This window comes from Apodemus sylvaticus, chromosome X, assembly GCF_947179515.1.
Source record: "Apodemus sylvaticus chromosome X, mApoSyl1.1, whole genome shotgun sequence".
In the NCBI taxonomy this organism is placed as follows: Eukaryota; Metazoa; Chordata; class Mammalia; order Rodentia; family Muridae; genus Apodemus; species Apodemus sylvaticus.
This window is the reverse complement of record NC_067495.1, coordinates 20,553,854-20,698,032: the sequence shown is the minus strand read 5'-3', so window position 1 is coordinate 20,698,032 and position 144,179 is coordinate 20,553,854. Positions and strand designations below refer to the sequence as shown.

At 38.8% G+C, this 144,179-nt stretch overlaps 4 protein-coding genes and 1 pseudogene across 4 annotated transcripts; 3 read left to right on the top strand and 2 right to left on the bottom strand.

Annotated features, from left to right (window-relative positions):
- Nucleotides 1–24,964: 24,964 nt before the first annotated feature.
- On the bottom strand, nt 24,965–54,244 carry LOC127675590 (abl interactor 2-like; annotated as a pseudogene).
- A 53-nt stretch (nt 54,245–54,297) lies between these two features.
- On the top strand, nt 54,298–55,897 carry LOC127675589 (uncharacterized). Its single transcript, XM_052171651.1, has 2 exons — nt 54,298–54,326; nt 55,189–55,897. Exons 1-2 carry the CDS (start codon nt 54,298–54,300, stop codon nt 55,895–55,897), a joined length of 738 nt encoding a protein of 245 aa, XP_052027611.1.
- A 24,815-nt stretch (nt 55,898–80,712) lies between these two features.
- LOC127675588 (abl interactor 2-like) lies at nt 80,713–139,334 on the bottom strand. Its single transcript, XM_052171650.1, has 3 exons — nt 139,290–139,334; nt 115,862–116,513; nt 80,713–81,128 (listed from the first exon to the last, which is right to left on the bottom strand). Exons 1-3 carry the CDS (start codon nt 139,332–139,334, stop codon nt 80,713–80,715), a joined length of 1,113 nt encoding a protein of 370 aa, XP_052027610.1.
- On the top strand, nt 102,129–103,739 carry LOC127675425 (uncharacterized). Its single transcript, XM_052171560.1, has 2 exons — nt 102,129–102,157; nt 103,031–103,739. The coding sequence occupies exons 1-2, from the start codon at nt 102,129–102,131 to the stop codon at nt 103,737–103,739; spliced, it is 738 nt and encodes a 245-aa protein (XP_052027520.1).
- A 53-nt stretch (nt 139,335–139,387) lies between the features above and the next one.
- Nucleotides 139,388–141,001, top strand: LOC127675587 (uncharacterized). The gene is made up of 2 exons (XM_052171649.1): nt 139,388–139,416; nt 140,293–141,001. The coding sequence occupies exons 1-2, from the start codon at nt 139,388–139,390 to the stop codon at nt 140,999–141,001; spliced, it is 738 nt and encodes a 245-aa protein (XP_052027609.1).
- The last annotated feature ends 3,178 nt before the right edge of the window (nt 141,002–144,179 follow it).

Genomic DNA, 144,179 nt, shown 5'->3' with positions numbered 1-144,179 from the left:
ATATGTGTGTGTGTGTGTGTATATATATATATATATATATATATATATATATATTCCAAAGTGTTTATAAAGCACTCAATTGCCTATTGATATCACTTCCTAAATGGTGATAGCTAAGGGCTTGTAATTATTTTCTTAAGCACAAATAACACATTTTATACCTCTCTGAAGTTATTTAAACTATGGCTTTTAAGTGAAAAGGAAGTTAAGTTAGAAAAAAATATCATAGTCTGAGAGCATCAAAGGAAACTTCTTCAAAGCATACTCTGGCTAGCTAGGAATAACAATGCATTATTGGAAGTAAACTACAACTCATAATCCATGTTACTTCATAAAATCAGGAGTTAAATACTTTTTTTGTAAAGTGGATGCCCCTCCAGACCTGTTTGTGGTAGCATTCAGCGAAGAGGCATCCATGGCAGTTCTTGTTCAGTTCCTCCAAGTCCTCAATCCAGAGTGTATAGTGCCTTCGGCAATAAGCTGGGAAGTGCCCACATGGGTACCAACCTACTGAGACACTTCAAGTCAGAGCAGGACTAGGTACATCATGTAGCACTGAGGACAGAGAAGGCAGTCCAACTAGAGGAAAGGATCCAAAGGGAGGCAATAGAGTCAGTCACCCCCTCTCTTCATTTCTCAGGAGACCCACACGGGGATTATGCTGCACATTTCCTACAAATGTATAGTGGATCTAGATGCAGTCCATTCAAGCTCTTTGGCTGGTGGTTCAGTCTCTGTTAGCCACCATATGCCCAGATTAATTTACTCTATAGGTCTTCTTGTTGTGTCCTTGACCCTTTTGTCTCCCTCCATCCTTCTCTTTACTCTTCCACAAGATACCAAGAGCTCTGACAGATGTTTGGGTGCACAAGCCCAATTTTTTTAACTGGAATATTTATTTTCTTTATTTTCAGTTTCTTTATATTTGTTTGTTTCTTTATTGATACAGGGTCATACTATGTAGACTTAACTAGCCTGGATCTTCATATGTAGGTCAGGTTGAAATCAGTTTCATAGAGATCTACATGCTTTTGAGTTTCAGATTAAAGGTACACTCCACTGTTCCCTGCAAACTTCACTTGCTTTTTGTTTGTTTGTTTGTTTGTCTTGAGTTCTGTGTATATTCTGGATGTAAGCTACATAAGATATACTATTGCCAAAGAATCTCTCACATTCTATGAGCTGCTCTTAACTTACTTGAATGTTTCCTCTGTTGTACAGGAGACATAGACTTTATGAGTTCCCATTTGCCAATTCTTCCCCTTAATTCTCGAGGGAAAGGAGTCATATTCTTTTTTTTTTTTCATTAGATATTTGATTTATTTACATTTCAAATGATATACACTTTCCACGTTACCCCTCTGAATATTCCTTATCACATCCCCCTTCCTCCTGCTCATCCCCCCCCCTGCCAATTTTCTGACTTGCATTCCCCTATTCTGGGGAATCAAGCCATCAACAGCACCAATGGTCTCTCCTTCATTGATTTCTGGAATGGTCATCTTCTGCTACATACATAGCTGGATCCATGGGTCTCTCCATGTGTACTCTTTGGTTGGTGGTTTACTCCCTGGGAACTCTGGGGGTATTGGTTAGTATATATTAATATTTCTCCTGCAGGGATGAAAACCTCTTCAGCTCCTTGGTTCCTTTCTCTAGCTGCTTCATTGGGGACCCTACGTTCATTATATTGGTTTTCTGTGAGCCATTGGTATTTTGATACACTGTTCAATAAGGATCAAAGTATCCACATTTTGGCCTTCCTTCTTGAAGTTTATGTGGTCTGTGAGTTGTATCTAGGGTATTCTGAGCTTTGGAGCTATAATATCCACTTATCAGTTAATGCATACCATTTGTGTTCTTTTGTGATTGGGCCTCACTAAGGATGATATTTTCTAGTTCCATCCATTTCCCTAAGAATTTCATGAATTCATCATTTTTAATAGCTGAATAGTACTCCATTGTATAAATATAACGTATTATCTGTATCCTTTTCTTCTGTTTAAGGGCATCTGGGTTCTTTCCAGGTTATACCTATTATAAATAAGGGTTCTAGGAATATAGTGGAGACTGTTTCCTTATTACATGTTGGAGCATCTTCTGGGTATATGCCCAGGAGTGGTATAGCTGGGTTTTCAGGTGTTGCTATGTCCCATTTTCTGAGGAACCAGCCAAACTGATTTCCAGAGTGATATTACCAGTTTGCAATCCCACCAGTAATGGAGGAGTGTTCCTCTTTGTCTACATTCCATCTAGCATTTTCTGTCCCCTGTGTTTTTTTATCTTAGCCATTCTGACTAATGTGACGTGGAATCTCAGGGTTGTTTTCATTTGCATTTCCCTGATAATTAAGGATGTTGCACATTTATTCAGGTGTTTCTCAGCCATCCAGCATTCCTCAGTTGAGAATTCGTGGTTTAGCTCTGTACCCCATTTTTAATAGGGTTATTTGTTTCCCTTGAGTATAACTTCTTGAGTTTTTTTGCATATATTGGATATTTGTCCTCAATTGGCTGTAGTATTGGTAAAGATCTTACCCAATCTGTTGGTTGCCATTTTGTCCTATTGATAGTATCCTTTGCTTTACAGAATCTTTCAATTTTATGAGGTCCTATTCGTCAATACTTGATATTATAGTATCAAGCATAAGCTCTTGGTGTTCTATTCAGGAAAAATTTCCCTGTGTCCATGTGCTCCAGATTCTTCCCCACTTTTTCATCTATTAGTATCAGTGTATCTGGTTTTATGTGCAGGTCCTTGATCCACTTTTGTTGAGTATAAGCTTTTGAACTAGGATCTAATGATTTTTTTTTATTTCCTCAGTTTTTGTTCTTTTGTCTTCCTTTTCATTTCTGATTTTGTTGATTTTGATATAGTCTCTGTGTCCTCTGGTTAGTCTTGCTAATGGTTTATCCATATTGTTGACTTTCTCAAAGAATCAGCTCTTGGTTTGGTTGATTCTTTGTACAGATCTTTTTGCTTCTACTTGGTTGATTTCAGTCCTGAGTTTGACTATATCCTGTCATCTACTTCTCTTTGGTATGTTTGCTTCTTTTTGTTCTATAGCTTTTAGATGTGCTTTCAAGCAGCTAGTGTATGCTTCCTCAAGGTTATTTTTGGAGGCACTCAGAGCCATGAGTTTTCCTCGTAGCACTGCTTTCATCGTGTCCCTAAGTTTGGGTATTTTCTGGCTTCATTTTCATTAAATTCTAAAAAGTCTTCAATTTCTCTCTTCATTTCTTCCTTTACTGAATTATTATTGAGTAGAATGTTGTTCATATTCCATGTGTATGTGGGATTTTTATTGGTTTTGTTGTTATTGAAGACCAGCCTACATCCATGGTGATCTGGTAAGTTATATCTATTGGGGATTATTTTGTTACCAATTATATGGCCACTTTTGGAGAATGTACCATGAGGTTATGAGAAGGTATATTCTTTTGTTTTAGGATAAAATGTTCTATAGATATCTGTTGAATCCATTTGTTCCATAACTTCTGTTAGTTTCAATGTATCTTCATTTAGTTTCCTTTTCCATGATATGTCCATTAATGAGAATGGGGTGTTGAAGTCTCCCACTATTATTGTCTGAGATTAAATGTGTGATTTGAGCTTTAGTAAAGTTTCTTTTATGAATGTGGGTGCCCTTGTATTTGGAGCATAGATGTTCAATATTGAGAGTTCTTCTTAGTAGATTTTTCCTTTCATGTGTATGAAATGCCCTTCCTTATCTTTTTGATAACTTTTGGTTGAACATTAATTTCATTCTATATTAGAATGACTAATCCATATTGTTTCTTGGGACCATTTGCTTGGAAAATTGTTTTCCAGCCTTTTACTCTGAGGTTGTGTCTTTGTCACTGACGTGGATTTCCTGTATGCACAACAATGTTGGGTCCTGTTTGTGTAGCCAGTCTTTCCATCTTTGTCTTTTTTTGGAGGGGGTGGGACTTGAGTCCATTGGTATTAAGAGATCTTAAGGAAAATTGATAGCTGCTTCCTTTTATTTTATATTTTATTTTCATGTTTGTGTTAGTATCTTCTCTTTTGTTTGTTAAAAGGTTACTTTCTTCTTTTTCTAGGGTGTAGTTTCCCTCCTTGTGTTGGCATTTTCCATTTATTATCCTTTGAAGGGCTGGATTTTTGGAAAGATATTGTGTAAATTTGTTTTTGTCATGAAATATCTTGGTTTCTTCATCTATGGTAATTTGGATATTTGTTGGGTATAATAGCCTAGGTTGACATTTGTGTTCTCTTAAGGTCTGTTTGACATCTTCTCATGGTCTTCTGGCTTTTATAATCTCTTGCAAGTAATCTGTTGTAATTGTGATAGGTCTGCCTTTATATGTTCTTGATATTTCCCCTTATTATTTTAATATTGTTTCTTTGTTTTGTGTATTTGGTATTTTGATTATTATGTGATGGGAAGAATTTGTTTTCTGGTCTAATCTATTTGGGGTCCTGTAGACTTCTTGTATGTTCATGGGAAACTCTTCAGGTTTGGAAAGTTTTCTTCTATAATTTTGATGATGATATTTACCAGCTCTTTAAGTTGGGAATCTTTGCACTCTTCTATACCTATAATCCTTAGGTTTAGTCTTCTTATTGTGTCCTAGATTTCCTAGATGTTTTGGCTTGGAAGCTTTTTGCATTTTGCAATTTCTTTGACTGTTGTGTTAATGTTTTCTATGGTATCTTCTGCACTTGAGATTCTCTCTTCTATCTCTTGTATTCTATTGTTGATGCTTATGTCTATGCCTCCTGATCTCTTTCCTAGGTTTTCTGTCTCTAGGTTTGTCTCCCTTTGTGATTTCTTTATTGTTTCTACTTCTATTGTTTGATCATGGATGGTTTTGTTCAATTCCTTCACCTCTTTGCTTATGTTTTTCTGTAATTATTTAAGGGAATTTTGTGTTTCCTTTTTAAGGTCTCCTACCTGTTTACCTCTCTTCTCCTGTATTCCTTTAAGGAATTTATTTATGCTATTCTTAAAGTCCTCTATTAGCATCATGAGTTGTGATTTTGTCTTTTCTTTTCTTTTCTTTTCTGTTCTTTTGTTTTCTTTTCTTTTCTTTTCTTTTTATTTTCTATATTCTTAGTTTACATTCCAAATGCTTTCCCCTTTCCTGGTTCCCCCCACCCCATCGATCTCAGAAGCCCTCTTCCCTCCACCCATTTTCCAATCACCCCCTCCCATTTCTCTGTCCTGGTACTCCCCTATAATGCTGGATCAAGTCTTTTCAGAACCAGGGCCCTCTCCTTCCTTCTTCTTGTGAATCATTTGATATGCTAATTGTCTTGAGAATTCAGAGCTTCTGGGCTAATTAATATCCACTTATCAGTGATTGCATTCCATGTGTATTCTTTTGTGATTGGGTTACCTCACTTAGAATGATATTTTCCAGATCAAACCATTTGCCTAAAAATTTTGTGAATTAATTTTTTCTAATTGCTGAGTAGTATTCCATTGTGTAAATATACCACATTTTCTGAATCCATTCCTCCATTGAGGGACATCTGGGTTCTTTCCAGCTTCTGGCTATTATAAATAAGGCTTCTATGAACATAGTGGAACATGTGTCTTTATTGCATGCCAGGGAATCCTCTAGGTATATGCCCAGGAGAGGTATATCAGGGTCCTCCGGAAGTGACATGCCCAGTTTTCTGAGGAACTGCCAGACTGATTTCCATTGTGGTTGTACCATCTTGCAATACCACCAGCAGTGGAGGAATGTTCCTATTTCTCCACATCCTCACCAATACCTGTTGTCTCCTGAGTTTTTAAACTTAGCCATTCTGACTGGTGTGAGGTGAAATCTCAGGGTTGTTTTGATTTTCATTTCCCTAATTATTAATGATATTAAACATTTCTTAAGGTGCTTCTCAGTCATCCAAATTTTTTCAGGTGAAAATTCTTTGCTTAGCTCTGCACCCCCCTTTTTCATAGGGTTATTTGTTTCTCTGGGTCTAACTTCTTGAGTTCTTTGTATATATTGGATATTAGTCCTCTGTCGGATTTAGGGTTGGTGAAGATCCTTTCCCAATTTGTTGGTTGCCATTTTGTCCTATGAGATATGATTTTAAATTAGAGTCCTGCTTTTTTTCCAGGACTTGCTGTGGTGGGAGAACTGGCTTCTGCTGATGTCACATAGCCTTGTTTCCATTGGTAAGTTTCTTGCCCTTGCCTTTTCCCATCTGGTTATCACTGGTGTTAGCTTATCTTCCTGTCTTTGGCTGTAGCTTTTCCCTCTGTGGGCCTGTAAGCCTGTGTCAGCACTCCTGGGTTTCCTGTTCTTTCCTGGCAGGACCTGTTTATAGAAGGTTGTGGGACAGCCTTAACTCCTGAGTGCCAAAATCCGTTTTTCTCTTGTCTATATAACATTCATCATGCTGGCTAATATAGATAATACCATAAATAAAACTATGGAAAATGCATTTCAACTAAACTGGACCTATAAACTAGTAGGTCTCAATCTTTTAATACTAATAATAGTAATGGGAAAGAGAAATTTCCATATGAAATTGAGATGTATCTTTTCAAGGTCTATAAAGAATTGTGTTGGCAGTTTTGATGGCCATTATTTTTAATCTGAAGAATACTTTTGGTATGATACCTTATTTACCATGTTAAATATACCAATTCACAATTGTTGGATATGTTATAACTAACATTTGATAACTTCCTTAATTTACTTCTTCAATGACCTGAAGATATTTTCTTATCAAACTTCCACTTAATTTCTCAGAGTTATAACAAGATATTTTGTATTATTTATGGGTATTTAGAAGGGCGTTGTTTCCCTAATTTCTTCTCAGCCCATTTGTGCTTTGTATAAACTATAGCTAGTAATTTTTTAAGTTAATTTTTTAGTCATCCGCTGTGCTAAAAGTTGTTATCCACTGTATGTGTTCTGTGGTAGAGTTTTGGTGGTCATTTGTGTATAATATTATATTATCTGCAAGTATCAACACTATGACAATACTCAACTTCATATGGAAATAAAAGATCTAAAGCAATGCTTTACAGTAGAAGAACTTCTGGAGGTATCAATATATCAGATCACAAACTCAACTATGGAGCAATAGTAAAATAAACCTCAGAGTATTAGAATACAAGCAGACAGGTTAATCATTTGATTAAATCAAAGACTCAGAAATAAACCCATACCTCTAGTGACTTTTGAAATTTGACAAGGAAGCCAAAACCATCCAACTGTAAAAACGAAGCCTCATCAATAAATAGAGGTGGTGTGATTGAATATCTGAATATAGAAGAGGACACATAGATTCATTTTTATCCCTCTGACCAAATTCAAGTCCAAGTAGTTCAAGACCTCATTATAAAAGTGGCAAAAATAAATTTGACTGAAGAAGATGTAAAGAATACCCTTGAACATATTGGAACAGAAGACAACTTATTTAACATAACACTAACACCTCAGGAACTAAGATTAACAACTAATAAATGGGACCTTCTGAAACTGAAAAAATTTGTAAGTCAAGGGCACTTTTAATAAAAAAATAATAGCCTACAGGATGGGAAAAGATCTTCAACAACCTTAAATCTGACATAAGGCTTATATCCAAAATATATAAAGTACTGAAGAAATTAGACACAAACAAACAAAATAAGCCAATAAAAACTGTCATATAGAGTTAAAGAAAATTCTCAACAGAGGAATCTCAAATGCCCAAGAAGAACTTAAGGACATATTCAACTTTCTTAGTCATCGGGGACATGCAAGTCAAACTGATACTGGCATTCCATTTTACACTCACCAGAATGGCTAAGATTAAAATCTCAAGCAATACTTCATGCTGCAAAGGATTTGGAACTACCCTAATCCTGAAGGAAGTGCAATCATTTATAACTAGGATGGTTCAGAAACAAATTCGATGGTTTCTCAGTGATTTGGGAAGAGTTCAATCTCAATACACAGCTATACCACTCCTGGGCATATACCAAAATAATGCTCTACCGTACCACAAGGACACATGCTCCAATTACATTCATAGTCACTTTTTTAAATAATCCCTCAAAACTGGATATAGCCTAGACACCCTTCAACTGAAAAATTAATATAGAAAATTCAGTGTATTTACACAATGTAACAACCCAGATATCCCTCAACAGAGGAATGGATACAGAAAATGTGGTATATTTACACAATGGTAGTGCTACTCAGCTATTAAAAACAATGACTTCATGAAATTCATAGGCCAATGGATATAACTAGAAAATATCATCCTGAGTGAGGTAACCCAATCACAAAATAACACACATGACATGTACTCCCAGATAAGTGGATTTTGGCCCAAAAGCCTGGAATACCAAAGATACAATTCAAAGACCATATAAATCTCAAGAAGAAGAAATAGCAAAGTATGGATGCTCCAATCCTATTTAGAATGAGGAACAAAATTATCACAGGGTGTAGAGTGTGGGAGGGACTTTGGAGGAAAGAAGGAGGGAGAGGGTGAAAAAAAGGTGGGCAGGATCAGGAATGGGAGGAGATGGGGAAGATATACATAGGGTCAAGAAATTGAATAGAAGTATGTAGTAATGGTGGATGGGGAACGGGGTTAGCCACCAGAAAATCCCAGATATCAGGAAAGCAAGAGGCTCCTGGGACCCGACAGGGATGATATTAGCTGAATTACTCAATAAAGGGGAGAGAGAACCTGTTGAGACCATATCCAGAGGTTAAGCATTGCCCAAGTTTGAGGGATGGGGGTACCCACCCATCTCAAAAATATTAACAAAGGATTGTTCCTGTTGAAAGGAAATATAGGGACAAAGAGTGAAGCAGAGCCTGAAGGAAAGGCCACATAGAGACTGCCTCACATGGGGATCCATCTCACAAGCAGACACCAAACCTCAACACTATTGTTGTTGCCCAGAAGTGCTTGTGGATGGGAGCCTGATATAGCTGTCTCCTGAGAGGTTCTGCCAGAGCAGGAACAATACAGATGTGGATGATCACAGCCAACCATTGGATTAAGCATGGGGACCTCAATGGAGAAGTTAGGGAAAGACTGAAGGAAGTGGAGGGGCATGCCACCCTGTAGGCAAAACAACAATATCAACCAACCAGACCACCCCATTACTCCCAGGGACTAAACCAACATCCCAAGAGTGCACATGGAAGAACCCATGCTTCCAGTTGCTTATGTAGCAGAGGATAGCCTTTTCTGGCATCAGTGGGAGAGGAGGCCTTGGTTTTGTGAAGACTCAATGCCTCAGTTTAGGTGATACTAGGGTGATGAGGTGGGAGTGTGTAGGTGGCGGAGCACCCTCATAGAAACAGGGTGAGGGGAAATATGGGATAGATTGTTTCTGGAGGGGAAACCAGGAAAGGAGATGAAATTGGTAGGCAAGTGAATGGAACTAGAAAATTTCATCCTGTGTGAGATAAATCAGACCCAGAAAGACACATGTGGTATGTACACACTTAAAATTTGATATTATCCAGAAAGTACAGGGTCACCATGCTAAAATCCATAGACCCAAATAAGCTAATTAAGTGTAATTAAGGGAGGATGCTTGAATCTAACTAAGAAGGGGAAATACAATAAATAATTATGGGAGATTTGAGGGATGTAATTGGGAGGAAGAGGGAGTGGGAAGGGAAATAGGATGGATCAAGGGTGCAGATGACCAAGTGAGAGAGAACTGGGAGACCAAACTGGGATTGGTTGGTGGGGACATCTCTAGGATAAACTAGAATTCCAGAACAAGGGAATCTTCCAGGAACCTATGTACATGACCCTATCTAAGACTCATAGCAATAAGAGATTGGAACCTGAAATAGCCACCTTGTTTAACCAGGCAAGATTTCTAATGGAGAAATAGGGATACCAATCCACCCACAAAACCTTTGACCCATAATTTGTTTCACCTACAAGATGTGCATGTATCAAGATGGAGCAAAATTGAGGGAAGGGCCAAACAATGACTGGCACAACTTGCAACCCATGCCATGTGAGAGAGCACACCACTGACACTATTAATGGTCTTTTCCTATCCTTAAAGATAGGAAACTAGCATAACTGTCATCTGAAAGGCTTCACCAAGTAGTTGATGAAAACTGATGTAGAGACCCACAGCCAAATATTAGGTGGACCTCTGAGAATAATGTGGAAGACGGAGGAATTGAAATAGCCCAAGGGTCAAGGACACCACAGGATAACTTATAAACTCAGCTAACTTGGACTCATAGTGGCTGAGAGAAACTGATACACTAACCAAAGAGCATTCATGGGATGGTTCTAAGCTCCCTACTCATATATAGATGATGTGCTGCATGGTATTCACGTGGAATGTGTAGCTACTGGATTAGTGGTTATTTCTGATTCTTTTGCCTGCCTTTAGACCACTTTCCTCTAATTTAGCTGCCTTCTCTAAGCTCAAAACAAGAAGATACCCCTAGTCCTACTCCACTATGATTTTCCATGGGGGTTGGTATGCATGAGAGGCTTCTTCTTCTCTGAACAGAAAGGTAAGGGGATAGAGAAAGGGCAGGTGAATGGGAAGGACTGATAGCCCAGGAGGGAGGGAATGTTGTAAGAGGGGAGAGAGGGTATAAGGGAGAAAGAGAAGGTATGAGGGGAAGACAGGAGGGAAGCCCAGAGGGCCAGGAATGGAGATAATGCAGCTTCAGGGAGTAATGTGGGGAGAACCTCTAGAAGGTCCCAGAGACCTGGGATATGAGAAGCTCCCAGGACTCAATGGGGATGGTATTAGCTGAAATGCTCACCAGTGGGGGAGATAAAACCTGTAGATACCACTTCCAGTAGACAGACAGGCCCCCAGTGGGGGGATGAGACCACCCACCAATCTTCAAAATTTTGACCCAGAATTGTTTCTGTCTAAAGGAAATAAAGGGACAACATGGAAGAGAGACTGAAGGAAGGCAAATCCAGTGAGTGGCCCAAATTGGGATCTATCCCATGTGCAGGCAACAAACCCTGACACTATTACTGATACCATATGCTTGCAGACAGGAGCTTAATGTGGCTGTTCTCTGAGACTCTACCAAAACCTGTCTGAGACAGATGGACATACTTAGAGCCAACCATTGGACTGAGGTCTGGGACTCCTACGGAAGAGTTAGGGGAAGGATTGAAGGAGCTGAAGGGGATGGCAACTCCATAGAAATATCAAAAGTATTAATTAATCCAGATCCCTGGAAGCTCTCAGAGATCAAGAGTACCAACCAAGGAGCATAAATAGGCTTGTCCATGGCCCCCAAGCATATATGCAGCAGGGTAATGCTTTGTTTGGCCTCAGTGGTAGAAGGTGTGCTTTCCTGTAGAGACTTGAAGCCCCAGGATAGTGGAATGCTGGGAGATGAAGTGGGGAGTGGATGGGTGCAAGAGAGGGGGATGATGGGTTGGGGGAGCACCCTCTCTGTGGGTGAGGGGGATGGGGATGGGGTGAAGATCTCTGGAAGGGGGTGCTGGGAAGGAGGGCAACATTTGGAATGTAAATAAATAAAATAACTTAATATAAAAAGGAAAGCAGATGTAAATTATATAAATTAATTAAAAATACATTTCAAGCACGTTAATGACAAGAGGTAAAGAGGGAAAGTTCATTTTAATGAGGATGATAGCAAAATACATTACAATTTTAAACATGAGTGCAGGAAACTTAGTAACATTTAAGTACATATGAATATGCCACAGGACTCAAAGACATAGATGACTTCACACTCTGTGACTGTATATAATTTCAATAAGCATCTTCCACCAATAGATAGGTATCAGGGTACAAAGCAAACAGACATGTAGAATGAATGACATCATATATCCAAAATCCTAGCAAATATTCCAACCACAAGATAAAGAATTCTATTTACCTGGGCATTGAAACTTTCCTAAAATGGCACAGTATGGGACAAAAAACACATATTAAAAAGTTCAGAAAATTTGAAATAATTTCAATTATCCTACCTGGCCATGAAATAAGCAGAAAAGGAATAATCAGCATTCATTCAAAATTGCAGAGATTAACCATTCAATTTTAATTTTTTAAAAAAATTTAAAAATGATGGTTCTTAATTGATTTAGCCTCCCTTTTAGCCCACCACCAAACAGAGGTAGTGGGGAAGAAAGCAAATGTTGGTAGTGGACACGATTAGAAAATTTCTTTGGATCAACTCCCATCTGTGTTGTCTGGAAATCTGCAGGTCAGTTCACAGGTTATCAGAGGAAGCTCAATCCACTTGCAAACAGTTCGCAGATACAACAGCAGTCTAGAGTTTACACACAGTAGAGTTGAGTTAGCAACAGCGATGACAAGACTTAGAAGAGTCAGCCAGGCCTCAGACTTACCTTGGGGAAGCAGAAGGGACCAGCCAGGAGGAATGCCAGGAGATATTCTTGGCTGTGCCTCTTTTCAGTGAAGCAAAGATCAGTCAAGACTAGAGATTCACAAGTATTGCACTGTTAACTCTAAAAGCAAGCCTACCTCAGCCTCCATCATTGTTGATTAAGTTTTATTTATATGCTCCAAACCACACTTGTACTCCATGGGTCTGGCCTCAGCACATGTATGTCTGGCCTCAGCACAAGCACCTTATTCAGCTGACATCACTTTGCCATAAGCCAGTGTCCACAGAATAGGCAAGAAACTACAGCACACTGCCATTATTTGATGTATTTTTCTCTATGGAGTCCTGGCAAATGCAGCTCAACTAAGCAATGTAAGGCAGACCAATACATGTATGTTTTTGTCATCTTATGTTCTTTTTTTTATTTGATATATTTTTTATTTACATTTTGAATGATTTCCCCTTTTCTAGCCCCCAACTCCCTGAAAGTCCCATAAGCCCCCTTCCTCCCCCCCTGTTCTCCCACACACCCCTTCCCACTTCCCTGTTCTGGTTTTGCCCTATACTGCTTCATTGAGTCTTTCCAGAACAAGGGGCCACTCTTCCATTCTTCTTGTACCTCATTTGATGTATGGATTATGTTTTGGGTATTCCAGTTTTCTAGGTTAATATCCACTTATTAGTGAGTGCATACCATGATTGATCTTTTGAGACTGGGTTACCTCACTTAGTATTATGTTCTCCAGCTCCACAAATTTGCCTAAGAATTTCATGAATTCATTGTTTCTAATGGCTGAATAGTACTCCATTGAGTATATATACCACATTTTTGCATCCATTCTTCTGTTGAGGGATACCTGGGTTCTTTCCAGCTTCTGGCTATTAGAAATAGGGCTGTTATGAACATAGTGGAGCATGTATCCTTATTACATGCTGGGGAATCCTCTGGGTATATGCCCAGGAGTGGTATAGCAGGATCTTCCAGAAGTGACATGCCCAGTTTTCTGAGGAACCCGCCAGAATGATTTCCAGAGTGTACCAATTTGCAACCCCACCAGCAGTGGAAGAGTGTTCCTCTTTCTCCACATCCTCACCAACACCTGCTGTCTCTTGAGTTTTTAATCTTAGCCATTCTGACTGGTATAAGGTGAAATCTCAGGGTTGTTTTGATTTGCATTTCCCTAATGACTAATGAAGTTGAGCATTTTTTTAAGTGCTTCTCAGCCATCTGAAGTTCTTCAGGTGAAAATTCTTTGTTTAACTCTGTACTCCATTTTTAAATAGGGTTATTTGGTTTTCTGGAGTCTAACTTCTTGAGTTCTTTATATATATATTGGATATTAACCCTCTTTCTGATGTAGGGTTGGTGAAGATCTTTTCCCAATTTGTTGGTTGCCGATTTGTCCTTTTGATGGTGTACTTTGCCTTACAGAAACTTTGTAATTTTATGAGGTCCCATTTTTCAATTCTTGATCTTAGAGCATACGCTATTGGTGACCTGTTCAGAAACTTTCCCCTTATACCAATGTCCTCAAGGGTCTGCCCCAGTTTCTTTTCTATTAGCCTCAGAGTGTCTGGCTTCATGTGGCGTTCCTTGATCCATTTGGAGTTGAGCTTAGTACAAGGAGACACGGATGGATCAATTCCCATTCTTCTGCATGCTGACCTACAGTTGAACCAGCACCAATTGTTGAAAAGGCTATCTTTTTTCCATTGGATGTATTCCACCCCTTTGTCAAGGATCAAGTGGCCATAGGTGTGTGGGTTCATTTCTGGATCTTCAATCCTGTTCCATTGATCCTCCTGCCTGTCACTGTATCAATGCCATGCAAGTTTTAACACTATTGCTCTGTAGTATTGTTTGAGGTCAGGGATACTCATTCCCCCAGAATTTCTTTTGTTGTTGAGAATAGTTTTAGCTATCCTGGGTTTTTTGTTGTTCCAGATGAATTTGAGAATTGCTCTTTCTAACTCTGTGAAGAATTGAATTGGGATTTTGATGGGTATTACATTGAATCTGTATATTGCTTTTGGAAAAATGGCCATTTTTACTATAATAATCCTGCTGATACATGAGCATGGGAAGTTTTTTCATTTTTTGAGGTCTTCCATTTTCTTCTTCAGAGTCTTGAAGTTCTTGTCATACAAATCTTTCACATGTTTGGTAAGATTCAACCCAAGGTGTTTTATACTGTTTGTGGCTATTGTGAAGGGTGTCATTTCCCTAATTTCTTTCTCAGCCTGCTTATCCTTTGAGTATAGGAAGGCTCCTGATTTGCTTGAGTTGATTTTATAACCTGCCACTTTGCTGAAGTTGTTTATCAGCCGTAGGAGTTCTCTAGTGGAGTTTTTTGGGTCACTTAGGTAGACTAACATATCATCTGCAAATAATGATAGTTTGACTTCTTCCTTTCCAATTTGTATCCTTTTGAACTCCTTATGTTGTCTAATTGCCCAAGCTAGTACCTCAAGTACAATACTGAAAAGATAAGGAGAAAGGGGGCAGCCTTGTCTGGTCCCTGATTTCAGTGGGTTTGCTTCAAGTTTCTCTCCATTTAGTTTGATGCTGGCTACCGGTTTGCTGTATATTGCTTTTTACTTTGTTTAGGTATGGGCCTTAAATTCCTGTTCTTTCCAAGGCTTTTAGCATGAAAGAATGCTTAATTTTGTCAAATGCTTTTTGAGCATCCAATGAAATGACCATGTGTTTTTTTTTTCTTTGAGTTTGTTTATGTAGTGGATGGCATTGATGGATTTCCATATATTGATCCAACCCTGCCTCCCTGGGATAAAGCCTACTTGATCATGGTGGATGATCATTTTGATGTGTTTTTTAATTTGGTTGGCAAGAATTTTATTGAGTATTTTTGCATCGATGCTCATAATGGAAATTGGTGTGAAGTTCTCTTTCTTTTTTGGATCTTTGTGTGGTTTTGGTATCAGCGTAATTGTGGCTTTGTAGAAGGAATTGGGTAGTGTTCCTACTGTTTCTATTTTGTGGAATAGTTTGAAGAGTATTGGTATAAGGTCTTCTTTGAAGTTTTGATAGAATTCTGCACTGAAACCATCTGGTCCTGTGCTTTTTTTGGTTGGAAGACGTTTTATGACACCTTCTATTTCTTTAGGGTTTATGGTACTGTATAAATGATCTATTTGGTTTTGATTTAATTTTGCTGTTTGGTATCTGTCTAGGAAATTCTCCATTTCCTCCAGATTCTCCAGTTGTGTTGAGTATAGGCTTTTGTAGTAGGATCTGATGATTTTTTGGATTTCCTCAGTTTCTGTTGTTATAGCCCCCTTTTCATTTCTAATTTTCTTAATTTGGATACTTTCTCTGTGCCTTTTGGTCAGTCTGACTAAGGGTTTATCTATCTTGTTGATTTTCTCAAAGAACCAGCTCCTGGATTCGTTGTTTCTTTGTATGGTTCTCTTTGTTTCCACTTGATTGATTTCAGCCCTGAGTTTGATGATTTCCTGTCTTCTAGTCCTCCTATGTGAATTGGCTTCTTTTTTCCAGGGCATTCAGGTGTGTCGTTAAGCTACTCGTGTATGCTCTCTCCATTTTCTTTTTGGAGGCACTCAGGGCTATGTTTTTTCCTCTTAGCAGTGCTTTAATTGTGTCCCAAAGATTTGGGTATGTTGTGCCTTCATTTTCATTAAATTCTAAAAAGTCTCTGATTTCTTTCTTTATTTCTTCTTTGGTCAAGGTGCCATTTGTAAAGTATTGTTCAGCCTCCATGTGTATGTGGGCTTTCTATTGTTATTGTTGCTATTGAAAACCACTCTTACTCCATAGGAATCTGATAGCAGGCATAGGATTAGTTCAATCTTCTTATATTTGTTGAGGTCTCTCTTGGGTCCAATTATATGGTCGATTTTGGAGAAGGTACCATGAGGTGCTGAGAAAAAGGTATATTCTTTTGCTTTAGGTTGAAATGTTCTATCAAATCCAATTGGTCCAAATTTTCAATTAGTTTTACTGTGTCCCTGTTTAGTTTCTGTTTTCCTCATCGGTCCATTGAAGAGAGTGGATTATTGAAGTCCCCCACAATTTTTGTATTAGGTACAATGTGTGCTTTGAGCTTTAGTAAAGTTTCTCTTACGAATGAGGGTGCCCTTGCATTTGGTGCATACATGTTCAGAATTGAAAGTTCTTGGTGGATTTTTTCTTTGACCAGCAAGAAGTGTCCTTCTGTGTCTCTTTTGATGACTTTAGGTTGAAAGTCAATTTTATCTGATATTAGAATTCCTACTTTGGCTAATTTCCCGAAAACATTCCCTTGTAAAATTGTCTTGCAGCCTTTTACTCTAGCTTAGTTTTTGTCTTTGACACTGAGGTGTGTCTCCTGTATGCAACAAAATGTAGGGTCATGTTTCCTTACCCAAGTAACATATAAAGGAAGACCTATCAGAATCACACCAGAATTCTCACCAGAGACCATGAAAGCTAGAAGATCCTGGGCAGATCTCATGCAGACTCTAAGAGAACACAAATGTCAGCCAAGACTACTATACCCAGCAAAACTCTCATTCACCATAGATGGAGAAACCAAGATATTCCATGATAAACCAAATTTATACAATATCTTTCCACAAACCCAGCTCTGCAAAGAATAATACGAATACGTATTATTCTGTTATTACGTATCAGTCTTTTAGTCTATATCTTTATATTGGGGTTGAGTATATTGATATTAAGAGATATTAAGGAATAGTGATTATTACTTCTGTCATTTTTGATGTTATTTTTATATTTGAGTGGTTATCTTCTTTTGGGTTTGATGAAGGAAGGTAACTATCTTGCTTTTTCCAGGGTGTAGTTTCCCTCCTTGTATTGGAGTTTTCCTCCTATTATTCTTTGTCAGGGTCAAAGATATGCAGGCTAGGAGAGGGATTGTAGTTGAGGAATGTGCAGGCATTAAGGGGCATTAGATGGCAACTGGTCATTTCTTACCTGGGGTTCCTAGTAATACATTGCCCTCCTGTATAGTGGAATTCCTTTGTAGGGACTATAGGCTGTGACATGGAGCCAGGGAGAAGCCATGCAGTTGGGACTGGAGTTTCTACTACCTGTGTGGCTTCTCATACAGCTGGAGCAGCATAGTATGAGTGTTTCTAATATCTTCAGGCAACAAAACCAAGTATCCATTATGTCTGTGTATGCTTAAATCTGTGGCATATTCACCACGTGTGACCTGAGAAGTTTATATTTTCATTGACAGAGCCCAAGATTTAGCCAATCTGATCTCATTGATTTTATGTTTTGAATTATTTTGAGGCAGCTTATCACTGTGGTAGTCAAGGCTGGATTTTCATTACTATGATGGACCAGATTAGCCAGTGTTCTGAGTATTAGTGTCATGACATGTTACCTCTTCCTCTGGCATTTACATTATTTTGACATATTTTTCTAGTATATTCTCTGACTCTCTGAAGGATGAATATTGTGGTAAGTTCTTCCAACTGCAACCATAGCAGTAGGATACTATTACATAGCAGCAAATGGCCCCCTGTATATGTATAAAGCAAAGGATTTCCCAGTGTAGAGACCACAAGAAAAGAGAGAGGAGGAATACAAGCCATGGAATAGGACATGAACATAAGAACAGGAGAAGTAGAGCCACCAAGGGCTAGGTGAGCCATAAAAATGTGGCTATGTAGGTTGGACAACTGGTGCTAAGAGCAGCCTAGATGAAACATAGTAATAACTTGGGTTATTGATTGGAAGGTTGACTCTAAACGCATGAAGAGTAGGCAGCTACCCAGCTGTTGTGCTGCATAAGGGAAATTATAATGCAAAGGCTGTGTGTGTCTCATCTGGGAACATAAATGCTGTAAGGTGGGGAAGTGACCCTTGCTGGGATTTTAAATATTAACTACTACACACATGATCTCAATAACCAGGTAAGAAGCACAGGCAATGTGCGAATGTGTCATTAGAGTGTAGATGATCTACAACATGAATGTCTTCCTCTTTTGTCAGGAACCATCACAGGACAAGGTAATAACTAGCAGGTGACCTTCCTGAGATTACCACCTTAGATTAACCTCTATGATAAATGTCTGATAGACAAGGCCAAGGAGAAAATCATGTAGTAAAGATTCCTGCTATTAATATGCATTTCCTATTACTATTATCATTATTAATTTTTATTATTTTTTGGGTTGCCTATTTACTGAGGCATGTAGGTATTTTTATCTCTTAGACATTTCCTATAGAACTTACCTTACCCTTCACTTAAGCCTCAAGGTACTAAGATAACAATAATTAAGGCACCTTACACTCACCATTTTACATTGTCACCCTCTGAGTTCCTCAGTGTTTGGCAAATCATGGACAGGCCCCATTCACTCTCTAATAATTCCAACAAGAACACTAAGCTACTCAGTCATGACATATACGAAGACCTAGGTCAGAACCTATAATAGCTGTTCATTCTTGTAAATTGACTATATCTGGAAAGATTGACAGTTCAGAATTTGAAGGCTCACCTGAGATCCAGATATTAAGGCTGGGAGATACAAGTTTCTAACCTGGATCTTGCCCTGTAGACCTTGAGGCATAGTGGCTATGAATCCCAGGACAGTAATGCAAGGAGATCTCTGAGTTCAAGGCCATCTGGGTCAAAGCAAGTCCCAGATCCAGGTATGGTGGTACATACATTGAATCTGGGCCACACCATCTGCTGGAGACCTACATAAAGCCATTGGAAGCAGGAAGATTTGTACCTCTTTGCCTGATTGCCTTGTATGACTGAGCAACTACTATATCTGTGGACTTCCATTCACAGTGGACCATTGTTGCACAGTTGGAATACAGACTGTAAGTCATCATAATAAGTTCACTTACTATATAGAGACTACCCATAAGTCCTATGACTCTAGAGAACCATGACTAATAGAGTCCCCAAGAGGCTACATGATGTTTCCAAGTTCCTATGAGGCCCAGTCATTTGACTATGTGGGCTATGTTCTCTTGTTATGTCCCACATGTTCCTGACCCATCTTGTTCCTCCAATCTCACTCTCCCCATCACCTTTGCAGATCCCCTGATCTCTTGCTTAATGTTTGACTGTGATAGTCTGCATCTGCTCCCATAAGTTTCTGAATGAAATCTCTGATCTCTTTGATGAACATTATGCCAAGTGCTCATCTTGCCACACTTGGCAGACAGGATAAGTTGTAGGTTAAATGTTTGGTGGTTAGGTTGTTGTCCAAACCATTCCACTTGAGGACTTACTGGTTATATGGCTGGTTAATGCCTCATCTCCCCCATTTCTAGAGGTCTTGCAAGGGTTGCTATCATAATTGCACAAATTTTTCACCTTACCAATGTATATGCCACCCATCATTAAAATAAATATCCCAGTATTCTTCCCTCCTTCTTCCCACCGGATCCCTCCTCTATGCAACCATTCCAGTCAACCCGAAGAATTTCTTTATTCTATCCATGGAGTTCCTTGTATCTTAGAATCTCTAGGTCTGTAGATTGGAGCATGATTGTCTTTCATTGTACAGATAATATCTGCTTAAATCTGATTATATACTGGGATTGCTTTTATGGGTCCAGGGTATAGCATCATTTGCATAGCAGGTATGCTTCTTTTTTATTTTCTGTTTTTTTTTTCTCAAAAAAGAGTTTCTCTCTATAGCCATGACTGTCTTGAAACTCACTCTGTAGACCAGGCTCGACTCAGACTCTGAAATATGCCTGCTTCTGCCTCCCAAGTGCTGGGATTACAGACATTCACCACCACTGCCTACCTACAGGTATGCTTCTAATAAGCCTCTATTTTTGTGTTACTTGGACTATTGGTCTTGTAGCTTTCTGTATTCTTTTTTTGTTGCATATGTGCAGTGTTTATATTTGCCTACTAAAGGATTAAGAAAATGTCTGAAAAATTGCTATGGATGACAAAAAGACAGTAAAAATCTTCTACCTTAGTTATAGCCCAATGAAGACCTTGGCAGAAAATTTTCTGTGGATAGGCATTAGACACAAAGAATGAATATGTACTAAAAGAAGAAAGCAGAGTCGATCTTATTTTATTAATAACATTGCTTGCATACGTTTGAGTTGTTTAATGTAGGTTGGTTTTATTATTTTAGGACATGTAAATCTAGTAATTGTTTCATTTCTTGTAACTTTCAGTATAATATATATATGTGTTTAAAGTCCATACTAAGGATTTGTGAAATTATATGTATATCTATTGTAATTGCTCTATGAATCTCCCACTTCACTGTGCTTAACAGGCATAAAGAGCTGTAGATATGTGGGCTACACAGCTGACCTGTCAGGAATAATATGTCAAGTAGAACAGTACTGAAACACAAAATTTTCAAATTGCATTGGAGTTTGGGTTGATAGGATGCTACTCATAGTTGGTAGATTAAAGGTCTTAAAAAACCAATGGTTTATAAAATTATATGCTCTAATTAGTGAACTATAGTTGGTGGTTTATTAAAGGTATATGACATACATGTCAAATTAATTTGTGTGCTTAAAGATTCTAGAATTAGTGTCATAGTTTTTGCCATAGATACTCTCCTTCTTTAAGCATCATAGACGCTCATGATTTATGAGAATAGTTAGTCAAGTAATTGTTGAATATTCATGCCTAAAATTAGGCACGTAAATCATTTCTTCCAAGTTTCAGGGAACATGGTTAAAGAGTGGGCACAAGAACTATGTGAAGCAGATAAAGAGATTCAATTTAATGGGACTTTGTCTTGAGGACATGGCATAGTCACAGAACTCTTGACCTATGAACCATTCTGATGATTTGCAGAAGTTCTGAACATTCATTTATATAGAAACATTTAATCATTTAAATGGAAATTGAATGAACAACATCCTTCTCTTATTACACATAACTATAAATTTAGTTACCTTATACCCGTAGATTTATAGTTAATTTATACCTGTAGTCTTTCACAAATCCACATGCTTTAGCTTGATTTCACAAAATACACAAGGAAAATGGGATTGTTTTAGTCATCCTGGTTCACAATACATTCATTTATTATAAGGGGATCTTTTGAGTAAATTGCTGGCTGAGAATTGCCTTCTACTCAGCTTGACTCAAGTGATAGTACTGTAGAGGTCTAGCTCCAGGTACTATGCAGTAGACCCTAGCCCTTCCTTAACTGAGGTGGTAATGCTGCCATAGAAACAGGTGAAGAAAGTAGTTTGCCCACTGAAGAAATTCAAGCAACATCTGGATGGAGAAACGACTGCTGACTTTCATCAAAGGGACTTTTACCTGAGCCTAGAGGATATATAAATGGTGGAGAACAGAGAATATTTTTGGAGCCACTGCCTACCACTACACTGCATGGCTCAGCACTGTTCTCTACTTAAAATATGCCCTGGTCTTATATTTAGCAGTGTTTCATAGGCAAAGAAATCTGGAATAATATTCCTTAATATTGTACTACCTTATTTTCAGTTGCACCTTATATAGAAGTCAGGATCTCAAAATAATCTGGTAGGAAGGAATTATTTTGAATTGACTAAACAGACTCATAAATCTTGGAATGTAGAAAACATAATTACTAAGTTTACAAAGAAGGTATTTGTTGTCAACACACAGTAAACATGAATAATTTTGTTAGTAGATAGTATTTTTGGAATTTTTATAAGGAGAAAAGAGTAAAACAAGTTGTACTGTGGAAAGATAACCTCAAAAGTAAAAGAAAAATGAAAGATAAAAGCAGGCTATCATTTTGACGTCCCACATGTAAGAATCATCGTTGATCAACATAAAACTGATAATGAGACAACTACATGGTAGACATCATTTGTAAAGATACATAAACCAGTCTCTAGGCAGGCAATATAAACAGCAGTAGTACTGCTAAGGAATGGAGGGGATAAAATTGTCACCGAGTGACCTAAGAATAACAAACTCTATTAGCCCTGTGCTAATCCCTTGATGAGAACAGCAAGTATCTCTTGGGAAGACAGAAGTAGCCAAAAGGAAAATATTGTAGGAGCTGGCACTAAAAATTCATGTTTATTCCAAACACAGCAGGCTGAAATCTTGGGTTTAAATTTCAAAATATTGGTGCTATTTTGGTTTCTAATTTGCCTTGGAAATAAGAAAAAAACAAAAAGAATGTATTTTCACTCAGATCCTTAGACCTTTCCGTACTAAAAGCAAAAAAAAGGGACATGTCCAGTCTCTTTTTTTTTCCTGTTTTTTTTTTTTAATTTTTTTTAAGGCTAAAGGAACTATGCAGAATATCACAGATTTCAGGATAAACCAGAGCCCTCAATACCTATGTCTTGGTAAAGTGATTGCATTCTGATGTGCAAAGTTTCAACATTTATTTAAAATTCCTAATATCAACCATATTTTAGCTTATGGGCAAATAAATGGGAAAATTTGCAATAAAACAGGAAATAACCTCACAATATTAACAGCATGCAATCTATAAAATATTACATACATTAAAAGCCTCCAATAACTGTAGGCCTGGTTCACTGTTATAGAGTATCTTCCAAGACAATTCATAGGATTCAAAATCACAAAAATTTAAGATTGGTAGAAAAGGCCAAAGACAGTATTTTGAATTTTGTTTTTAAAACCATATCAGTACTTAATAATACAAGAGGGGTCATCTTTCCCAGGGATTATCCCCAGTGCAAGTCTTCAGCATAAAGGATTTCACAAGTGTTTTATGCAAACCCCAATTGAGCAGGGTTCCAGAGGGTAAGCTGTGTTCCTGGTGTCTACCACCAGTTGTTTCTATGACTACAAAAGCTAGTTGTTTGTTGAGTTACCAACTGTCTTATTAATCCAAGCTTGTTCAGAAATAGGGTACTTATATAAATAATTAGTGCAACTATTTTCAAAAGTTTCCATGTACCAATACTAACAGAGTTATACGTTCATATATAGTCTTACTTGTGTCCCTAATGGAGATAACAGTCCAGAAGACTTCAGAGACATATCCTGAAGACAGGAAAGATGACCTAACAAATCCAGGAAGTAGAAAGTGTACTAGGAGCAAGTTAAAGAAACCAAAGCATTTAGAAAAAAAAATCTAAAAGTGTAATAGCTGATGTGCAATGTGGTTTTAAAATAAAATGAAAACCAAAACAAAAAAACCCCTGCTGCTCCTGTTGTAGTGGTTCCTGCTTATAATCCTAGTATTTGAGAGTCTAGAAGCAGCTGAAACAAACAAAACTATGTGATTTTAATGCCAAAAGGTCTTGAGAAGGACACTGTTTTCATCAGAGTTGCACAGTGAAGCTGCAGGTGCAAACAACACATCTACCAGTTGAGTGTTAATGCCTTTCAGTCTGCTTCTTTTTACATCTACAGCCCTCATTTTATCATCTCTAGACAGCATGTGCAAGGAAGGCCTGAATCTGGATTACAAGAGTTTTACCTGCTCTTCCTTTTCAGTATATGAGGGAGATGCCAATCATTTCAAACACTTACTGATTTTCATCAGTGTGACTGGGTAAATATTTTACCCTATTACTCTTTTACAGAACAGTCTTTACTCTGAATTAAAAGGTTCAGACTATTACTAGGAGTGCTATTTTAGAGTCTAATCACTTTAAATCAGGAGGATACTTATTTTTCTATAGCTGAGAGAATAAAAATGACTTGGCAACAGCTCTAATACAGTTATTGATAAGGGTCCAAGAGCACAGTAGGAGCCTTTCATTCCTAGTCCAATGACTGACTAGAGACTTGACAACTAGACTCTGCTAAAAAGGGGGCGGGGGGAGGAGATGGTTTTGAATATCAAAAAAAAGCAGTAATAGCTGTTCTGATGTCCTAGGCCCCACTCTGAAACAATACATAAGGCTGGAGATCCTTAGGAGCCTTCCTGTCCAACAAGCTCACCTCAGTGCAAGAAGTACCTACACTCTATTTCCCATCAGTTTCACTGGCTGCTATCAGCAGTGGAGTCTCATACAGCAGTGCATTAAAATCCAACTGTTAACAACCCGGATAATATTTGGAGACTTTCAAATTTTGTCATCCTTATAATCTACAAACAGGACTGGATGCAAGCTAGTTGAGTATTAACTCACCTAGCGCACTCCGTGCTAGGAAAACACAGGATTTACAGCATCAAATAAGAAAAACAGCCTTTTTAAGGAATGAAAAATAGTTTAATAAAGTATTGAAACACTTCTCCATATACTCCTTCTCCATATACTAAAAGTAAATGGCAAGTGTGCCCACCAGGCCACGAGTTTTGCCCCAAGGCAGAGGCAGTGAGCAGCCAAAGTCACAGATTCTGCAGAATGAGCAATCCAAGGGTATACAGTATTCCTGAGAAAGATCCCAGATATTTTTTTCTCAAGTCAGTCTTGGTCTAATGTGTTTTAGCTACATGTTCATATTGGTATGCCTTTCATGACTGAGAAATGGTCACATTTTCAATCTAGATAGCATAATACAAATGACAGCAAGAAGATCCACTTGTTCAGACTTGGCTTTCAGTCTTTGATACTAGGGGATAAACCAAAACAGTAATAAAGGACTAACTTTATCAACTGTATGCTTCATTCATCTCATTGGGAGGAAAATACCAAGGCCTCTGGCTAATCTGGGAAAACCTGACCTCCCAAGAGAGAAGCACTGCTGTGCCTGGCTCTACTACAAGTAATGCATGATGGATTCAACATAGATCCCAGGGGAGAGACTAGTCACACCATTCATAACTCCCTCACACCAACCATCATTATTCTTGATGACATGTATAATGGCTACTTCCTGAAAGGACAGCTCATCTTCCTTGTCTTTTGTATAATCATAAATTGCCACAACCTTTTCCAAGTAAGACTGTGGTGTGCATGGTGGGTCTTCTTCAGTATCAGGGTCACTGTACTCAACCAGAGCTGCTTCCTTCTCTTCATAATCTTCTGGAGGAGGTGGTGGAGGTAGGGATTTATCAAAGACTGGCTCTTCCACAGGAGGTGGTGGAGATGGTATGTCTGAGACTGGATTCTGGTTATAAAAATGACCTCCATTCATCTGATTCTGATGGCTTGTTTGTAAAATTATGGAAGGAGTACACCTATTGTGTATGGCATATGGTGAGAGGCGGGCCTATTCATGCTGTAGAACTGAACAAAATGACCTGGAAAGATGCTGGGAGGAGACAGAGTAGGAAACGTGATGGGAACCCCGACACTCCACTTCCGCTGTACTCCCAACTGCTGATCTGACTATTTGGGTGGCTTCCACCACTGCTCCCACTGCTGCTGTAAGTTCTATTTCTTTGATTGACAGAAGCTGTCATAACAGGGCTCTGCTGCGAGGGAGTCATATTACAGGTTGGACTAAGTATATCATCATTTGGTACCACTGGAAGACATACTGGCTCCAGTTTTTTATAGGAGTGCTGCACAAATGTCCCCTTCCTTGAGATAGGGGTAATTGGGAACTTCTGAGTTGGAAGTGTTGTGTGTGGCAGTCTACCCATTTTCATATTCTGGGTACTCACATTTACACCATGTCCAATCTAATATTATGTAGTTGATAGATTTTTGAATATAACAAATTGAACCTCTCAAGGTTGGCTTGCAAAATAATCTTATGGATCCTGGTCAAAATACCAATATTTCTTCTTGAAAATTCTCTTTATGAATATCAACTGTTGCCTCAGGTGGTCCCAGCCAGGAAGACTTAGATCTGAGTGAAAACTTTTGGGTATCAGGAAAAGGCACAGGTTAGGCAAAATGACAGACACAACCACACACAAAGAGGCGGTTTGAATCTGTATTTTTCTGTTTTGAGGCAAGAGCCTTTAAGCATGATGGGTTGACATTTACATAGCAAAAGATGTATACAGTGAAGCAGGCACAAGGAACAATTAGCATAACCATTTGGCAAAAGGAAGTATAAAATCAATTAGGTAAAATATTCTTCTGTGTACCAAATTTAGTTGCTGGAACACAGACAACATCAATCTGCATGACATAAACTTTTTTTTTTAATTTTCTTTTTTTCTATTTTTTATTTTATATATTATTTGTTTATAATCCAAAAGCTTTCCACTTTCCCAGCTCCCCCTTCCCATATGTCCCATAAGTCCTCTTCTCTCCATCCATTCTCCTATCTTTCCCCCTCCCTTTTCTGTCCTGGTACTCCCCTATAATGCTGGATCAAGCTTTCCAGGATTAGGGCCCTCTTCTTCCTTCTTCATGGGAAGCACTTCATATGCTAATTGTATCCTCAGTATTCAGAGTTTCAGGGATAATTAATATCCACTTATCAATGATTGCATTCAATGTGTATACTTTTGTGATTGTGTTACCTCACTTAGCATGATATTTTCCAGTTCCAACCATTTGCCTAAAACATTCATGAATTCATTGTTTTTAATTGCTGAATAGTACTCCATTGTGTATATAACACATTTTCTGTATCCATTTGTCCATTGAGGGATATCTGGGTTCTTTCTAGCTTCTGGCTATTATAAATAAGGCTGCTATGAACATAGTGGAGCATGTGTCCTTACTGCATGCTGGGGAATTCTCTAGGTATATGCCCAGGAGAGGTATAGCAGAGTCCTCCGGAAGTGTCATGTCAGGTTTTTATAGGAACCACCAGACTGATTTCCATAGTGCTTGTACTATCTGACAATCGCACCAGCAGTGGAGGAGTGTTCCTCTTTCTCCACATCCTTGCCAACACTGCTGTCTCCTCAGTTTTTAACCTTAGCCATTCTGAGTGGTGTGAGGTGAAATCTCAGGGTTGTTTTGATTTGCATTTCCCTAATGACTAATGATGTTGAGCATTTCTTAAGGTGCTTCTTTATATAAGATAATTTTACTTCTTCCTTTCCAATTTGTATCCCTTTGACCTCCTTATGTTGTCTAATTTCGCTAGATAGAACCTCAGGTACTATATTGAAAAGATATGGAGATAGAGGGCAGCTTTGTGTCCCATAGATTTGGGTATGTTATGTCTTCATTTTCATTAAATTCTAAAAAGTCTTTGATTTCCTTCTTTATTTCTTCCTTGACCAAGGTATCATTGAGTAGATTATTGTTCAGTTTCCATGTATATGTGGGCTTTCTGTTGTTTTTGTTGCTATTGAAGACCACTGTTACTCCCTAGTGCTCTGATAGGAGGCAAGGGATTATTTTGATCTTCTTATATTTGTTGAGGTCTGTCTTTTGACCAATTATATGGTCAATTTTGGAGAAGGTAACATGAAGTGCTAAGGAAAAGGTGTATTCTTTTGCATTAGGGTGAAATATCCGATATATATATATATATATATATATATATATATATATATATATATATATATATATATATATATATATCTGTTAAATCTAATTGGTCCAAATTTTCAATTAGTTTCACTGTGTCCCTGTTTAGTTTCTGTTTTCCTGATTGGTCCATTGAGGAAAGTACAGTGTTGTAGTCACCCACAATTATTGTGTTAGGTACAATGTCTGCTTTGAGCTTTAGTAAAGTTCCTTTTATGAATGAGGATGCTTTTGCATTTGGAGCATAGATGTTCAGGATTGAGTGTTCTTCTTGGTGTGTTTTTCCTTTGACCAGCAAGAAGTGTCCCTCAGTGTCTCTTTCGATGACTTTAGCTTGAAAGTCAATTTTATCTGATATTAGAATGGCTACTCTGCTTGTTTCCTGAGACCATTTGCTTGTAATATTGTCTTCCAGACGTTTACTCTAAGGTAGTTTTTGTCTTTGACACTGAGGTGTGTTTCCTGTATGCAGCAAAATCTAAGATCCTATTTATGTATCCAGTCCATTAGTCTATGACTTTTTATTGGGGAATTGAGTCCATTGATGTTAAGAGATATTAAGGAATAGTGATTATTACTTCCTGTCATTTTTGAAGTTATCTTTTATATTTAATTAGTGTCTTAGTCAGGGTATATATTCCTGCACAAAGATCATGACCAAGAAGCAAGTTGGGGAGGAAAGCGTTTATTGAGCTTACACTTCCACATTGCATTTCATCACTAAAACAAGTCAGGACTGGAACTCAAGCAGGTCAGGAAGCAGGAGCTGATGCAGAGGCCATGGAGGGATGTTTCTTACTGGCTTGCTTCCCATGGCTTGCTCAGATTGCTCTCTTATAGAACCTAAGAGCACCAGTCCAAAGGTAGTACCACCCACAAGGGGCCCTCCCAACTTGTTCACTAATTGAGAAAATGCGCTACATCTGGATCTCCTGGAGGCACTTCCCCAAATAAAACTCTTTTCTCTGTGATAAATACATCCAGTGTCAACATGACACACAAAACTAGCCAGTACAATTGACCCCTTGTCAACTTGACACACAAACACATCACTATTTAGCCTCAACCCTTACTTTCTTATTCATCACCAAGATCTAAATTACTTTAAAAGTTCCACAGTCTTTACATATTAAAAGTTCATTCACCTTAAAATGTCCAATATCTCTAAAATTCAAAGTCTTTTAAAGATTCAAAGTCTTTTAACTGTGGGCTCCACTAAAATACTTTCTTCTTTCAGGAGGGAAACATATAAGGCACAGTCACAACCAAAAGCAAAACTCAAACTTCAATGGTTCAATGTCTGGAATCCAACTCACAATCTTCCAGGCTCCTCCAAGGGCTTGTGTCACTTCTCCAGCTCTGCCCTTTGTAGCACCAGCTTGTCTTCTAGGCTCCAGCTGCCTGTACTCCACTGCTGCTGCTGTTCTTGGTGGTCATCTCATGGCACTGGAATCTCCAAAACACTGCTGACTTCTGCTGTAGTTAGGCTTCACGAATAGCCTCTCATAGGCTCTCTTCATGGTAACAAGCCTTTGCTCCCATGCATGACCCCTTCAAGTCCTGGGCCATCAATTGCAACTGAGGCTGCAACTTCACCAATGGCCTTCCATGTCCTCTCACTGTGCCAAGCACCTCAGTTGCTCTTCATGACCCCTTCATGCCTTCAAAACCAGTACTAGCTGGGTGACTCTTACACAGTACCAAGTCCAGCTACAGTACAAAATACAACTGTGTATATCTCTGGAACACACTCTCTGTGCTCTCAGAAAACACTTCCAAGAAGATTTCGTCTCAGTGATGCTGGTTGCTTCTTAAACACCACTAATTTCTTAGCACCAACCAACCAGCATCAATAGTCCCAGTAACACAAAGGTTTGCTTTAGTGGTTCTAGTATCTTGTTACTCACAGCTGATTCTTAAGCCCCAGCTAACCAAAACCACAGACTCTTCACAATCAAAACATGGCCACTGTAAGAGTCTTTAATTTTCACTCTGAAATTTCACAAGCCAGGCCTCCATCTTTGCACTGTTCTTAACATTGTCTTCCAAGCTCCTACAGAACTTTCCACCAAGCTCTTAATATTCTAATACTTTTTCTAGTGCAAAGTTCCATAGTCTTTCCACATTCCTTTCCAAAACATGGTCAGGTTGTCACAGCAATACCCCACTATGCTGGTTCCAATTTGTTTTAGTCAGGGTTTCTATTCCTGTACAAACATCATGACCAAGAAGCAAGTTGGGGAGGAAAGGGTTTATTGAGCTTATACTTCCACATTGCAGTTCATCACTAAAGGAAGTCAGGCCTGGAACTCAAGCAGGTCAGGAAACAGGAGCTGATGCAGAGGCCATGGAGGGATGTTTCTTACTGGCTTGCTTGCCATGGCTTGCTCAGCTTGCTCTCTTATCGAACCCAAGAGCACCAGCCCAAAGGTAGTACCACCAACAAGGGTCCTTCCCAATTTGATCACTAATTGAGAAAATGCCCCACATCTGGATCTCCTGGAGGCACTTCCCCAACTAAAGCTCCTTTCTCTGTGATAACTCCACCCTGTGTCTAGTTGACATACAAAACTAGCCAGTACAATCAGTTATCTTCTTTTGGGTTTGATGAAAGAAGGTTACTATGTGGCATTTTCCAGGGTGAAGTTTTTCTCCTGGTATTGGTGTTTTCCTCCTATTGTACGTTGTAGGACTGGGTTTGTGGAAAGATATTGGGTAAACTTGTTTTGTCATGGAATATCTTGGTTTCTCCATCTATGGTGATTGATTGTTTTGCTGGGTATAGTAGTCCTGGCTGGCATTTGTGTTCTCTTAGAGTCTGCATGAGATCTGCCCAAGATCTTCTAGCTTTCATAGTCTCTGGTGAGAAGTCTGGTGTGATTCTGATAGGTCTTCCTTTATATGTTACTTGGCCTCTTTCTCTTACTGCCTTTAATATTCTTTCTTTGTTTAGTACATTTGAGGTTTAGATTATTATGTGACAGGATGTATTTCTGTTCTGCTCCAGTCTCTTTGGAGTTCTGAAGGCTTCTTGTATGTTCATGGGCATCTCTCTCTTTAGATTAGGGAAGTTTTCTTCCGTAATTTCGTTGAAGACATTTGCTGGCCCTTTAAGTTGTAAATCTTCACTCTCATCTATGCCTATAATCCTTAGGTTTGGCCTTCTCATTGTGTCCTGGATTTCCTGGATGTTTTGGGTTACAAGCTTTTTGCATTTTGCATTTTATTTGACCGTTGAGTCCAGGGTTTCTATGGTATCTTGGGCATCTGAGCTTCTTTCTTTTATCTCTTGTATTCTGTTGTTGATATTTGCATCTCTGTCCCCTGATTTCTTCCCAAGGTTTTCTATCTCCAAAGTTGTCTTCCTTTGTGATTTCTTAGTTGTTTCTACTTCTATTTTTAGATCCTGGATGTTTTTGCTCAGTTCCTTCACTTGCTTGTTTGTGTTTTTCTGTAATTCTTTAAAAGATTTTTGTGTTTCCTCTTTCATGACTTCTGCTTGTTGATCAAAGTTCTCCTGTATTTCTTTAAGTGATTTTTGCATTTCCTCCTTATTGACTACTATCTTTTTACCCATATTCTCCTGAATTTCTTTAAGTGATTTTTGTGTTTCCATTGTAAGGGCTTCTAGCTTTTGCTCATTTTTCTCCTGAATTTCTTTAAAAGATTTATATATGTCCTTCATTTGTTCTTGTAACAGCATCATGACCAGTGATTTTAAATCCTAATCTAGTTTTACTGGTGCCAGGACTTGCTGTTAAGGTAGAATTGGGTTCAGATGCAGTCATAGTGCCTTGATTTCTGTTAGTAACGTTCCTACATTTCCCTTTTGCCATCTAGATGTCACTGGTGTTAGTTGGTCTTGTCAATGCAGGACTCACCCATGCAAGCTACCTCCCGGCAGGCTGCCTCCAGATGCACCTCTGGCCCTCTGCACTGCTTGGGGACAGGGTGCTTGGCCCAGGCTGCTCCAGATCAAGAGGTTGCCACCAGAAGGCTCCCACCAGAGGCCTCCGGATGGATCCTCCACTCTGCTGGGTATACTGACTAACCAGAGCACGCCGCCTCCCTGCAGCTGGCCTCCAGATGCACTGCTGGCCCTCTGCACTGCTTGGGGACTGGGCACATAGCCCAGGCAGCTCCTGATCCAGAGGTGGCGACCTGAAGGCTCCTGCAAGAGGCTTCCTGATGGATCCTATGCTCTGCCCTTTTTTTAATTTTTCTATATTCTTTGTTTACATTCCAAATGATTTACTTTTTCCCATTTCCTCCCTCCCCCTATGTCCCATAAGTCTTCTTCTCTCATTCCATTCTCCAATCACCTCCCTCCGTTTTCTCCCTACTGGTACTCCCCTACAATGCTAGATCAAGACTTTCCAGGATCAGGGCCCCCTCCTTACTTCTTCATTGAGAGTCATTTGTTATGCTAATTGTGCCTTGAGTATTCAGAGCTTCTGGGCTAATTAATATCCACTTATCAGAGATTGCATTCCATGTGTGTGCTTTTGTGATGGGGTTACCTCACTTAGGATGATTATTTTCTAGCTTCAACCATTTGCCTAAAAATTTCATGAATTCATTGGTTTTAATTGCAGAGTAGTATTCCACTGTGTAAATATACCACATTTTCTGTATCTATTCCTCCATTGAGGAACATCTGGGTTCTTTCCAGCTTCAGGCTATTATAAATAAGGCTGCTGTGAACATAATGGAGCATGTGTCCTTATTGCATGCTGGAGAATCCTCTGGGTATATGCCCAGGAGAGGTATAGCAGGATCCTCTGGAAGTGTCATGTCCAGGTTTCTGAGGAACCACCAGACTGATTTCCATACTGGTTGGACCATCTTATATTCTTACCAGCAGTGGAGGAGTATTCCTCTTTTTCCACATCCTCACCAACACCTGCTGTCTGCTGAGCTTTTAAACTTAGTGATTCTGACTGGTATGAGGTAAAATCTCAGGGTCCTTTTGATTTGCATCTCCATAATGACTAATGATGTTGAGGACTTCTTAAGGTGCTTCAAGGCCTTCCAAATCTCTTCAGGTGAATATTCTTTGTTTATCTCTGTACCCCATTTTTAATAGGGTTATTTGGTTCACTGGGGTCTAACTTCTTAAGTCCTTTATATATATATATATATAATATCCCATATATATATATATGGGATATTAGCCCTCTATCGGATGTAGGGTTGGTGAAGAGCTTTTCCCAATTTGTTGGTTGCCATTTTGTCCTTTTGATAGTGTCGTTTGCCTTATAAAAACTTTGTAATTTTATGAGTTCCCATTTATCAATTATTGATCTTAGAGCATAAGCTATTGGTGTTCTGTTCAGGAACTTTTCCTCTGTGCCCATGTCCTCAGGGGTTTTCTCCAGTTTCTTTTCTATTAGTTTCAGTGTGTCTGGTTTTAAGTGGAGGTCCTTGATCCACATGGAGTTGAGCTTAGTACAAGGAGATAAGAATGGATCAATTTGCATTCCTCTGTATGCTGACCTCCAGCAAAACCAGCACCATTTGTTGAAAAGCCTATCTTTTTTTCACTGGATGTTTTCTTCTCCTTTGTCGAAGATCAAGTGACCATAGGTGGGTGGGTTCATTTCTGGGTCTTCAATTCTATTCCATTGGTCCACTTGCCTATCACTGTGCAAATACCATGCAGTTTTTAACATTATTGCTCTGTAGTATTCCTAGAGGTCTGCGATACTGACTCCGCCAGAAGTTCCTTTACTGTTGAGAATAGTTTTAGCTATCCTGGGATTTTGTTATTCTAGATGAATTTGAGAATTACTTTTTCTAATTCTGTGAAGAACTGAGTTGGGATTTTGATGGGGATTGCATTGAATCTGTAGATTGCTTTTGGCAAGATGGACATTTTAACTATATTAATCCTGCCTGTCCTGGAGCATGGCAGATTTTTCCATTTTCTGAGGTCTTCTTTGATTTCCTTCTTCAGAGACCTAAAGTTCTTGTTGTATAGATCTTTCACTTGTTTGGTTAGAGTCACACCAAGATATATTATATTGTTTGTGACTATTGTGAAGGGTGTCATTTCCCTAACTTCTTTTTGAGCCTGCTTATCCTTTGAGTATAGGAAGGCAACTGATTTGCTTGAGTTGATTTTATAACCTGCCACTTCGCTGAAGTTGTTTATCAGCTGTAGGAGTTCTCTGTTGGAGGTTTCTTTTGGGGGGGTCACTTAAGTATATTATCATATCATGTGCAAACAGCGATGATATTACTTCTTCCTTTCCGATTTGTTTCCCTTTGACCTCCTTATGTTGTCTAATTGCTCTAGCTGGAACTTCAAGTACTATATTGAAATGATATGGAGAGAGAGGGCAGGCTTGTCTAGTCCCTGATTTGAGAGGGATTGCTTCAAGTTTCTCTACATTTTATTTGATGTTGGCTACTGGTTTGCTGTATATTGCTTTAATTATGTTTGGGTATGGACCTTGAATTCCTGTTCTTTCCAAGATGTTAAACATGAAAGGATGCTGAATTTTTTCAAATGCTTTTTTGTCATCTAACGAAATGATCATATGTTTTTTTTTTCCCCTGTAGGTTTCTTTATGTAGTGGATTGCATTGATGGATTTCCTTATATTGAACCATCTCTGCATCCCAGGGATGAAGCGTACTTGCTCATAGTGGATGATCATTTTTATATGTTCTTGGATTAGGATGGCAAGAATTTTATTTAGTATTTTTTTTTAATTTTTTTATTCGATATAATTTATTTACATTTCAAATGATTTCCCCTTTTCTAGCACCCTACTCCCCGAAAGTCCCGTAAGCCCCCTTCTCTTCCCCTGTCCTCCCACCTACCCCTTCCCACTTCCCCGTTCTGGTTTTGCCGAATACTGCTTCACTGAGTCATTCCAGAACCAGGGGCCACTCCTCCTTTCTTCTTGTACCTCATTTGATGTGTGGATTATGTTTTGGGTATTCCAGTTTTCTAGGTTAATATCCACTTATGAGTGAGTGTATACCATGATTCACCTTTTGAGTCTGGGTTACCGCACTTAGTATGATGTTCTCTAGCTCCATCCATTTGCCTAAGAATTTCATGAATTCATTGTTTCTAATGGCTGAATAGTACTCCATTGTGTAGATATACCACATTTTTTTGCATCCACTCTTCTGTTGAGGGATACCTGGGTTCTTTCCAGCATCTGGCAATTATAAATAGGGCTGCTATGAACATAGTAGAGCATGTATCCTTATTACATGGTGGGGAATCCTCTTGGTATATGCCCAGGAGTGGTATAGCAGGATCTTCTGGAAGTGAGGTGCCCAGTTTTTGGAAGAACCGCCAGACTGATTTCCAGAGTGGTTGTACCAATTTGCAACCCCATCAGCAGTGGAGGAATGTTCCTCTTTCTCCACACCCTCTCCAACACCTGCTGTCTCCTCAATTTTTAATCTTAGCCATTCTGACTGGTGTAAGATGAAATCTTAGGGTTGTTTTGATTTGCATTTCCCTAATGACTAATGAAGTTGAGCATTTTTTTAAGATGTTTCTCCGCAATCCGAAGTTCTTCAGGTGAGAATTCTTTGTTTAACTCTGTACCCCATTTTTAATACGGTTGTTTGGTTTTCTGGAGTCTAACTTCTTGAGTTCTTTATATATATTGGATATTAGCCCTCTATCTGATATAGGATTGGTGAAGATCTTTTCCCAATTTGTTGGTTGCCGATTTGTCCTCTTGATGGTATCCTTTGCCTTACAGAAACTTTGTAATTTTATGAGGTCCCATTTGTCAATTCTTGCTCTTAGAGCATACGCTATTGGTGTTCTGTTCAGAAACTTTCTCCCTGTACCGATGTCCTCAAGGGTCTTCCCCAGTTTCTTTTCTATTAGCTTCAGGGTGTCTGGGAAATTGGTCTGATGTTCTCTTTCTTTATTGGATCTTTATGTGGTTTTGGTATCAGAGTAATTGTGGCTCCATAGAATGAGTTGGGTAGTGTTCCTTCTGTTTCTATTTTGTGGAACAGTTTAAAGAGTATTGGTGTTAGGTTTTCTTGAAGGTCTGATAGAATTCTGCACTGAAGCCACCAGGTCCCCTGTTTTGTTTGTTTGTTTTTTTTTTTTTTTGTTGTTGTTTTGGGTTTTTTTTGTTTTTTGTTTTGTTTTGTTTTGGTTTTTTTTTTTTTTTTGGTTGGGGGCTTTCTATGACACCTTTTATTTCTTTAAGAGTTATGGGACTGTTTAGATGATATATTTGATCCTGATTTAATTTTGTTTGATATCTGTGTAGGAAACTGTCCATTTCCTCCAGATTCTCCAGTTGTGTTGAGGATAGCCTTTTATAGTAGGATCTGATGATTTCTTAAATTTCCTCAGTTTCTGTTGTTATATCTCCCTTTTCATTTCTAAGTTTGTTAATCCGGATACTGTCTCTGTGCCCTTTGGTTACTGTGGAGTAGGGTTTATCTATCTTGTTGATATTCTCAAAGAACCATCCCCTAGTTTTGTTGATTTTTTGCATGGTTCTCTTTGTTTCTACTTGATTGATTTCAGCACTGAGTTTGATGTTTTCCTGCCTTCTACACCCCCTTGGTGAGTTAGATTCTTTTTGTTACATGGCTTTCAGGTTTGTCTACAAGCTGCTAGTGTTTGCTCTCTCCATTTTCTTTTTGGGTGCTCTCAGGGCTATGAGTTTTCCTCTTAGCACTGCTTTCATTGTGTCTCATAGATTTGGGTATCTTGTGTCTTCATTTTCATCAAAGTCTAAAAATCTTTGATTTGTTTCTTTATGTCTTCTTGACCAAGTTATCATGGAGAAGAGTTTTGCTCAGTTTCCATGTGTATTTGGGCTTTCTGTTGTTTTTGTTGCTATTGAAGACCACTTTTACTCCATAGTGATCTGATAGGAAGCATGGGATTATTTTAATCTTCTTATATTTGTTGAAGTCTGTCATGTGAACAATTATATGATCAATTTTGGAGAAGGTACCATGTGGTGCTGAGAAAAAAGTGTATTCTTTTGCTTTAGGATGAAATGTTTATTTATATATATATAAAATCTGTCCAAAACTTCAATTAGTTTCCCTGTTTCCCTGTTTAATTTCTGTTTTCCTGATTGGTCTATTGAGGAAAATGCAGTGTCGAAGTTACCCACAATTATTGTGTTAGGTGCAATGTATGCTTTGAGCTTTAGTAAACTTTCTTTTATGAATAAGGGTGTCCTTGCATTTGGAGCATAGATGTTCAGGACTGAGAGCTCTTCTTGGTGCATTTTTCCTTTGACCAACAAGAAGTGTCCCTCAGTGTCTCTATTAATGTCTTCAGCTTGAACATCAATTTTATCTGATATTAGAATAGCTACTCTGGCTTGTTTCCTGATACCATTAGCTTGTAAAATTGTCTACTACTCTTTTACTCTAAGGTAATGTTTTAGTAGTCACTGAGATCTGTCGGCTGTATGCAGCAAATTGTAGGTTCCTATTTCTGTATTCAGTCTGTTAGTCTATGTCTTTTTATTGGGGAATTGAATCCATTGATGTTAAGAGATATTAAGGAAAAGTGATTATTACTTCTTGTCATTTTTGATGGGATTTTTATATTTGATTGAATCACAGCAGACTTTTCACCTGAGACTATGAAGGCTAGAAGATTCTGGGCAGATCTCATGCAGAATCTAAGAGAACACAAATGCCAGCCAAAACTACTATACCCAGCAACACTCTCAATCACCATAGATGGAGAAACTAAGATATTCCATGAAAAAAACAGTTTACCCAATATCTATCCACAAACCCAGCCCTACAAAGGAAAATAGGAAGAAAACACCAATACAAGGAAGGAAACTTCACCCTTGAAAAAGCAAGATAGTAACCTTTCATCAAACCCAAAAGAAGTTAAGCAATCAAGTTTAAAAAATAATGTCAAAAATGACAGGAAGTAACAATCACTATTCCTTAATATCTCTTAACATCAATGGACTCAATGCCCCAATAAAAAGACATAGACTAACTGACTGGATATGTACATAGGACCCTACATTTTGCTGCATACAGGAAACACACCTCAGGGTCAAAGACAAACACTACCTTAGAGTAAAAGGCTGGAAGACAATTTTACAAGCAAATGGTCTCAGGAAACAAGCTGGAGTAGCCATTGTAATATCAGATAAAATTGACTTTCAACCCAAAGTCATCAAAAGAGACTCTGAGGGACACTTCTTGCTGTTCAAAGAAAAATACAACAAGAAGAACTGTCCATCCTGACCATCTATGCTCCAAATGCAAGGGCACCCTCATTCATAAAAGAAACTTTATTAAAGCTCAAAGCACACATTGCACCTAACACAATGATTGTGGGTGACTTCAACATTGCACTTTCCTCAATGGACCGAACAGGAAAACAGAAACTAATCAGGGACACAATGAAACTAATTGAAGCTTTGGACCAATTAGATTTAACAGATATATATAGAACATTCTATCCTAAAGCAAAAGAATATACCTTTTTCTCAGCACCTCATGATACCTTCTCCAAAATCGACCATATAATTGGTCACAAGACAGACCTCATCAAATATAAGATCAAACTAATCCCATGCCTCCTATCAGATCACTATGGAGTAAAAGTGGTCTTCAAAACCAACCAAAACAACAGAAAATCCACATACATGTGGAAACTGAACAATATTCTACTCAATGATACCTTGGTCAAGGAAGAAATAAAGAAAGAAATTAAAGACTTTTTAGAACATAATGAAAATAAAGACACAACACACCCAAATCTGTGGGACACAATGAAAGCAGTGCTAAGAGGAAAACTCATAGCCCTGAGTGCCTCCAAAAAGAAAATAGAGAGAGCATACACTACCAGATTAATGACACAACTGAAAGCCCTGGAACAAAAAGAAGCTAGTTCACCCAGGAGGAGTAGAAGGCAGGAAATAATCAAAATCAGGGCTGAAATCAATCAAGTAGAAACAAAGAGAACCATACAAAGAATCAACAAAACCAGGAGGTGGATCTTTGAGAAAATCAACAAGATAGATAAACACTTAGCCACACTAAGCAAAGGACAAAGAGACAGATTCCAGATTAACAAACTTAGAAATGAAAAGGGAGATATAACAACAGAAACTGAGGAAATTCAAGAAATCATCAGATCCTACTACAAAAGCCTATACTCAACACAACTGGAGAATCTGGAGGAAATGGACAGTTTCCTAGACAGATATCTGACACCAAAACTAAATCAGGATCAAATAGATCAACTATACAGTCCCATAACACCTGAAGAAATAAAAAGGGTCATAGAAAGTCTCCCAACCAAAAAAAGCACAGGACCAGATGGCTTCAGTGCAGAGTTCTATAGACATTCATAGAAGACCTAACACCAATACTCTTCAAACTATTCCACAAAATAGAAACAGAAGGAACTCTACCCAACTCGTTCTATGAAGCCACAGTTATGCTGATACCAAACCACACAAAGATCCAACAAAGAAAGAGAACATCAGGCCAATTTCTCTTATGAATATTGATGGAAAAATACTTAATAAAATTCTTGCCAACCGAATCCAAGAACACATCAAAACCATCATCCACCATGATCAAGTAGGCTCCATCGCAGGGATGCAGGGATGGTTCAATATAAGGAAATCCATCAATGTTATCCACTACATAAACAAACTCAAAGAAAAAATCCATATGATCATCTCATTAGATGCAGAAAAAGCATTTGACAAAATTCAGAATCCTTTCATTCTAAAAATATTGGAAAGAACAGGAATTCAAGGCCCATACCTAAACATTGTTAAAGCAATATACAGCAAACCAGTAGCCAACATCAAACTAAATGGAGAGAAACCTGAAGCAATACCACTAAAATCAGCGACTAGACAAGGCTGTCCTCTCTATCCATATCTTCTCAATATAATACTTGAAGTTCTAGCTAGAGCAATTAGACAGCATAAGGAGGTCAATGGGATACAAATTGGAAAGGAAGAAGTCAAATTATCACTATTTGCAGATGACATGATAGTCTACTTAAGTGACCCAAAAACCTCCACCAGAGAACTCCTACAGCTGATAAACAACTTCAGCAAAGTCGCTGGTTATAAAATCAACTCAAGCAAATCAGTTGCCTTCCTATACTCAAAGGATAAGCAGGCTGAGAAAGAAGTTAGGGAAATGACACCCGTCAAAATAGCCACAAACAATATAAAGTATCTTGGTGTGACTCAAAACAAACAAGGGAAAGATCTATATGACAAGAACTTTAGGTCTCTGAAGAAGGAAATCAAAGAAGACCTCAGAAAATGGAAAAATCTGCCATGCTCGTGGATTGTCAGGATTAATATAGTTAAAATGGCCATCTTGCCAACAGCGATCTACAGATTCAATACAATCCCCATCAAAATCCCAACTCTGTTCTTCACAGAGTTAGAAAAAGCAATTCTCAAATTCATCTGGAATTACAAGAATCCCAGGATAGCTAAAACTATTCTCAACAACAAAAGAAATTCTGGGGGAATCAGTATCCCTGACTTCAAGCAATACTACAGAGCAATAGTGTTAAAAACTGCATGGTATTGGCGCAGTGGCAGACAAGTGGACCAATGGAATAGAATTGAAGATCCAGAAATGAATCCACACACCTATGGTCACTTGATCTTCGTCAAAGGAGCCAAAAACATACAGTGGAAAAAAGATAGCCTTTTCAACAAATGGTGCTGGATCAATTGGAAGTCAGCATGCAGAACAATGTGACTTGGTCCATTCATATCTCCATGTACTAAACTTCACTCCAAGTGGATCAAGGACCTCCATATAAAACCAGACACACTGTAACTAATAGAAAAGAAACTGGGGAAGACCCTTGAGGACTTGGCCACAGGGGAAAAGTTCCTGAACAGATGACCAATAGCTTATGCTTTATTATCAAGAATTGATAAATGGAACCTCATAAAATTACAATGTTTCTGTAAGGCAAAGGACACTGTTAACAGGACAAAACAGCAACCATCAAATTTGGAAAGGATATTCACCAACCCCACATCTAATAGAGGGCTAATATCCAATACATACAAATTACTCAAGAACTTAGACCCCAGGGACACAAATAACCCTATTAAAAATGGGGTACAGATCTAAACAAAGAATTGTCACCTGAAGAAATTCGGATGGCTGAGAGGCACCTTAAGAAGTGCTCAACATTAGTCATTAGGGAAATGCAGATCAAAACAACCCTGAGATTTCACCTTACACCAGTCAGAATGGCTAAGGTCAAAAACTCAGGAGACAGCAGGTGTTGTCCAGGATGTGGAGAAAGAGGAACACTCCTCCACTGCTGGTGGTACTGTAAGATGGTACAACCACTTTGGAAATCAGTCTGGCGGTTCCTCAGAAAACTGGACCTGAGACTTCCAGAGGACCCTGCTATACCTCTCCTGGGCATATACCCAAAGTATTTCCCAGCATGCAATAAAGACACATGCTCCATTATGTTCATAGCAGCCTTTTTTATAATAGCAGAAGCTGGAAAGAAACCAGATGCCCCTCAAAGGAGGAATAGATACAGATAATGTGGGTTGTTTACACAATGGAATACTACTCAGCAATTAGAAACAATGAAATCACAAAAATTTTAGGCAAATGGTTTGATCTGGAAAATTTCATCCTAAGTGAGGTAACCCAATCACAAAAGAATACACATGGAATGCAATCTCTGATAAGTGGATATTAATTAGCCCAGAAGCTCTGAATACCCAAGGCACAAACTGCATAACAAATGACTCCCATGAAGAAGTATGGAGAGGGTCCTGATCCTGGAAAGGATTGATCTAGCATTGGAAGGGAATATAAGGACAGAGAAAAAGGAGGGAAGTGATTGGAGAAGGGATGGAGAGAAGAAGGTTTATGGGACATATGGGGAGGGGGAATCCGGGAAAGGGGAAATCATTTGGAATGTAAACAAAGAATAAAGAAAATAAAAATATTTTTAAAAAAGGAATAGTGATTATTACTCCCTGTCATTTTTGATGGTATTTTTTATATTTGATTGGTTATCTCCTTTGCATTTCTTGAAAGAAGGTTACTATCTTGCTTTTTCCAGGGTGAAGTTTCTCCTCCATGTATTGGTGTTTTCCTACTGTTATCCTTTGTAGGACTGGGTTTGTGGAAAGATATTGGGTAAAGTTGGTTTTGTCATGGGATATCTTGGTTCCTCCATCTATGGTGATTGAGAGTTTTGCTGGGTATAGTAATCTTGGCTGGCATTTGTGTTCTCTTAGCGTCTGCATGAGATCTGCCCAGGATCTTCTAGCTTTCATAGTCTCTGGTGAGAAGTCTGTTGTGTTTCCTATAGGTCTTCATTTAGATGATACTTGACCTTTTTCTCTTACTGCCTTTAATATTATTTCATGGTTTAGTACATTTGGGGTTTTGATTATTATGTGACAGGAGGTATATCTGTTCTGGTCCAGTCTGTTTGGAATTCTATAGGCTTCTTGTATATTCATGGGCATCTCTGTTTTAAGTTAGCAAAGTTTTCTTCCATAATATTATTGAAGATATTTGCTCCTCTCCTCCTTCCAGGGAGTGGGAAGCAGGAAAAGGGGAAAACATTTGAAATGTACATAAAGAATATATCGAATAAAATTTAAAAAAAAAGAAAAGAAAAAAAGGAAAAAGAAGAAATGTATGGAATAGAAGTAAAACATTGGACACAAAATGATTTCATTTAAAACAATGCTTAGAGGCTTGTTCAGTCATTTGTGTTTTAGTTACTTCAGACATATTCAAAAGAGTAACCAAAAATAGTCTTCACAGTGTGTAGGAAATTACAGATGATATTTGATATATGACTAAAAATATCTAATGATAGGGACTTCTTAGCATTTCATTTGTATCCTTTGAAAAGAGGTTATTGCTCAGAAGTAATTATCTAACAATTGTAGTCATGGAAACATAAGAATGTGTACAGTTACTTATTCCTCTTAATGTTGGCAGTTGATAACATTTGAACTTCCTAGAAGAGAGACAAAAAGGTAAGAATTGTATATTTTCTATGAAGTTTTCATTAATCTGTTGGGTTCCATAGCTGCCTGCAGCTATTACGAAGTGGGTTTCTCGAACAGAAGCTGAGGGATAAATAGGGAAGAGGGGCGAAAAGAAGTATGGCTAAGACAATATTCACTGATCAAAGCCAGAAACTTTAATGGCGCCAGACCTTTTAACAGTTTGGGCAAACCCTTCCCCCCAGACTCTAGGCTGAGTTCTGGTGGAAGTTGTCTAGCTTCTCTTGGAGGTCCTCGTCTTGACTGCTCCGGCAGCTGGGTGGGTCACCTGCTTAATTCAGGAATTCCTAGACCTGGAGGAACAATGAACTTAACCTTTACTTCAAGCACTCGGCCCTAGGTGGAGCAGGATCCTGGCTATCTGGGAGAAGTTAACCTTGACCAAAGTCAAACTCTGACCAAGTGCATGACTGCCCCAATATGGCTCTGTACAATTTCTCCCTTTTTTTATTAATTAGAACACGAGGAGGTAGAAAACAAGTGGATAAATATCCTTCATAAGAAGGTGGGCCTTAACCAGGAGGGGAAGCATTGACCATAATTCCTCTTAAATATTGTATAACGTCTTTTTCAGAGGAGGGGTAATAGGCTCCCTTATTATTTTAAGGACAGCCTCTCGACATTAACCCCTATGCAATTAGGTGTACTTCCTGGGGACTCAGAAGCAGAAATTCACCTCCCCATGCGGTGCTTTGCCTCGCCCGTCTCACTGGTACCCATGTTTGTTCATAAACAAACACACATAGATCTGAGTTCTATGTGGCTCCCTCTTTGGAGATCCACTTGTGTAAGTTTTGAAGCCAGGGGGGTCTGCAAGTGTCTTTAACAGACATGCAATCTCTCCATCCAGGTGAGCCTGGGTGGAGACAGCCAGTCTGCTTAACAAGCAAGGTCAAGAGTTAAAGGTGGAATAGGATTAACTTGTCCCTGAAGTATCCAATTCAGTTGCAAATTAACAACTTTAAGGACCCAAAGCTTGGCCTCTGGGGTGGGAGAGGTAGCCTTGTGTATCAAGAGATATGCTGTTACTTCTCAGGAAAAGTGGAGACTATATGTTAAATTAACACAGCTGGCTGAAGATTGTTAGCCATCTTCAAAATTGGAATCCTCAATATTGGAATTATTTCTAGACCAGTCTATGGTTGAGTCAGCTGAACACAATAAGGAGAAGAGTCATTTTAACTCTTCTTTAGATTAATTTTTCCTAAGCTAGCTTAACAGTCTCCATGTTCTGTCCCACAAAGTCTAAAAGCTTGAAGCTAGGCAATTTATCTAACCAGGGACATTTGACAATTTAGGTAAGTCAAGAACATATACCCAATATAGCTCTTATGATACCATGGTCTGGGCATTCAGCAAGATCAGTCAGCATATCTTCTGCAGCATTCTGTGGAAAAAACATAGGGGACATGCCTTCTTCCCCAGTATTAAATCAGGATCATGGCATATGTCAATAAGTGAATGCCTTCATTTCACCTAGGCATTAATATGCCTAATTACAAGATGTCATATACATTTAGCAAGGAGTTTCTTGGCATCCAAATTTTAAAATTTTCTTAAAAACATGCAAGCATAATTTAAATTATATGCACAGGGACACAATTTCCCCTCTCACTCTTCTAAGAAGATATTGTTTTATTAATTTAAGTTGGAACAAAGTATAACCCATAACATAGGCAATAACTATGTAATTATAGAAAATAAACATAGCATTTTTAGTTGCTTTTTCTGTTAGAGCAGTTGCAACTAGACAGCCTAAAAATGAATCATTAGTCACATGCACATATTTTTTAATCTTCTAAATTAGAAATATGAGTATCATTTATCTGTAATAACTAAGTCCTCTAGGATTAACACCATTACGTGGTAGAGGTAGAAATTGAGGACATCAAGAGCAAATATTTATAATTTGATGTGCACAATATAAAATTATTTCAAATACCTAAAGGACAGTCATTTAGAGAACATATCCTTTGTTCTTAGAAATTTGAATCACATTTGCATAAACTGTAAAAATTAAGAATTAGCAGTATTAAAAATGGACCAATTTTAAGCAATTATAAACCATGAGCTATATATATATATCTACTATTATTAAAAGCTTGACTTTTAACATCTTAAAAATAGCTGCTATAGCACCCAATTCAGGTATCTGTGTTGAAGCAGGGAGAAACTTAAAGGAATAAACATGTGATCTGATAGTACAAATTATCTTTTGGATAACAATTATTAATTTTGCCTAAAAATGCTTGCCATGTAATAGATCAACCATTAATAATAAATTTGATTGCTGCTTGAAGCAAGGAACACATGTTTCCTACCTTGAAAACAGAGGTTTAAGACCTTCTGTGGCAAGCTTAAAATGAGGTAAATATAAGATAAAGCCAATTAATATATCCTAACAACCTTTGAAAGCCATTTACCTAAAAATTCTAAAAGTCCATAGTTAGGAGCAAGGGCCTGTAACAAACATTCCATGAACATTATACACTGAATATTTTAAGATCCTAACTTCTAGTATTGAAACAGAGACAAAACATTTTTTTTCACATGAGGTAAGGCTATTATTAGCCAATCCTTGAGGCAAAAACTTTCTAATGAAATTGCTTTGCTTTAATTGTTTCTTTAAAGTTAGAAGCAAATGCTTTTATAATTATCAGAATGTAAAGTAAAAAACCAACCCTTTAAATTTACAATAATTTTGTAGGGAATAGACAGGCCAAATGTTAATGCCTTTATAGCCTCCTTGACCTTTCATAGATTTGAACAACATTTTAACCCACACCAGGATAAGTCAAGAACACTTTTTTTCTGCCCTAGGATCCACCTTTAGTCCTTGGCAAGGACTAGATCTGAGCCTTTTATCTAAGACCAGACCCAAACCTGCAAGGACGTTTTGAGGATTAAACAAAAGAAACCTGTAATTCCATGGTCAAAGGAACCTACTTGATATCAAATACATTTCCACAGAGATCTCCTTTTTAATCTTGGAGGGTTAAATTTTGCTCCTACCGTTGTAGCCTATAAACTTGTGGAAAAGTGGCAATGGGCCTCTAAAACCCATAGCTGTATCACTCTCAAAATTATCTTAATTACAAAATGTTAAGAATTATGAGCCTGTAAACTGAAAACTGTAGCCAATGACACACTGGCGATTTCTATTGTAACTCAATGTTTTCTTGCAATATTAGAGCACAATTGCAATTTTGGAAGCAAATCCCAATTTTAAACAATCTAATTTCTTTAAAATCTATGGCAAACACATATTTACAGCACAAGGTTTGTCTGCCAGTTCTTATGTTCAAGTGTATGACAGTGTAACTTATTAAAGAGACATTATTTTAAATCTTAATCTTCATTGAGTCCAATCTCCAGGCCAAGATTCACAAGAAACACCATGCCAATTTAGGAGCATCTTAAAGGCCTGTATTTCCTGGATTGCGTCATGCCACGTGTTGTTTAAAAATGGCGACTACCCTAAACTACCAGCTTTAACCGTCATGCCACATGTTGTTTAAAAATGGCGACTACCCTAAACTACCAGCTTTAACCTAACTTTTTGTTAATAACATTATACCTTTTAAATCATGTCCAGTGACTTAAGCCAATACTCTATAGTCAAGACATGCAAAATATACCTTTAAATCCAATTATAAACAAGAACAAAGCATGAGTTGCGTTAGGCCACGTGTAGCTAGTTAAGATGGCTCCAACACCGAATCACCAGTTTTAAACTATCCTTTTCTTACTAACACTATATCTTTTAAGTCATACCCAATTAATTTATAACTCTTTAGTCAAGATGTTATGTAAAACCTTATACCGTTAAGACCAATTAGAAACAAGTATAAAGCGACTACATGAATTTCACAAGCCAAACCAAAGTTTTCCCAAATCTTGAGGCTTCTGGGCTTTTAAAAGCGGCTTTTTCCCCAGCCATGTTTGCCTCTTGGGTGAGTGAGCTGCGCTGCTGCGGCGCGGCTTTAAATCAATCCCCACACAAACTGCGGCTGGCTCAAGAGGTTGCCAGCAGATGAAATCCTTACCAATTTTTCTTTTTAACATGAAACAGTCATTCACACAAAAACACAGAGAGGACATAAACATACACATAGACAAACAGTCAGTGCACCGGGACAAACATGGAAAGATACACAGAAGGATAAGCGCGCTTGTTAAGCAATTGCATCCATTTTCCTATTTAAACAGCTCTTAGAGGCTGTGGACATATGCCTATTTTTAAAACCCCTTTCTTTTTCGCCTAAATAAGCTCTTACGAGCTTTGGGCAAATGCCTACCAAATTCCTTCCCCATATTCCACTGTCAATCCCCTAAGCGAGTACAGCACTGGGTCCATACTGCCTCACTTAGTCCGTATCCTATAACTCACCATGCAGGATACTATCTTTTCCTTTTTCCGTTTTCCGCGAAGCTTCGCCAAGACAGGGTCACCTCAGGTAATCTTCTGGAATCCAGCCAGTTCCGTGTTTGGGCGCCACTCTGTTGGGTTCCATAGCTGCCTGCAGCTATTACGAAGTGGGTTTCTGGAACAGAAGCTGAGGGATAAATAGGGAAGAGGGGCGAAAAGAAGTATGGCTAAGACAATATTCACTGATCAAAGCCAGAAACTTTAATGGCGCCAGACCTTTTAACAGTTTGGGCAAACCCTTCCCCCCAGACTCTAGGCTGAGTTCTGGTGGAAGTTGTCTAGCTTCTCTTGGAGGTCCTCGTCTTGACTGCTCTGGCAGCTGGGTGGGTCACCTGCTTAATTCAGGAATTCCTAGACCTGGAGGAACAATGAACTTAACCTTTACTTCAAGCACTCGGCCCTAGGTGGAGCAGGATCCTGGCTATCTGGGAGAAGTTAACCTTGACCAAAGTCAAACTCTGACCAAGTGCATGACTGCCCCAATATGGCTCTGTACATTAATCACCTTCACTATCCTAACACAGAGAACGGGAAAGAAGGCCTCTGACATTTAGATCTGGCTACTGTTATACATCCCTTCCCTTTGAGCACATTTTGCTGAATGTCCTGATGGTCAGAAGCACAATGTGGTAATATTGTCACTTCAGGTTCTGCAGTGTATAACTTACTGATCTTGCACATGTGGGTTAGTGACTCTGTGTTATTTTACTATGTTTTGCTTGAGAATAATAATAGTGTTGTGAATAATGGGGTCTCATTAATATTCTGGAATGTTTAAAGTAGATTTTCACTATGCAAAACACATTTTTCTTTTTTTATTGAATATAATCTTCACTTGCATTTCAAATGCTAAAACCTTTCCTGGTTTCCCTCCTCCCCTAAAACCCTCAATCCCCCTTCCCAACCACTGTGTCCAAGTGTATGTCCCACTAGCAGACCCACTCCCAACTACCCACTGTTGAGGCTGACCTCATGGTTCTTCCCAAGGGACTGTAAACCTCTTCAGCTCCTCCTGTCTGCCCTCCAAATCCTCCACTGGGGACTCCATAACCAGTCCAATGGTTGACGGTTAGCATCGATCTCTGTATGTGTAAGGTTCTGGCAGTGCCCCTCCAGAGAAAAACATAACAGGCTCGTTTCAGTATGTACATCTTGTGATCCATAATAGTGGTGGGTTTTGGTTACAGTTCATAGGATGCATCACCAGGTAGGGTAGTCTCTGGGTGTCCTATCCTTCAGTCTCTGCTACACACTTTGTCTACATTATTGCTCCTGTGAGTATTTTGTTCCGTTTCCCACAGGAACTATAGCAACCCTACTTCAGGACTCCTTATTGAGGTTCCTGTGGTCTGTGAATAGTTTATTTTGAGCTTTTAGGCCAACATCCACCTATCATTGAGTGCATATCATACGTGATCATTTGTGATTGGGTTACCTCACTCAGGATGACACTTTCAAGTTGCAACCATTTCCCTAAGAATTTCATGAATTCATTGATTTTAATAGCTGAAAAGTATCCCATTATGTGTATATGTATATATACAATGGGATGCTATTGTGTGAGTGTGTGTGTGTTTATATATATGTATACATACTATATACTATATGTTATTTGCTATGTGCTATATGCTATATATATCTTAGTCAGGGTTTCTATTCCAGCACAAACATCCTGACCAAGAAATAAGTTGGGGAAGAAAGGGTTTATTGAGCTTACACTTCCACATCGCAGTTCATCACTAAAGGATGTCAGGACTGGAACTCAAGCAGGTCAGGAAGCAGGAGCAGATACAGAGGCCATGGAGGGATGGTTCTTACTTTCTTGCTTGCCCTGGCTTGCTCAGCCTGCTCTCTTATAGAACCCAAGAGCACCAGTCCAAAGGTGGTACCACCCACAAGGAGTCACCCCACTTGATCACTAATTGAGAAAATGCCCCAGAACTGGATCTCTTGGAGGAACATCCCCTACTGAAGCTCCTTTCTCTGTGATAACACCATCCTGTGTCAAGTTGACACACAAAACTTGCCAATACGATCGAACTCTTGTCAACTTGACACACAAACACATCATTATTAAGCCTCAACCCTTACTTTCTTATTCATCCCCAAGATCTAAATTACATGAAAAGTCCAACAGTCTTTACATATTAAACGTTCATTTCCCTTAAAATGTCAATTATCTTTAAAATTCTTTTCCTTTAAAACTTCAAAATCTTATAACTGTGGGCTCAACTAAAATACTTTCTTCCTTCAAGAGGAAACATATCAGGCACAGTCACAACAAAAAGCAAAAGTCAAACTCCAATAGTTCAATGCCTGTGATCCAACTCACAATCTTCTGGGATACTCCAAGGGCTTGGGTCACTTCTCCAGCTCTGTACTTTGTAGCACACAGCTTGTCTTCTAGGCTCCAGCTGCCTGTACTCCACTTCTGCTGCTGATCTTGGTGGACATCTCATGACACCGGTATCTCCAAAGCACTGCTGACTTCTATTATAGTTAGCCTTTACCAATAGCCTCTCATAGGCTCTCTTCATGGTGACAAGCCTCTGCTCCCATGCGTGACCCCTTCAAGTCCTGGGCCATCAATTGCAACTGAGGCTGCACCATCACCAATGGCCTTCCGTGGCCTCTCACTGTGCCAAGAACCTCAGCTGCTCTCCATGACCCCTTCATGCCTTCAAAACCAGTACTAGCTGGGTGACTCTTACACAGTACCAAGTCCAGCTACAGCACAAAATACAATGGTGGTTATCTCTGGAACACACTCTCTATGCTCTCAGAAAACACTTCCAAGAAGATTTCATCTCAGTGATGCTGGTCTCTTCTTAATCAAAACTAATTTCTTAGCTCAAACTAAACAGCATCAATAGTCCCAATAACAAAAAGATTTGCTTGAGTGGTTCTGGTATCTTGTTACTCACAGCTAACCAAAACCACAGACTCTTCACAATCAAAACATGGCCACTGTAAGAGTTTTTATCTTCCATCTGAAATTTCACAAGCAAGGCCTACATCTTTTGCACTGTTCTTATCATTGTCTTCCAAGCTCCGACAGAACTTTCCACCAAGCTCTTAATACTCTAATGGCTTTTCTGACTGGTGTGAGGTGGAATCTCAGGGCTGTTTTGATTTGAATTTCCCTGATAACTAAGTTTGCTAAACATTTCTTTAGATGCTTCAGGGCCATTCATGTTTCCTCATTTGAAAATTCTCTGTTAGCTATGCACCCCATTTTTAATGGGGTTATTTGAATTTCTGGATTCTAACTTCTTGAGTTCTTGTATACATTGGATATTAGCCCTCTTTCAGAAGTATGGATTGGTAAAGATTTTTTTCCCAATTTGTTGCTTGCCATTTTCCCATATTGATAGCGTCCTTTGCCTAACAGAAGCTTTGCAGTTTTATGAGGTCCCATTTGTTGATTCTTGTTCTTAGCGCATAAGCCATTGGTATTATATCCAGGAACTTTGCCCCTGTGCCCATGTGTTCAAGGTTCATCCCCACTCTCTCCTCTATGAGCTTCAGTGTTTCTGGTTTTATGTGTGATCCATTTGGACTTGAGCTTTTTACAAGAATGGGTCTATTTGCATTTGCTGCATGCTAATCTCCAGTTGATCCAGTGCCATTGGTTAAAAGTGCTGTCTTTTTTTTCCCACTGGCTGTTTTTAGCACCTTTGTCAAATATAAAGTGACCATAGGTGTGGGGTTTCTTTTCTAGGTCTTGAATTCTATTCCATTAATCTTCCTGCATGTCTCTGTACAAATACCATATAGTTTTTACTACTATTGCTAAAGAGTACAGCTTGAAGTTGGGGAATATGATTTCCCCCAGGACATCATTTGTTGTGAGGAAGAGTTTTTGCTATCCCGGTATTTTTGTTATTCCATCTGAATTTGAGAATTGCTCTTTCTAGATCTATGAAGAATTCATTAGGGATTTTGATGGGGATTGCACTGAATCTGTATATTGCTTTCGGCAAGATGTCCATTTTTCTATATTGATCCTGCCAATCCATGAACATGGGAGATCTTTCCATCTTCTGAGATCTTCTTGAGTTGCTTTCTTCAGAGGCTTGAAGTTCTTATCATACAGATCTTTCTGTTGCTTTGGTCGATTCACATCTGGGTATGAAATATTATTTGGGACTATTGTGAAGATTATCGTTTCCCTAATTTCTTTCTCATCTTGCTTATCATTTGAGTAGAGGAAGGCTACTGATTTGTTTGAGTTAATTTTATATCCAGCCACTTTGCTGAAGCTGTTTATCAGCTTTAGGAGTTCTATGGTGGAAGGCTTGGAGTCAATTAAGTATATGATTCTAACATCTGCAAATAGTGATATTTTGACTTCTTCCTTTCCAATTTCTATACCTTTGACCTCCATTTGTTGTATGATTTCTCTGGCTAGGAATTCAAGTACTATACTGAATAGATAGGGAGAAAGTGGGCAGACTTGTCTGGTCTCTGATTTTAGTCGGATTGCTTCAAGTTTTTCTCTATTTAGTTTGATATTGGCTACCTGTTTGCAGAATATTACTTTCACTATTATACGGAATGGGCCTTATATTCCCAATCTCTCCAAGGCTTTTATGATGAAGGGATGCTGGATATTGTCAAAAGCCTTTTCAGTATCTAATGAAATGTCAATGTGGTTTTTTTGTTTACCTTGAGTTTGTTTATGTACTGAATTACATTGACCGATATCTGTATGTTGATCCATCCACACATACTTTTATGTAGCCTACTTGATCATGGTGAATAATTTTTTGAGGCATTCTTGGATTTGGTTGGACAGAATTTTATTTAGTAATTTTGCTTGTATGTTCATAAGGGGAATTGGTTTGAAGTTCTCTTTCCTTGTTTGGTCTTTGTTTGGTTTAGGTATCAGCCTTATTGTGGTTCACAGAATGAGTTGGGTAGTATTCCTTGAGTTTCTATTTTATGGAATAGTTTGATGAGTAATGGTATTATCTCTTCCTAGAAGATCTGATAGAATTCCACACTAAATCCATCTGGTCCTGGGCTTTTGTTTGAATTGAGTTTCTATTTTGAGGAATAGTTTGATGAGTAATGGTATTAGGTCTTCCTGGAAGATCTGATAGAATTCCACACTAAACCCATCTGGTCCTGGGCTTTTTGTTTGATGGGAGGCTATTAACAAATGCTTCTATTTCCTCAGGACTTATGGGCTATTTAGATGGTTTATCTGATCCTGTTTTAACTTTGGCATCTGGTATGTATCTAAAACGTTGTCCCCTTGGTCCAGATTTTCAAGTTTTGTTGAATACAAACGTTGTAGTAGGATCTGGTGAGTTTATGAATTTCCAGTTTCTGTTGTTTTGTCTTCCTTTTCATTTTTGATTTTATGAATTTCAGTAGTGCCTCTGTGTCCTCTGTCTTTCCAAAGGCTTTTCTGTCTTGCTGATTTTCTCGAAGAACCAGCTCCTGGTTCTGTTGATTCTTTGTATAGTTATTTCTGTTTCTATTTGGTTGGTTTTGGCCCTGAATTTGATTATTTCCTGCCATCTACTACTCTTGTGTGCACTTGCTGCTTTTTATTCTAGAGCTTTCAAGTGCAAGTTGCTAGTGTAAGCTTTCTCCTTTCTCTTTTTGGAGGCACTTAGAGCTATCACTTTTCCTCTTTGCACTTCTTTCCTTGTATCTCATAAGTTATGGTATGATGTGTCTTCATTTTCATTAAATTCTAAAAAGTCTTTAATTTCTTTCTTTATTTACTTCCTTAACCAAGCTATCATTGGGAAGTGCATTGATCAAAGTCCATGTATATATGTGTTTTTCCATTGTATTTGTTTGAATTTAAGACCAGCTTTAGGCCGTGGTGATGTGATAATGTGCATGGAATAATTTCAATACTTCTGTATCTGTTGAGACCTGTTTTGGTACCTATTATATGGTCAGTTTTGGAGTAGGATGAGATGCTGAGAATAAGGTATATTCTTTTGCTTTAGGATAGAATGCTCTATAAATATCTGTTAGATCCATCTGGTCAATAAATTCGGTAAGTTTCACTGTGTCTCTGTTTAGTTTCTGTTTCCATGATTTGTCCATTGTTGAGTAGGGTGTTGAAGGCTTCCACTATTATTGTGTGGGGTGCAATGTGTGCTTTGAGCTTTAATAAAGTTTCTTTTATATGGTTGGGTGCCCTTGCTTTTGATGTGTAGATGTTCAGAATTGAGAAGTCATCTTGGTAGACTTTTGCATTGAAAAGTATGAATTCTTCCTCCATATCTTTTTTCACGACTTTTGGTTGAAAGTAAATTTTATCCAATAAATCGAATGGCCACTCCAGCTCGTTTCTTAGGACCATTTGCTTGGATTTTTTTTTTCCAACCTATGACTCTGAAGTAGTGACTGCCTTTGACACTAAGGTGAGTTTCTTGTATACAGCAAAATGTTGGGTCCTTTTAAAGTATCCAGTCTGTTAGTGATTATTGGAGAATTAAGACCATTGATACTAAGAGATATTAAGGAAAAGTGATTGTTGGTTACTGTTATCTTCTTTGTTAGATGTGGAATTCTGTTTGTATGGCTGTCTTCTTTAGGGTTTGTTGAAATGTCATTACTTTATTGCTGTTTCTAGGGTGTAGTTTCCAGCATTGTATTGGTATTTTCAACCCATTATCCTTTGTAGAGCTGCATTTGTAGAAAGATAGTGTGTAAATTTGCTTTTCTCATGGAATATCTTGTTTTCTCTGTCGATGGTAATTGAGAGTTTTGCTGGGTATAGTAAACTGGGCTGACATTTATGTTCTCTTAGGGTTTGTATGGCATATGCCCAGGATCTTCTAGCTTTCATGGACTCTGGTGAGAAGTCTGGTTTTAGTCTGATAGGCCTGCATTTATATGTTACTTGACCTTTTTCTCTTACTACTTTTAATATTCTTTCTTTGTTTTGTGCATTTGTTGTTTTGATTATTATGTGACGGGAGGAATTTTTGTTCTGGTCCAATCTATTTGGTGTTTTGTAGGCTTCTTTTTTGTTCGTGGGAATCTCTTTCTTTAGGTTAGGGAAGTTTCCTTCTATAATTTCAAAACATGATTTATTAATGGAAAGGTTTGTGAGAGCCCAACAGTCAACAAGACTTTTTTCTGAGCAGAAACTTGTGCTTTACAGGATGTCTTTCATCAGATCCTTCACCACTACTTGTGACTCCCATTGTGATCAGCATTTCCTGTAACTTAGAAGATTGGTGCTATTGTCATACTCCAAATGGATCATTTCACACTCAACACAAAAAGGTAAAGTATGACATTTGAAGGCTTTCTACTTGGTTCTTATAAAATGTTTATCTGTGTACTGAGGGTTCACAAAAGGGCAATACCATACCCTGCCTACCTAGCTAATTTGTCTGGTTCAAAGCCATTCTGCATCTTGCTTACATTTGTACTGCAAATCATACTTATTCTGTGGTCTACTACATGACATAAACCTTGGAATGTCCGATCTTTTGGAGATTCCCAAGCTACCATCAAATCTAAAGTTATCTTATGGATGGAATATCCCAAGTAGCATGTCTACTGTTGTCAGCATTTTAGAAAGCACATTCCCTGGGAGACTGTGGAACATTGAGTATCTGGTATTTGATGCTGCCTGGCAATAAGATGCCTATTATAGACCCTTACCCATCTTCATGTGCAATGCAATGACATTCTGCAAATGCTGTTGTTACTGAAGGACTCTTTCCTTTCTAATAAAGGACACATCAGGACATCTCAGCATGATTTTCTCATTTTCCTTTTATTAAAATAATAAGTCTGCATTGATAATAATTATAGATAAGTTGCTTCATAATATTAATATGAAGTGTATCTTTTGTGTCAAAAATCATATTGCATCAACCAAATACCTCCAGATTTTTATATGTGGCACCTAAATAAAGTCAATGTTCACAAGTGCATAAGAGACAGAATGCTCCTATCCATGATTCCTTATATTTGACATGCATTTTGTAGTCTTGATGCTCTACAGATTGAATTTAGCATTCAACATATATGGTAGGTGATTAGCATCCTCTCATCAAGTGAAAGGAATGAGTACTCATACTCTGTAAACCATGACTCAGTACTTTCTTCACATATCATGTTCCTGTTTTATCTTCAGATTTGCAGGGGTTAAGGAGTGGATCTTCCGAGTGACAGGCTTCCTTTGCAGCTTATTATCTTCAGGCCTCGGAATGATCCTTGCAAGTAGCAAATACTGGCGCCTCTGGGAATTCGACAATAAGGTCATCCAGCTTGTTTACATCGGACTCTGGGAAGCTTATTACCACTATGAAGTTAACTACTCTGGTACTGGGACCAAAATTCTGGTACACAGACCTGTCAACTCAACCTGGACAATTTCACCTGAATTTCAATGTGCACGGAATCTGATATTCCTGACAATGCTGATAAATCCTGTTGTTGTGTTTTTTACCTCAGCAGCCATCAGGGTCAGCATAATCAAAGCGTCAGTCCCTGAGATTCAGATACTGTGCTACAAGTGTTCTATCTTAATTCTGATCCTTAGCAGCATTTGTACCATTATTTCTGTGACCTGGAACCATGTAGCAGATTTTTATGGTGAAACCACCCTTGACTTTCCACCAAACTTTCCAGTTAAGAAAGAAGCCTTGATTATAAAACACAGCACTCATGTGTTTCCACTGGGTCTCCTGACAACCACCCTGTCACTCTTTAGTATAATTATGTTCCTCTTTGAGATAAGGTCACTGAGAAAGCTGAATGCCCAGCATGCTTACATGCAGTCTGAGGAAATCACCATAAATGAGGGTTCTGGTGTTTGCCCAATGTGCCAGCAGACAACCTGACAACATTTACTGCACACACACACTGTACTCCTGTAGTGGCGTACTTATTTAAAATAAAAGTATTGCATTGATGTTTTGGTATTTTATTAAGCATTTACCTTCTGCTTGTTGAAAGTGTTCTATTTTTGAAAGATATTCGCATCCTAAACTCTGTATTCTAAGATGATGTGTTCAGTTCTTCCTGACTTCCTATTGCTGAAAAAGTAGTGATGAAATGAAAATGCCATAAACCAAAGAACCGATCCTAAGGTGAGAGTTTTCTTCAAAAGCAAGGAAGCAAGCATGCAAGCAAACATACAAACAATCAAAACCCACTCACTCGAGTGGGAAAGCATATCAGGGTCAGGAATCTAAACTCCTAATGTATATTGAATGTAGAGCAGTATATCCAAACTTTGGCAACTCTGAAAGTTAAAGTTTCTTGAAGTCAGGAAGAGACACTGCTCACTGAGCATGCTTACAGTCTCTGCAGACTTCCCAGATGCGGTTCTTTTGAAATGCCCATGTTTTTTCCATTTTGTGACAATGCAGGAAATCAATACCTGTACGGGGTAGAGGGACTTGAATTTTGTGTGTGGAAGCTCTCTGGAGGTTAGAAGATTATACTTGGTACTGCTAAGTCCCAAATGATGCCCTGGATCCACTCAGTCCACAGAACAAACAAACACTCCCGCAGAAACTATAAAATACCCTGTTCTAATTGGAGACACTGTGGAGGGAACAGATGCTCCAAATTCAGCAGAGCAGAAAAAGCAAGAGTAGGGAGGGAGTCAGGTGCAAATTGTCATATGTATCTCTTAGCTCTGACTGAGTAGCAATCAGAATGCTTCTGAAGCTCTAACTTATTAGCAACTAGAGTGTGTTTTTATTTACACAGCTCTTTCACAGAACAAGGCCAGACTAATGATTATCAAAGAGGTACAGATTATGTGTTTGATTTCTGTTTACCTGTGCAAACTAAGAGATCCAGGCACAATTGGAAAATAAAAGCAGAACAGATTTAATTTTATTATCAGTTCTATACCTCCAGTTGTAAGACTCTCAAGAATGACCCCTCCATAGCATTTTATATTGTATATAACTGATGCTTCTTATGCAGGTAGTGTTTGCAGTTTTTGAGTGCTCCACTCAAACAGAAACTATCTGATCCCGTCTTCTTGAGAATAGCAAATCTAATAGCTAAACACTTTAGTTTACATTTTATCCTCTACAGAGATCTTCATCGAGCTCTAGTAGTTACTGAGTTCTCTTCCAGGGGCTATGCCCTGCATGTCCCCTATCTTTTGAGTAAATTCTCAGAAAACTACATATCTATTAAAAAGGGAAGGCATGAGTCTGTGAAGTAGTCTCCTGGGCAGTCAGAAACTTTCAATTGTCTGTGTTACACCTGAAGTAATTATACTGTTTGAGTTTTTTTCAGAGGCAGACACCCCAGGAAGAATCCTGGCACTAATAACCTCATCTAGCTTTTTCTGTGCTTAATGATCTCTAGTGCACAAGGAAGATTTAGGCCCAGAGAAAGCTAATTTTACAATTTTCCTGGAAGTACTCCAACATAATTCTCCCAGGAAAAGTTCTAAAATGAAGCATAATGCATAAAGTACCTAGGATTGCAACAAGCACACTCTAAAACCCAAAAGTGACAGATTGAATGACAGTGATTGCACCATTCAGGATTGCATGAACTGGGTAAAACAGCTGTCCTGGCTTCATGTCTCTCACTGTTTCTGCTATTCATGGGTGTATCTCCTTAGTTTAAATGTATTGTCTTACAATACCATTCTATTCTGTGTTGGTGGACACTGATGATTTGAACTGATGTTTTTCTCTATGGTTTTCATTTATTAGTCACAAGTCTTTTAGGGTGGATACAGATGTGGGCAATATTTTTCTGCTGAGGCAGGTAAAGACAGGCCATGTGTTTTTGATTCTATAATGCCCTGTGCATAAAATGGATAAATGTCTAGAGAGGAATGACCCATAAGTCGACATTGTAGAATTATTAACACAGACTTGGCTGACTTCCTGAGTACTTATTTTTCATTCTTGGGGAGAGTGAGCTTCTTACTGTGTGTTAGTCTATGTATACATTCACTCTCTGTAAAACTTGGTCTTTCACTGGCATTACCCCAAAAACTCTGTACAAGATATTTGATTCATTAGTGGAAAAACCTTTACATAAGCAAGTCCAGAATTGAAATGTGTATTTTGGCTCTCAATTTGAAGGAATGCTAAACTATGCCTGAGAGAACATGAACCTGAAGTTGTTTGACCCGGTGCAGCAGTAGATTTGAGCACAGATAAATGGTTTTGGTTCTTATCTAACTTTTCTTTTTTCATGCAGCCTGGGCTCACAGCTCATGGAATGATGACACCTTCAATTGGAGTCAATATTCCGAACCCATTGAACCCATGGAAGTAAATATGGAAAATTTTAGAGACAAAGAAGACTGTGACTTAATTTCTTTTCTTTTGTTTTAGACATTGTCTATTTATCATTCAAATTTAATGACCCTGTGATGGTGTGATTATGCTTGACCAATGGGAAGTGTTATTATTAGGAGGTGGGCCTTGTTTTAGTAAGTATGACACTATGTATGGAGTCTACATGATATTATGCTCAAGTTCTGCCTACTGTGGCAGAGTGCCTTCTCCTAGTTACCTTTGAAGCCAGTCTTGTCCAGGGAGCCTTTAGATCAAGATGTAGAGCAAATACTTCAGCACAATGCATGTCTGCTTGTTGCTATGCTTCCTGCCATAATGGTAATATATTGACCCTTTGAATCTGTAAGCCAGAGATCCTTAAATGTTGTCTTTTTAAGAGTTACCTTTGGGGCAGGTGAGTTGGCTCATTAGTTAAGAGCACTGACTGCTCTTCTTAAGGGCCTGAGTTCAAATCTCAGGAACCACATGGTTGCTTACCGCCATCTGTAATGAGATCTGATGCTATCTTCTTAAATGTCTAAATGGAAGCTATCATGTATTTCCATATAACAAATAATTCATTTAAAAAAATTGTTACCTAGGCCATTTTTTGTCTCTCTTTTGTAATTATTTTAATTTTCTATATTCTTTGTTTACATTCCAAATGATTCCCTCCTCCCGATATGTCCCATAATCCTTCTTCTCTCCATCCCTTCTCCAATCACCTACCTCCTTTTTTTTCTCTGTCCTTATATTCCCCTCCAATGCTGGATCATACCTTTCCAGGATCAAGACCTTCTTCATGGGAGTCATTTGTTATACAATTTGTGCCTTGGGTATTCAGGACTTCTGGGCTAATTAATATCCACTTATCAGAGATTGTATTCCATGTGTATTCTTTTGTGACTGGGTTACCTCACTTAGGATGATATTTTCCAGATCAAACCATTTGCCTAAAAATTTTGTGAATTCATTGTTTCTAATTGCTGAGTAGTATTCCATTGTGTAAATATACCATATTTTCTGTATCCATTCCTCCTTTGAGGGGCATCTGCGTTCTTTCCAGCTTCTGGCTATTATAAATATGGCTGCTATGAACATAATGGAACATGTGTCTTTATTGCATGCCTCGCAATCTTTTGGGTATATGCCCAGGAGAGGTATAGCGGGGTCCTCCGGAAGGGTCATGTCCAGTTTTCTGAGGAACCGCCAGACTGATTTCCAAAGTTGTTGTACCATCTTACAGCCCCACCAGCAGTGGAGGAGTGCTCCTCTTTCTCCACATCCTTGCCAATACCTGCTGTCTCGAGTTTTTGACCTTAGCCATTCTGACTGGTGTAAGGTGAAATCTCAGGGTTGTTTGGATTTGCATTTCCATAATGACTAATGATGTTGAGCACTTCTTAAGGTGCCTCTCAGCCATCCGAATTTCTTCAGGTGAAAATTCTTTGTTTAGACCTGTACCCCATTTTTAATAGGGTTATTTGGTTCCCTGGGGTCTAACTTCTTGTGTTCTTTGTATATATTGGATATTAGCCCTCTATCAGATGTACGGTTGATGAATTTCCTTTCCCAATTTGATGGTTGCCATTTTGTCCTTTTAACAGTGTTCTTTGCCTTACAGAAACATTGTAATTTTATGAGTTCCCATTTGTCAATTCTTGATCTTAGTGCATAAACTATTGGTGATCTGTTCAGGAACTTTCCCCCCGTGCCCATGTCTTCTAGGGTCTTCTCAAGTTTCTTTTCTATTAGTTTCAGTGTGTCTGGTTTTACATGGAGGTCCTTGATCCACTTGGAGTGAAGTTTAGTACATGGAGATAAGAATGGATCAATTCACATTCTTCTGCATGCTGACCGCCAATTGAACCAGCACCATTTGTTAAAAAGGCTATCATCTTTTCCACTGGAGGTTTTTGGCTCCTTTGTCGAAGATCAAGTGACCGTAGGTGTGTGGGTTAATTTCTGGATTTCAATTCTATTCCATTGGTCCACATGTCTGTCACTGTGCCAATGCCATGCAGTTTTTAATACTATTGCTCTGTAGTATTGCTTGAAGTCAGGGATACTGATTCCCCCAGAATTTCTTTTGTTGTTGAGAATAGTTTTAGGTATCCTGGGTTTTTTGTTATTCCAGATGAATTTGAGAATTGCTTTTTCTAACTCTGTGAAGAACTAAGTTGGGATTTTGATGGGGATTGCATTTAATCTGTAGATTGCTTTTGGCAAGATGGCCATTTTAACTATATTAATCCTGCCAATCCATGAGCATGGCAGATTTTTCTATTTTCTAAGGTCTTCATCGATTTCCTTCTTCAGAGATTGGAAGTTCTTGTCATATAGATCTTTCACCTGTTTGGTTAGAGTCACACTAACATACTTTATATTGTTTGTTGCGATTGTGAAGGTTGTCATTTCCCTAACTTCTTTCTCAGCCTGCTTATCCTTTGAGTATAGTCTCCGCATTTTTGTCTCTTAATAGCAATGAAACCATAAGATAGATTCCAAATCATTTTAAAAATTGGAGCAGAGTCTGTGGCTGCAATCACTTGGGGTTTCTAGTACTGATGTGGTCTCCTGTCAAGCAGGAGTCTTTTGTCAGAGTTGTGGTAAAAGCTATGCAGCCTAGGAGAGGGATTGTAGTTGAGGAATGTGCAGATGATAAGGGGCATTAGATGGCAACTGGCCATTTCTTTCCTGGGGTTCCTAGTAATACATTGCCCTTCTATATTGTGGAATCCTTCGTAGGGAATGTAGGCTGTGACACAGAGCCAAGGAGAAGCCATGCAGTTGGGACTGGAGTTCCTACTATATGTGTGGCTTCCCATAGAGTTAGAACAGCATAGTACTAATATCTCTAATGTCTTCAGGCAACAAAACCAAGTATCTGTTATCTCTGTGTATGCTTAAATCTATGGCCTATTCACCATGTGTGACCTGAGAAGTTTATATCTTCATAGACAGAGCCCAAAATTTAGCCAATCTGATCTCATTGATTTTATGTTTTGAATTGTTTGAGGCAGCTTATCACTGTGGTAGAAAAGGCTGGATTTTCATTTACTATGATGGACCAGATTAGCCATGGTGCTGAGTTTTAGTGTCATGACATGTTACCCCTTTCTCTGGCTTTTACATTATTTTGACATATTTTTCTAGTATATTCTCTGACTCTCTGAAGGATGAATATTGTGGTGTGTTCTTCCTACTGCAAGCACAGCAGTAAGATACTATTACATAGCAGCCAATGGCCCCTTTCTCTACTTATAAAGCAAAGGATTTCGCAGGGTAGAGACCACAAGAAGAGAGAGAGAAGGAATACAAGCCATGGAATAGAACATGAACAGGAAAACAGGAGAAGTAGAGCCACCAAAGGCTAGGTGAGCCATAAAAATGTTGCCATGTAGATGGCAACTGGAGCTAAGAGCAGCATAGATGAAACATAGTAATAACTTGGGTTATGGATAGGAAGGTTGACTCTAAACTCATGAAGAGTAGACAGCTGCCTAGCTGTTGTGCTGCATAAGGGAAATTATAATGCAAAGGCTGTGTGTGTCTCATCTGGGAACATAAATGCTGTATAGTGGGGAAATGACCCTTGCTGGGATTTTTAATATTAACTACTACACACATGATCTGAATAACCAGGTAAGAAGCACAGGCAATATGCGAATGTGTCATTGGAGTATAGATGATCTACAACATGAATGTCTTCCCCATTTGTCGGGAACCATCACAGGACAAGATAATAACTAACAGGTGACCTTCCTGAGATTACCACCTTAGATTAACCTCTATGATAAATGTCTGATAGACAAAGCCAAGGAGAAAATCATGTACTAAGATTCCTGCTATTAATATGCATTTCCTATTACTATTATCACTATTAATTTTTATTATTTTTGGGTTGCCTATTTACTGAGGCATGTTTGTATTTTCTTTTTTTTTTTTAAGGGTGACAGTAATTCTTTATTGAAAAGGTACCCCATTTCATGGAAAGCAAAATCTGTGGTTTCAGATGTTTCTTTTCTTTTTTTTTTATTCGATATAATTTATTTACATTTCAAATGATTTCCCCTTTTCTAGCCCCCCCACTCCCCACAAGTCCCGTAAGCCCCCTTCTATTCCCCTGTCCTCCCACCCACACCCTCCCACTTCCCCGTTCTGGTTTTGCCGAATACTGCTTCACTGAGTCTTTCCAGAACCAGGGGCAACTCCTCCTTTCTTCTTGTACCTCATTTGATGTGTGGATTATGTTTTGGGTATTCCAGTTTTCTAGGTTGATATCCACTTATTAGTGAGTGCATACCATGATTCACCTTTTGAGTCAGGGTTACCTCACTTAGTATGATATTCTCTAGCTCCATCCATTTGCCTAAGAATTTCATGAATTCATTGTTTCTAATGGCTGAATAGTACTCCATTGTGTAGATATACCACATTTTTTGCATCCACTCTTCTGTTGAGGGATACCTGGGTTCTTTCCAACATCTGGCAATTATAAATAGGGCTGCTATGAACATAGTAGAAAATGTATCCTTATTACATGGTGGGGAGACTTCTGGGTATATGCCCGGGAGTGGTATAGCAGGATCTTCTGGAAGTGAGGTGCCCAGTTTTTGGAGGAACCGCCAGACTGCTTTCCAGAGTGGTTGTACCAATTTGCAACCCCACCAGCAGTGGAGGAGTGTTCCTCTTTCTCCACACCCTCTCCAACACCTGCTGTCTCCTGAATTTTTAATCTTAGCCATTCTGACTGGTGTAAGATAAAATCTTAGTGTTGTTTTGATTTGCATTTCCCTAATGACTAATGAAGTTGAGCATTTTTGAAGATGCTTCTCCGCCATCCGAAGTTCTTCAGGTGAGAATTCTTTGTTTAACTCTGTACCCCATTTTTTAATAGGGTTGTTTGGTTTTCTGGAGTCTAACTTCTTGAGTTCTTTATATATATTGGATATTAGCCCTCTATCTGATGTAGGATTGGTGAAGATCTTTTCCCAATTTGTTGATTGCCGATTTGTCCTCTTGATGGTGTCCTTTGCCTTACAGAAACTTTGTAATTTTATGAGGTCCCATTTGTCAATTCTTGCTCTTAGAGCATACGCTATTGGTGTTCTGTTCAGAAACTTTCTCCCTGTACCGATGTCCTCAAGGGTCTTCCCCAGTTTCTTTTCTATTAGCTTCAGAGTGTCTGGCTTTATGTGGAGGTCCTTGATCCATTTGGATTTGAGCTTAGTACAAGGAGACAAGGATGGATCAATTCGCATTCTTCTGCATGCTGACCTCCAGTTGAACCAGCACCATTTGTTGAAAAGGCTATCTTTTTTCCATTGGATGTTTTCAGCCTCTTTGTTGAGGATCAAGTGGCCATAGGTGTGTGGGTTCATTTCTGGATCTTCAGTCCTGTTCCATTGATCCTCCTGCCTGTCACTGTACCAATACCATGGAGTTTTTTAACACTATTGCTCTGTAGTATTGCTTGAGGTCAGGGATACTGATTCCCCCAGATTTTCTTTTGTTGCTGAGAATAGTTTTAGCTATCCTGGGTTTTTGTTGTTCCAGATAAATTTGATAATTGCTCTTTCTAACTCTGTGAAGAAGTGAGTTGGGATTTTGATGGGTATTGCATTGAATCTGTATATTGCTTTTGGCAAAATGGCCATTTTAACTATATTGATTCTACCGATCCATGAGCATGGGAGGTTTTCCCATTTTTTGAGGTCTTCTTCCATTTCCTTCTTCAGAGTCTTGAAGTTCTTGTCATACAGATCTTTCACATGATTGGTAAGAGTCACCCCAAAATACTTTATACTGTTTGTGGCTATTGTGAAGGGGGTCATTTCCCTAATTTCTTTCTCAGCCTGCTTATCCTTTGAGTATAGGAAGGCCACTGATTTGCTTGAGTTGATTTTATAACCTTCCACTTTGCTGAAGTTGTTTATCAGCTGTAGGAGCTCTCTAGTGGAGTTCTTTGGGTCACTTAGTTAGACGATCATGTCGTCTGCAAATAATGATAGTTTGACTTCTTCCTTTCCAATTTGTATCCTTTGACCTCCTTATGATGTCGAATTGCCCGAGCTAGTACCTCAAGTACAATATTGAAAAGATAAGGAGAAAGGGGGCAGCCTTGTCTGGTCCCTGATTTCAGTGGGATTGCTTCAAGTTTCTCTCCATTTAGTTTGATGCTGGCTACCGGTTTGCTATATATTGCTTTTACTATGTTTAGGTATGGGCCTTGAATTCCTGTTCTCTCCAATACTTTAAGCATGAAGGGATGCTGAATTTTGTCAAATGCTTTTTCAGCATCCAATGAAATGACCATGTGGTTTTGTTCTTTGAGTTTGTTTATGCAGTAGATAGTATTGATGGATTTCCGTATATTCCACCAACCCTGCATTCCCGGGATAAAGCCTACTTGATCATGGTGGATGATCGTTTTGATGTGTTCTTGGATTCGGTTGGCAAGAATTTTATTGAGTATTTTTGCATCGATGTTCATAAGGGAAATTGGTCTGAAGTTCTCTTTCTTTGTTGGATCTTTTTGTGGCTTTGGTATCAGCGTAATTGTGGCTTCGTAGAAGGAATTGGGTAGTGTTACTTCTGTTTCTATTTTGTGGAATAGTTTGAAGAGTATTGGTGTTAACTCTTCTTTGAAGGTCTGGTAGAATGCTAAACTGAAGCCATCTGGTCCTGTGCTTTTTTTGGTTGGAAGATTTTCTATGACTCCTTCTATTTCTTTAGGCATTATGGGACTGTTTAGATGGTCTAGTTGTTCCTGATTTAATTTTGGTATTTGGTATCTGTCAAGGAAATTGTCCATTTCCTCCAGATTCTCCAGTTGTGTTGAGGACAGGCTCTTGTAGTAGGATCTGATGATTTTTTGGATTTCCTCAGTTTCCGTTGTTATATCTCCCTTTTCATTTCTAAGTTTGTTAATTTGGATACTTTCTCTGTGCCCTTTGGTCAGTCTGGCTAAGGGTTTATCTATCTTGTTGATTTTCTCAAAGAACCAGCTCCTGGTTTTGTTGATTTTTTGTATGGTTCTCTTTGTTTCTACTTGATTGATTTCGGCCCTGAGTTTGATGATTTCCTGCCTTCTACTCCTCCTGGGCGAAATAGCTTCTTTTTGTTCTAGGACTTTCAGGTATGTCATTAAGCTGGTAATGTATGCTCTCTCCATTTTCTTTTTAGAGGCACTCAGGGCTATGAGTTTTCCTCTCAGCACTGCTTTCATTGTGTCCCATAGATATGGGTATGTTGTGTTTTCATTTTCATTGTGTTCTAAAAAGTCTTTAATTTCTTTCTTTATTTCTTCCTTGACCAAGGTATCATTGAGTAGAGTATTGTTCAGTTTCCACGTGTATGTGGGTTTTCTGTTGTTTCTGTTGCTATTGAAGACCACTTTTACTCCATAGTGATCAGATAGGAGGCATGGGATTAGTTCGATCTTCTTATATTTGTTGAGGTCTGTCTTGTGACCCATTATATGGTCGATTTTGGAGAAGGTACCATGAGGTGCTGAGTAAAAGGTATATTCTTTTGTTTTAGGATAGAATGTTCTATATATATATCTGTTAAAACTAATTGGTCCAAAGCTTCAATTAGTTTCATTGTGTCCCTGTTTAGTTTCTGTTTTAGTGCAGTGTTGAAGTCACCCACAATTATTGTGTTAGGTGCAATGTGTGCTTTTAGTTTTAATAAAGTTTCTTTTACGAAAGAGGGTGCCCTTGCATTTGGGGCATAGATGTTCAGGATTGACAGTTCTTCTTTTTGTATTTTTCCTTTGAGCAGCAAGAAGTGTCCCTCAGGGTCCCTTTTGATGACTTTGGGTTGAAAGTCAATTTTATCTGATATTAAAATGGCTACTCCAGCTTGTTTCCTGAGACCATTTGCTTGTAAAATTGTCTTCCAGCCTTTTACTCTAAGGTAGTGTTTGTCTTTGACCCTGAGGTATGTTTCCTGTAAGCAGCAAAATGTAGGGTCCTGTTTACGTATCCATTCAGTTTGTCTGTGTCTTTTTATTGGGGCATTAAGTCCATTGATGTTAAGAGATATTAAGGAATAGTGATTGTTACTTCCTATCATTTTTGACGTTATTTTTTAAATTTGAATGCTTAACTTCTTTTGGGTTTGATGAAAGGTTACTATCTTGCTTTTTCCAGGGTGAAGTTTCCCTCCTTGTATTGGTGTTGTCCTCCTATTATCCTTTTTAGGGCTGGGTTTGTGGATAGATATTGGGTAAACTTGGTTTTGTCATGAAATATCTTAGTTTCTCCATCTATGGTGATTGAGAGTTTTGCTGGATATAGTAGTTTTGGCTCGCATTTGTGTTCTCTTAGAGTCTGCATGAGATCTGCCCAGGACCTTCTAGCCTTCATAGTCTCAGGTGAAAAGTCTGCTGTGATTTTGATAGGTCTTCCTTTATATGTTACTTGGCCTTTTTCTCTTACTGCCTTTAGTATTCTTTCTTTGTTTAGAACATTTGGTGTTTTGATTATTATGTGACGGGAAGTATTTCTGTTCTGGTCCAGTCTGTTTGGAGTTCTGTAGGCTTCTTGTATATTCATGGGCATCTCTCTCTTTAGGTTAGGGAAGTTTTCTTCTATAATTTTATTGAAGATATTTGCTGGCCCTTTAAGTTGTAAATCTTCACTCTCATCTATGCCTATAATCCTTAGGTTTGGTCTTCTCATTGTGTCCTGGATTTCCTGGATATTTTGGGTTACAAGCTTTTTGCATTTTGCATTTTCTTTAACTGTTGAGTCCATGGTTTCTATGGAATCTTCAGCATCTGAGATTCTTTCTTATACCTCTTGTATTCTGTTGTTGATATTTGCATCTCTGTCCCCTGATTTCTTCCCAAGGCTTTCTAGCTCTAAAGTTGTCTCCCTTTGAGTTTTCTTAGTTGTTTCTACTTCTGATTTTAGATCCTGGATGGTTTTGCTTAGCTCCTTCACTTGCTTGTTTGTGCTTTCCTGTAATTCTTTAAGAGATTTTTCTGTTTCCTCTTTCATGACCTCAGCCTGTTGACCAAAGTTCTCCTGTATTTCTTTAAGAGATTTTTCTGTTTCGTCTTTCATGACCTCAGCCTGTTGACCAAAGTTCTCCTGTATTTCTTTAAGTGTTTTTTGCATTTCCTCCTTGTTGGCTTTTGTATTCTCCTGGATTTCTTTCAATGATTTTTGTGTTTCCCTTGCAAGGGCTTCTAACTTTTGATACATTTTCTCCTGAATTTCTTTAAGTATGTCAGGGTGCTGCTGCCCAGGCTGTTCTGATCCCAAATCAGGCATTATCTCTCAGACATTTCCTGTAGAACTTTGCTAATTCATGGACAGGCCCCATTTCCTCTCTAATAATTCCAACAAGAACACTAAGCTATTCAGTTATGACATATACGAAGACCTAGGTTAGACCCTGTATTTGCTGTTCCTCATTGTAAATTGACTACATCTGGAAAGATTGACAGTTTAGAATTTGAAGGCTCACCTGAGATCCAGATATTAAGGCTGGGAGATACAAGTTTCTAACCTGGATCTTGGCATGTAGATCTTGAGGCATAGTGGCTATTAATCCCAGAACAGTAAGGCAAGGAGATCTCTGAGTTCAAGGCCATCTGGGTCAAAGCAAGTCCCAGATCCGGGTATGGTGGTACACACCCTTCATCTGAGCCACACCATCAGCTGGAGACCTACATAAAGATATTGGAAGCAGGAAGATTTGCACCTCTTTGCCTGATTGCCTTGTATGACTGAGCAACTAGATCCATGGACTTCCATTCACAGTGGACCATTGTTGCAGAGTTGGAATACAGACTGTAAGTCATCATAATAATTTCGCTTACTATATAGAGACTACTCATAATTTCTATGATTCTAGAGAACCCTAACTAGTGTCCTCAAGAGGCTTCATGATGTTTCCAAGTTCCTATGAGGCCCAGTCATTTGACTCTGTGGGCTATATTCTCTTGTGATGTCCCACATGTCCCTGACCCCTCTTGTTCCTCCAATCTCACTCTTCCCATCACCTTTGCAGATCCCCTGATCCCTTAATGTTTGACTGTGATAGTCTGCATCTGCTCCCATAAGTTTCTGAATGAAATCTCTGATCTCTTTGATGAATATTATGCCAAGTGCTCATCTTGTCACACTTGGCAGACAGGAGAAGCTATAGGTTAAAGGTTTGGTGGGTAGGTTAGTGTCCAAACCATTCCACTTGAGGACTTACTGGTTATGTGGCTGGTTAATGCCTCATATCCCCTATTTCTGGAGTTCTTGCAAGGGTTGCTATCATAATTGCACCTATTTTTTTTACCTCATCAATGTATATGCCACCCATCATTAAAATAAATTTCCAAGTATTTTTCCATCCTTCTCTCCACCAGATCCCTCCTCTATGCAACCCTTCCAGTCCAAGTGAAGAATTTCTTTATCCTTTCCATGCAGTTCCTTGTATTTTAGAATCTCTAGGTCTGTGGACTGTAGCATGATTGTCACTGTACAGATAACATCTACTAAAAAGTGATTATGGGCTGGAGAGATGGCTCAGCAGGTTAAGAGCACCGACTGCTCTTCCAAAGTTCATGAGTTCAAATCCCAGCACCCACATGGTGGCTCACAACCATCCATAAAGAGATCTGACATCCTCTTCCAGTGTCTGAAGACAGCTACAGTGTACTTACATATGATAAATAAATAAATATCTTAAAAAAATAATTCGTTAAAGAAAAAGTTATTATATACTGTGATTGCTTTTATGGGTCCAGGGTATAGCATCCTTTGCATAGCAGGTAAGACTCTTTTTTATTTTGTATTTTTTTTTCTCAAAAAAGAGTTTCTCTGTATAGCCATGACTGTTTGGAACTCTCTCTGTAGACCAGGCTTGCCTCAGACTCTGAAATATGCCTGCTTCTGCCTCCCAATTTCTGGGATTACAGATATTCACTACCACTGCCTACCTACATGTATGCTTCTAATAAGCCTTTATTTTTGTGTTACTTGGACTTTTTGTCTTATAGCTTTCTGTATTCTTTTTTTGTTGCATATGTGCAGTGTTTGTATTTACCTACTAAAGGATTAAGAAAATGTCTGAAAAAATTGCCAGGGATGATAAATAGAAAGTAAAAATCTTCTACCTTAGTTATAGCCCAAGAAAGACATTGATAGAAATATTTCTGTGGATAGGCAATAAACACAAAGAATGAGTATGTACTTGAAGAAAAAAAGCAGAGTAGATCTTATATTTATTAATACCATTGCTTGCATAATTTGAGTTGTTTAATGTAGGATGGTTTTATTATAATGTCACGTAAATCTAATAATTCTTTCATTTCTTGTAACTTTCAGTATAATATATATGTGTTTAAAGTCCATATTAAGGATTTGTGGAATTATATGTATATCGTTTGTAATTGCTCTATGAATCTCCCACTTCACTGTGCTTACTGGCATAAAGATCTGTAGATATGTCGTCTACACTGCTGACCTGTCAGGAATAAAATGTCAAGTAGAACAGTACTGAAACTCAAAATTTTCAAATTGCATTTGAGTTTGGGTTTATAGGATGCTAATCATAATTGGTAATTAAAGCTCTTAAAAACCAATGGTTTATAAAATTATGTGCTCTAATTATGGAACTATAGTTGGTGGTTTATTAAAGGTACATGACATACATGCCAATTAATTTGTGTGCTTGAAGATTCTAGAATTAGTGTCATAGTTAGTTTTTGCCATAGATACTCTCCTTCTTTAAGCATCATAGAAGCTCATGACTTATGGGAATAGTTAGTCAGGTGATTGTTGAATATTCATGCCTAAAATTAGGCACGTAAATCATTTCTTCCAAGTTTCAGGGAACATGGTTAAAGAGTGGGCGCAAGAACTGTGTGAAGCAGATAAAGAGATTCAATATTGGAGAAGGGCAGCGGCGGCGGCAGCAGCGGCAGTGCAGCAGTGGCTGGTCCAGCTGAAGGGCCATCAGCAGAGGAGCCAAGGCGACACAGGATCCAATTAGGCCCTGTGCCCACAACCACTGACCTTCACTGACCAGCCGGGCGGCAAGCAGCTGCGGTTGTGCGGCGCCTTTCCCTGCATGGAAGCCATTTCAGAACTCGGCCTCCCGCCAGTCAGGAGAGGCTCATCTCCATCTTGGTTTCAGACTCCAGAGATCAGACAGACTGAGGTACACAAACATAATCCGAGGCCAACACCGCGGGGGTCTGAGCCCGACGGGCATTGGCCTGCACCCAGGCCCTGGGCTGTTCGGGGGGCCATCGGGGTGCCAACCCAGCCAGGAGGTTTTTTGCCCGGGCCTGAGCGTGCACCGCCATTTTGCCTGCAGGACTACAGAGAACTCTGGTGGGCAGACCTGTAACAGGCATAGCCTGAGGTTAACAAAGCGGGGGTCTAGGCCCCAAAAGGCACAGGACTGACCCCAAGAACTGGGCGGCTTGGTGGGCCATCTGTGAGTCAACACGCCCAGGAGGTTGTTAGCACAGCAGACTCTCCCTGCGCATTCAGGGAGCACGGGCCCGCACACCAGCCATCCAGATCACCTGGCGGACCCAATTAACAGTCATAGCCCTAGGGGAACTTTGCTCGGACCTTGGCATCCCAGGCTTTTGCCTGGACTCAGGGCCTGGGCGGCCAGGCTAACCTTGTGTGCGCCAGCCCGGTTGGGGGATCGGCTGCCCAGCGGAGTGAGCAGAACACAGGGGAGGTCACACAGCATACACCGTCGGTGCTCCCTGGGGGTGCACACAGGCTCCATCTGGTCCACAGACACAATCTGGGGCAAGGCCTCAGGCGGAAGCCCTCAGCTCAACTCTCTCTGCTTCCGGATCCAGATCAGCCTGGGCGGCCGCACCACATCTCCAGGTCCTGCAAGAGGCTAGCAGGGCTTCCAGGCAGCCAGCTGGGAGAAGTCAGTGTGCTCCAGTGAATCCAGCGGGCCACAGCGGGAGCCTTCGGGTGCCTGCTTCTGGATCTGAACAGCCTGGGCAGCAGCACCCTGTCTACAGGCAGTGCAGGGGGTAAGCTGTGCACCAGAGGCCAACAGGAAAGGGGCAGCTTGCACTGGTGAGTACAGCACTGACAAGAGAAACTAACACCAGTGAGAACTAGATGGCAAAAGGCAAACACAGGAACATCACTAACAGAAATCAAGGCAATATGCCAACATCTGAACCCAATTCTCCTCTACCAGCATGTCCTGGATACCCCATCACACCAGTAAAACAAGATTTGGATTTAAAATCACTGGTCATGATGCTGGTACAGGAATGCATGAAGGACATACTTAAAGAAATTCAGGAGAAAATGGATCAAAAGTTAGAAGCCCTTGCAAGGGAAACACAAAAATCATTGAAAGAAATCCAGGAGAATACAAAAGCCAACAAGGAGAAAACGCAAAAAAACATTAAAGAAATAAAGGAGAACTTTGGTCAACAGGCTGAGGTCATGAAAGAGGAAACACAAAAAATCTCTTAAAGAATTACAGGAAAGCACAAACAAGCAAGTGAAGGAGCTAAGCAAAACCATCCAGGATCTAAAATCAGAAGTAGAAACAACTAAGAAAACTCAAAGGGAGACAACTTTAGAGCTAGAAAGCCTTGGAAAGAAATCAGGGGACAGAGATGCAAATATCAACAACAGAATACAAGAGATAGAAGAAAGAATCTCACATGCTGAAGATTCCATAGAAACCATGGACTCAACAGTTAAAGAAAATGCAAAATGCAAAAAGCTTGTAACCCAAAATATCCAGGAAATCCAGGACACAATGAGAAGACCAAACCTAAGGATTATAGGCATAGATGAGAGTGAAGATTTACAACTTAAAGGGCCAGCAAATATCTTCAATAAAATTATAGAAGAAAACTTCCCTAACCTAAAGAGAGAGATGCCCATGAATATACAAGAAGCCTACAGAACTCCAAACAGACTGGACCAGAACAGAAATACTTCCCGTCACATAATAATCAAAACACCAAATGTTCTAAACAAAGAAAGAATACTAAAGGCAGTAAGAGAAAAAGGCCAAGTAACATATAAAGGAAGACCTATCAAAATCACAGCAGACTTTTCACCTGAGACTATGAAGGCTAGAAGGTCCTGGGCAGATCTCATGCAGACTCTAAGAGAACACAAATGCGAGCCAAAACTACTATATCCAGCAAAACTCTCAATCACCATAGATGGAGAAACTAAGATATTTCATGACAAAACCAAGTTTACCCAATATCTATCCACAAACCCAGCCCTAAAAAGGATAATAGGAGGACAACACCAATACAAGGAGGGAAACTTCACCCTGGAAAAAGCAAGATAGTAACCTTTCATCAAACCCAAAAGAAGTAAAGCAATCAAATTTAAAAAATAACGTCAAAAATGATAGGAAGTAACAATCACTGTTCCTTATTATCTCTGAACATCAAGGTACTTAATGCCCCAATAAAAAGACACAGACTAACTGACTGGATACATAAACTGGACCCTACATTTTGCTGCTTACAGGAAACACACCTCAGGGTCAAAGACAAACAGTACCTTAGAGTAAAAGGCTGGAAGACAATTTTACAAGCAAATGGTCTCAGGAAACAAGCTGGAGTAGCCATTTTAATATCAGATAAAATTGACTTTCATCCCAACCTCATCAAAAGAGATTCTAAGGGACACTTCTTGCTGGTCAAAGGAAAAATACAACAAGAAGAACTCTCAATCCTGAACATCTATGCTCCAAATGCAAGGGGACCCTCTTTTGTAAAAGAACTTTATTAAAACTCAAAGCACACATTGCACCTAACACAATAATTGTGGGTGACTTCAACACTGCACTTTCCTCAATGGACTGATCAGGAAAACAGAAACTAAACAGGGACACAATGAAACTAATTGAAACTTTGGACCAATTAGATTTAACAGATATATATAGAACATTCTATCCTAAAACAAAAGAATATACCTTTTTCTCAGCACCTCATGGTACCTTCTCCAAAATCGACCATATAACTGGTCACAAGACAGACCTCAACAAATATAAGAAGATCAACCTAATCCCATGCCTCCTATCTGATCACTATGGAGTAAAAGTGGTCTTCAATAGCAACAGAAACAACAGAAAACCCACATACACGTGGAAACTGAACAATACTCTACTCAATGATACCTTGGTCAAGGAAGAAATAAAGAAAGAAATTAAAGACTTTTTACAACACAATGAAAATGAAAATAGAACATACCCAAATCTATGGGACACAATGAAAGCAGTGCTAAGAGGAAAACTCATAGCCCTGAGTGCCTCCAAAAAAAAATGGAGAGAGCATACATTACCAGCTTAATGACCCACCTGAAAGCCCTAGAACTAAAAGAAGCTATTTCACCCAGGAGGAGTAGAAGGCAGGAAATCATCAAACTAAGGGCCAAAATCAATCAAGTAGAAACAAAGAGAACCATACAAAAAAATCAGCAAAACCAGGAGCTGGTTCTTTGAGAAAATCAACAAGATAGATTAACCCTTAGCCAGACTGACCAAAGGGCACAGAGAAAGTATCCAAATTAACAAACTTAGAAATGAAAAGGGAGATATAAAAACGGAAACTGAGGAAATCCAAAAAATCATCAGATCCTACTACAAGAGCCTGTCCTCAACACAACTGGAGAATCTGGAGGAAATGGACAATTTCCTTGACAGATACCAAATACCAAAATTAAATCAGGAACAACTAGACCATCTAAACAGTCCCATAATGCCTAAAGAAATAGAAGGAGTCATAGAAAGTCTTCCAACCAAAAAAAGCACAGGACCAGATGGCTTCTGTGCAGAATTCTATCAGACCTTCAAAGAAGAGTTAACACCAATACTCTTCAAACTATTCCACAAAATAGAAACAGAAGTAACACTACCCAATTCCTTCTACGAAGCCACAATTACGCTGATACCAAAGCCACACAAAGATCCAACAAAGAAAGAGAACTTCAGACCAATTTCCCTTATGAACATCGATGCAAAAATACTCAATAAAATTCTTGCCAACCGAATCCAAGAACACACCAAAACGATCATCCACCATGATCAAGTAGGCTTTATCCCGGGAATGCAGGGTTGGTGGAATATACGGAAATCCATCAATACTATCTACTGCATAAACAAACTCAAAGAACAAATCCACATGGTCATTTCATTGGATGCTGAAAAAGCATTTGACAAAATTCAGCATCCTTTCATGCTTAAAGTCTTGGAGAGAACAGGAATTCAAGGCCCATACCTAAACATAGTAAAAGCAATATACAGCAAACCGGTAGCCAGCATCAAACTAAATGGAGAGAAACTTGAAGCAATCCCACTGAAATCAGGGACCAGACAAGGCTGCCCCCTTTCTCCTTATCTTTTCAATATTGTACTTGAGGTACTAGCTCGGGCAATTTGAAATCATAAGGAGGTCAAAGGGATACAAATTGGAAAGGAAGAACTCAAACTATCATTTGCAGACGACATTATAGTCTACCTAAGTGACCAAAAAAACTCCACTAGAGATCTCCTACAGCTGATAAACAACTTAAGCAAAGTGGCAGGTTATAAAATCAACTCAAGCAAATCAGTGGCCTTCCTATACTCAAAGGATAAGCAGGCTGAGAAAGAAATTAGGGACATGACCCCCTTCACAATAGCCATAAACAGTATCTTGCGGTGACTCTTACCAAACATGTGAAAGATCTGTATGACAAGAACTTCAAGACTCTGAAGAAGGAAATGGAAGAAGACCTCAAAAAATGGGAAAACCTCCCATGCTCATGGATCAGCAGGATTATCATAGTAAAAATGGCCATTTTTCCAAAAGCAATATACAGATTCAATGCAATACCCATCAAAATCCCAACTCAATTCTTCACAGAGTTATAAAGAGCTATTATCAAATTCATCTGGAACAACAAAAAACCCAGGATAGCTAAAACTATTCTCAGCAACAAAAGAAAATCTGGGGGAATCAGTATCCCTGACCTCAAGCAATACTACAGAGCAATAGTGTTAAAAACTGCATGGTATTGGTACAGTGACAGGCAGGAGGATCAATGGAACAGGATTGAAGATCCAGAAATGAACCCACACACCTATGGCCACTTGATCCTCGACAAAGAGGCTGAAAACATCCAATGGAAAAAAGATAGCCTTTTCAACAAATGGTGCTGGTTCAACTGGAGGTCTGCATGCAGAAGAATGCGAATTGATCCATCCTTGTCTCCTTGTACTAAGCTCAAATCCAAATGGATCAAGGACCTCCACATAAAGCCAGACACTCTGAAGCTAATAGAAAAGAAACTGGGGAATACCCTTGAGGACATCGGTACAGGGAGAAAGTTTCTGAACAGAACACCAATAGTGTATGCTCTAAGAGCAAAAATTGACAAATGGGACCTCATAAAATTACAAAGTTTCTGTAAGGCAAAGGACACCATTAAGAGGACAATTCGGCAACCAACAAATTGGGAAAAGATCTTCACCAATCCTACATCAGATAGAGGGCTAATATCCAATATATATAAAGAACTCAAGAAGTTAGACTCCAGAAAACCGAACAACCCTATTAAAAAATAGGGTACAGAGTTAAACAAAGAATTCTCACCTGAAGAACTTCGGATTGCGGAGAAGCATCTTAAAAAATGCTCAACTTCATTAGTCATTAGGGAAATGCAAATCAAAACAACCCTAAGATTTCATCTTACACCAGTCAGAATGGCTAAGATTAAAAATTCAGGAGACAGCAGGTGTTGGAGAGGGTGTGGAGAAAGAGGAACACTCCTCCACTGCTGGTGGGGTTGCAAATTGGTACAACCACTCTGGAAATCAGTTTGGCGGTTCCTCCGAAAACTGGGCACCTCACTTCCAGAAGATCCTGCTATACTACTCCTGGGCATATACCCAGAGGATTCTCCACCATGTAATAAGGATACATGCTCTACTATGTTCATAGCAGCCCTATTTATAATTGCCAGATGCTGGAAAGAACACAGGTATCCCTCAACAGAAGAGTGGATGCAAAAAATGTGGTATATCTACACAATGGAGTACTATTCAGCCATTAGAAACAATGAATTCATGACATTCTTAGGCAAATGGATGGAGCTAGAGAACATTTTACTAAGTGAGGTAACCCAGACTCAAAAGGTGAATCATGGTATGCACTCATAATAAGTGGATATTAACCTAGAAAACTGGAATACCCAAAACATAATCCACACATCAAATGAGGTACAAGAAGAAAGGAGGAGTGGCCCCTGGTTCTGGAAAGACTCAGTGAAACAGTATTTGTCAAAACCAGAACGGGGAATTGGGAAGGGGTGTGTGGGAGGACAGGGGAAGAGAAAGGGGCTTATGGGACTTTCGGGGAGTGGGGGGGGCTAGAAAAGGGGAAATCATTTGAAATGTAAATAAATTATATCGAATAAAAAAAATTAAAAAAAAAAGAGATTCTGTATTATGGTTCTTTGTCTTGAGGACATGGCATAGTCACAGAACTCGTGACCTATAAACCATTCTGATGATTTGCAGGACGTCTGAACATTCATGTATATAGAAACATTTAATCATTTAAATGGAAATTGAATGAGCAACATCCTTCTCTTATTACACATAACTATAAATTTAGTTACCTTATACCTGTAGATGTATAATTACTTTATACCTGTAGTCGTTCACACATCCACATGCTTTAGCTTGATTTCACAAAATACACAAGGAAAATGCGATTGTTTTAGTCATCCTGGTTCACAATACATTCATTTATTATAAATGGACCTTTTGAGTAAATTGCTGGCTGAGAATTGCCTTCTACTCAGCTTGACTCAAGTGATAGTACTGTAGAGGTCTAGCTCCAGGTACTATGCAGTAGACCCTAGCCCTTCCTTAACTGAGGTGGTAATGCTGCCATAGAAACAGGTGAAGAAAGTAGTTTGCCCACTGAAGAAATTCAAGCAATATCTGGATGGAGAAATGACTGCCGACTTTCATCAAAGGGACTTTTACCTGAGCCTAGAGGATATATAAATGGTGGAGAACAGAGAATATTTTTGGAGCCACTGCCTACCACTACACTGCATGTCTCAGCACTGTTCTCTACTTAAAATATGCCCTGGGCATATATTTAGCAGTGTTTCACAGGCAAAGAAATCTTGAATAATACTCCTTAATATTGCACTACCTTATTTTCAGTTGCACCTTATATAGAAGTCAGAATCTCAAAATAATCTGGTAAGAAGGATATATTTTGAATTGACTAAACAGACTCGAAGCTCTTGAAAGGTACGAGAAAACATAATTGCTATGTTCACAAAGAAGATATTTGTTGTAAACACATAGTAAACTTCAATGAACAATTTTGTTAGTAGATAGCATTTTTGGAATTTCCATAAGGAGAAAAGAGTGAAACAAGTTGTACTGTAGAAAGATAACCTTAAAAGTAAATGAAAACTGAAAGATACAAGCAGGCTATCATTTTGATGTCCCACATGTAAGAATCATCGTTGATCAACATAAAACCCTTAATGAGGCAACTCTACATGGTAGACATCATTTGTAAAGATACATATACCAGTTTCTAGGCAGGCAATATAAACAGCAGTAATGCTGCTAAGGAAAGGAGGGGATAAAATTGTCACCCAATGACTTAAGAATAATAAACTCTATTAGCCCTGTGTTAATCCCTTGATGAGAACAGCAAGTATCTCTTGGGAAGACAGAAGTAGCCAAAAGGAAAATATTGTAAGAGCCGGCACTAAAAATTCATGTTTATTCCAAACACAGCAGACTGAAATCTTGGGTTTAAATTTCAAAATGTTGGCGCTATTTTGGTTTCTAATTTGCCTTGGCAGTAAGGAAAATACAAAAAGAATGTATTTTTCACTCAGATCATTAGAACTTCAAGTACTAAAAGCAAAAAAAGAGACATATCCGGTTTCCTTTTTTCCTGTTTTTTTTTTTTTTTTTTTTTTTTTTTTTTAAGGCTAAAGGAACTATGCAGAATATCACAGATTTCAGGATAGACCAGAGCCCTCAATACCTATGTCTTGGTAAAGTGATTGCGTTCTGATGTGCAAAGTTTCAACATTTATTTAAAATCCCTAATATCAACCATATTTTAGCTTATGGGCAAATAAATGGGAAAATTTGCAATAAAACAGGAAATAACCTCACAATATTAACAGCATGCAATCTATAAAATATTACATATATTAAAAGCCTCCAATAACTGTAGGCCTGGTTCACTGTTACAGAGTATCTTCCAAGACAATTCATAGGATTCAAAATCACAAAAATTTAAGTTTGGTAGAAAAGGCCAAAAGACAGTATTTTGAATATTGATTTTAAAACCATATCAGTACTTAATAATACAAGAGGGATCATCTGTCCCAGGGATTATCCCCAGTGCAAATCTTCAGCATAAAGGATTTCACAAGTGTTTTATGCAAACCCCAATTGAGCAGGGGTCCAGAGGGTAAGCTGAGTTCCTGGTGTCTACCACCAGTTGTTTCTATGACTACAAAAGCTAGTTGTTTGTTGAGTTTCCAATGTCTTATTAATCCAATAAGCTTGTTCAGAAATAGGCTACTTATATAAATAATTAGTGCAACTATTTTCAAAAGTTTCCATGTACCAATACTAACAGAGTTATACGTTCATATATAGTCTTACTTGTGTCCATAATGGAGATGACAGTCCAGAAGACTTCAGAGACATATCCTGAAGACAGGCAAGATGACCTAACAAATCCAGAAAGTAGAGAGTGTACTAGGAACAAGTTAAAGAAACCAAAGCATTTAGAAAAAATTCTAAGTGTAATAGCTGATGTGCAATGTGGTTTTAAAATAAAATTAAAACCAAAAAAAAAAAAAAAAAACCCTGCTGCTCCTGTTTTAGTGGTTCCTCCTTATAATCCTAGTATTTGAGAGTCTAGAAGAGGCTGAAACAAACAAAACTCTGCAACCTTAATGACAAATGTCTTGAGAAGGACACTGTTTGCATCAGAGTTGCACAGTGAAGCTGCAGGTGCAGACAACACATCTACCAGTTGAGTGTTAATGCCTTACAGTCTGCTTCTTTTTACATCTACAGCACTCATTCTATCATCTCTAGACAGCATGTGCAAGGAAGGGCTGAATCTGGATTACAAGAGTTTTACCTCCTCTTCCTTTTCAGTATATGAGGGAGATGCCAATCATTTCAAACACATACTGATTTTCATTAGTGTGACTGGGTAAATATTTTACCCTATTACTCTTTTCCAGAACAGTCTTTACTCTGAATTACAAGGTTCAGACTATTACTAGGAGTGCTATTTTAGAGTCTAATCACTTTAAATCAGGAGGATACTTATTTTTCTATAGCTGAGAGAATAAAAATACTTGGCAACAGCTCTAATACAGCTATTGATAAGGGTCCAAGAGCACAGTAGGAGCCTTTCATTCCCAGTCCAGTGACTGACTAGAGACTGGACAACTAGACTCTGCTAAAAAGATGGGGGAAGGAGATGGTTTTGAATATCAAAAAAAAAAGTAATAACTGGTCTGATGTCCTAGGCCCCACTCTGAAACTGTACCTAAGGCTGGAGATCCATAGGAGCCTTCCTGTCCAACAATCTCACCTCAGTACAAGAAGCACCTACACCACATTTCACATCGTTTTCAGTGGCTGCTATCAGCAGTGGAGTCTTATACAGCAGTGTATTAAAATCAAACTGTTAGCAACCCTGGGACTATTTGGAGACTTTCACATTTTGTCATCCTTATAATCTACAAACAGGACTGGATGCAAGCTAGTTGAGTATTAACTCACCTAGTGCACTCCATGCTAGGAAAACACAGGATTTACAGCATCAAAGAAGAAAAACAGCATTTTTAAGGAATGAAAAATAGTTTAATAAAGTATTGAAACACTTCTCCATTTACTCCTTCTCCATATACTAAAAGTAAATGGCAAGCATGCCCACCAGGCCACGAGTTTTGCCCCAAGGCAGAGGCAGTGAACAGCCAAAGTCACAGATTTTGCAGAATGAGCGATCCAAGGGTATACAGTATTCCTGAGAAAAATCCCAGATATTTTTTTTCTCAAGTCAGTCTTGGTCTAATGCGTTTTAGCTACATGTTCATATTGGTATGCCTTTCATGACTGAGAAATGGTCACATTTTCAATCTAGATAGCATAATACAAATGACAGCAAGAAGATCCACTTGTTCAGACTTGGCTTTCAGTCTTTGATACTAGGGGATAAACCAAAACAGTAATAAAGGACTAACTTTATCAACCGTATGCTTCATTCATCTCATTGGGAGGAAATCCCCAAGGCCTCTGGTTAATCTGGGAAAACCTGACCTCCCAAGAGAGAAGCACTGCTGTGCCTGGCTCTACTACAAATAATGCATGATGGATTTAACATAGTTCCCAGGGAGGAGACCAGTCACACCATTCATAACCCCCTCATACCAACCATCGTTATTCTTGATGACATGTATAATGGCTACTTCCTGAAAGAACAGCTCATCTTCCTTGTCTTTTGTATAATCATAAATTGCCACAACCTTTTCCAAGTAAGACTGTGGTGTCCATGGTGGGTCCTCTTCAGTATAAGGATCACTGTACTCAACCAGAGCTGCTTCCTTCTCTTCATAATCTTCTGGAGGAGGTGGTGGAGGTAGGGATTTTTCAAAGACTGGCTCTTCCACAGGAGGTGGTGGAGATGGTATGTCTGAGACTGGATTCTGGTTATAAAAATGACCTCCATTCATCTGGTTCTGAAGGCTTGTTTGTAAAGTTATGGAAGGAGTGCACCTATTGTGTATGGCATATGGTGAGAGGCAGGCCTATTCATGCTGTAGAACTGAACAAAATGAACTGGAAAGATGCTGGGAGGAGACAGAGTAGGAAAAGTGATGGGAACCCTGACACTTCACTTCCGCTGTACTCCCAACTGCTGATCTGACTATTTGGATGGCTTCCACCACTGCTCCCACTGCTGATGTAAGTTCTATTTCTTTGATTGACAGAAGCTGTCATAACAGGGCTCTGCTGTGAGGGAGTCATATTACAGGTTGGGCTAAGTATATCATCATTTGATACCACTGGAAGACATACTGGCTCCAGTTTTTTATAGGAGTGCTGCACAAATGTCCCCTTCCTTGAGATATGGGTAATTGGGAACTTCTGAGATGGAAGTGTTGTGTGTGGCAGTCTACCCATTTTCATATTCTGGGTACTCACATTTACACCATGTCCATTCTAATCTTATGTAGTTGATAGCTTTTTGAATATAGCAAATTGAACCGCTCAAGGTTGGCTGGCACAATAATCTTATGGGTCCTGGTCAAAATACCTATTTTTCTTCTTGAAAATTCTCTTTATGAATATCAACTGTTGCCTCAGGTGGTCCCAGCCAGGAAGACTTAGATCTGAGTGAAAAGGCACAGGTTGGGCGAAATGAGAGATACAACCACACACAAAGAGGCGGTTTGATTCTGTATTTTTCTGTTTTGAGGCAAGAGCCTTTAAGCATGAGGGGTTGACATTTACATAGCAAAAGATGTATATAGTGAAGCAGGCACAAGGAACAATTAGCATAACCATTTGGCAAAAGGAAGTATAAAATCAATTAGGTAAAATATTCTTCTGTGTACCAACTTTAGTTGCTAGAACACAGACAACATCAATCTGCATGATATAAACTTTTTTATAATTTTCTTTTTTTATATTTATTATTTTATATATTCTTTGTTTATAATCCAAAAGCTTTCCACTTTCCCAGCTCCCCCTTCCCATATGTCCCATAAGTCCTCTTCTCTCCATCCATTCTCCTATCTTTCCCTCTCCCTTTTCTCTGTCCTGGTACTCCCCTACAATGCTGGATCAAGCTTTCCAGGATTAGGGCCCTCTTCTTCCTTCTTCATGGGAAGCATTTCATATGCTAATTGTATCCTCAGTATTCAGAGTTTCAGGGATAATTAATATCCACTTATCAATGATTGCATTCAATGTGTATACTTTTGTGATTGTGTTACCTCACTTAGCATGATATTTTCCAGTTCCAACCATTTGCCTAAAACATTCATGAATTCATTGTTTTTAATTGCTGAATAGTACTCCATTGTATATATAACACATTTTCTGTATCCATTTGTCCATTGAGGGATATCTGGGTTCTTTCTAGCTTCTGGCTATTATAAATAAGGCTGCTATGAACATAGTTGAGCATGTGTCCTTACTGCATGCTGGGGAATTCTCTAGGTATATGCCCAGGAGAGGTATAGCAGGGTCCTCAGGAAGTGTCATGACAGGTTTTTATAGGATTCACCAGACTGATTTCCATAGTGCTTGTACTATCTTACATTTGCACCAGCAGTGGAGGAGTGTTCCTCTTTCTCCACATCCTTGCCAACACTGCTGTCTCCTGAGTTTTTAACCTTAGCCATTCTGAGTGGTGTGAGGTGAAATCTTAGGGTTGTTTTGATTTGCATTTCCCTAATGACTAATGATGTTGAGCATTTCTTAAGGTGTTTCTTTTATATAAGATAATTTTACTTCTTCCTTTCCAATTTGTATCCCTTTGACCTCCTTATGTGGTCTAATTTCTCTAGATAGAACTTCAGGTACTATATTGAAAAGATATGGAGATAGAAGGCAGCCTTGTGTCCCATAGATTTGGGTATGTTGTGTCTTCATTTTCATTAAATTCTAAAAAGTCTTTGATTTCTTTCTTTATTTCTTCCTTGACCAAGGTATCATTGAGTATAGTATTGTTCAGTTTCCATGTGTATGTGGGCTTTCTGTTGTTTTTGTTGCTATTGAAGCCGACTGTTACTCCATAGTGCTCTGATAGGAGGCATGGGATTATTTTGATCTTCTTATATTTGTTGAGGTCTGTCTTTTGACCAATTATATGGTCGATTTTGGAGAAGGTACCATGAGGTGCTGAGGAAAAGGTATATTCTTTTGCATTAGGGTGAAATGTCCTATATATATCTTTTAAAGCTAATTGGTCCAAATTTTCAATTAGTTTCACTGTGTCCCTGTTTAGTTTCTGTTTTCCTGATTGGTCCATTGAGGAAAGTACAGTGTTGTAGTCACCCACAATTATTGTGTTAGGTACAATGTCTGCTTTGAGCTTTAGTAAAGTTCCTTTTATGAATGAGGATGCTTTTGCATTTGGAGCATAGATGTTCAGGATTGAGTGTTCTTCTTGGTGTGTTTTTCCTTTGACCAGCAAGAAGTGTCCCTCAGTGTCTCTTTCGATGACTTTAGCTTGAAAGTCAATTTTATCTGATATTAGAATGGCTACTCTGCTTGTTTCCTGAGACCATTTGCTTGTAATATTGTCTTCCAGACGTTTACTCTAAGGTAGTTTTTGTCTTTGACACTGAGGTGTGTTTCCTGTATGCAGCAAAATCTAAGATCCTATTTATGTATCCAGTCCATTAGTCTATGTCTTTTTATTGGGGAATTGAGTCCATTGATGTTAAGAGATATTAAGGAATAGTGATTATTACTTCCTGTCATTTTTGATGTTATCTTTTATATTTAATTAGTGTCTTAGTCAGGGTATGTATTCCTGCACAAAGATCATGACCAAGAATCAAGTTGGAGAGGAAAGCGTTTATTGAGCTTACACTTCCACATTGCATTTCATCACCAAAACAAGACAGGACTGGAATCTCAAGCAGGTCAGGAAGCAGGAGCTGATGCAGAGGCCATGGAGGGATGTTTCTTACTGGCTTGCTTCCCATGGCTTGCTCACCTTGCTCTCTTATAGAACCTCAGAGCACCAGCCCAGAGATGGTACCACCCACATGGGCCCTCCCAACTTGATCACTAATTGAGAAAATGCCCTACATCTGGATCTCCTGGAGGCACTTCCCCAAATAAAGCTCCTTCCTCTGTGATTACTACATCCAGTGTCAATATGACACACAAAACTAGCCAGTACAATTGACCCCTTGTCAACTTGACACACAAACACATCACTATTTAGCCTCAACCCTTACTTTCTTATTCATCACCAAGATCTAAATTACTTTAAAAGTCCCACAGTCTTTACATATTAAAAGTTCATTCACCTTAAAATGTCCAATATCTCTAAAATTCAAAGTCTTTTAAAGATTCAAAGTCTTTTAACTGTGGCCTCCACTAAAATACTTTTATCTTTCAAGAGGGAAACATATCAGGCACAGTCACAACCAAAACCAAAACTCAAACTTCAATACTTCAATGTCTGGAATCCTGTAGCCGCCCGTGGCCACATGTGAACCAGATTCCTGGAAGAGAATTCTGAGGATAAACAGGAAGGAGACAAAAGAGAGATGAGTCAAGACGACAGTTGCCGATAGCGACTGACTTTACTATTATTTTGCCAAGATATATAGTCTTTATAAAACATCCCTGCCCCCCCAACATCAAGGAGTAGGCCGAGAACTTCTTGGCTCCACTTCTCAATGGGTCGCCTGCTTCAAGTCTAGCGGTTCTCTGCTGGCCTCCAGGTGAGACTGCCCTGAGGCAGCCTTGGTCATCAAGGTGAAAGCTCGGTATTGTTCCCAAGGAGCAAGGGCCAGAGATAACACCAGTGGGAGGCTGGGGGCTGCCAGCCAGCTCAGTGCTGTGGGTAAAGGGACAATTCCCTCTTAATTATTAATTTTTAACAACTCAGTGGATATAAATATAATAGTCCAATGGACGATGGGTCTTTACCAATGAGGGAAACATAGGTCCGACCCCCTTAAACATTTAACGACATCTTTTTCAGGGGAGGGGAAATAGACTGCCTTAATAATTTAAAGACAGTCTCTCAATGTCAACCCCTATGCAGCCAGACATGCTTTTCAGGGAAATTCGGAAGCAGGATTTTTTCCTTTTCCCTTGCAGTGCCTCGCCTCGCACCTCAAACTGATGCCCATGTTTGTTATATTAACACACATGCATAGTTCCGAATACTATGCAGCCTCATTTTTGAGGATCCATTGGTAAAGTAAATGCTCTGTGGATACGAGCTGGCTGGCTGGCCTTTATAGCCACCCATCTTCATCCTGGTGGCCATTGCTGTAGAGGCTGATCTTCTGCGTGTTGAATCTGAGAGACACCTGTTTGAAGCACAAAAGGAGATTAAGAGAAAAAACCTGTTTGGTCAGTATTGGAAGGCCCAAGGCGTTCAATTTGATTGCAAATTTGTGGCTCAGGCAGGAGGCCTGGCTTGCAAATTAACTGTAAGAACACAAAGGAACCTTTCTTCCCAAGTAAGTGAGAAGCAGCTTAGGGAATGCCTTTGTGAATTAATTATACTTACCAGCAGCTTTAGGGTGTGTTTACCTGTTTTACCAATCTCTCTGGCAGCCAACGTGCTCCATCTTCTCCTTGAGAAAAAATACAAACTGACCCTCTCCTCCAAATTAAAACAGGGTCTGGACCATTCCATGTATTAGTTAAAGGGTCCCGCCACTTAACCATGGTGTAGGAATTGGAAGTAACTGGGTGCCAATGTCGGTCTGCTGCAGACTGACCTTTAGCATCAGTTTGCAGAAAATTCAAAACAAATAAGACAAAGGCAAGATGTGCTTTGGGGGACCTGGGGGTTATAGATTCCCCTTCTTTGTTTTAAAAAGTCAGTTTTTAAGGGTGCGATGAGCACGCTCCACGATTCCTTGACCCATTGGGTTATAAGGAATTCCAGTTTTATGTTTAATATCAAATTTTTTACAAAATGAGATAAAGTTCTTACCAGAATAGGCTGGTCCATTGTCTGTCTTAATGATCTTGGGTAATCCCATGGTATTAACGGCTTGTAAACAATGATCGATTACATTTTTAGAGGTTTCTCCCGAATGCAGGGAGGCAAAAAGAAGTCCTGAGCAAGTATCAATGCAAACATGTATACATTTTAATTTTCCAAATTCTGCATTGTGAGTTACATCCATTTGCCAAATTTAATTGGGCATAAGGCCATGTGGATTAACCCCTAAATGGGGAACTGGTGCTAAAGTAAGGCAATTTGGGCATTGTTTTACAATCATTCTTGCTTGCTCCTTTGTGATCTTATGATGGAGTCTTAATGTATGGCTGGAAAGATGAAATTTATCATGATCACGTCTAGCCATTTCTACAGGTTCTAAAACTAAAGCCTCTCCTATAAGAGCTCTGTCAATGCGCTCACTACCCTGAGCCAAAGGTCCAGGAAGACCGGAGTGAGCTCGTATATGGCCAATATAAAAGGGATTTTTTTCTAGCAAGAATGATACTTTGCAATTGTGAAAACAAGGATCCAGCTGGCGTATTAAAATTAAATGTGCCACAGGTTTCTAATAAGGGGACAGATTCGGCAACATACAAACTGTCTGTAAAAAGATTAAAGGTACTATCTACAGATTGAAAGACACTTAATACCGCTGTCAGCTCTGATAACTGAGCAGAAAGCCCAGGGGTCTCTATAACCACCTGTTGATTATTAATAAGATATCCAGCTCTTCCTTTGGAAGAGCTGTCTGTGAAAATTAAAACAGCATTATGCAATGGCTGTAAAGATGTCATTTTAGGAAATACAACCTCATGTATATTTTAAAACTTTATCAATTTGTCTTGAGGATAATGGTTATCTATAGTCCCTTCAAAGCCTATTTGAGCAAGCAACCAATCTGTGCTATGCTGTTTTAACCAAGCATCTTGATCCACGTTATAAGGCTGAATAATAACATCTGGTTCTTTGCCAAAATAAGTTAGCGCCTGCTTTCTTCCAAGCACAATTACTTGGGCTACTGCCTCATAATATGGCAAGATATTACGCCTTGAAGACACCCTCAAATGAATCCACATCAGAGGAGCCTTTTGCCATAATGAACCTGTAGGTGAATGAGTCGTATTAAAAATTAACAGATGTAAAGGTAAAGAGTAATCTATATAGGTAACAAATTGATTTTCAATAGCTTTCTCCACTAGCTGTAAAGCCAAAAGTCCTTCTGAAGTTAATAATCTAGGGGATGTAGGATCAGCATTCCCCATTTAGAATATCAAATAAAGGTCGTAATTCTCCTGTAGTAATCTTTAAATATGGCCGAAGCCAATTAATGTCACCCAATAACTTCTGAAAATCATTTAAAATTTTTAAATTGTCCCTGCGAATAATAATCTTCTGGGGAAAAAAATAGCTTGATATGTAAGATTTAAACCCAGATATTTATATGGATCCTGGGTTTGTACTTTTTCTGGAGCTATTTGCAATCCTTTAGCGGCTAAAGCTTGCTGTAAATCTTTAAAACATAAAAGCAAAGTCTGAGGATTTTTTCCTGCAACCAGATTCATTTGTCTCAGATTCAAATGTCTCTCCCCCACACTTAGGACAGATTTCTGGGGAGCAAACTGATTGCCCGCTTATAGCACCCCTGTTATCAGGGCAATCACTTTTAAAATGACCTAGACTACCACATTTAAAATGCCTTTTATTTCCTCGTCTCTGTGAAAGTATTCCCTGGATGGTGGTTCCCTGCAATGCTGCGGCCATTGCTAGACCCTGATTATACGAGGGGCCAATTTCAGAACAGAGACGAATATAACCAGCCAAGTCTGTCTTCCCTCTGTGAGGTCTGATGGCTTCGCGGCAGGCTACATTAGCATTTTCATAAGCTAGCTGAGTAACCAACGGACTTTCTGCCTGAGAATTTCCAAAAATTCTATTAGCTGTTTTTAACAATCTATCTACAGAATCCTGAAAAAACTCACCAGGAGCCTGTTTGACACCTGTTAAGTTTCCATTAAGATCTCCCTTTGATGGTAAAAGATTCCAAGCACGGCGGGCAGCCATCGCAATCTGCGTATACACTGCGATGGGACACCCAATCTGATTAGTATTTCCTTCATATATACCTTCTCCCAGTAACATATCAGCATTCCATTCTGGATGGCCTGCCCGAGTATTTATGGTGGCAGTTCTTTTGCTAGCCTCACACCATTCAGAACTCCAAAGCAAGAAATCTCCTCCTAACAAGGTAGCCTTACACAAAGTTCTCCAATCCTGTGGAGTTAAATTTGACTCTATCACAGTATCCAATAAAGCTTGTGTAAAAGGAGCTGTAGGGCCATACTGAGTTACAGCTGCCTTTAATTCTTTTATCACTTTGAATTCCAATATCTGATATTGTCTAATCCTATTTTCCTGGTCTACGACCTCAAGGACAGGAAAAGCTAAGAGTTCTGTTGTATCCTACCCTTCTCCACGAGCCTGACTTATCGCTCTTTCTAGTGGCGATTGGCTCATCTCAGGATCATCGTTCTCTCTAGTATTGATACCTTTTTTAGCTCCTGTATTTCATTAGTCAATTTCTGCAATTTAATTTCAAACTCCACCTTTTGTAACTGCATATCTCTCTGGATCTCGTCTCTTACCATCAAAGTCATAGGCAGAGCAGATGGCACAATAGGGGCCCATTCTTCCCCCATGAAATTTAGCTGTTCTCTTTGGGATGAGCTGCCTTTTTTATAATTAGCTCATCAGCACTGTCTCCCCGGTTTTGTAACTTAGGGTGGGGAGTCAAACCCTTTCCCTTTTGCCTAAAGCAGCCCTAAGATGCTGCGGGGTGCAAGTTTCCGCGCAAACTTTCCTGTCCCGTTTTTGCCTATCTATCTATCCCAAGCAGCCACTGTGCCGGGTCAGCACAATTTTGCTTGCCTAACCGTATCAATCTGCACCGACAATAGTTTCAAAGGATAAAATTTTACACTAGCACTAGCATTTAACTCCTATAGTTGTTTACCCTGTGGATACAATCTTCTTTCTACTTTTTCTGTGAAGCTTGGCCAGATAGGGTCACCTCAGGAAATTCTCTCCTATCAGGTCTGTCCCTGTTCAGGCGCCATTATATAGCTGCCCGCGGCCACATGTGAACCAGATCCCTGGATGAGAATTCTGGGGATAAACGGGAAGGGGACGAAAGAGAGATGAGTCAAGACGACAATTGCCAATAGAGACTGACTTTACTATTATTTTGCCAAGATATATAGTCTATAGAAAACACCCCTGCCCCCAAACATCAAGGAGCAGGCCGAGAACTCCTTGGCTCCACTTCTCAGCAGGTCGCCTGCTTCAAGTCTAGCGGTTCTCTGCTGGCCTCCAGGTGAGACTGCCCTGAGGTAGCCTTGGTGAAACCTCGGTATTGTTCCCAAGGAGCAAGGGCCTAAGATAACACCAGCAGGAGGCTGGAGGCTGTCAGCCAGCTCAATGCTGTGGGGGGAAGGGACAGAATCCAACTCACAATCTTCCAGGCTCCTCCAAGGGCTTGGGTCACTTCTCCAGCTCTGCCCTTTGTAGCACACAGCTTGTCTTCTAGGCTCCAGCTGCCTGTACTCCACTGCTGCTGCTGTTCTTGGTGGACATCTCATGGCACTGGCATCTCCAAAACACTGCTGACTTCTATTATACTTAGGCTTCACCAATAGCCTCTCATAGGCTCTCTTTATGGTGACAAGCCTCTGTTCCTATGCATGACCCCTTCAAGTCCTGGGCCATCAATTGCAACTGAGGCTGCACCTTCACCAATGGCCTTCTGTGGCCTCTCACTGTGCCAAGAACCTCAGCTGCTCCTCATGACCCCTTCATGCCTTCAAAACCAGTACCATCTGGGTGACTCTTACACAGTACCAAGTCCAGCTACAGTACAAAATACAACTGTGTATATCTCTGGAACACACTCTCTGTGCTCTCAGAAAACACTTCCAAGAAGATTTCATCTCAGTGATGCTGGTCTCTTCTAATCACCACTAATTTCTTAGCACCAGCCAACCAGCATCAATAGTCCCAGTAACACAAAGGTTTGCTTTAGTGGTTCTAGTATCTTGTTACTCACAGCTAATTCTTCAGCCCCAGCTAACCAAAACCACAGACTCTTCACAATCAAAACATGGCCATGGTAAGAGTCTTTAATTTTCACTCTGAAATTTCACAAGCCAGGCCTTCATCTTTGCACTGTTCTTAACATTGTCTTCCAAGCTCCTACAGAACTTTCCACCCAGCTCTTAATATTCTAATACCTTTTCTAGCCCAAAGTTCCAAAGTCCTTCCACATTCCTTTCCAAAACATGGTCAGGTTGTCATAGGAATACCCCACTATGCTGGTGCCAATTTGTTTTAGTCAGGGTTTCTATTCCTGTACAAACATCATGACCAAGAAGCAAGTTGGGGAGGAAAGGGTTTATTGAGCTTACACTTCCACATTGCAGTTCATCACTAAAGGAAGTCAGACCTCGAACTCAAGCAGGTCAGGAAACAGGAGCTGATGCAGAGGCCATGGAGGGATGTTTCTTACTGGCTTGCTTGCCATGGCTTGCTCAGCTAGCTCTCTTATCGAACCCAAGAGCACCAGCCCAAAGGTAGTACCAACCACAAGGGGCCTTCCCAACTTGATCACTAATTGAGAAAATGCCCCACATCTGGATCTCCTGGAGGCACTTCCCCAAATAAAGCTACTTTCTCTGTGATAACTCCACCCTGTGTCAAGTTGACACACAAAACTAGACAGTACAATCAGTTATCTTCTTTTGGGTTTCTCCATCTTTGGTGATTGAGAGTTTTGCTGGGTATAGTAGTAGTCTTGGCTGGCATTTGTGTTCTTTTAGAGTCTGCATGAGATCTGCCCAGGATCTTCTAGCTTTCATAGTCTCTGCTGAGAAGTCAGCTGTGATATTCCATGACAAAACCAGTTTACCCAATATCTATCCACAAACCCAGCCTTACAAAGGATAATAGGAGGAAAACACCAATACAAGGAGGAAAACTTCACTCTGGAAAAAGCAAGATAGTAACCTTTCATCAAACCCAAAATAAGTTAACCAATCAAATTTAAAAAATAATGTCAAAAATGACAGGAAGTAACAATCACTATTCCGTAATATCTCTTAATATCAATGGACCCAATGCCCCAATACAAAGACATAGACTCACCGACTGGATATGTAAACAGGACCCTACATTTTGCTGAATACAGGAAACACACCTCAGGGTCAAAGACAAACACTACCTTAGAGTAAAAGGCTGGCAGATAATTTACAAGCAAATGGTCTCAGGAAACAAGCTGGAGTAGCCATTTTAATATCAGATAAAATTGATTTTCAACCCAAAGCCTTCAAAAGAAACTCTGAGGGACACTTCTTGCTGGTCAAAAGAAAAATACAACAAGAAGAACTCTCCATGCTGAACATCTATGCTCCAAATGCAAGGGCACCCTCATTCATAAAAGAAACTTTATTAAAGCTCAAAGCACAAGTTGCACCTAACACAATAATTGTGGGTGACTTCAACACTGCACTATCCTCAATGGACTGATCAGGAAAAGAGAAACTAAACAGAGACACAATGAAACTAATTGAAGCTTTGGACCAATTAGATTTAATATATATATATATATATATATATATATATATATATATATATATATATATAGAGAGAGAGAGAGAGAGAGAGAGAGAGAGAGAGAACATTCTATCCTAAAGCAAAAGAATATACCTTTTTCTCAGCACCTCATGGTACCCTGTCCAATATCAGCGATATAATTGGTCACAAGACAGACCTCAACGAATATAAGAAGATCGAACTAATCCCATGCCTCCTATCAGATCACTATGCAGTAAAAGTGGTTTTCAATAGCAACAAAAACAACAGAAAACCCACATACATGTGGAAACTGAACAATATTCTACTCAATGATAAATTGGTCAAGGAAGAAATAAAGAAAGAAATTAAAGACTTTTTAGAACATAATGAAAATGAAGACACAATATACCCAAATCTGTGGGACACAATGAAAGCAGTGCTAAGAGGAAAACTCATAGCCCTGAGTATCTCCAAAAAGAAATTGGAGAGAGCATACACTAACAGCTTAATGACACACCTGACAGCCCTGGAACAAAAAGAAGCTATTTCACCCAGGAAGAGTAGAAGGCAGGAAATCATCAAACTCATGGCCGAAATCAATCAAGTAGAAACAAAGGGAACCATACAAAGAATCAACAAAATCAGGAGGTGGTTCTTTGAGAAAATCAACAAGATAGATAAACTCTTAGCCACACTAACCAAAGGACACAGAGACAGTATCCAGATTAACAAACTTAGAAATGAAAAGGGAGGTATAACAAAAGAAACTGAGGAAATTCAAAAAATCATTAGATCCTACTACAAAAGCCTATACTCAACACAACTGGAGAATCTGGAGGAAATGGACAGTTTCCTAGACAGATATCTGACACCAAAACTAAATCAGGATCAAATAGATCAACTAAACAGTCCCATAACACCTGAAGAAATAAAAAGGGTCATAGAAAGTCTCCCAACCAAATAAAAGCACGGGACCAGATGGCTTCAGTGCAGAGTTCTATCAACCCTTCATAGAAGACCTAACACCAATATTCTTCAAACTATTCCAAAAATAGAAACAGAAGGAACTCTACCCAACTCGTTCTATGAAGCCACAATTACAGTGATACCAAAACCACACAAAAATCCAACAAAGACAGACAACTTCAGGCCAATTACTCTTATGAATATTGATGCAAAAATACTTAATAAAATTCTTGCCAACCGAATCCAAGAACACATCAAAACGATTATCCACCATGATCTAGTAGGCTTCATCCCAGGAATACAGGGATGGTTCAAAATAAGGAAATCCATCAATGTTATCCACTACATAAACAAACTCAAAGAAAAAAAAAACATATGATCATCTCATTAGATGCAGAAAAAGCATTTGACAAAATCTAGCATCCTTTCATGCTAAAAGTATTGGAGAGAACAGGGATTCAAGGCCCATACCTAAACATAGTAAAAGCAATATACAACAAACCAGTAGCCAACATCAAACTAAATGGAGAGAAACTTGAAGCAATCCCACTAAAAGCAGGGACTAGACAAGGCTGTCCTCTCTCTCCATATCTTTTCAATATAGTACTTGAAGTTCTAGATAGAGCAATTAGACAACATAAGGAGGTTAAGGGGATACAAATTGGAAAGGAAGAAGTCAAATTATCACTATTTGCAGATCACATGATAGTCTACTTAAGTGACCCGAAAACCTCCACCAGAGAACTCCTACAGCTGATAAACAACTTCAGCAAAGTCGCTGGTTATAAAATCAACTCAAGCAAATAAGTTGCCTTCCTATACTCAAAGGATAAGCAGGCTGAGAAAGAAGTTAGGGAAATGACACCCTTCAAAATAGCCACAAACAATATAAAGTATCTTGGTGTGACTCTAATCAAACAAGTGAAAGATCTATATGACAAGAACTTCAGGTCTCTGAAGAAGGAAATGGAAGACCTCAGAAAATGGAAAAATCTGCCATGCTCGTGGATTGGCAGCATTAATATAGTTAAAATGGCCATCTTGCCAACAGCGATCTACAGATTCAATGCAATCCCCATCAAAATCCCAACTCAGATCTTCACAGAGTTAGAAAAAGCAATTCTCAAATTCATCCGGAATTACAAGAAACCCAGGATAGCTAAAACTATTCTCAACAACAAAAGAAATTCTGGGGGAATCAGTATCCCTGACTTCAAGCAATACTACAGAGCAATAGTGTTAAAAACTGATGGGACTTTCCCAGAGTGGGGGTCCAGAAAAGGGGAAATCATTTGAAATGTAAATAAATATATCAATAAATTTAAAAAAAACTGCATAGTATTGGCACAGTGACAGACAAGTGGACCAATGGAATAGAATTGAAGATCCAGAAATGAATCCACACACCTATGGTCACTTGATATTCGACAAAGGAGCCAAAAACATCCAGTGGAAAAAAGATAGCGTTTTCAATAAATGGTGCTTGATCACTTGGAGGTCAGCATGCAGAAGAATGCGAATTGGTCCATTCATATCTCCATGTACTAAACTTTACTCCAAGTGGATCAAGTACCTCCATATAAAACCAGACACACTGTAACTAATAGAAAAGAAACTGGGGAAGACCGTTGAGGACATGGGCACAGGGGAAAAGTTCCTGAACAGATCACCAATAGCTTATGCTCTAAGATCAAGAATTGAAAAATGGGACCTCATAAAATTACAAAGTTTCTGTAAAGCAACGGACACTGTTAAAAGGACAAAACAGAAACCATCAAATTGGGAAAGGATATTCACCAACCCCACATCTGATAGAGGGCTAATATCCAATATATACAAAGAACTCAAGAAGTTAGACCCCAGGGAACCAAATAACCCTATTAAAAAATGGGGTACAGATCTAAACAAAGAATTGTCACCTGAAGAAATTCGGATGGCCGAGAGGCACCTTAAGAAGTGCTCAACATCCTTAGTCATTAGGGAAATGCAGATAAAAACAACCCTGAGATTTCACCTTACACCAGTCAGAATGGCTAAGGTCAAAAACTCAGGAGACAGCAGGTGTTGTCCAGGATGTGGATAAAGATGAACACTCCTCCACTGCTGGTGGTGCTGTAAGATGGTACAACCACTTTGGAAATCAGTCTGAAGGTTCCTCAGAAAACTGGACATGAGACTTCCAGAGGATCCTGCTATACCTCTCCTGGGCATATACCCAAAGGATTCCACAGCATGCAATAAAGACACATGCTCCATTATGTTCATAGCAGCTTTTTATATAATAGCCAGAAGCTGGAAAGAACCCAGATGCCCCTCAAAGGAGGAATGGATACAGAAAATGTGGTATATTTACACAATGGAATCCTACTCAGCAATTAGAAACAATGAATTCATGAAATTTTCAGGCAAAGGGTTTGATCTGGAAAATTTCATCCTAAGTGAGGTAACCCAATCACAAAAGAATACACATGGAATGCAATCTCTGATAAGTGGATATTAATTAGACGAGAAGCCCTGAATACCCAAGGCACAAATTGCATAACAAATGACTCCCATAAAGAAATATGGAGAGGGTCCTGATCCTGGAAAGGATTGATCTAGCATTGGAAGGGAATATAAGGACAGAGAAAAAGGAGGGAGGTGATTGGAGAATGGATGGAGAGAAGAAGGTTTATGGGACATATGGGGAGGGGGGATCCAGGAAAGGGGAAACCATTTGGAATGTAAACAAAGAATAAAGAAAATAAAAATATTTTTAAAAAAGGAATAGTCATTTTTGATGGTATTTTTTATATTTGATTGGTTATCTCCTTTGCATTTCATGAAAGAAGGTTACTATCTTGCTTTTTCCAGGGTGATGTTTCTCCTCCTTGTATTGGTGTTTTCCTCCTGTTATCCTTTGTAGGACTGGGTTTGTGGAAAGATATTGGGCAAACTTGGTTTTGTCATGGAATATCTTGGTTTCTCCATCTATGGTGATTGAGAGTTTTGCTGGGTATAGTAGTCTTGTCTGGCATTTGTGTTCTCTTAGGCTCTGCATGAGATCTGCCCAGGATCTTCTAGCTTTCATAGTCTCTGGTGAGAAGTCTGGTGTGATTCTGATAGGTCTTCCTTTAGATGTTACTTGACCTTTTCTCTTACTGCCTTTAATATTATTTCATGGATTAGTACATTTGGGGTTTTGATTATTATGTGACGGGAGGTATTTCTGTTCTGGTCCAGTCTGTTTGGAGTTCTATAGGCTTCTTGTATATTCATGGTCATCTCTCTCTTTAAGTTAGCAAAGTTTTCTTCCATATTATTATTGAAGATATTTGCTCCTCTCCTCCTTCCACTGAGTGGGAAGCAGGAAAAGGGGAAAACATTTGAAATGTAAATAAAGAATATATCGAATAAAAATTAAAAAAAAAGAAAAGAAAAAAAGAAGAAAGATATGGAATAGAAGTAAAACATTGGAAGTAAAATTATTTCATTTAAAACAATGCTCAGAAGCTTGTTCAGTCATTTGTGTTTTAGTTACTTCAGACATATTCAAAAGAGTAACCAAAAATAGTCTTCACAGTGTGTAAGAAATTACAGATGATATTTGATATATGACTAAAAATATCTTATGATAGGGACTTCTTAGCATTTCATTTGTATCCTTTGAAAACAGGTCATTGCTCAGAAGTAATTATCTAACAATTGTAGTCATGGAAACATAAGAATGTGTACAGTTACTTATTCCTCTTAATGTTGGCAGTTGATAACATTTGAACTTCCTAGAAGAGAGACAGAAAGGTAAGAATCTTATATTTTTCTATGAAGTTTTCATTAATCACCTTCTCTATCCTAACACAGAGAATGCGAAAGAAGGCCTCTGACATTTAGATCTGGCTGCTGTTAGACATCCCTTCCCTTTGAGAATATTTTGCTGAATGTCCTGAGAGCCAGAGGCACAATGTGGTAATATTGTCACTTCAGGTTCTGCAGTGCATAACTTACTGATGTTGCACATGCGGGTTAGTGACTCTGTGTTATTTTACTGTGTTGCTTGAGAATGATAATAGTGTGGTGAACAATGGGGGTCTCATTAATATTCTGGAATGTTTAAAGTAGATTTTCACTATGCAAAACACATTTTTCTTTTTTTATTGAATATAATCTTCACTTGCATTTCAAATGCTAAAACCTTTCCTGGTTTCCCTCCTCCCCAAAAAACCTCAATCCCCCTTCCCAACCCCTTCGTCCAAGTGTATGTCCCACTAGCAGACCCACTCGCAACTACCCATTGTTGAGGCTGACCTCATGGTTCTTCCCAAGTGGCTGTAAACCTCTTCAGCTCCTCCTGTCTGCTCTCCAAATCCTCCACTGGGGACTCCATAACCAGTCCAATGGTTGACGGTTAGCATCTGTCTTTGTATGTGTAAGGTTCTGGCAGTGCCCCTCTAGAGAAAAACATAACAAGCTCGTTTCAGTATATACATCTTGTGATCCATAATAGTGGTGGGTTTTGGTTACGGTTCATAAGATGCATCACCAGGTAGGGTAGTCTCTGGGTGTCCTATCCTTCAGTCTCTGCTCCACATTTAGTCTACATTATTGCTCCTGTGAGTATTTTGTTCCGTTTCCCACAGGAACTATAGCAACCCTACTTCAGTCCTCCTTATTGAGCTTCCTGTTTGAGCTTTTGGGCCAACATCCACCTATCAGCGAGTACATATCATATGTGTTCATTTGTGAATGTGTTACCTCACTCAGGATGACACTTTCAAGTTCCAACCATTTCCCTAAGAATTTCATGAATTCATTGATTTAATAGCTGAAATGTATCCCATTATGTGTATATGTATATATACAATGGGATACTGTTGTGTGAGTGTGTGTGTGTGTGTGTGTGTGTATGTATACATACTATATATTATATGCTATATGCTATGTGATATACGCTATATGCTATATATCTTAGTCAGGGTTCCTATTCCTGCACAAACATCATGACCAAGAAACAAGTTGGGGAGGAATGGGTTTATTCAGCTCACACTTCCACTTTGCAATTCATTACTAAAGGATGTCAGGACTGGAACTCAAGCAGGTCAGGAAGAAGGAGCAGATACAGAGGCCATGGAGGGATGGTTCTTACTGGCTTGCTTCCCTGGCTAGCTCAGCCTGCTCTCTTATAGAACCCAAAAGCACCAGTCCAAAGGTGGTACCACCCACAAGGGGTCACCCCACTTGATCACTAATTGAGAAAATGCCCCAGAGCTGGATCTCTTGGAGGAACATCCCCAACTGAAGCTCCTTTCTCTGTGATAACACCATCCTGTGTCAAGTTGACACACAAAACTAGCCAGTACAATCGACACCTTGTCAACTTGACACACAAACACATCATTATTAAGCCTCAACCCGTACTTTCTTATTCCTCTCCAAGATCTAAATTACTTTAAAAGTCCAACAGTCTTTACATATTAAAAGTTCATTTGCCTTAAAATGTCCATTATCATTAAAATTCAATTCTTTTAAAAATTCAAAATCTTATAACTGTGGGCTCAATTAAAATACTTTCTTCCTTCAAGAGGGAAACATATCAGGCACAGTCACAACCAAAAGCAAAAGTCAAACTCCAATAGTTCAGTGTCTGGGATCCAACTCACAATCTTCTGGGATCCTCCAAGGGCTTGGGTCACTTCTCCAGCTCTGTACTTTGTAGCACACAGCTTGTCTTCTAGGCTCCAGCTGCCTGTACTCCACTGCTGCTGCTGATCTTGGTGGTCATCTCATGGTACTGGCATCTCCAAAACACTGCTGACTTCTATTGTAGTTAGGCTTTACCAGTAGCCTCTCATAGGCTCTCTTCATGGTAACAAACCTATGCATCCATGCGTGACCGCTTCAAGTCCTGGACCATCAATTGCAACTGAGGCTGCAACTTCACCAATGGTCTTCCATGGCCTCTCACTGTGCCAAGAGCTTCAGCTACTCTTCATTACCCCTTCATGCTTTCAAAACCGGTACCATCTGGGTGACTCTTACACAGTACCAAGTCCAGCTCCAGCACAAAATACAATGGTCCCCAGAAGATCATTTGTTGTGAGGAAGAGTTTTTGCTATCCTGGGTTTTTTGTTATTCCATCTGAATTTGAGAATTGCTCTTTCTAGATCTATGAAGAATTCATTAGGGATATTTATGGGGATTGCACTGAATTTGTAGATTGCTTTCGACAAGGTGTCCATTATTCTATATTGATCCTGTCAATCCATGAACATGGGAGATCTTTCCATCTTCTGAGATCTTCTTCAATTTCTTTCTTCAGAGGCTTGAAGTTCTTATCATACAGATCTTTCTGTTGCTTTGGTCGATTCACATCTGGGTATGAAATATTATTTGGGACTATTATGAAGGTTATCGTTTCCCTAATTTCTTTCTCATCTTGCTTATCATTTGAGTAGAGGAAGGCTACTGATTTGCTTGAGTTAATTTTATATCCAGCCACTTTGCTGAAGTTGTTTATCAGCTTTAGGAGTTCTCTGGTGGAAGGCTTGGGGTCGAATAAGTATATGATTCTAACATCTGCAAATAGTGATATTTTGACTTCTTCCTTTCCAATTTCTATACCTTTGACCTCCATTTGTTGTATGATTGCTCTGGCTAGGACTTCTAGTACTATACTGAATGAATAGGGAGAAGGTGGGCAGACATGTCTAATCTCTGATTTTAGTGGGGTTGCTGCAAGTTTCTCTCTATTTAGTTTGATATTGGCTACCTGTTTGCAGAATATTACTTTCACTATTTTAAGGAATGGGCCTTAGATTCCCAATCTCTCCAAGGCTTTTATGATGAAGGGATGCTGGATATTGTCAAAAGCCTTTTCAGTATCTAATGAAATGTCCATGTGTTTTTTTTTTTTTTTTACCTTGAGTTTGTTTATATACTGAATTACATTGACCGATTTCTGTATGTTCACCCATTCCTGCATCCTGTTATGTAGCCTACTTGATCATGGTGAATAATTGTTTTGAGGCATTCTTGGATTTGGTTGGACAGAATTTTATTTAATAATTTTGCATGTATGTTCATAAGGGGAATTGGTTTGAAGTTCTCTTTCCTTGTTTGGTCTTTGTTTGGTTTAGGTATCAGCCTTATTATGGTTCACAGAATGAGTTTGGTACTATTCCTTGAGTTTCTATTTTATGGAATAGTTTGATGAGTAATGGTATTATCTCTTCCTGGAAGATCTGATAGAATTCTACACTAAACCCATCTGGTCCTGGGCTTTTTGTTTGAATTGAGTTTCTAGTTTGTGGAATAGTTTGATGAGTAATGGTATTAGGTCTTCCTGGAAGATCTGATAGTATTCCACACTAAACCCATCTGGTCCTGGGCTTTTTGTTTGATGGGAGACTATTAACAAATACTTCTATTTCCTCAGGACTTATGGGGCTATTTAGATGGTTTATCTGATCGTGTTTTAACTTTGGCATCTGGTATGTATCTAAAACGTTGTCCCCTTGGTCCAGATTTTCAAGTTTTGTTGAGTACAAAAGTTGTAGTAGGATCTGGTGATTTTATGAATTTCCAGTTTCTGTTGTTTTGTCTCCCTTTTCATTTTTGATTTTATTAATATAGGTAGTGCCTCTGTGTCCTCTGGTTAGTCTTTCCAAAGGCTTTTCTATCTTGGTGATTTTCTCAAAGAACCAGCTCCTGGTTCTGTTGATTCTTTGTATAGTTCTTTCTGTATCTATTTGTTTGATTTTTGCCCTGAATTTGATTATTTCCTGCCATTTACTACTCTTGTGTGCACTTGCTTCTTTTTATTCTAGAGCTTTCAAGTGCAAGTTACTAGTGTAAGCTTTCCCCATTCTCTTTTTGGAGGCACTTAGAGCTATCACTTTTCCTCTTTGCACTTCTTTCCTTGTATCCCATAAGTTTTGGTATGATGTGTCTTCATTTTCATTAAATTCTAAAAAGTCTTTAATTTCTTTCTTGATTTTCTTCCTTAACCAAGCTATCATTGGGAAGTGCATTGATCAAAGTCTATGTATATGTGTGTTTTCCATTGTATTTGTTTGAATTTAAGACCAGCTTTAGGCCGTGGTGATGTGATAAGGTACATGGAATAATTTCAATACTTCTGTATCTGTTGAGACCTGTTTTGGTACCGATTATATGGTCAGTTTTGGAGTAGGATGAGGTGCTGAGAAGAAGGTATATTCTTTTGCTTTAGGATACAATGTTCTATAAATATCTGTTAGATCCATTTGGCCAATAACTTCAGTCAGTTTCACTGTGTCTCTCTTTAGTTTCAGTTTCTATGATTTGTCCATTGTTGAGTAGGGTGTTGAAGGCTTCCACTATTATTGTGTGGGGTGCAATGTATGCTTTGAGCTTTAGTAAAGTTTCTTTTATATGTTTGGGTACCCTTGCTTTTGATGTGTAGATGTTCAGAATTGAGAGGTCACCTTGGTAGACTTTAGCATTGATAAGTATGAACTCTTCCTCCATATCTTTTTTCACGACTTTTGGTTGTAAGTAAATTTTATCCAATAAATCGAATGGCCAATCCAGCTGTTTCTTAGGACCATTTGCTTGGAAATTTTTTTTCCAACCTTTGACTCTGAAGTAATGACTGCCTTTGACACTAAGGTGAGTTTCTTGTATACAGCAAAGTGTTGGGTCCTTTTAAAGTATCCAGTCTGTTAGTGATTATTGGAGAATTAAGAACATTGATACTAAGAGACATTAAGGAAAAGTGATTGGTGCTTACTGTTATCTTCTTTGTTAGATGTGGAATTCTGTTTGTATGGCTGCCTTCTTTAGGGTTTGTTGAAATGTCATTACTTTATTGCTGTTTCTAGGGTGTAGTTTCCAGCCTTGTGTTGGTATTTTCAACCCATTATCCTTTGTAGAGCTGCATTTGTGGAAAGATAGTGTGTAAATTTGCTTTTGTCATGGAATATCTTGTTTTCTCTGTCTATGGTAATTGAGAGTTTTGCTGGGCATAGTAAACTGGGCTGACATTTATGTTCTCTTAGGGTTTGTATGACATATGCCCAGGATCTTCTAGCTTTCATGGACTCTGATGAGAAGTCTGGTTTTAGTCTGATAGGCCTGCATTTATATGTTACTTGACCTTTTTCTCTTACTACTTTTAATATTCTTTCTTTGTTTTGTGCATTTGTTGTTTTGATTATTATGTGACGGGAGGAATTTTTGTTCTGGTCCAATCAATTTGGTGATTTGGAGGCTTCTTTTTTTGTTCATGGGAATCTCTTCTTTAGGTTGGGGAAGTTTCCTTCTATAATATTAAAACATGATTTATTAATGGAAAGTTTTGTGAGAGCCCAACAGTCAACAAGACTTTGTTCTGAGCAGAAACTTTTGCTTCACAGGATGTCTTTCATCAGATCCTTCACCACTACTTGTGACTCCCATTCTGATCAGCATTTCCTGTAACTTAGAAGATTGGTACTATTGTCATACTCCAAATGGATCATTTCACGCTCAACACAAAAAGGTAAAGTATGACATATGAAGGCTTTCTACTTGGTTCTTATAAAATGTTTATCTGTGTACTGAGGGTTCACAAAAGGGCAATACCATGCCCGGCCTACCTAGCTAATTTGTCTGGTTCAAAGCTATTCTGCATCTTGCTTACATTTTTACTGCAAATCATACTTATTCTGTGGTCTACTACATGAGAAAAACCTTGGAATGTCTGATCTTTGGGTGATTCCCAAGCTACCATCAAATCTAAAGTTATCTTGATGGAATTTCCCAAGTGGCATGTCTAATGTTGTCACCATTTTAGAAAGCACATTCCCTGGGAGACTATGGAACATTGAGTATCTGGTATTTGATGCCGCCTGGCAATAAGATGCCTATTATAGACGCTTACCCATCTTCATCTGCAATGCAATGACATTCTGCAAATGCTGTTGTTACTGAAGGACTCTTTCCTTTCTAATAAAGGACACATCAGGACCTCTCAGCATGATTTTCTCATTTTACTTTTATTACACTAATACTTCTGCATTGACAAAAATTATAGATAATTGCTTCATAATATTAATATGAAGTGTATCTTTTGTATCAAAGATGATATTGCATCAACCAAATACCTCCAGAGTTTTTATATGTTGCACCTAAATAGTGTCAATGTTCACAAGTGCAATATTGAATAAATAGGAGATACAGAATGCTCCTATCCATGATTCCTTATATTTGACATGCATTTTGTAGTCTTGATGCTCTACAGATTGAATTTAGCATTCAACATATATGGTAGGTGATTAGCATCCTCTCATCAAGTGCAAGGAATGAGTACTCATACTCTGAAAACCATGACTCAGTACTGTCTTCACATATCATGTTTCTGTTTTATCTTCAGATTTGCAGGGGTAAAGGAGTGGATCTTCCGAGTGACAGGCTTCTTTTGCAGCTTACTATCTTCAGGCCTCGGAATGATCCTTGCAAGTAGCAAATACTGGCGCCTCTGGGAATTCGACAATAAGGTCATCCAGCTTGTTTACATCGGACTATGGGAAGCTTATTACCACTGTGAAGTTAACTACTCTGGTACTGAGACCGAAATTCTGGTACACAGACCTGTCAACTCAACCTGGACAATTTCACCTGAATTTCAATTTGCACGGAATTTGATATTCCTGGCAATGCTGATAAATCCTGTTGTTGTGTTTTTTACCTCAGCAGCCATCAGGGTCAGCATAATCAAAGCCTCAGTCCCTGAGATTCAGATAGTGTGCTACAAGTGCTCTATCTTAATTCTGATCCTTAGCAGCATTTGTACCATTATTTCTGTGACCTGGAACCATGTAGCAGATTTTTATGGTGAAACGACCCTTGACTTTCCACCAAACTTTCCAGTTAAGAAAGAAGCCCTGATTAAAAAACACAGCACTCATGTGTTTCCACTGGGTCTCCTGACAACCACCCTGTCACTCTTTAGTATAATTATGTTCCTCTTTGAGATAAGGTCACTGAGAAAGCTGAATGCCCAGCATGCTTACACGCAGTCTGAGGACATCACCATAAATGAGGGTTCTGGTGTTTTCCCAATATGCCAGCAGACAACCTGACAAGATTTACTGCACATACACACTGTACTCCTGTAGTGGCTTACTTATTTAAAATAAAAGTATCGCATTGATGTTTTGGTATTTTTATTAAGCATTTACCTTCTGCTTGTTGAAAGTGTTCTATTTTTGAAAGATATTCGCATCCTAAACTGTATTCTAAAATGATGTGTTCAGTTCTTGCTGACTTCCTATTGCTGAAAAAGTAGTGATGAAATGAAAATGCCATAAACCAAAGAACCGAACCTAAGGTGAGAGTTTTCTTCAAAAACAAGTAAGCAAGCAAGCAAACATACAAACAAACTAAACCCACTCACATGAGTAGGAAAGCATATTAGGGTCAGGAATCTAAACTCCTAATGTATATTGAATGTAGAGCAGTATATCCAAATTTGGAAACTCTGAAAGTTAAAGTTTCTTTAAGGCAGGAAGAGACACTGCTCACTGAGCATGCTTACAGTCTCTGCAGACTTCCCAGATGCGATTCTTTTGAAATGCCCATGTTTTTCCATTTTGTAACAATGCAGGAAAGCAATACCTGTATGGGGTAGAGAGACTTGAATTTTGTGTGTGGAAGCTCTCTGGAGGTTAGAAGATTATACTTGGTACTGCTAAGTCCCAAATGATGCCCTGGATCCACTCAGTCCAAAGAACAAACAAACACTCCCACAGAAACTATAAAATACCCTGTTCTAATTGGAGACACTGTGCAGGGAACAGATGTTCCAAATTCAGCAGAGCAAAAAAAAAAAAAAAAAAAAAAAAAACAAGAGTAGGGAGGGAGTCAGGTGCAAATTGTCATATGTATCTCTTAGCTCTGACTGAGTAGCAGTCATAATGCTTCTGAAGCTCTAACTTATTAGCAACCAGAGTGTGTCTTTATTTACACAGCTTTTTCACAGAACAAGGACAGACTAATGATTATCAAAGAGGTATAGACTATGTGTTTGATTTCTCTTTACCTGTGCAAACTAACAGATCCAGGCAAAATTGGAAAAGAAAAACAGAACAGATTTAATTTTATTATCAGTTCTATACCTCCAGTTGTAAGATTCTCAAGAATGACCCCTCCATAGCATTTTATATTGTATATAACAGATGCTTCTTATGCAGGTAGTGTTTGCAGTTTTTGAGTGCTCCACTCAAACAGAAACTATCTGATCCAGTCTTCTCGAGAATAGCAAATCTAATAGCTAAACACGTTATTTTACATTTCATCCTCTACAGAGGTCTTCATCAAGCTCTAGTAGTTACTGAGTTCTCTTCCAGGGGCTATGCCCTGCATGTCCCCTATCTTTTGAGTATATTCTCAGAAAAGTATATATCTATTAAAAAGGGAAGACATGAGTCTGTGAAGTAGTCTCCTGGGCAGTCAGAAATTTTCAATTGTCTGTGTTAGCCCTAAAGCAATTATACTGTTTGAGTTTTTTCAGAGGCAGACACCCCAGGAAGAATCCTGGCACTAATAACCTCATCTAGCTTTTTCTGTGCTAAATGATCTCAAGTGCACAAGGAAGATTTACACATAGGGCAAGAGAAAGCTAATTTTACAATTTTCCTGGAAGTACTCCAACATAATTCTCCCAGGAAAAGTTCTAAAATGAAGCATAATGCAGAAAGTACCTAGGATTGCAACAAGCACACTCTAAAACCCAAAAGTGACAGATTGAATGACAGTGATTGCACCATTCAGGATTGCATGAACTGGGTAAAACAGCTGTCCTGGCTTCATGTCTCTCACTTTTTCTGCTATTTATGGGTGTATCTCCTTAGTTTAAATGTATTGTCTTACAATAATGTTCTGTTCTGTGTTGGTGGGCACTGATGATTTGAACTGATGTTTTTCTCTATGGTTTTATTAGTCACAAGTCTGTTAGGGTGGATACAGATGTGGGCAATATTTTTCTGCTGAGGCAGGTAAAGACAGGCCATGTGTTTTTGCTTCTACAATGCCCTGTGCATTAAATGGATAAACATATAGAGAGGAATGACCCATAAGTCGACATTGTAGAATTATTAACACAGTCTTGGCTGACTTCCTGAGTATTATTTCCCATTCTTGGGGAGAGTGAGCTTCTGACTGTGTGTTATTCCATGTACAGATGCACTCTCTGTAAAACTTGGTCTTTTACTGCCATTACCCCCAAACACTCTGTACAAGATACTTGATTCCTTAGTGGAAAAACCTTTACATAAGCAAGTCCAGAAATGAAATGTGTATTTTGGCTCTCAATTTGAAGGAATGCTAAACTATGCCTGAGAGAACATGAACCTGAAGTTGTTTGACCCGGTGCAACAGTAGATTTGAGTACAGAAAAATGGTGTTGGTTCTTATCTAACTTTTGCTTTTTCATGCAGTGTGGGCTCACAGCTCATGGAATGATGACACCTACAACTGGAGTCAATCTTCCCAACCCATTGAACCCATGGAAGTAAATATGGAAAATTTTAGAGACAAAGAAGACTGTTACTTAATTTCTTTTCTTTTGTTTTAGACATTGTCTCTTTATCATTCAAATTTAATGGCCCTGTGGTGGTGTGATTATATTTGACCAATGGGAAGTGTTATTATTAGGAGATGGGCCTTGTTTTAGTAAGTATGACACCATGTAGGGAGTCTACATGATATTATGCTCAAGTTCTGCCTACTGTGGCAGAAAGTGCCTTCTCCTAGCTACCTTTGAAGCCAGTATTGTCCTGGGAGCCTTTAGATCAAGATGTAGACCTCTTAGTCACTACTTCAGCACAATGTATGTTTGCTTGTTGCTATGCTTCCTGCCATAATGGTAATATATTGACCCTATGAATCTCTAAGCCCAAGATCCTTAAATGTTGTCCTTTTTAAGAGTTACCTTTGGGGCAGGTGATTTGGGTCAGCAGTTAAGAGCACTGTCTGCTCTTCTTAAGGGCCTGAGTTCAAATCTCAGGAACCACATGGTTGCTTACAACAATCTGTAATGAGATCTGATGCTTTCTTCTTCTATGTCTAAATGGCAGCTATCATGTACTTACATATAAGAAATAATTCTTTAAAAAAATGTGTTACCTATGCCATTTTTGTCTCTCTTTTTTTAATATTTTTATTTTCTATATTCTTTGTTTACATTCCAAATGATTTCCCCTTTCCCGGATCCCCCCTCCCCATATGTCCCATAAATCTTATTCTCTCCATCCATTCTCCAATCACCTCCCTCCTTTTTGTCTCTGTCGTTATATTCCCCTCCAAAGCTAGATCAATCCTATCCAGGATCAGTACCTTCTCCATACTTCTTCATGGGAGTCATTTGTTATGCGATTTGTGCCTTGGGTATTCAGGGCTTCTGGGCTAATTAATATCCACTTATCAGAGAATGCAGTCCATGTGTATTCTTTTGTGACTGGGTTACCTCACTTAGGATGATATTTTCCAGATCAAACCATTTGCCTAAAAATTTTGTGAATTCATTGTTTCTAATTGCTGAGTAGTATTCCATTGTGTAAATATACCACATTTTCTGTATCCATTCCTCCTTTGAGGGGCATCTGGGTTCTTTCCATCTTCTGGCTATTATAAATAAGGCTGCTATGAACATAATGGAGCATGTGTCTTAATTGCATGCCACGCAATCTTTTGGGTATATGCCCAGGAGAGATATAGCTGGGTCCTCCAGAAGGGTCATGTCCAGTTTTCTGAGGAACCGCCAGACTGATTTCCAAAGTTGTTGTACCATCTTACAGCACCACCAGCAGTGGAGGAGTGTTCTTTCTCCACATCCTTGCCAACACCTGCTGTCTCCTGAGTTTTTGACCTTAGCCATTCTGACTGGTGTAAGGTGAAATCTCAGGGTTGTTTGGATTTGCATTTCCCTAATGACTAATGATGTTGAGCACTTCTTAAGGTGCCTCTCAGCCATCCGAATTTCTTCAGGTGAAAATTCTTTGTTTAGATCTGTACCCCATTTTTAATAGGGTGATTTAGTTCCCTGGGGTCTAACTTCTTGAGTTCTTTGTATATATTGGATATTAGCCCTCTGTCAGATGTAGGGTTGGTGAATATCCTTTCCCAATTTGATGGTTGCCATTTTGTCCTTTTAACAGTGTCTGTTGCCTTACAGAAACTTTGTAATTTATGGGGTCCCATTTTTCAATTCTTGATCTTAGTGCATAAGCTATTGGTGATCTGTTCAGGAAGTTTTCCCCCGTGCCCATGTCCTCTAGGGTCTTCCCAAATTTCTTTTCTGTTAGTTTCAGTGTGTCTGGTTTTACATGGAGGTCCTTGATCTACTTGGAGTGAAGTTTAGTACATGGAGATAAGAATGGATCAATTCGCATTCTTCTGCATGTTGACCTCCAATTGAACCAGCACCATTTGTTAAAAAGGCTATCTTTTTTCCACTGGATGTTTTTGGCTCCTTTGTAGAAGATAAAGTGACCGTAGGTGTGTGGGTTCATTTCTGCAATTCAATTCTATTCCATTAGTCCACTTGTCTGTCACTGTGCCAATACTATGCAGTTTTTAATACTATTGCTCTGTAGTATTGTGTGATGTCAGGGATACTGATTCCCCCAGAATTTCTTTTGTTGTTGAGAATAGTTTTAAGTATCCTGGGTTTTTTGTTATTTCAGATGAATTTGAGAATTGCTTTCTCTAACTCTGTGAAGAACTGAGTTGGGATTTTGATGGGGATTGCATTTAATCTGTAGATTGCTTTTGGCAAGATGGCCATTTTAACTATATTAATCCTGTCGATCCACGAGCATGGCAGATTTTTCTATTTTCTGAGGTCTTCATCGATTTCCTTCTTCAGAGACCTGAAGTTCTTGTCATATAGATCTTTCACTTGTTTGGTTAGAGTCACACCAAGATACTTTATATTGTTTGTGGCTATTGTGAAGGGTGTCATTTCCCTAACTTCTTTCTCAACCTGCTTATCCTTTGAGTATAGTCTCCGCATTTTTGTCTTTTAATAGCAATGAAACCGTAAGATAGATTCCAAATCATTTTAAAAATTGGAGCAGAGTCTGTGGTTGCAATCACTTGGGGTTTCTAGTACTGATGTGGTCTCCTGTCAAGCAGGAGTCTTTTGTCAGGGTTGTAGTCAAAGCTATGCACCCTAGGAGAGGGATTGTAGTGAGGAATGTGCAGGTGATAAGGGGCATTAGATGGCAACTTGCCATTTATTACCTGTGGTTCCTAGTAATACATTGCCCTTCTGTATACTGGAATTCCTTCGTAGGCAATGTAGGCTGTGACATGGAGCCAGGGAGAGGTCATGCAGTTGGGACTGGAGTTCCTACTACATGTGTGGCTTCTCATAGAGCTGGAGCAGCATAGTACCAGTATTTTTAATATCTTCAGGCAACAAAACCAAGTATCCATTATGTCTGTTTATGCTTAAATCTATGGTCTATTCACCACGTGTGACCTGAGAAGTTTATATCTTCATAGACAGAGCCCAAGATTTAGCCAATCTGATCTCATTGATTTTATGTTTTGAATTGTTTGAGGCAGCTTATCACTGTGGTAGAAAAGGCTGGATTTTCATTTACTATGATGGACCAGATTAGCCATGGTGCTGAGTATTAGTGTCATGACATATTACCTCTTTCTCTGGCTTTTACATTATTTTGACATATTTTTCTAGTATATCCTCTGACTCTCTGAAGGATGAATATTGTGGTGTGTTCTTCCTACTGCAAGCATAGCAGTAGGATACTATTACATAGCAGCCAGTGTCCACTTTCTCTACTTATAAAGCAAAGGATTTCCCAGGGTAGAGACCACAAGAAAAGAGAGAGAAGGAATACAAGCCATGGAATAGAACATGAACATGAGAACAGGAGAAGTAGAGCCACCAAGGGCAAGGTGAGCCATATAAATGTGGCCATGTAGGTTGGACAACTAGATCTAAGAGCAGCCTAGATGAAACATAGTAATAACTTGGGTTATGGATAGGAAGGTTGACTCTAAACTCATGAAGAGTAGACAGCTGCCCAGCTGTTGTGCTGCATAAGGGAAATTATAATGCAAAGGCTGTGTGTCTCATCTGGGAACATAAATGCTGTAAGGTGGGGAAGTGACTTTTACTGGGATTTTTAATATTAACTACAACACACATGATCTCAATAACGAGGTTAAAAGCACAGGCAATGTGCGAATGTGCCATTAGAGTGTAGATGATCTACAACATGAATGTCTTCCTCATTTGTCAGGAACCATCACAGGACAAGCTAATAACTAGCAGGTGACCTTCCTGAGATTACCACCTTAGATTAACCTCTATGATAAATGTCTGATAGACAAGGCCATGGAGAAAATCATGTAGTAAAGATTCCTGCTATTAATATGCATTTCCTATTACTATTATCATTATTAATTTTTATTATTTTTGGGTTGCCTGTTTACTGAGGCATGTTGGCATTTTTATCTCTCAGACATTTCCTGTAGAACTTACCTTAACCTTCACTTAAGCCTCAAGGTAGTAAGATAACAATAATTAAGGCACCTTACTCTCACCATTTTACATTGTCACCCTCTGAGCTCCTCAGTGTTTGGCAAATAATGGACAGGCCCCATTCCCTCTGTAATAATTCCAACAAGAACACTAAGCTACTCAGTCATGACATATACAAAGACCTAGGTCAGACCCTGTAATAGCTGTTCCTCATTGTAAATTGATTGTAGCTGGAAAGATTGACAGTTCAAAATTTGAAGGCTCACCTGCGATCCAGATATTAAGGCTGGGAGATACAAGTTTCTAACCTGGATCTTGGCATGTAGATCTTGAGGCATAGTGGCTATGAATCCCAGGACAATAATGCAAGGAGATCTCTGAGTTCAAGGGCATCTGGGTCAAAGCAAGTCCCAGATCCAGGTATGGTGGTACACACCCTTCATCTGGGCCACACCATCTGCTGGAGACCTACATGAAGACATTTGAAGTAGGAAGATTTGCACCTCTTTGCCTGAATGCCTTGTATGACTGAGCAACTACTAGATCCATGGACTTCCATTCACAGCGGACCATTGTTGCAGAGTTGGAATACAGAGTGTAAGTTATCAGAATAACTTCGCATACTATATAGAGACTACTCATAATTTCTATGATCCTAGAGAACCCTGACTAGAGTCCTCAAGTGGCTTCATGATGTTTCCAAGGTCCTATGAGTCCCAGTCATTTGACTCTGTGGGCTATATTCTCTTGTTATGTCCCACATGCCCCTGACCCCTCTTGTTCCTCCAATCTCACTCTTCCCATCACCTTTGCAGATCACCTGATCCCTTAATGTTTGACTGTGATAGTCTGCATCTGCTCCCATAAGTTTCTGAATGAAATCTCTGATCTCTTTGATGAACATTATGCCAAGTGCTCATCTTGCCATACTTGGCAGACAGGAGAAGCTGTAGGTTAAAGGTTTGGTAGGTAGGTTACTGTCCAAACCATTCCACTTGAGGACTTACTATTTATATGGCTGTTTAATGCCTCATATCCCCTATTTCTAGAAGTCTTGCAAGGGTTGCTATCATAATTGCACAAATTTTTTACCTCATCAATGTATATGCCACCCGTCATTAAAATAAATTTCCCAGTATTTTTCCATCCTTCTCTCCACCAGATCCCTCCTCTATGCAACCCTTCCAGTCCAAGTGAAGAGTTTCTTTATCCTTTCCATACAGTTCCTTGTATTTTAGAATCTCCAGGTCTGTGGACTGTAGCATGATTGTCACTGTACAGATAATATCTACTTAAAAGTGATTATATACTGTGATTGTTTTTATGGGTCCAGGGTATAGCATCCTTTGCATAACAGGTATGCCTCTTTTTTATTTTGTTTTTTTTTTTCTCAAAACAGAGTTTCTCTGTATAGCTATGACTGTCCTGGAACTCACTCTGTAGACCAGGCTTGCCTCAGACTCTGAAATATGCCGGCTTCTGCCTCCCAAGTGCTGGGATTATAGACATTCACCACCACTGCCTACCTACAGGTATGCTTCTAATAAGCCTCTATATTTGTGTTACTTGGACTTTTTGTCTTGTAGCTTTCTGTATTCTTTTTTTGTTGCATATGTGCAGTGTTTGTATTTACCTACTAAAGGATTAAGAAAATGTCTGAAAAATTGCCATGGATGATAAAAAAGACAGTAAAAATCTTCTACCTTAGTTATAGCCCAAGGAAGACCTTGATAGAAATATTTCTGTGGATAGGCAATAGACACAAAGAATGAATATGTACTAGAAGAAGAAAAGCAGGGTCGATCTTACATTTATTAATACCATTGCTTGCATAAGTTTGAGTTGTTTAATGTAGATTGGTTTTATTATGATAGGTCATGTAAATCTAATAATTCTTTAATTTCTTGTAACTTTCAGTATAATATATATGTTTTTAAAGTCCACACTAAGGATTTGTGGAATTATATGTTTATCTTTTGTAATTGCTCTATGAATCTCCCACTTAACTGTGCTTACTAGCATAAAGAGTTGTAGATATGTGGGCTACACTGCTGACCGGTCAGGAATAATATGTCAAGTAGAACAGTACTGAAACTCAAAATTTTCAAATTGCATTTGAGTTTGGGTTTATAGGATGCTAATCATAATTGGTAGATTAGAGCTCTTAAAGACCAATGGTTTATAAAATTATATGCTCTAATTAGGGAACTATAGTTGGTGATTTAATAAAGGTACATGACATATATGTCAAATTAATTTGTGTGCTTGAAGATTCTAGAGTAGTGTCATAGTTTTTGCCATAGATACTCTCCTTCTTTAAGCATCATAGAAGCTCATGACTTATGAGAATAGTTAGTCAAGTGATTGTTGCATATTCATGCCTAAAATAAGGCAAGTAAATCATTTCTTCCAAGTTTCAGGGAACATGGTTAAAGAGTGGGCGCAAGAACTGTGTGAAGCAGATAAAGAGATTCAATATTTTGGGACTTTGTCTTGAGGACATATCATAGTCACAGAACTCTTGACCTATAAACCATTCTGATGATTTGTAGAAGGTCTGAACATTCATGTATATAGAAACATTTAATCATTTAAAGGGAAATTGAATGAACAACATCCTTCTCTTATTACACATAACTATAAATTTAGTTACCTTATACCCGTAGATTTATAGTTAATTTATACCTGTAGTCTTTCACAAATCCACATGCTTTAGCTTGATTTCACAAAATACACAAGGAAAATGGGACTGTTTTAGTCATCCTGGTTCACAATACATTCATTTATTATAAGGGGATCTTTTGAGTAAATTGCTGGCTGAGAATTGCCTTCTACTCAGCTTGACTCAAGTGATAGTACTACTGTAGGTCTAGCTCCAGGTACTATGCAGTAGATCCTAGCCTGTTCTTAACTGGGGTGGTAATGCTGCCATAGAAACAGTTGAAGAAAGTAGTTTGCCCACTGAAGAAATTCAAGCAACATCTGGATGGATAAATGACTGCAGGCTTTCATCAAAAGGACTTTTACCTGAGCCTAGAGGATATATAAATGGTGGAGAACAGAGAATATTTTTGGAGCCACTGCCTACCACTACACTGCATGTCTCAGCACTGTTCTCTACTTAAAATATGCCCTGGGCATATATTTAGCAGTGTTTCACAGGGAAAGACATCTTGAATAATACTCCTTAATATTGTACTACCTTATTTTCAGTTGCACCTTATATAGAAGTCAGAATCTCAAAATAATCTGGTAGGAAGGATATATTTGGAATTGGGTAAACAGACTCAAAGGTCTTCAAAGGTACAAGAAAACATAATTGCTAAGTTTACAAAGAAAATATTTGTTGTAAACACATAGTTACCTTGAATGAACAATTTTGTTAGTAGATAGTATTTTTGGAATTTCCATAAGGAGAAAAGAGTAAAACAAGTTGTACTGCAGAAAGATAACCTTAAAAGTAAATGAAAACTGAAAGATAAAAGCAGGCTATCATTCTGACGTCCCACATGTAAGAATCATCTTTGATCAACAAAACTCTTAATGAGCAACTACATGGTAGGCATCATTTGTAAAGATACATAATCCAGTCTCTAGGCAGGCAATATAAACAGCGGTAACACTGCTAAGGAAAGAAGGGGATAAAATTGTCACCCAATGACTTAAGAATAACAAACTCTATTAGCCCTGTGTTAATCCCTTGATGAGAACAGCAAGTATATCTTGGGAAGACAGAAGTAGCCAAAAGGAAAATATTGTAGGAGCTGGCACTAAAAATGCATGTTTATTCCAAACACAGCAGGCTGAAATCTTGGGTTTAGATTTCAAAATATTGGTGCTATTTTGGTTTCTAATTTGCCTTGGCAATAAGAAAAATACAAAAAGAATGTATTTTTCACTCAGATCGTCAGACCTTCAAGTATTAAAAGCAAAAAAAGAGACATGCCCGGTCTCCTTTTTTCCCGGTTTTATTTATTTTTTTTATTTTTTTAAATTTTTTGTAAGGGTAAAGGAACTATGCAGAATATCACAGATTTCAGGATAGACCAAAGCCCTCAATACCTATGTCTCGGTAAAGTGATTGCATTCTGGTCAGCAAAGTTTCAACATTTGTTTTTTTGTTTGTTTGCTTGTTTTTTTTTTAAGTTTTTTTTATTTGATATATTTTTTATTTATATTTCAAATGATTTCCTCTTTTCTAGCCCCCCACCACGGCAAGCCCCCTTCTCTCCCCCTGTCCTCCCACCCACCCCTTCCCACTTCCCCGTTCTGGTTTTGCCGAATACTGCTTCACCGAATCTTTCCAGAACAAGGGGCCACTCCTCCTTTCTTCTTGTACCTCATTTGATGTGTGGATTATGTTTTGGGTATTCCTGTTTTCTAGGTTAATATCTACTTATTAGTGAGTACATACCATGATTCACCTTTTGAGTCTGTGTTACCTCACTTAGTATGATGTTCTCTAGCTCCATACATTTGCCTATTAATTTCATGAATTCATTGTTTCTAATGGCTGAATAGTACTCCATTGTGTAGATATACCACATTTTTTTGCATCCACTCTTCTGTTGAGGGATACCTGGGTTCTTTCCAGCATCTGGCAATTATAAATAGGGCTGCTATGAACATAGTAGAGCATGTATCCTTATTACATGCTGGGGAATCCTCTAGGTATATGCCCAGGAGTGGTATAGCAGGATCTTCTGGAAGTGAGGTGCCACAACATTTGTTTAAAGTTCCTAATATCAACCATATTTTAGTTTATGGGCAAATATTTGGAAAAATTTACAATAAAACAGGAAATAATCTCACAGTATTCAGAGCATGTAATCTATAAAATATTATATACATTAAAAGTCTCCAATTACTTTAGGCCTGGCTCACTGTTACAGAGTATCTTCCAAGATAATTCATAGGATTCAAAATCACAAAAATTTAAGATTGGTAGAAAAGGCCAAAATACAGTATTTTATGTTTTGTTTTTAAAACTATATCAGCACTCAATAATACAAAGGGGGGAGGGACATCTGTCCCATGGATTTTCCCCAGTGCAAGTCTTCAACACAAAGGATTTCACAAGTTTTTATGAAAACCCCAATTTACGCGGGTCCAGAAGGTAAGCTGTGTTCCTGGTGCCTACCACCAGTTGTTTCTATGACTACAAAAGATAGTTGTTTGTTGAGTTTCCAAATGTTTTATTAATCACTAAGCTTGTTCAGAAATAGGTTACTTATATAAATACTTAGTGCAACTATTTTCAAATGTTCCCATGTACCAATACAAACAGAGTTTTACATTCATATATAGTCTTGCTTGGGTCCATAATGGAGCTAAAAGTTCAGAAGACTTCAGAGACATATCCTGAAGACAGTCAAGATGACCTAACAAAACCAGGAAGTAGAAAGTGTACTAGGAGCAAGTTGAAGAATCCAAAGCATTTTGAAACAAAATCTAAAAGAGTAATAGCTGATAGCAATGTGGTTTTAAAATAAATTTAAAACCAAAAAAAAAAAAAACCCTGCTGCTCCTGTTGTAGTAGTTTCAGCTTATAATCTTAGTATTTGAGAGGCTAGAAGAGGCTGAAACAAACAAAACCCTGCAACCTTAATGTCAAATGTCTTGAGAAGGACACTGTTAGCATCAGAGTTGCACAGTGAAGCTGCAGGTTTGTTTGTAAAGTTATAGAAGTAGGGCATCTATAGGGCAATAAGACCCCTATTGTAGGTGGCATATGGTGAGAGGCAGGCCTATTCATGCTGTAGAACTGAACAAGTTGACTTGGAATGCTGCTGGGAGGAGACAGATTTGTAAAAGTGATGGGAACCCCCACACTCCCACTTCTACTGTACTCCCAATTGCTGCTCTGACTATTTGGGTGGCTTCCACCACTGCTCCCAGTGCTGCTGTAAGTTCTATTTCTTTGATTGACAGAAGCTGTCATAACAGGGCTCTGCTGTGAGGGAGTCATATTACAGGTTGGGCTAGGTATATAACCATTTGGTACCACTGGAGGACACACTGTCTCCAGTTTTTTATAGGAGTCCTGCACAAATGTCCCCTTCCCTGTCATAGGGGTAATTGGGGGCTTCTGAGTTGGAATTGCTGTGTGTGGCAGTCTACCCATTTTCATATTCTGGGTACTCACCTTAAGCCATGTCCAATCTAAAATTGTGTAATTGATAGCTTTTTGAATATAATAAACTGACTGCTCAAGGTTGGCTGGCACAATAATCTTAGGGGTCCTGGTCAAAATACCAATTTTTCTTCTTGAAACGTTCTCTTTATGAATATCAACTGTTCCCACAGATGGTCCCAGCCAAGAAGATTTCGATCTGAGGACAAACTTTTGGATATCAGGAAAAGGCACAGGTTGGGCCAGATGAGAGGCACAACCATACACAAAGAGGTGGTTTGAATCTGAATGTATTTTTCTATTTTGGTGCAAGAGCCTTTAAGCATGAGGGGTTGACATTTACATAGCAAAAGATGTATCCAAAGAAGCAGGCACAAGGAACAGCAAGCATAACAATTTGGCCCAAGGAAGTATATAATCAACTAGGTAAAATGTTCTTCTGAGTACCAAATTTAGAAGCTGGAACACAGATAATATCAATCTTCTTGATATAACCTTTTTTAAAAAATTTTCTATATTGTTTGTTTACATTCCAAATGATTTCCTCTTTCTCAGTTCCCCCCTCCCCATATGTTCCATAAGCCATCTTCTTTCCACCAATTCTCCAATCACCTCCTTTTTCTCTATCCTCCAATGCTAGATCAAGCCTTTTTAGGGTCAGGGCCCTCTCCTTACTTCTTCATGGGAGTCATTTGTTATGCTAATTGTGCCTTGGGTATTCAGAGCTTCTGGGCTAATTAATATCCACTTATCAGTGATTGCATTCCATGTGTATTCTTTTGTGATTGGGTTACCTCACTTAGGATGATATTTTCCAGTTCCAACCATTTGTCAAAAATTTTTCATGAATTCATTGTTTTTAATTGCTGAGTAGTATTCCATGGTGTAAATATACCACATTTTCTATATCCGTTCCTCCATTGAGGAACATCTGGGTTCTTTCCAGCTTCCAGCTATTTTAAATATGGCTGCTGTGAACATAATGAAGCATGTGTCCTTATTGCATGCCAGGGAATCCTCTGGGTATATGCCCAGGAGAGGTATAGCAAGGTCCTCCAGAACTGTCATGTCCAGTTTTCTGAGGAACCACCAGACTGATTTCCAAAGTGGTTGTACCATCTTAAAATCCCACCAGCAGTGGAGGAGTGTTCCTCTTTCTCCACATCCTTGCCAACACCTGATCTCTCCTGAGTTTTTAACCTTAGTGATTCTGACTGGTGTGAGGTGAAATCTCAGGGTTGTTTTGATCTGCATTTCCCTAATGACTAATGATGTTGAGCATTTCTTAAAGTGCTTCTCAGCCATCCAAATTTCTTCAGGTGAAAATTCTTTGTTTACATCTGTACCACATTTTTTAATAGGATTATTTGGTTCCCTGGTGTCTAACTTCTTGAGTTCTTTGTATATATTGGATATTAGCCCTCTATCAGATGTAGGGTTGGTGAAGATCTTTTCCCAATTTATTGGTTGCCGTTTTGTGATTTTGAAAGTGTCCTTTGCCTTACAGAAACTTTGTAATTTTATGTGATCCTATTTGTCAATTCTTGATCTTAGAGCAGGAACTTTTCCCCTTTGCCCATGTCCTCAAGGGTTTTCGCCAGTTTCTTTTCTATTAGTTTCAGTGTGTCTGGATTTAAGTGGAGGTCCTTGATCTACTTGGAGTTGAGCTAAGTAAAAGGAGATAAGAATAGCTGAATTCGCATTCACCTGCATGCTGACCTCCAGTTGAACCTACACCATTGGCTGAAAAGTCTATCTTTTTTCCACTGGAGGTTTTCCTCTCCTTTGTCGAAGATCAAGTGACCATAGGTGGGTGGTTTCATTTCTGGGTCTTCAATTCTATTTCATTGGTCCACTTGCCTGTCGCTGTGCCAATACCATGCAGTTCTTAACACTATTGCTCTGTAGTATTGCTTGAGTTCTGGGATACTGATTCCCCCAGAAGTTCTTTTACTGTTGAGAACAGTTTTAGCAGTCTTTGAATTCCTGTTCTTTCCAAGATTTTAAGCATGAGAGGATACTGAATTTTGTCAAATGCTTTTTCATCATCTAATGAAATGATCAAATGTTTTTTTTCTTTGAGTTTGTTTATGTAGTGGATTGCATTGATGGATATTCTTATATTGAACCATCCCTGCATCCCTGGGATGAAGCCTACGTGCTCATGGTGGATGATCATCTTGATGTTTCTTAGGATGGCAAGAATTTTATTTAGTATTTTTGCATCGATATTCATAAGGGAAATTGGACTGGTGTTCTCTTTATTTGTTGGATCTTTGTGTGGTTTTGTTATCAGCATAATTGTGGCTTCACAGAACGAGTTGGGTAGTGTTCCTTTGCTTTATGTTTTATAGAATAGTTTGAAGAGTATCAGTGTTAGGTCTTTGAAGGTCTGATAGAATTCTGCACTGAAGCCATCTGGTCCCATGCTTTTTTTGGTTGGGAGACTTTCTATGACCCCTTCTATTTCTTTAGGAGTTATGGGACTGTTTAGATGATCTATATGATCCTGATTTAATTTTGGTATTTTATATCTGTCTAGGAAACTGTCCATTTCCTCCATATTCTCCAGTTGTGTTGAGTATAGGCTTTTGTAGTAGGATCTGATGATTTCTTGAATTTCCTCAGTTTCTGTTGTTATATATCCCTTTTCATTTCTAAGTTTGTTAATCTGGAATCTCTCTCTGTGCCCTTTGGTTAGTGTGGCTAAGGGTTTATCTATCTTGTTGATTTTCTCAAAGGACCACCTCCTGGTTGTTTGACTATTTGTATGGTTCTCTCAGTTTCTACTTGATTGATTTCAGCCCTGAGTTTGATGATTTCCTGCCTTCTACTCTGACTGGGTGAATTTGCTTCTTTTTGCTCCAAGACTTTCAGGTGTGTCATTAAGCTGCTAGTGTATGCTGTCTCGATTTTAATTATGGAGGCACTCAGGGCTATGCGTTTTCCTCTTAGCACTGCCTTCATTGTGTCCGATAGATTTGGGTATGTTGTGTCTTCATTTTCATTAAATTCAAAAAAGTCTTTGATTTCTTTCTTTATTTCTTCCTTGACCAAGGTATCATTGAGTAGAGTATTATTCAGTTTCCATGTGTATGTGGGCTTTCTGTTGATTTTGTTGCTATTGAAGAGACCTTTTACTCCATAGTGCTCTGAAAGGAGGCATGGGATTATTTTGATCTTATATTCATTGAGGTCTGTCTTGTGACCAATTATATGGTCAATTTTGGAGAGGGTACCATGAGGTGCTGAGAAAAAGGTATATTCTTTTGCTTTAGGGTGAAATGTCCAATATATATCTGTTAAATCTAATTGGTCCAAATTTTCAATTAGTTTCACTTTGTCCATGTTTAGTTTCTGTTTTCCTGATTGGTCCATTGAGGAAAGTGCAAGGTTGTAGTCACCCACAATTATTGCATTAGGTACAATGTCTGCTTTGAGCTTTAGTGAAGTTTCTTTTATGAATGAGGGTGCTTTTGCACTTGGAGCATAAATGTCCAGGACTGAGACTTCTTCTTGGTGTGTTTTTCCATTGACCAGCAAGAAGTGTCCCTCAATGTCTCTTTTGATGACTTTAGCTTGAAAGTCAATTTTATTTGATATGAGAATGGCTACTCTGGCTTGTTTCCTGAGACCATTTGCTTGTAAAATTGTCTTCCAGTCTTTTACTCTATGGTAGATTTGTCTTTGAAACTGAGGTGTGTTTCCTGTATGTAGCAAAATCTAAGATCCTATTTATGTAGCCAGTCTGTTAGTCTATGTCTTTTTATTGGGGAATTGAGTCCATTGATGTTAAGAGGTATTAAGGAATAGTGATTATTACTTCCTGTCATTTTTGATGTTATCTTTTATATTTAATTAGTGTCTTAGTCAGGGTATGTATTCCTGCACAAAGATCATGACCAAGAAGCTAGTTGGGGAAGAAAGGGTTTATTGAGCTTATACTTCCACATTGCAGTTTATCACTAAAGGAAGTAAGGACCGCAACTCAAGCAGGTCAGGAAGCAGGAGCTGATGCAAAGGCCATGGAGGGATGTTTCTTACTGGCTTGTTTCCCACGGCTTGCTCAGCTTGCTCTCTTATAGAGCCCAAGAGGATCATCCCAAAGGTAGTACCACCCGCAAGGGGCCCTCCCAACTTGATCACTAATTGAGACAATGCCCCACATCTGGATCTCATGGAGGCATTTCCCCAACTAAAGCTCCTTTCTCTGTGATAACTCCAGCATGTGTCAAGTTGACACACAAAACTAGCCTGTACAATTGACTCCTTGTCAACTTGACACACAAACACATCACAATTTATCTTCAACCATTACTTTCTTATTCATCCCCAAGATCTAAATTACTTTAAAAGTCCCACAGTCTTTACATATTAAAAGTTCATTCACCTTAAAATGTCCAATATCTCTAAAATTCAAAGTCTTTTAAAAATTCAAAGTATTTTAACTGTGGGCTCCACTAAAATACTTTCTTCCTTCAAGAAGGAAACATATCAGGCACAGTCACAACCAAAATCAAAACTCAAGCTCCTAACACAATAATTGTGGGTGACTTCAACACTGCACTTTCCTCAATGGACCGATCAGGAAAACAGAAACTAAACAGGGACACAATGAAACTAATTGAAGCTTTGGACCAATTAGATTTAATAGATATATATAGAACATTCTATCCTAAAACAAAAGAATATACCTTTTTCTCAGCACCTCATGGTACCTTCTCCAAAATCGACCATATAATTGGTCACAAGACAGACCTCAACAAATATAAGAAGATCGAACTAATCCCATGCCTCCTATCTGATCACTATGGAGTAAAAGTGGTCTTCAATAGCAACAGAAACAACAGAAAACCCACATACACGTGGAAATTGAACAATACTCTACTCAATGATACCTTGGTCAAGGAAGAAATAAAGAAAGAAATTAAAGACTTTTTACAACACAATGAAAATGAAAACACAACATACCCAAATCTATGGGACACAATGAAAGCAGTACTAAGAGGAAAAATCATAGCCCTGAGTGCCTCCAAAAAAAAATGGAGAGAGCATACATTACAAGCTTAATGACCCACCTGAAAGCCCTAGAACTAAAAGAGGCTATTATACCCAGGAGGAGTAGAAGGCAGGAAATCATCAAACTCAGGGCCAAAATCAATCAAGTGGAAACAAAGAGAACCATACAAAAAATCAACAAAACCAGGAGCTGGTTCTTTGAGAAAATCAACAAGATAGATAAACCCTTAGCCAGACTGACCAAAGGGCACAGAGAAAGTATCCAAATTAACAAACTTAGAAATGAAAAGGGAGATATAACAACGGAAACTGAGGAAATCCAAAAAATCATCAGATCCTACTCCAAGAGCCTGTACTCAACACAACTGGAGAATCTGGAGGAAATGGACAATTTCCTTGACAGATACCAAATACCAAAATTAAATCAGGACCAACTAGACCATCTAAACAGTCCCATAATGCCTAAAGAAATAGAAGGAGTCATAGAAAGTCTTCCAACCAAAAAAAAAGCACAGGACCAGATGGTTTCAGTGCAGAATTCTATCAGACCTTCAAAGAAGAGTTAACACCAATACTCTTCAAACTATTCCACAAAATAGAAACAGAAGTAACACTACCCAATTCCTTCTACGAAGCCACAATTACGCTGATACCAAAGCCACACAAAGATCCAACAAAGAAAGAGAACTTCAGACCAATTTCCCTTATGAACATCGATGCAAAAATACTCAATAAAATTCTTGCCAACCGAATCCAAGAACACATCAAAACGATCATCCACCATGATCAAGTAGGCTTTATCCCGGGAATGCAGGGTTGGTTCAATATACGGAAATCCATCAATACTATCTACTGCATAAACAAACTCAAAGAACAAAAACCACATGGTCATTTCATTGGATGCTGAAAAAGCATTTGACAAAATTCAGCATCCTTTCATGCTTAAAGTCTTGGAGAGTACAGGAATTCAAGGCCCATACCTGAACATAGTAAAAGCAATATATAGCAAACTGGTAGCCAGCATCAAACTAAATGGAGAGAAACTTGAAGCAATCCCACTGAAATCAGGGACCAGACAAGGCTGCCCCCTTTCTCCTTATTTTTTCAATATTGTACTTGAGGTACTAGCTCGGGCAATTCGACAACATAAGGAGGTCAAAGGGGTACAAATTGGAAAGGAAGAAGTCAAACTATCATTATTTGCAGACAACATGATAGTCTACCTAAGTGACCCAAAAAACTCCACTAGAGAGCTCCTACAGCTGATAAACAACTTCAGCAAAGTGGCAGGTTATAAAATCAACTGAAGCAAATCAGTGGCCTTCCTATACTCAAAGGATAAGTAGGCTGAGAAAGAAATTAGGGAAATGACCCCCTTCACAATAGCCACAAACAGTATAAAGTATCTTGGGGTGACTCTTACCAAACATGTGAAAGATCTGTATGACAAGAACTTCAAGACTCTGAAGAAGGAAATGGAAGAAGACCTCAAAAAATGGGAAAACCTCCCATGCTCATGGATGGGTAGAATCAATATAGTTAAAATGGCCATTTTGCCTAAAGCAATATACAGATTCAATGCAATACCCATCAAAATCCCAACTCACTTCTTCACAGAGTTAGAAAGAGCAATTATCAAATTTATCTGGAACAACAAAAAACCCAGGATAGCTAAAACTATTCTCAGCAACAAAAGAAAATCTGGGGGAATCAGTATCCCTGACCTCAAGCAATACTACAGAGCAATAGTGTTAAAAACTGCATGGTATTGGTACAGTGACAGACAGGAGGATCAATGGAACAGGATTGAAGATCCAGAAATGAACCCACACACCTATGGCCACTTGATCTTCGACAAAGAGGCTGAAAACATCCAATGGAAAAAAGATAGCCTTTTCAACAAATGGTGCTGGTTCAACTGGAGGTCAGCATGCAGAAGAATGCGAATTGATCCATCCTTGTCTCCTTGTACTAAGCTCAAATCCAAATGGATCAAGGACCTCCACGTAAAGCCAGACACTCTGAAGCTAATAGAAAAGAAACTGGGGAAGACCCTTGAGGACATCGGTACAGGGAGAAAGTTTCTAAACAGAACACCAATAGCATATGCTCTAAGAGCAAGAATTGACAAATGGGACCTCATAAAATTACAAAGTTTCTGTAAGGCAAAGGACACCATCAAGAGGACAAATCGGCAATCAACAAATTGGAAAAAGATCTTCACCAATCCTACATCAGATAGCGGGCTAATATCCAATATATATAAAGAACTCAAGAAGTTAGACTCCAGAAAACCGAACAACCCTATTTAAAAAATGGGGTACAGAGTTAAACAAGGAATTCTCACCTGAAGAAATTCGGATGGCAGAGAAGCATCTTAAAAAATGCTCAACTTCATTAATCATTAGGGAAATGCAAATCAAAACAATCCTAAGATTTCATCTTACACCAGTCAGAATGGCTAAGATTAAAAATTCAGGAGACAGCATGTGTTGGAGAGGGTGTGGAGAAAGAGGAACACTCCTCCACTGCTGGTGGGGTTGCAAATTGGTACAACCACTCTGGAAATCAGTCTGGCGGTTCCTCTGAAAACTGGGCACCTCACTTCCAGAAGATCCTGCTATACCACTCCTGGGCATATACCCAGAAGATTCCCCACCATGTAATAAGGATACATGCTCTACTATGTTCATAGCAGCCCTATTTATAATTGCCAGATGCTGGAAAGAACCCAGGTATCCCTCAACAGAAGAGTGGATGCAAAAAAATGTTGTATATCTACACAATGGAGTACTATTCAGCCATTAGAAACAATGAATTCATGAAATTCTTAGGCAAATGGATGGAGCTAGAGAACATCATACTAAGTTAGGTAACCCAGACTCAAAAGGTGAATCATGGTATGCACTCTCTAATAAGTGGTTATTAACCTAGAAAACTGGAATACCCAAAACATAATCCACACATCAAATGAGGTACAAGAAGAAAGGAGGAGTGGCCCCTGGTTCTGGAAAGACTCAGTGAAACAGTATTCGGCAAAACCAGAACAGGGAAGTGGGAAGGGGTGGGTGGGAGGACAGGGGAAGAGAAGGGGGCTTATGGGACTTTCGGGGAGTGGGGGGCTAGAAAAGGGGAAATCATTTGAAATGTAAATAAATTATATTGAATAAAAAAAGGAAAAAAAACCTCAAGCTCCAATGGTTCAATATCTGGGATCCAATTCACAATCTTCCGGGCTCCTCCAAGGGCTTGGATCACTTCTCCAGCGCTGCCCTTTGTAGCACACGGCTTGTCTTCTAGGCTCCAGCTGCCTGTACTCCACTGCTCCTGCTGTTCTTGGTGGTCATCTCATGGCACTGGCATCTCCAAAACACTGCTGACTTCTACTGTGATTAGGCTTCACCAATAGCCTCTCATAGGCTCTCTTCATGGTGACAAGCCTCTGCTCCTATGCATGACACCTTCAAGTCCTGGGCCATCAATTGCAACTGAGGCTGCAACTTCACCAATGGCCTTCCATGTCCTCTCACTGTGCCAAGCACCTCAGTTGCTCTTCATGATCCCTTCATGCCTTCAAAACCAGTACCATCTGGGTGACTCTTACACAGTACCAAGTCTAGCTACAGCACAAAATATAACTGTGGCTGTCTCTGGAACACACTCTCTGTGCTCTCAGAAAACACTTCCAAGAAGATTTCATCTCAGTGATGCTGGTCTCTTCTTAATCACCACTAATTTCTTAGCACCAGCTAACCAGCATCAATAGTCCCTTTAACATGAAGGTTTGCTTTAGTGGTTCTGGTGTCTTGTTACTCACAGCTGATTCTACATCCCCAGCTAACCAAAACCACAGACTCTTCACAATCAAACATGGCCACTGTAAGAGTCTTTAATCTTTCATCTGAAATTTCACAAGCCAGGCCTCCATCTTTGCACTGTTCTTTACATTGTCTTCCAAGCTCCTACAAAACTTTCCACTGAGCTCTTAATATTCCAATGCATTTTCTAGCCCAAAGTTCCAAAGTCCTTCCACATACCTTTCCAAAACATGGTCAGGTTGTCACAGGAATACCTCACTACGCTGGTACCAATTTGTCTTAATCAGGGTTTCTATTCATGTAAAAATATCATGACCAAGAAGCAAGTTGGGGAGGAAAGGGTTTATCTAGCTTACACTTCCACATTGCAGTTCATCACTCAAGGAAGTCAGGCCTGGAACTCAAGCAGGTCAGGAAGCAGGAACTGATGCAGAGGCCATGGAGGGATGTTTCTTACTGGATTGCTTCCCATGGCTTGCTCAGCTTGCTCTCTTATAGAACCCAAGAGCACCTGCTCAAAGGTAGTACCACCCACCAGGGGCCCTCCCAACTTGATCACTAATTGAGAAAATGCCCCACAACTGGATCTCCTGGAGGCACTTCCCCAACTAAAGCTCCTTTCTCTGTGATAACTCCACCCTGTGTCAAGTTGACACACAAAACTAGCCAATACAATTAGTTATCTTCTTTTGGGTTTGATGAAAGTAGGTTACAATGTTGCATTTTCCAGGGTGAAGTTTCCCTCCTGGTATTGGTGTTTTCCTCCTATTATCCTTTGTAGGATTGGGTTTGTGGAAAGATATTGGGTAAAGTTGGTTTTGTCATGGAATATCTTGGTTTCTCCAACTATGGTGATTGAGAGTTTTGCTGGCAAAACTAATATATTATAGTCTTGGCTGGCATTTGTGTTCTCTTAGAGTCTGCATGAGATCTGCCCAGGATCTTCTAGCTTTCATAGTCTCTGGTGAGAAGTCTGGTGTGATTCTGATAGGTCTTCCATTATATGTTACTTGCCCTTTTTCTCTTACTGCCCTAAGTATTCTTTCTTTGTTTAGTACATTTGGGGTTTTGATTATTATGTGATGGGAGGTATTTCTGTTCTGGTCCAGTCTGTTTGGAGTTCTGTAGGCTTCTTGTATGTTCATGGGCATCTCTCTCTTTAGATTAGGGAAGTTTTCTTCTGTAATTTTATTGAAGATATTTGCTGGCCCTTTAAGTTGTAAATCTTCACTCTCATCTATGCCTATAATCCTTAGGTTTGGCCTTCTCATTGTGTCCTGGATTTCCTGAATGTTTTGAGTTACAAGCTTTTTACATTTTGCATTTTATTTGACTGTTGATTCCAGGGTTTCTATGGTATCTTCAGCATCTGAGATTCTTTCTTCTGTCTCTTGTATTCTGTTGTTGATATTTGCATCTATGGCCCCTGATTTCTTCCCAAGGTTTTCTATCTCCAAAGTTGTCTTCCTTTGTGATTTCTTAGTTGTTTCTACTTCTATTTTTAGGTCCTGGATGTTTTTGCTGAGTTCCTTCATTTGCTTGTTTGTGTTTTCCTGTAATACTTTAAAAGATTTTTGTGTTTCCTCTTTCATGAATTCTGCTTGTTGATCAATGTTCTCCTGTATTTCTTGAAGTGATTTTTGCATTTCCTCCTTATTGGCTACTATCTTTTTACCCATATTCTCCTGGATTTCTTTAAGTGATTTTTGTGTTTCCCTTGTAAGGGCTACTAGCTTTTGATCATTTTTCTCCTGAATTTCTTTAAGAGATTTATGTATGTCCTTCATGTCTTCTTGTAACAGCATCATGACCAGTGATTTTAAATCCTAATCTAGTTTTTCTGGTTCCAGGACTTGCTGTTAAGGTCGAATTGGGTTGAGATGCAGTCATAGTGCCTTGATTTCTGTTAGTGAAGTTCCTACATTTCTGTTTTGCCATCTAGATCTCACTGGTGTTAGTTGGTCTTGTCAATGCAGGACTCACCCATGTAAGCTGCCTCCCTGCAGCCTGCCTCCAGATGCACATCTGGCCCTCTGCACTGCTTGGGGACAGGGTGCTTGGCCAAGGCTGCTCCAGATCAAGAGGTTGCCACCAGAAGGCTCCCACCAGAGACCTCCAGATGGATGCTCTGCTCTGCTGGGTCAGACTTACTCACCAGAGCAAGCTGCCTCCATGCAGCCAGCCTCCAGATGCACTGCTGGCCCTCTGCACTGCTTGGGGACTGGGCACATAGCCCAGGCAGCTCCTGATCCAGAGGTGGCGACCTGAAGGCTCCTGCAAGAGGCTTCCTGATGGATCCTATGCTCTGCCCTTTTTGAAATTTTCTATATTTTTGTTTACATTCCAAATGATTTCCCCTTTCCCATTTCCTCCCTCCCCCTATGTCCTATAAGCCTTCTTCCCTCCACCCATTCTCCAATCACCTCCCTCCTTTTTTTTCCCTTCTGGTACTCCCCTACAATGCTAGATCAAGCCTTTCCAGGATCAGGGTCCTCTCCTTACTTCTTCAAGAGAGTCATTTGTTATGCTAATTGTACCTTGAGTATTCAGAGCTTCTGGGCTAATTAATATCCACTTATCAGAGATTGCTTTCCATGTGTATTCTTTGTGATGGGGTTATCTCACTTAGGATGATTATTTTCCAGTTCCAACCATTTGCCTAAAAATTTCATGAATTCATTGTTTTTAATTGCAGAGTAGTACGCCACTGTGTAAATATACCACATTCTCTGCATCGATTCCTCCATTGAAGAATATCTGGGTTCTTTCTAGCTTCAGCCTATTATAAATAAGGCTGCTGTGAACATAATGGAGCATGTGTCCTTATTGCATGCTGGGGAATCCTCTGGGTATATGCCCAGGAGGGGTATAGAAGGATCCTCCGGAAGTGTCATGTCCAGTTTTCTGAGGAACCACCAGACTGATTTCCATAGTGGTTGGAACATCTTACAATCCTACCAGCAGTGGAGGAGTGTTCCTCTTTTTCCACATCCTCACCAACACCTGCTGTCTCCTGAGCTTTTAAACTTAGCGATTCTGACTGGTGTGAGGTAAAATCTCAGGGTTCTTTTGTTTTGCATTTCCATAATGACTAATGATGTTGAGGATTTCTTAAGGTGCTTCTTGGCCATCCAAATTTCTTCAGGTGAATATTCTTTGTTTAGCTCTGTACCCCATTTTTTTAATAGGGTTATTTGGTTCACTGTGGTCTAACTTCTTAAGTCCTTTGTATATATAGTATATTAACCCTCTATTGGATGTAGGGTTGGTGAAGAGCTTTTCCCAATTTGTTGGCTGCCATTTTGTCCTGTTGACAGTGTCCTTTGCCTTACAAAAACTTTGTAATTTTATGAGGTCCCATTTATCAATTCTTGATCTTAGAGCATAAGCTATTATTGTTCTGTTCAGGAACCTTTCCCCTGTGCCCATGTCCTCAGGGGTTTTCTCCAGTTTCTTTTCCAATAGTTTCAGTGTGTCTGGTTTTAAATGGAGGTCCTTGATCCACTTGGAGTTGAGTTTAGTACAAGGAGATAAGAATGGTTCAATTTGCATTCCTCTGCATGCTGACCTCCAGTGGAACCAGCACTATTTGTTGAAAAGCCTGTCTTTTTTTCACTGGTTATTTTCTTCTCTTTGTCGAAGATCAAGTAACAATAGGTGGATGGGTTCATTTTTGGGTCTTCAATTCTATTCCATTGGTCCACTTGCCTATCACTGTGCAAATACCATGCAGTTTTTAACACTATTGCTCTATAGTATTGCTAGAGGTCTGCAATACTGACTCTGCCAGAAGGTCTTTTACTGTTGAGAATTGTTTTAGCTATCCTGGGTTTTTTGTTATTCCAGATGAATTTGAGAATTTCTTTTTCTAACTCTGTGAAGAACTGAGTTGGGATTTTGATGGGGATTGCACTGAATCTGTAGATTGCTTTTGGCAAGATGGACATTTTAACTATATTAATCCTTCCAGTACTCGAGCATGGCAGATTTTTCCATTTTCTGAGGTCTTCTTTGATTTCCTTCTTCAGAGACCTGAAGTTCTTGTTGTATAGATCTTTCACTTGTTTGGTTAGAGTCACACCAAGATATATTATATTGTTTGTGGTTATTGTGAAGGGTGTCATTTCCCCAACTTCTTTCTCAGCCTGCTTATCCTCTGAATATAGGAAGACAACTGATTTGCTTGAGTTGATTTTATAATCAACTGAATAAGCTGAAGTTGTTTATCAGCTGTAGGAGTTCTCTGGTGGAGGTTTTTTTGGGGGGGGGGTTACTTAAGTATATTATCATATCATCTGCAAATAGCGATAATATTACTTCTTCCTTTCCGATTTGTATCCCTTTGACCTCCTTATGTTGTCTAATTGCTCTAGCTGGAACTTCAAGTACTATATTGAAAAGATATGGAGAGAAAGGGCAGCCTTGTCTAGTCCCTGATTTTAGAGGGATTGCTTCAAGGTTCTCTCCATTTTATTTGATGTTGGCTACTGGTTTGCTGTATATTGCTTTAACTATGTTTAGGTATGGACCTTGAATTCCTGTTCTTTCCAAGATTTTAAGCATGAAAGAATGCTGAATTTTTTCAAATGCTTTTTCGTCATCTAACGAAATGATCATATGTTTTTTTTTCCTTGTGTTTGTTTATGTAGTGGATTGCATTGATGGATTTCCTTATATTGAACCATCCCAGAATCCCTGGGATGAATCCTACTTGCTCATGTTGGATGATCATTTTGATGTGTTCTTGGATTAGGATGGCAAGAATTTTATTTAGTATTTTTGCATCGATATTCATAAGAGAAATTGGACTGATGCTCTCTTTCTTTGATGGATCTTTGTGTGGTTTTAGTATCAGGGTAATTGTGGCTTCATAGAATGAGTTGGGTAGTATTCCTTCTATTTCTGTTTTGTGGAACAGTTTGAAGAGTATTGGTGTTAGGTTTTCTTGAAGGTCTGATAGAATTCTGCACTGACGCCATCTGATCCCCTGCTTTTTTTTGTTAGGAGGCTTTCTATGACCCCTTTTATTTCTTTAGGATTTATGGGACTGTTTAGATGATCTATTTGATCCTGACTTAATTTTGTTTGATATCTGTCTAGGAAACTGTCCATTTCCTCCAGATTCTCCAGTTGTGTTGAGTATAGGCTTTTATAGTAAGATCTGATGATTTCTTGAATTTCCTCAGTTTCTGTTGTTATATCTCCCTTTTCATTTCTAAGTTTGAAATCTGGATACTGTTTCTGTGCCCTTTGGTTAGTGTGGCTAAGGGTTTATCATTCTTGTTGATTTTCTCAAAGAACCAGCTCCTAGTTTTGTTGATTCTTTGTATGGTTCTCTTTGTTTCTACTTGATTGATTTCAGCACTGAGTTTGATGATTTCCTGCCTTCTACACCTCATTGGTGAATTAGATTCTTTTTGCTCCATGGCTTTCAAGTTTGTCTGTAAGCTGCTAGTGTATGCTCTCTCCATTTTCTTTTTGGAGGCTCTCAGGGCTATGAGTTTTCCTCTTAGCACTGCTTTCATTGTGTCTCATAGATTTGGGTATCTTGTGTCTTCATTTTCATCCAAGTCTAAAACGTCTTTGATTTCTTTCTTATTGTCTTCTTGACCAAGGTATCATTGAGAAGAATATTGTTCAGTTTCCATGTGTATGTGGGCTTTCTGTTGTTTTTCTTGGTATTGAAGATCACTTTTACTCCATAGTGATCTGATAGGAAGCATGGGATAATTTTAATCTTGTTATATTTGTTGAGGTCTGTCATGTGACCAATTATATCGATTTTGGAGAAGGTACCATGTGGTGCTAAGAAAAGGGTATATTATTTTCCTCAAGGTTTAAATGTTTATATATATATATATATATATATATATATATATATATATATATATATATATATATATATATATAAACTAATTTGTCCAAAGCTTCAATTAGTTTCACTGTTTCCCTGTTTAATTTCTGTTTTCCTGATTGGTCTATTGAAAAAAGTGCAGTATTGAAGTTACCCACAATTATTGTGTTAGGTGTAATGTATGCTTTGAGCTTTAGTAAACTTTCTTTTATGAATGAGGGTATCCTTGCATTTGGACCATAGATGTTCAGGACTGAGAGTTCTTCTTGGTGTGTTTTTCCTTTGACCAACAAGTAGTGTCCCTCAGTGTCTCTATTGATGACTTCAGCTTGAAAGTCAATTTTATCTGATATTAGAATGGCTAATCTGGTTTGTTTCCTGAGACCATTTGCTTGTAATATTGTATTCTACTCTTTTACTCTAAGGTAGTCTTTGACACTGAGGTGTGTTTCCTGTATGCAGAAAAATGTAGGTTCCTGTTTCTGTATTCAGTCTGTTAGTGTATGTCTTTTTATTGGGGAATTGAATCCATTGATGTTAAGAGATATTAAGGAATAGTGATTATTACTTCCTGTCATTTTTGATGGTATTTTTTATATTTGATTGGTTATCTCCTTTGCATTTCATGAAAGAAGGTTACTATCTGGCTTTTTACAGGGTGAAGTTTCTCTCCTTGTATTGGTGTTTTCCTCCTTTTATCCTTTGTAGGACTGGGTTTGGGGAAATATATTGGGTAAACTTGGTTTTGTCATGGAATATCTTGGTTTCTCCATCTATGGTGATTGAGAGTTTTGCTGGGTATAGTAGTCTTGGCTGGCATTTGTGTTCTCTTAGAGTCTGCATGAGATCTGCCCAGGATCTTCTAGCTTTCATATTCTCTGGTGAGAAGTCTGGTGTGATTCTGATAGGTCTTCCTTTATATGTTTCTTGACCTTTTTCTCTTACTGCCTTTAATATTCTTTCTTTGTTTAGTACATTTGGGGTTTTGATTATTATGTGACAAGAGGTATTTCTATTCTGGTCCAGTCTGTTTGGAGTTTTGTAGGCTTCTTGTATATTCATGGGCATCTCTCTCTTTAGTTTAGGGAAGTTTTCTTCCATAATTTTATTGAAGATATTTGCTCCCCTCCTCCTTTTGGGGAGTGGGCAGCCAGAAAAGGGGAAATCATTTGAAATATAAATAAAAAACATATAGAATAAAAATTTTTTAAAAAAGAAAATAAAAAAAGAAAAAAGAAGAAACTTATGGAATAAAAGTAAAACATTGGACATAAAATGATTTCATTTAAAACAATGCTTAGAGGCTTGTTCACTCATTTGTGTTTTAGTTACTTCAGACATATTCAAAAGAGTAACCAAAAATAGTCTTCACAGTGTGTAATAAATTACAGACAATATTTGAATTATGACTAAAAAATATCTAATGATAGGGACTTCTTAGCATTTCATTTGTATACTTTAAAAACAGGTCATTGCTCAGAAGTAATTATCTAACAATTGTAGTCATGGAAACATAAGAATGTGTACAGTTACTTATTCCTCTTAATGTTGGCAGCTGATAACATTTGAACTTCCTAGAAGAGAGACAAAAAGGTAAGAATTGTATATTTTCTATGATGTTTTCATTAACCACCTTCACTATCCAACACAGAGTGCGGAAAAAAGGCCTCTGACATTTAGATCTGGCTACTGTTAGACATCCCTTCCCTCTGAGCACATTTTGCTGAATGTCCTGAGGGCCAGAGGCACAATGTGGTAATATTGTCACTTCAGGTTCTGCGGTGTATAACTTACTGTTGTTGCACATGTGGCTTAGTGACTCTGTGTTATTTTACTATGTGTTGCTTGACAATGATAATAGTGTGGTGAACAATGGGGTCTCATTAATATTCTGGAATGTTTAAAGTAGATTTTCATTATGCAAAACATATTTTTCCTTTTTTTATTGGATATAATCTTCACTTGCATTTCAAATGCTAAAACCTTTCCTGGTTTCCCTCCTCCCCAAAAACCCTCAATACCCCTTCCCACCCCCTGCCTCCAAGTGTATATCCCTCTAGCAGACCCACTCCCGACTACCCATTGTTGTGGCTGACCTCATGGTTCTTCCCAAGGGGCTGTAAACCCCTTCAGCTCCTCCTGTCTGCCCTGCAATTCCTCCACTGGGGACTCCATGCCAAGTCCAATTGTTGGCTGTTAGCATCTGTCTCTGTTTGTGTAAGGTTCTGGCAGTGCCCCTCATAAAAGGCTCGTTTCAGTATGTACATCTTGTGATCCATAATAGTGGTGGGTTTTGGTTACTGTTCATGGGATGCCTCATCAGGTAGGGTAGTCTCTGGGTGTCCTATCCTTCAGTCTCTGCTACACACTTTGTCTACATTATTGCTCCTGTGAGTATTTTGTTCCGTTTCCCACAGGAACTATAGCCACCCTACTTCAGTCCTCCTTATTGAGCTTCCTGTTGTTTGTGAATAGTTTATTTTGAGCTTTGGGGCCAACATCCACCTATCAGTGAGTGCATATCATATGTCTTCATTTGTCATAGGGTAACCTCACTCAGGATGACACTTTCAAGTTTCAACCATTTCCCTAAGAATTTCATGAATTCATTGATTTTAATAGCTGAAAAGTATCCCAATTTGTGTATATGCATATATACAATGGGATACTGGTGTGTGTGTGTGTGTGTGTGTGTGTGTGTGAGTGTATATATGTATACATACTATATACTATATGCTATATGCTATGTGCTATATGCTATATGCTATATATCTTAGTCAGGGATCCTATGCCAGCACAAACATCATGACCAAGAAACAAGTCAGGGAAGAAAGGGTTTATTGAGCTTATACTTCCACATTGCAGTTCATCACTAAAGGAAGTCAGGAATGGAACTCAAGCAGGTCAGGAAGCAGGAGCTGATGCAGAGGCCATGGAGGGATATTTCTTACTGGCTTGCTTCCCCTGGCTTGCTCAGCCTGCTCTCTTATAAAAGCCAAGTGCACCAGCCCAAAGGTTGTACTACCCACAAGGAGTCCTCCCCACTTGATCACTAATTGAAAAAATGCCACAGAGCTGGATCTCTTGGAGGCACATCCACAATTGAAGCTACTTTCTCTGGGATAACACCATCCTGTGTCAAGTTGACACACAAAACTAGCCAGCACAATCAACCCCTTGTCAATTTGAAACACAAACACATCACTATTAAGACTCAACCCTTACTTTCTTATTCATCCCCAAGATCTAAATTACTTTAAAAGTCCTACAGTCTTTACATATTAAAATATCATTCACCTTAAAATGTCCAATATCTTGAAAACTCAAAGTCTTTTAAAAATTCAAAATCTTTTAACTGTGGGCTCCACTAAAATACTTTCTTCCTTCAAGACAGAAAAATCAGGCACAGTCACAACCAAAATCAAAACTCAAACTCCAATGGTTCAGTGTCTGGGATCCAACTCATGATCTTCTGGGCTCCTCCAAGGACTTGGGTCACTTCTCCAGCTCTGCCCTTTGCAGCACACAGCTTGTCTTCTAGGCTCCAGCTGCCTGTACTCCACTGCTGCTGCTCTTCTTGGTGGTCATGGCATGGTACTGGCATCTCCAAAATGCTGCTATCTTCCACTGTAATTAGGCTTCACCAATAGCCTCTCATAGGCTCTCTTCATGGTGACAAGCCTCTGCTCCTATGCATGACCCCTTCAAGTCTTGGGCAATCAATTGCAACCGAGGCTACAACTTCACCAATGGCCTTCCATGGCCTCTCACTGTGCCAAGAGCCTCAGCTGCTCTTCATGACCCCTTCATGTCTTCAAATTCGGTACCATCGGGGTGACTCTTACAGAGTACCAAGTCAAGCTACAGCACAAAATACAATGGTGGCTATCTCTGGAACACACTCTTTGTGCTCTCAGAAAACACTTCCAAGAAGATTTCTTCTCAGTAATGCTAGTTTCTTCTTAATCAGCACTAATTTCTTAGCTCAAACTAACCAGCATCAATAGTCACAATAACACAAAGGTTTGCTTTTGTGGTTCTGGTATCTTGTTACTCATAGCTGATCCTTCATCCCAGCTAACCAAAACCACAGACTCTTCACAATCAAAACATGGCCACTGTAAGAGTATTTAATCTTCCCTCTGAAATTTCACAAGCAAGGCCTACATCTTTTGCACTGTTCTTAACATTGTCTTCCAAACTCCTACAGAACTTTCCACCAAGCTCTTAATACTCTAATGGCTTTTCTGACTGGTGTGAGGTGGAATCTCAGGGTTGTTTTGATTTGAATTTCCCTGGTAAGTAAGTTTGCTAAACATTTCTTTAGATGCTTCAGAGCCATTCACGTTTCCTCAGTTGAAAATCCTCTGTTAGCTATGCACCCCATTTTTAATGGGGTTATTTGAATCTCTGGATTCTTGATTCTTGAGTTCTTGTATACATTGGATATTAGCCCTCTTTCAGAAGTATGGATTGGTAAAGATTTTTTTCCCAATTTGTTGGTTGCCATTTTGCCCTATTGATAATGTCCTTTGCCTTTCAGAAGCTTTGGAGTTTTATGAGGTCCCATTTGTTGATTCTTGTTCTTAGAGCATAAGCCATTGGTATTATATCTGGGAACGTTGCCCCTGTGCCCATGTGTTCAAGGCGTATCCTGACTTTATCCTCCATAAGCTTCAGTGTGTCTGGTTTTATGTGTGATCCACTTGGACTGGAGCTTTGTATGGGTTGATTTGCATTTTTCTGCATGCTAATCTCCAGTTGATCCAGTGCCATTGGTTAAAAATGCTGTCTTTTTTCCCACTGGCTGTTTTTAGCTCCTTTGTCAAATATCAAGTGACCATAGGTGTGGGGTTTCTTTTCTGCATCTTGAATTCTATTTCATTAATCTTCCTGCATGTCTCCATACATATACCATATACTTTTTACTACTATTGCTCAGGAGTAGAGCTTGAAGTAAGGGAATGTGATTTCCCCAGGAGATCATTTGTTGTGGAGAAGAGTTTTTGCTATCCTGGGTTTTTTGTTATTCCATCTGAAATTGAGAATTGCTCTTTCTAGATCTATGAAGAATTCATTAGAGCTTTTGATGCAGATTGCACTGTATCTGTAGATTGCTTTCGGCAATATGGCCATTTTTCAATATTGATCCTGCCAATCCATGATCATGGGAGATCTTTCCATCTTCTGAGATCTTCTTCAATTTCTTTCTTCAGATGCTTGAAGTTCTTACCATACCGATCTTTCTGTTGCTTTGGTCGGGTCACACCTGGGTATGAAATATTATTTGGGACTATTGTGAAGTTTATCGTTTCCCTAATTTCTTACTCATCTTGCTTTCCTTTAAGTAGAGGAAGGCTACTGATATGCTTGAGTTAATTTATATCCAGCCACTTTGCTGAAGTTGTTTATCAGCTTTAGGAGTTCTCTGGTGAAAGGCTTGGGGTCGATTAAGTATGTGTTCCTAACATCTGCAAATAGTGATATTTTGACTTCTTCCTTTCTGATTTCTATACCTTTGACCTCCATTTGTTGTCTGATTGCTCTGGCTAGTAATTCAAGTACTATATTGAATAGATAGGGAGAAAGTGGGCAGACTTGTCTGGTCTCTGATTTTAGTGGGATTGCTTCAAGTTTCTCTCTATTTAGTTTGATATTGGCTACCTGTTTGCAGAATATTACTTTCACTATTTTAAGGATTGGGCCTTAGATTCCCAATCTTTCCAAGGCTTTTATGATGAAGGGATGCTGGATATTGTCAAAAGACTTTTCAGTATCTAATGAAATGTCCATGTGTTTTTTTTTTTTATCTTGAGTTTGTTTATGTACTGAATTACATTGACCGATTCCTGTATGTTGATCCATCCCTGCATCCTGTTATGTAGCCTACTTGATCATGGTGAATAATTGTTTTGAGGCATTCTTGGATTTGGTTGGCCAGAATTTTATTTAGTAATTTTGCATGTATGTTCATACGGAGGATTGGTTTGAAGTTCTCTTTCCTTGCTTGGTCTTTGTTTGGTTTTGGTATCAGTCTTATTGTGGTTCACAGAATGAGTTGGGTAGTAATCCTTGAGTTTCTATTTTATGGAATAGTTTGATTACTAATAGTATTATCTCTTCCTGGAAGATCTGATAGAATTCCACACTAAACCCATCTGGTCCTGGGCTTTTGTTTGATTGAGTTTCTATTTTGTGGAATAGTTTGACGAGTAATGGTATTAGCTCCTCCTGGAAGATGTGATAGAATTACACTCTAAACCCATCTGGTCCTGGGCTTTTTGTTTGATGGGAGACTATTAAGAACTGCTTCTATTTCCTGAGGACTTATGGGACTATTTAGATGGTTTTTCTGATCCTGTTTTAATCTTGTCATCTGGTATGTATCTAAAACGTTGTCCCCTAGGTCCAGATTTTCAACTTTTGGTGAGTACAAAAGTTGTAGTAGGATCTGGTGATTTTTTGAATTTCCATTTTCTGTTGTTTTGTCTCCCTTTTCATTTTTGATTTTATTAATTTCGGTAGTGCCCCTGTGTCCTCTTGCTAGTCTTTCCAAAGGTTTATCTATCTTGGTGATTTTTTCAAAGATCCAGCTCCTGATTCTGTTGATTCTTTGTATAGTTCTTTCTGTTTTTATTTGGTTGATTTTGGCCCTGAATTTGATTATTTCCTGCCATCTACTACTCTTGGGTGCCCTTGCTTCTTTTTATTCTAGAGCTTTCAAGTGCAAGTTGCTAGTGTAAGCTTTCTCCATTCTCTTTTTGGAGGCACTTAGAGCTATCACTTTTCCTCTTTGCACTTCTTTCCTTGTATCTCATAAGTTTTGGTATGATGTGTATTCGTTTTCATTAAATTCTAAAAGGTCTTTAATTTCTTTCTTGATTTTCTTCCTTAACCAAGCTATCATTGAGAAGTGCATTGTTCAAAGTCCATGTATATGTGTGTTTTCCATTGTATTTGTTTGAATTTAAGACCAGCTTTAGGCCGTGGTGAACTGATAAGGTGCATGGAATAATTTCAATACTTCCGTATCTGTTGAGGCCTGTTTTGGTACTGATTATATGGTCAGTTTTGGAGTAGCATGAGGTGCTGAGAAGAAGGTGTATTCTTTTGCTTTAGGATAGAATGCTCTATAAATATCTGTTATATCCATATGGTCAACAACTTCAGTCAGTTTCACTGTGTCTCTGTTTAGTTTCTGTTTCCATGATTTGCCCATTGTTGAGAGGGGTGTGGAAGGCTCCTACTATTATTGCGTGGGGTGCAATGTGTGCTTTGAGCTTTAGTAAAGTTTCTTTTATGTGTGTGGGTGCCCTTGCATTTGAAGTGTAGATGTTCAGAATTGAGAGGTCATCTTGGTAGACTTTTACATTGATAATTATGAACTGTTCCTCCATATCTTTTTTTCACAACTTTTGGTTGAAAGTCAATTTTATACAATAAATCGTATGGCCACTCCAGCTCTTTACTTGGGACCATTTCCTTGGAAAATTGTTTTCCAACCTTGACTCTGAAGTAGTGACTGCCTTTGACACTAAGGTGAATTTCTTGTATGCAGCAAAATGTTGCGTCCTTTTACAGTATCCAGTCTGTTAGTGTATGCCTTTTTAATTGGAGAATTAAGACCATTGATACTAAGAGATATTAAGGAAAAGTGATTGTTGCTTACTGTTATCTTCTTTGTGAGAAGTAGAATTCTGTTTGTATGACTGTCTTCTTTAGGGTTTGTCGAAAGTCCATTACTTTATTGCTGTTTCGAGGGTATAGTTTCCAGCCTAGTGATGGTATTTTCCACCCATTATCCTTTGTTGAGCAGGATATGTGGAAAGATAGTTTGTAAATTTGTTTTTTTTTTTCATGGAATATCTTGTTTTCTCTGTCTATGATAATTGAGAGTTTTGCTGGGTATAATAAACTGGGCTGACATTTATGTTCTCTTAGAGTCTGTATGACATATGCCCAGGATCTTCTAGCTTTCATGGACTCTGGTGAGAAGTCTGATGTAAGTCTGATAGGCCTGCATTTATATGTTACTTGAGCTTATTCAATTACTACTTTTAATATTCTTTCTTTGTTTTGTGCATTTGCTGTTTTGATTATTATGTGACGGGAGGAATTTCTGTTCTGATCTATTCTATTTGTTGTTTTGTAGGCTTCTTGTTTGTTCATGGGAATCACTTTCTTATGTTAGGGAAGTTTACTTCTATAATTTTAAAACATGATTTATTAATGGAAAGGTTTTTGAGAGCCCAACAGTCAACAAGACTTTTTTCTGAGCAGAAACTTGTGCTTTACAGGATGTCTTTCATCAGATCCTTCACCACTACTTGTGACTCCCATTGTGATCAGCATTTCCTGTAACTTAGAAGATTGGTGCTATTGTCATACTCCAAATGGATCATTTCACACTCAACACAAAAAGGTAAAGTATGACATTTGAAGGCTTTCTACTTGGTTCTTATAAAATGTTTATCTGTGTACTGAGGGTTCACAAAAGGGCAATACCATACCCTGCCTACCTAGCTAATTTGTCTGGTTCAAAGCCATTCTGCATCTTGCTTACATTTGTACTGCAAATCATACTTATTCTGTGGTCTACTACATGACATAAACCTTGGAATGTCCGATCTTTTGGAGATTCCCAAGCTACCATCAAATCTAAAGTTATCTTATGGATGGAATATCCCAAGTAGCATGTCTACTGTTGTCAGCATTTTAGAAAGCACATTCCCTGGGAGACTGTGGAACATTGAGTATCTGGTATTTGATGCTGCCTGGCAATAAGTTGCCTATTATAGACCCTTACCCATCTTCATGTGCAATGCAATGACATTCTGCAAATGCTGTTGTTACTGAAGGACTCTTTCCTTTCTAATAAAGGACACATCAGGATATCTCAGCATGATTTTCTCATTTTCCTTTTATTAAAATAATAAGTCTGCATTGATAATAATTATAGATAAGTTGCTTCATAATATTAATATGAAGTGTATCTTTTGTGTCAAAAATCATATTGCATCAACCAAATACCTCTAGATTTTTATATGTGGCACCTAAATAAAGTCAATGTTCACAAGTGCAATATTGAATAAATAGGAGAGACAGAATGCTCCTATCCATGATTCCTTATATTTGACATGCATTTTGTAGTCTTGATGCTCTACAGATTGAATTTAGCATTCAACATATATGGTAGGTGATTAGCATCCTCTCATCAAGTGAAAGGAATGAGTACTCATACTCTGTAAACCATGACTCAGTACTTTCTTCACATATCATGTTCCTGTTTTATCTTCAGATTTGCAGGGGTTAAGGAGTGGATCTTCCGAGTGACAGGCTTCCTTTGCAGCTTATTATCTTCAGGCCTCGGAATGATCCTTGCAAGTAGCAAATACTGGCGCCTCTGGGAATTCGACAATAAGGTCATCCAGCTTGTTTACATCGGACTCTGGGAAGCTTATTACCACTATGAAGTTAACTACTCTGGTACTGGGACCAAAATTCTGGTACACAGACCTGTCAACTCAACCTGGACAATTTCACCTGAATTTCAATGTGCACGGAATCTGATATTCCTGACAATGCTGATAAATCCTGTTGTTGTGTTTTTTACCTCAGCAGCCATCAGGGTCAGCATAATCAAAGCGTCAGTCCCTGAGATTCAGATACTGTGCTACAAGTGTTCTATCTTAATTCTGATCCTTAGCAGCATTTGTACCATTATTTCTGTGACCTGGAACCATGTAGCAGATTTTTATGGTGAAACCACCCTTGACTTTCCACCAAACTTTCCAGTTAAGAAAGAAGCCTTGATTATAAAACACAGCACTCATGTGTTTCCACTGGGTCTCCTGACAACCACCCTGTCACTCTTTAGTATAATTATGTTCCTCTTTGAGATAAGGTCACTGAGAAAGCTGAATGCCCAGCATGCTTACATGCAGTCTGAGGAAATCACCATAAATGAGGGTTCTGGTGTTTGCCCAATGTGCCAGCAGACAACCTGACAACATTTACTGCACACACACACTGTACTCCTGTAGTGGCGTACTTATTTAAAATAAAAGTATTGCATTGATGTTTTGGTATTTTATTAAGCATTTACCTTCTGCTTGTTGAAAGTGTTCTATTTTTGAAAGATATTCGCATCCTAAACTCTGTATTCTAAGATGATGTGTTCAGTTCTTCCTGACTTCCTATTGCTGAAAAAGTAGTGATGAAATGAAAATGCCATAAACCAAAGAACCGATCCTAAGGTGAGAGTTTTCTTCAAAAGCAAGGAAGCAAGCATGCAAGCAAGCAAACAAACAAACAATCAAAACCCACTCACTCGAGTGGGAAAGCATATCAGGGTCAGGAATCTAAACTCCTAATGTATATTGAATGTAGAGCAGTATATCCAAACTTTGGCAACTCTGAAAGTTAAAGTTTCTTGAAGGCAGGAAGAGACATTGCTCACTGAGCATGCTTACAGTCTCTGCAGACTTCCCAGATGCGATTCTTTTGAAATGCCCATGTTTTTTCCATTTTGTGACAATGCAGGAAAGCAATACCTGTACGGGGTAGAGGGACTTGAATTTTGTGTGTGGAAGCTCTCTGGAGGTTAGAAGATTATACTTGGTACTGCTAAGTCCCAAATGATGCCCTGGATCCACTCAGTCCAAAGAACAAACAAACACTCCCGCAGAAACTATAAAATACCCTGTTCTAATTGGAGACACTGTGGAGGGAACAGATGCTCCAAATTCAGCAGAGCAGAAAAAGCAAGAGAAGGGAGGGATTCAGGTGCAAATTGTCATATGTATCTCTTAGCTTTGACTGAGTAGCAATCAGAATGCTTCTGAAGCTCTAACTTATTATCAACCAGAGTGTGTCTTTACACAGCTTTTTCACAGAACAAGGACAAACTAATGATTATCAAAGAGGTATAGACTATGTGTTTGATTTCTCTTTACCTGTGCAAACTAACAGATCCAGGCACAATTGGAAAATAAAAGCAGAACAGATTTAATTTTATTATCAGTTCTATACCTCCAGTTGTAAGACTCTCAAGAATGACCCCTCCATAGCATTTTATATTGTATATAACTGATGCTTCTTATGCAGGTAGTGTTTGCAGTTTTTGAGTGCTCCACTCAAACAGAAACTATCTGATCCAGTCTTCTCGAGAATAGCAAATCTAATAGCTAAACACTTTAGTTTACATTTTATCCTCTACAGAGATCTTCATCAAGCTCTAGTAGTTACTGAGTTCTCTTCCAGGGGCTATGCCCTGCATGTCCCCTATCTTTTGAGTATATTCTCAGAAAACTACATATCTATTAAAAAGGGAAGGCATGAGTCTGTGAAGTAGTCTCCTGGGCAGTCAGAAACTTTCAAGTGTCTGTGTTACACCTGAAGCAATTATACTGTTTGAGTTTTTTTCAGAGGCAGACACCCCAGGAAGAATCCTGGCAGTAATAACCTCATCTAGCTTTTTCTGTGCTTAATGATCTCTAGTGCACAAGGAAGATTTAGGCCCAGAGAAAGCTAATTTTACAATTTTCCTGGAAGTACTCCAACATAATTCTCCCAGGAAAAGTTCTAAAATGAAGCATAATGCAGAAAGTACCCAGGATTGCAACAAGCACACTCTAAAACCCAAAAGTGACAGATTGAATGACAGTGATTGCACCATTCATGATTGCATGAACTGGGTAAAACAGCTGTCCTGGCTTCATGTCTCTCACTGTTTCTGCTATTCATGGGTGTATCTCCTTAGTTTAAATGTATTGTCTTACAATACCATTCTATTCTGTGTTGGTGGACACTGATGATTTGAACTGATGTTTTTCTCTATGGTTTTCATTTATTAGTCACAAGTCTGTTAGGGTGGATACAGATGTGGGCAATATTTTTCTGCTGAGGCAGGTAAAGACAGGCCATGTGTTTTTGATTCTATAATGCGCTGTGCATAAAATGGATAAATGTCTAGAGAGGAATGACCCATAAGTCGACATTGTAGAATTATTAACACAGTCTTGGCTGACTTCCTGAGTACTTATTTCTCATTCTTGGGGAGAGTGAGCTTCTTACTGTGTGTTAGTCCATGTATACATTCACTCTCTGTAAAACTTGGTCTTTCACTGGCATTACCCCAAAAACTCTGTACAAGATACTTGATTCCTTAGTGGAAAAACCTTTACATAATCACGTCAAGAATGAAATGTGTATTTTGGCTCTCAATTTGAAGGAATGCTAAACTATGCCTGAGAGAACATGAACCTGAAGTTGTTTGACCCGGTGCAGCAGTAGATTTGATCACAGAAAAATGGTGTTGGTTCTTATCTAACTTTTCCTTTTTCATGCAGTGTGGGCTCACAGCTCATGGAATGATGACACCTACAACTGGAGTCAATCTTCCCAACCCATTGAACCCATGGAAGTAAATATGGAAAATTTTAGAGACAAAGAAGACTGTGACTTAATTTCTTTTTTTTTGTTTTAGACATTGTCTATTTATCATTCAAATTTAATGGCCCTGTTGTGGTATGATTATGCTTGATCCAATGGGAAGTGTTATTATTAGGAGGTGGGCCTTTTTTTTAGTAAGTATGACACTATGTAGGAAGTCTACATGATATTATGCTCAAGTTCTGCCTACTGTGGCAAAGAGAACCGTCTCCTAGCTACCTTTGAAGCCAGTCTTGTCCTGGGAGCCTTTAGATCAATATGTAGACCTCTTAGCCACTACTTAAGCTCAATGTATATCTGCTTGTTGCTATGCTTCCTGCAATAATGGTAATATATTGACCCTATGAATCTGTAATCCAGAGATCCTTAAATGTTGTCCTTTATAAGAGTTACCTTTGGGGCAGGTGAGTTGGCTCAGCAGTTAAGAGCACTGACTGTTCTTCTTAAGGGCCTGAGCTCAAATCTCAGGAACCACATGGTTGCTTACAACCATCTGTAATGAGATCTGATGCTTTCTTCTTGTATGTCTAAATGGCAGCTACCATGTACTTTTATATAACAAATAATTCTTTAAAAAAAAGAGTTACCTAGGCCTTTTTGTCTCTTAATAGCAATGAAACCGTAAAATAGACTCCAAATCATTTTAAAAGTTGGAGCACAGTCTGTGGCTGCAATCACTTGGGGTTTCTAGTATTGATGTGGTCTCCTGTCAAGCAGGAGTCTTTCGTCAGG

Coding starts and splice junctions, on each gene's coding strand:
- LOC127675588 (XM_052171650.1), bottom strand. CDS start 139,334: ATGGGAGTCACAAGTAGTGGTGAAGGATCTGATGAAAGACATCCT. Junction 116,514..139,289: donor GATCTGATGAAAGACATCCT/GTAAAGCACAAG, acceptor GATATCCAAAAG/TTTGTCCTCAGATCGAAATC. Junction 81,129..115,861: donor CTTATTGCCCTATAGATGCC/CTACTTCTATAA, acceptor ACAATAGGTGCA/CTCCTTCCATAACTTTACAA.
- LOC127675587 (XM_052171649.1), top strand. CDS start 139,388: ATGGATCATTTCACACTCAACACAAAAAG. Junction 139,417..140,292: donor TTCACACTCAACACAAAAAG/GTAAAGTATGAC, acceptor TTTTATCTTCAG/ATTTGCAGGGGTTAAGGAGT.
- LOC127675589 (XM_052171651.1), top strand. CDS start 54,298: ATGGATCATTTCACACTCAACACAAAAAG. Junction 54,327..55,188: donor TTCACACTCAACACAAAAAG/GTAAAGTATGAC, acceptor TTTTATCTTCAG/ATTTGCAGGGGTTAAGGAGT.
- LOC127675425 (XM_052171560.1), top strand. CDS start 102,129: ATGGATCATTTCACGCTCAACACAAAAAG. Junction 102,158..103,030: donor TTCACGCTCAACACAAAAAG/GTAAAGTATGAC, acceptor TTTTATCTTCAG/ATTTGCAGGGGTAAAGGAGT.